Genomic DNA, 107880 nt, shown 5'->3' with positions numbered 1-107880 from the left:
TGCCACCGTATCAGTGCCCATCTGTGCCGCCGTATCAGTGCCCATTATTGAAGGAGAAAGCGTACTTATTTACAAAAAAATTTAACAGAAACAAAGAAAAACTTTTTTTTTTTTCAAAATTTTCGGTCTTTTTTTATTTGTTGCGCAAAAAATAAAAACCGCTGAGGTGATCAAATACCACCAAAAGAAAGCTCTATTTGTGGGAACAAAATGATAAAAAATGTGTTTGGGTACAGTGTAGCATGACCGCGCAATTGTCATTCAAATTGCAACAGCGCTGAAAGGTGAAAATTGGGGGGCTGGGCGGGAAGGTGTCTAAGTGCCTGGTATTGAAGTGGTTAAAGGAATACATATCAATTAATAATACAACAGACATCTCCCCATTAACACTGTGGGAAGCTCATAAGCCTGTCTTGCGTGGTACAATACAAAGACAAATGGCACTATTTAAACGGGAACGCAAAAATCTAGCAAAAAAACTAGAACTCAGTTTTAATGCAGCCTACATATCATTTCAAGATAATCCATCTCAGAGTACAAAATCTCATCTGGAAAAATCTAGATTGGAATACGATCTATTTCTCACTGAGTCAGTTGATAAATCCCTCAAACGCTCCAAACACAATTTCTACATGAATACAAACAAACCAGGTACATATTTGGCTCGGGCATTAAATTCAACTAACAAATCTTTCAAACCAATACATTTGAAATTATCAAAAAATGTTTACACTTGTAATCCAGTTAAAATAGTCCATAAATTTCACTCACATCTCGCAACTTTATACAAGACAAACAATGAATTTAATCCTACAGAGGCTGAATCCTTCTTCTCAAAAATAACCTTACCTGAGTTATCTCAGAATCAAAAAAGCAGTTTGGATGAGCCTATAACTATAGATGAAGTTGCTAACGCCATAAAAGACCTAAAACTTAACAAAAGACCAGGCCCAGACGGCTACTCGGCTTTATACTATAAAACATTTTCAGAAATACTCTCTCCCATTCTCACTGAAACTTTTAACAAACTTCTAGATGGACATTCTTTTCGGCAAGAAACACTAATGGAAATTGTTTGTATGATCCCAAAACCCCTTTCTGATGATACTTCCTGTGTGAATTATCGGCCTATCTCTCTGTTAAACCTCGATATTAAATTATTAGCAAAAATAATAGCAAAACGCCTCAATAGCATTATAGGAAAATTAATACATAGAGATCAAGTAGGCTTCATGCCAAATAGACAGGCAGGCGATAATATACGCAGGGCAGTGTTATTGGCACATATTGCTAAAAAACGGAAAATCCCTTTATGTCTTCTATCTCTCGATATTAAGAGGGCATTTGACACAGTATTCTGGCAATATATGCAATATTCATTACAAAAATGGGGTTTTGGACCCCACTTTTTAACATGGATCAAAGCATTATATAATAAACCCAAAGCCTATATAAAACATGCTGGATACAAATCTGAAGCCTTTAATATCGAAAGAGGTACCCGACAGGCCCATGGCCCAATACATCAGAACAAACCAAACTATAACTGGCATTGAAGTAGGAGGTATTACACACAAATTATGTATATTTGCAGACGATATATTACTTTTTCTATCATCACCACAGGTCTCTGGTCCTAACTTAATACCAGCTCTTGATGGATTTGCAGCCCTATCCGGCCTTATGATTAATCCTAAGAAATGCCTAGTGCTTAATATTTCACTCACAAACATGGAATTGATCCCGGCTAGGGCTGCACTCCCATTCACATGGGCAGAAAAATCAATCCCATATCTTGGAATTCATTTAACAGCATCTCATTCTGACTTATTCTCAACCAATTATCCTCCTGTATTAAGACAGATCACAAATCTAATAAAACAATGGTCGCAACTTCCTTTATCCTGGATAGGGAAGATTAATGCAATCAAAATGACTATTCTACCCAAATTGCTTTATCTATTCAGAGTCCTCCCTATTCCAATTCCTTCCTATTTTTTGAGAATAGTACAAAAAAGAGCAACTTCGTTTATATGGGGCTCTTCTAAACCACGTATACCTATACACACACTACATCTTCCCAAAAATAAAGGAGGCCTGGGATACCCTAATTTTACTAACTACTACAGAGCAGCACATTTGGCCAGTCTGTCCAAATACCATGCAAAACAGGAAATCCCATTATGGGTATTTATAGAGGCTTCAGAAAATGACCCTCTATTAATATCAAATTTATTATGGCTTGATCCTAAAGACCGCTTTAAAATTCATAATCCCATAACTAAACACTTCTTATCTCTCTGGGATAAACTAAAAACCAAATATCAGTTACAATCTCCACACAATCCTCTCCTTTCTTTTATCAGAAATCCGGCCTTTTATCCGGCATGGATCTACCCAAATTCTTTTAAAGCTTGGACAACATCAGGCATTCAGACACTAAATGACTTCATAGCATCTAAATCATTCCTTTCATTCCCATCGCTTAGAGAAAAATATGATCTACCAAACTCTGAGATATTTAGATATTTCCAAATCAAAAATTTCTATACACCATTCCTAAAGGGGGATACACCATTATCCCAATTATCCATTTTTGAATCAATCTGTACAAAAGATCCATTTGCTAAAGGTACAATTTCATCACTTTATAATCAATTATATGGAGTAGCAAATCTTAATAGACCCTCTTACGTTCAGAGGTGGGAGGAGGACCTGGGACGAACTTTAGAAGACACGGACTGGTCTAACATATGGCTCACATCTAAGTCATCTTCACCCAACATCTTAGCACTGGAGACAAATTATAAAGTCCTAACTCGCTGGTACCTTGTACCCGCTAGAGTGGCAAAATATTCACCTAATACCTCAGCTCTTTGTTTACGAGGATGCCCAGAAATAGGCACATATTTACACATATGGTGGACGTGCCCAGTAATCCAAACCTTCTGGAAGGAAGTCTTCGTGATTGCATCTAAAATATTTAAAAAAATAATACAACCAGATCCATATTTAACTTTACTTAATCTAAAACCGGAATGGTTAACACTCTCTCAATTCAAACTTATGATCCAACTAATAACGGCTGCAAAACAAACAGTGGCCAAGGCATGGAAATCTCCTACATTGGTACTAGCAGAAACCATTCACAGAATGAATAATACAATGTCTCATGCTAAGATGGTAGCCATCGATCAAAATCAAATTCCAAAATTTGAAAAACTTTGGCATCCTTGGATAAAACAACAGTTCCTGTCAAACTTCAATGACTCTGTCCTGTTGCCATGGTAACAGATTAAATGATGTAAGAGACACCCATTCTAAGGCTTCAAAGAGAACTAAAAAGAATAATAAAGTGACGAGCGGGACAACCTTGTGGACCATACCTCTACCTTTCAACCCTTTTTCTTCTTTCTCTTTCCTTTTCTCCACCTTACGATTAAAGCTCATGATCAGAATTTATTTGACCTATATACACTCTATTTGTAAACAATATGTATAGTAGGTATAAATCATTTAAATACCTACAAAAGTAACTAAGGAAATGATATATATCTTTAATTTAGGTTTACGTGAACCCAATGTTTAATATTTGAAATTTCATGATATTTACCTATATAAACCCTACTGTAAAACAATGAGCTTACTTTATAGATCCTTGTAAACTTACTTTATGTATCTTTATAACATTGTATACTCAATAAACTTCTTTTGACAAGAAAAAACATTTACTTATACAATGCCTTGAAAGAGTATTCATACCCCTTGAAATTTTCGACATTTTCTCATGTTACAACCAAAAATGTAAATGTGTTTTATTGGGATTTTATGTGATAGACCAACACAAAGTGGCACATAATTGTGAAGTGGGAGGAAAATGATGAATGGTTTTCAGTTTTTTTTTACAAATAAATATCTGAACAGTATGGTGTGAATTTGTAGTGGAACCAATTGCATTCAGAAGCCACCTAATTAGTAAATAGAGTCCACCTGTGTGTAATTTAATCTCAGTATAAATACAGCTGTTCTGTGAAGCCCTCTGAGGTTTGTTAGAGAACCTTAGTGAACAAACAGCTTCATGAAGGCCAAGGAACACACCAGGTCAGGGAAAAAGTTGTGGAGAAGTTTAAAGCAGTGTTAGGTTATAAAAAAAAAAACAAGCTTTGAACATCTCACGGAGCACTGTTCAATCCATTATCCGAAAATGGAAAGAGTATGGCACAACTGCAAACCTACCAAGACATGGCCTTCCACCTAAACTGACAGGCCGGACAAGGAGTGCATTAATCAGAGAAGCAAGGCCCATGGTAACTATGGAGGAGCAGCAGAAATCCACAGCTCAGGTGGGGGAATCTGTACACAGGACAACTATTAGCCGTGCACTCCACATATCTGGCCTTTATGGAAGAGTGGCAAGAAGAAAACCATTGTTGAAAGAAAGCCATAAGAAGTCCCGTTTGCAGTTTATGAGAAGCCATATGGGGAACACAGCAAACATGTGTAAAAGGTGCTCTGGTCAGGTGAGACCAAAATTTTACTTTTTGGCGTAAAAGCAAAATGCAATGTGTTGCAGAAAACTAACACTGCACATCACCCTGAACACACCATACCCACTGTGAAACAAGGTGGTGGCAGTATCATGTTGTGGGGATGCTTTTCTTCAGCATGAACAGGGAAGCTGGTCAGAGATGATGGGAAGATGGACAGAGCCAAATACAGGGCAATCTTAGAAGAAAACCTGTAATGCGTACACACGACCGGACTTTATGGCATCAAAGGTCCGACGGAACAAATCCATCAGACAATTTGATCGTGTGTGGGCTTCATCAGACCTTTTCTGTTGAAAAATCTGACGGACTTTAGAAATAGAACAAGTTTCAAATCTTTCCAACGGACTCAATTCCTATCAAACAAACCATTCCTCTGTATGCTAGTCCGACGGACCAAAAACGACACAAGGGCAGCTATTGGATACTGGCTATTGAACTTCCTTTTCTAGTCCGGTCGTACGTCATAACGTTTGAAACGATCGGACTTTGGTGTGATCGTGTGTAGGCAAGTCCGTTTCGTTGGAACTCCGTCGGAACTCCGTCGTAAAGTCCTTTGAGGTTCAGTCCGACGATAAGTCCGCTCGTGTGTACGCGGCATTAAGAGTCTGAAAAAGACTTGAGATTTGGGAGGAGGTTCACCTTCCAGCAGGACAACGACCCTAAACATACAGGCAGAGCTACAATGTAATGGTTAAATGAAAGCATATTCATGTGTTAGAATGGCCCAGTCAAAGTCCAGACCTAAATCCAATTGAAAATCTGTGGCAAGACTTGAAAATTGCTGTTCACAGACACTCCCCATCCAATCTGACTGAGCTTGAGCTACTTTTCAAAGATTAGTGGGCAAAAATGTCACTCTCTAGATGTGCAAAGCTGGTAGAGACATACCCAAAAAGACTTGCAGCTGTAATTGCAGTGAAAAGTGGTTCTACAAAGTATTGATTCAGGGGGGCTGAATACAAATGCATGCCACACTTTTCACATATTTGTGAAAAATTTTGAAAACTATTTGTCATTTTACTTCTACTTTTCTACAATTATGTGCCACTTTGTGTTGGTCTATCACATACACTCCCAATAAAATATTAAGTTTTTGGTTGTAACATGACAAAATGTGGAAAATTTCAAGGGGTATGAATACATTCTCAAGGCACTGTATTAAGAGTGTGACTAAGATCAAGGAGGGCAGTATTTTCAATATGAAGCTAAGATCAAGAACACCAGACATGACCTTAAAATATCAGGAGGAAAGTTGAAAATTAACTAGAAAGTATTACTGTGCTGAAAAAGTAGTTCGTGCTTGGAATAAGCTTCCAGCAGTGAATTAGCCAACAGTAAGTGTATTCAAACATGCTAGGAAGAAATACTGATCCTTGCTCAGACAAAAATTGATTTTATATATATATATATATATATATATATATATATATATATATATATATACACACACACACACACACACACACAGTATCGCACAAAAGTGAGTACACCCCTCACGTTTTTGTAAATATTTTATTATATCTTTTCATGTGAATAAATCTGGAGAAATGACACTTTGCCACTATGTAAAGTAATGAGTGTACAGCTTGTATAACAGTGTACATTTGCTGTCCCCTTAAAATAACTCAACACACAACCATGTCTAAACCGCTGGCAACAAAAGTGAGTATACCCCTAAGTGAAAATGTCCAAATTAGGCCCAATTAGCCATTCTCCCTGCCCGGTGTCTTGTGACAAGGTCTCAGGTGTGAATGGGGAGCAGGTGTGTAAAATTTGGTGTTATTGCTCTCACTGGTCATTGGAAGTTCAGCATGGCACCTCATGGCAAAGAACTCTCTGAGGATCTGAAAAAAAGAATTGTTGCTCTATAAAAAATAACAAGGGTTTGCCTGGATCAACCAAAATTAGGTACTAGTAAATTTAAAGGATAATAGCTAGACATGTGCAGGATGAAAAAATTCGTTTAGTTTAGTTTCGTTTCGATTCGTTATTTAACTTAATTCGTTTAGTTAAATTCGTTGCATTCATTACATTCGTTTTCGGAATTCGTTTCGTTTCGTATTCGAATTCGAAAAAATTCGACCGCATTCGAAAAAATTCGACCGTATTCGAAAAAAACTATCAAATTCGAAAAAATTCTACCACATTCGAAAAAACTGTCAAATTCGAAAAAATTCTACCACATTCGAAAAAAAATATCAAATTCGAAAAAATTCTACCACATTCGAAAAAAACTGTCAAATTCGAAAAAATTCTACCACATTCGAAAAAAACTATCAAATTCGAAAAAATTCTACCACATTCGAAAAAACTGTCAAATTCGAAAAAATTCTACCACATTCGAAAAAAACTATCAAATTCAAAAAAAATGTTACTACATTTGAAAAAAATATTAAATTCGAAAAAATTCTACCACATTCGAAAAAAACTTTCAAATTCGAAAAATTTCTACCACATTCGAAAAAAACTATAAAATTCTAAAAAAACAATAACTGAATTTGAAAAAGTAAACTATATATAACCATTTTGCGAAATTTGAAATTCGTATAGAATGAAATCGAATTCCAATAGAAAAGATTAGGATAGAATAGAAAGTATAAAAGAATAGCATAGAAAAACAATAGATCAGAATAGAAAAAAATATAATATATTTTATTCTAAGCTTTTCTATTTGAATTCGAATTCATTCTGTACCAAATTCCAATTTTGGAAGATGGTTAAATATATATATTATATTTTTTTTCTATTCTGTTCCATTGTTTTTCTATGCTATTCTTTTCTATTCTATTCTAAACTTTTCTATTCGAATTTGAATTAATTCTATGCGAAATTCGAATTTCGGAAGATGGCTTCTAAAATTAGAATTTCGTATAGAATGAATTCGAATTTGAATAGAAAAGATTAGAATAGAAATAGAATAGACTAGAAAAACAATAGAACAGAAGAGAATAAAATATAATATATATATTTTTTTCTATTCTGTTTCATTGTTTTTCTATGCTATTCTTTTTTATTCTATTCTAAACTTTTCTATTCGAATTTGAATTCATTCTATACGAAATTCGAATTTCGGAAGATGGCTTCTGAAATTCGAATTTCGTATAGAATGAATTTGAATTTGAATAGAAAAGAATAGACTAGAAAAACAATAGAACAGAACAGAATAAAATATAATATATATATTATATCTTATTCTATTCTGTTCTATTGTTTTTCTAGTCTATTCTTTCTACTCTATTTTAATCTTTTCTATTCAAATTAATTTTATACGAAATTCGAATAAAATATTTTTTCTATTCTGTTCTATTGTTTTTCTATTATTTTCTATTATATTCTGATCTTTTCTATTTGAATTCAAATTCATTCTATACAAAATTCGAATTTCAGAAAATAGTTATATAGAAATAGAATGAAATCAAATTCTAATAGAAAAGAATAGAATAGAAAAACAATAGAACAGAATAGAAAGAAATATTTTATATATATATAAAAATAAATAAAACCATCTTCCGAAATTGGAATTTGGTACAGAATGAATTCGAATAGAAAAGATTAGAATAGAATATTTTATATTTTTTTCTATTCTGTTCTATTGTTTTTCTATGCTATTCTTTTATATTATTTTCTGTTCTATTCTAATCTTTTCTATTTGAATTCATTCTGTACCAAATTCCAATTTCAGAAGATGTGTGTGTGTATATATATATATATATATATATATATATATATATATATATATTTTTTTTTTCTATTCTGTTCTATTGTTTTTCTGTTCTAGTCTTTTCTATTAGAATTCGATTTCATTCTATTTCATTCTGTTTCTGTATAACCATTTTCGGAAATTCAAATTTCGTATAGAATGATTTCGCATTCAAATAGAAAAGATTAGAATAAAATAGAAAAGAATTGAAAAGAATAAAAAAAACAATAGACCAGCATAGAAAAAAAAATAAAAATAAAAAAAATATATATAAATATATATACCGTATTTATCGGCATATAACACGCACTTTTTTCCCCTTAAAATCAGGGGAAAATCATGGGTGCGTGTTATACGCCGATCCCTTGCGATCCTGAGCTGACAGATCTTCAAAATCGCCGACCGCGATTTGAAAATGGTGCCGAAATACACAGAGCCGGTCCTCGGCTCTTCTCAGCCACTTTCGGCTTCACTCGAGCGCCGCCCGAACCTAGCCGAGTGTACTCGGCTAGGTTCGGATAGCTCCGCTCACAGTCACGCCCATCCCGGGCGGGACTACGAGTGGAGCCGAAAGTGAACGAGAGCCGCCGAGAAGAGCCGAGGACCGGCTCTGTGTATTTTGGCGCTGGCGGCACCATTTTCAAATCGCGGTCGGCGATTTTGAAGCTCAGGATCGCAGGGGATCACAGGATTTTCAAACTGTGAGCTGCAAGGCTGCACTGGGGCAAGGCTGCAATGGGGCAAGGCTGCACTGGGATAAGGCTGCAATGGACACTGGGAAGGCTGCACTGACAAGGCTGCACTGACAAGGCTGCACTGACATGGCTGCACTGGGGCAAGGCTGCACTGAGAAGGCTGCAATGATGGGCATTTAAATGTAAGTTTTTTTCCCTTAAACTTCCCTCCTAAAAGTTTTTTTTTCCTTAAAATTCCCTCCTAAACTCGGGGTGCGTGTTATACGCCGGTGCGTGTTATACGCCGATAAATACGGTAATTTTTTGTATTATTCTCTTCTATTGTTTTTTTATGCTTTTCTTTTCTATTATTTTCTATTCTATAATAGTCTTTTCAATTCAAATTCATTCTATACGAAATTTGAATTTCGGAACATGGCTTCTGAAGTTTGAATTTCTTATAGAATGAATTCGAATTTGAATAGAAAAGATTAGAACAGAAAATAATAGAAAAGAATAGACTAGAAAAACAATAGAACAGAATAGAAGAAAATATAATATATATATATATATATTATATTTTCTTCTATTCTGTTCTATTGTTTTTCTAGTGTATTCTTTTCTATTATTTTCTATTCTATTCTAATCTTTTATATTCAAATTTGATTTCGGTCTATATGAAATTCGAATTTTGGAAGATGTTTTATATATATATATATATATATATATATATATATATATATATATATATATATATATATATATATATATATAATATATATATATATATATATAAAATTTTCTATTCTGTTTCATTGTTTTTCTATGCTATTCTTTTCTATTCTATTCTAAGCTTTTCTATTCGAATTTGAATTCATTCTATACGAAATTCGAATTTCGGAAGATGGCTTCTGAAAGTGGAATTTCGTATAGAATGAATTCGAATTTGAATAGAAAAGATTAGAATAGAAAATATTAGACTAGACAAACAATAGAACAGAATAAAATATAATATATATAATTTTTTGTATTCTGTTCTATTGTTTTTCTAGTCTTTTCTCTTCTACTCTGTTCTAATCTTTTCTATTCAAATTCGAATTCATTTTATAAGAAATTCAAATTTCGGAAGATGGTTTTATATATATATATATATATATATAAAACCATCTTCCGAAATTTGAATTTCTTATAAAATGAATTCGAATTTGAATAGAAAAGATTAGAACAGAGTAGAAGAGAAAAGACTAGAAAAACAATAGAACAGAATAGAATAAATTATATATATTATATTTTATTCTGTTCTGTTCTATTGTTTGTCTAGTCTATTATTTTCTATTCTAATCTTTTCTATTCAAATTCGAATTCATTCTATACGAAATTCCACTTTCAGAAGCCATCTTCCGAAATTCGAATTTCGTATAGAATGAATTCAAATTCGAATAGAAAAGTTTAGAATAGAATAGAAAAGAATAGCATAGAAAAACAATGAAACAGAATAGAAAATTATATATATATATATATATATATATATATATATACATATATATATATATATATATATATATATATATATATATATATATATCATCTTCCAAAATTCGAATTTCATATAGACTGAAATCAAATTTGAATGTAAAAGATTAGAATAGAATAGAAAATAATAGAAAAGAATAGACTAGAAAAACAATAGAACAGAATAGAAGAAAATATAATATATATATTATATTTTCTTCTATTCTGTTCTATTGTTTTTATAGTCTATACTTTTCTATTATTTTCTGTTCTAATCTTTTCTATTCAAATTCGAATTCATTCAATGCGAAATTCAAACTTCAGAAGCCATGTTCCGAAATTTGAATTTCGTATAGAATGAATTTGAATTTGAATTGAAAATACTATTATAGAATATAAAATAATAGAAAAGAAAAGCATAAAAAAACAATAGAAGAGAATAATAAAAAAAAAATTATATATATATATATATATATATATATATATATATATATATATATATATATACATACATATTCTATTGCTTTATTATTTTATCTTCTACCTTATTTTTTTTTTAGAAAAACATTTTCTATTTTTTTTTAAATTTGATTATGTTTTCGAATTCGATTCGAATATGTTTTCGAATTCGATTCGAATATGTTTTCGAATTCGATTCGAATTCGTTCGTTTTTTTTCGGATTCGTTTAAATTCTTTACTTTTGTCATTCGGAAATTCGGATGCATCCGAATTTCCGAATAATGAAAAATTCGTCCGAATTTCGATTCGGAACGAAACGAAATGCACATGCCTAATAATAGCAAGTGAGTATATATCATTCATCCAAATGAACCCAGCAGGATGCAGTTCTGATTGCCCTAATAGCATACAGAATAAAGTTCGCTTAAGAGGGTCAAAACAAAACACTGGGATAAATACAAACTGGCTTTATTAGTACAAGAAAAACATTCCACAACAAATTAAACAAAAAAGAGGGCAAGGATAAATGGCTGACACAGACCAATTTAAAACTAAGACAACGTTGTCAAATGGTTAAAAACATAGTGAGCCACGGCTACACATCCCACACACACACACCAGATATTCACCACTTACATACACTATAGATAGAATAATTGGCTGTTTGTAAATCAGGAATAGGGGTAAGAAGTTCTTTGTTAACAAAGTATTCCTGTAAATAAGCTCCCAATAGTAAAGTTCAAACACAAACCAAATACGTGGTAAGCTGGTTTAGTGAGTAGATGATCTGAATATACTGATCTTGTATGAAAAAATAGCAATACAGTGGGGTCATTCCGTTGTAGAAGCACAGACCCTCAGCATAGGTTAGTGATCAGGTAATGCAGCAAATGAAGCAAGCAGCATAGCTAGAAAGGTCATAATCATCAGATACGAAAAGCAGATGCAGAGACAGAAGATGAATATTCATGCAGATATCAGCAGGGGGAGTGCTATAATCAGTTGGGACGCATCTATACAAGTACTGAGTGGGGTATGGATACTCTCACCAACTGTATGGAGTCCATCATCCACCAATAGCACCCCTGGAAGACTGTGGAGGACTGTGGCCAAGAGCGCCGCACCGCATTGGCCAGTGGATGTATTCGACTGGGGAGAAAGATCCCTCGCTGTGTGGTCGCTGCCTCCGTATAGTTCCACGTGTATCCGGGAAGGGGAACAGCCATCAGCTGTTTGTTCCGTGCTGACAAACAGATCAGATCAAGAGTGCGCGGTTCCCTGTGACGTGCTGTTGGCACGCTGCTGACGCGTTTCACCAGCTAATGGACGCTGGTTTCTTCAGAGCAGGGAGGAGTCGGAGAAATAGGTTTAAATAAGCGATGGAAGGTGCAATTCTTATCAATAACCACTAGATGCCATCCGACACAACTCTCAATGCAAAACATTCAGAAAAAAGTAAAAGTGATAATGATTGTCCAAAAAATACCCCAGATTTAGTGGTAGTGATATATCGATCCCTCACCATTGGGGTATCACTGCCACTAAATCTTTTTTGGACGATCGTCACCCCATGCCGGGGGCCCATAATGAATTTATTGTTGAATTACTTGAATTCATGTTGGACAACAATTTTTTTCAATTCTTGGGCAAATATTATGAACAGGTGAGAGGCACTAGCATGGGTGCACCCTGGGCTCCTTCCAACCTCTGGGAGGAGGAGGTTGTCTACAAGTCCTTGATGTACCTCAGCCACTGTCGTTGACGTCCTCATGGTATGGGTGTGTTCAGCTGAACAGCTTGTGGACTTTATGTCTCAATTAAATATCAATGAAAGAAATATACATCTGACCTACTCCTACCATGCCGACACACTTTCATTCCTTGATTTGCAAATCACTAGATCTGGAAATAGGATCACAACCAGTACTTTTCATATAGAGACAGCAGCCAATACCCTCCTTTTAGTACAGAGCCACCGTCCCAAATCTCTTATTAACGGGATACCCACAGGACAATTTCTGAGAATAAGGTGGAATTGTTCTGAGGATGAACAATTCCAAAATGAAGCACGATGTACCAGTGATTTAGAGAGAGGATATTCGCATTATTCTCTTAAAAAGGACAGAAACAATGCATTAAAGAAGAAACGTGAAGATCTCACCACACAGAAAAAGCCCCTGCAGCCCAATAATCATGAGCAGGATTTCCCTAGGATTATCACTAGATTTGGTTCTCAATGGACTAAGGTCCAGGAGATCCTTAATAGACATTGGCATATTCTGAGATCTGCCCCATTAATCGCCAACATAGTTAGTCCAAGACCCTTATTAACTGCTAAAAAGGCACGCAATCTGGGTGATGTTCTAGTCTATTCTGAATATACGCAAACCATAAGTGAGAATTGGCTCACCAGGTCTAAACCGTCCCCAGGCATGCATGCCTGCGGACATTGCACTATTTGCAAATACATACATCAAACCGATGTGTTCGCCAATCCATGCGGACGTAAAAATTATAAAATCAAACAGTTTATTAATTGTTCAACTACATGGGTCATTTATATGCTCACTTGCCCCTGTAACAAAATATATATAGGCAAAACTAAACGCCAACTCCACATTAGGATTGGCGAACGCATCGGTAGTACAAAGAAGAAGGATGATGATCGCCCGATCCCCCTACATTTCACCAAATTTCATAATGGTTACCCAAAAGGCCTGACAGTTAAGGGTATCTATGTGTTAAATCTGCCCCCTAGGAGGGGAGACTTTGATACCATTCTTCTCCAAAAGGAGAAGATGTGGACGTACTATTTGGACTCTATGGTACCCAAAGGGTTAAACACTGAATGCAGTCTACAGCCTTTTTTAGAGAAGTGATAACTGGGGTAATCTGTTGCTTTATTTCCTAGTTCCTACTAATCTATTTTGTCTTTTTCCTGTCGATTATGGCACTGTTTAATCTTTGATGACTATAAGAAATTTTATAACTTTCCTTTGTTTATATGGAATAGACTTATTTCCCTTTGTTTTTCGGTAACTTAACTCCCAGTGACGTTAATCTATTTTCTCCATCCTAGTCGTCATTGTTAATAAATTTTCTTTGTTATCATTATCTCAGTGCACTTTTCAAGTACTTTTTTGCTGAATGTTTTGCATTGAGAGTTGTGTCAGATGACATCTAGTGGTTATTGATAAGAATTGCACCTTCCATCGCCTATTTAAACCTATTTCTCTGACTCCTCCCTGCTCTGAAGAAACCAGCGTCCATTGGCTGGTGAAACACGTCAGCAGCGTGACGTCAGCACGTCACAGGGAACTGCGCGCTCTTTGATCTGATCTGTTTGTCAGCACGGAACAAACAGCTGACAGCTGTTTCCCTTCCCGGATACACGTGGAACTATACGGAAGCAGCGACCACACAGCGAGAGATCTTTCTCCCCAGTCGAATACATCCACTGGCTATTGGTGGATGACGGACTCCATATAGTTGGTGAGAGTATCCATACCCCACCCAGTACTTGTATAGATGCTTCCCAACTGATTATAGCACTCCCCCTGCTGATATCTGCATGAATATTCATCTTCTGTCTCTGCATCTGCTTTTCATATCTGATGATTATGAACTTTCTAGCTATGCTGCTTGCTTCATTTGCTGCATTACCTGATCACTAACCTAAGCTGAGGGTCTGTGCTTCTACAACGGAATGACCCCACTGTATTGCTATTTTTTCATGCAAGATCAGCATATTCAGATCATCTACCCGCTAAACCAGCATACCACATATTTGGTTTGTGTTTGATGAACTTTACTATTGGGAGCTTATTTACAGGAATACTTTGTTAACAAAGAACTTCTTACCCCTATTTCTGATTTATAAAAAGCCAATTATTCTATCTATAGTGTATGTAAGTGGTGAATATCTGGTGTGTGTGTGTGGGATGTGTAGCCGCAGCTCCCTATGTCTTTAACCATTTGACAACGTTGTCTTAGTTTTAAATTGGTCTGTGTGAGCCATTTATCCTTGTCCTCTTTTTGTTTAATTTGTTGTGGAATTTTTTTTTTGTACTAATAAAGCCAGTTTGTATTTATCCCAGTGTTTTGTTTTGACCCTCTTAAGAGAACTTTATTCTCTTAATTGTTGCTCTACATAAAGATGGCCTAGGCTATAAGAAGATTGCCAAGACCCTGAAACTGAGCTGCAGCACATGACCAAGACCATACAGCGGTTTAACAGGACAGGTTCCACTCAGAACAGGCCTCACCGTGGTCGACCAAAGAGGTTGAGTATGCGTGCTCAGAGTGAATTCCAGAGGTTGTCTTTGGGAAATAGATGTATGAGTGCTGCCAGCATTGCTGCAGAGGTTGAAGGGGTGGGTCAGCCTGTCAGTGCTCAGACCATACGCCGCACACTGCATCAAATTGGTTTGCATGACTGTCATCCCAGAAGGAAGACTCTTCTAAAGATGATGCACAAGAAAGCCTGCAAACAGTTTGCTGAAGACAAGCAGACTAAGGGCATGGATTACTGGAACCACGTCCTGTGGTCCGATGAGACCAAGATAAACTTATCTGGTTCAGATGGTGTCAAGCGTGTGTGACGGCAACCAGGTGTAGTACAAAGACAAGTGTGTCTTGCCTACAGTCAAGCATGGTGGTGTCATGTTCTGGGGCTGCATGAGTGCCAGCACTGGGGAGCTACAGTTCATTGAGGGAACCATGAATGTCAACATGTACTGTGACTTCCCAAAGCAGAGCATGATCCCCTCCCTTCATAGACTGGGCCGCAGGGCAATATTCCAATATGATAACGACCCCAAACACACCTGGGTAAAGGTGATGGACTGGCCAAGCATTTCTCCAGACCTAAACCCTATTGAGCATCTGTGGGGCATCCTCAAATGGAAGGTGGAGGAGCGCAAGGTCTCTAACATCCACCAGCTCTGTGATGTCGTCATGGAGGAGTGGAAGAGGATTCCAGTGGCTACCTGTGAAGCTCTGGTGAACTCCATGCCCAAGAGGGTTAAAGCAGTGCTGGAAAATAATGGTGGCCACACAAAATATTGACACTTTGGGCACAATTTGAACAATTTCACTTAGGGGTGTACTCACTTTTGTTGCCAGCAGTTTAGACATTAATGGCTGTGTGTTGACTTATTTTGAGGGGACAGCAAATTTACACTGTTATACAAACTGTACACCCACTACTTTACATTGTGGCAAAGTGTCATTTCTTCAGTGTTGTCACATATAATAAAAGATATAATAAAATATTTACAAAAATGTGAGGGGTGTACTCACTTCTGTGAGATACTGTGTGTATATATATATATATATATATATATATATATATATATATATATATATATATATATATATATATATATATATATATATAGTACCGGACACTTTATTAGGGACACCTGTTAAATTGCTTGGTAACACAAATCGGAAATCAGCCAATCACATGGCTGCAACTCAATGTATTAAGGCATCTAGACTTGGTGAAGATGACTTGCTGAAGTTTAAACCAAGCATCGGGGAAGAATGGGGATTGAAGTGACTTTGAACATGGCATGGTTGTTTGTGCCAGATGGGCTGGTGTGAGTATTTCAAATACTGCTGGGATTTTCACACACAACCATCTCTAGGGCTTACAGAGAATGGCCCGAAAGAGAAAATACCCAGTGGGCAGCAGTTGTGTGGACGAAAATGCCTTGTTGCTGTCAGAGGTCAGAGGAGAATGGGCCGACTTGTTCAAGATGATAGAAAGACAATAGTAACTCAAATAACCACTCGTTACAACCAAGGTATGCAGAATACCATCTCAGAATGAACAACATATCGAACCTTGAAGCAGATGGGCTACAGCAGCACCACACCTGGTGCCACTCCTGTCAGCTAAGAACAGGAAACTAAGGCTACAATTTACAGAGGCTCACCAAAATTGAACAATAAAAGATTGGAAAAACATTGCCTGGTCTTATGAGTTTCGATTTGAGCTGCAACATTCAGATGGTAGGGTCAGAATTTGGCGTAAACAACATGAAAGCATGGATTCATTCTGTCTTGTATCAACAGTTCAGGCTGGTAGGGGTGGTGTAATGGTGTGGGGGATATTTTCTTGGCACACTTTGGGCCCCTTTGTACCAATTGAGCATTATTTAAAGGCCACAACCTACCTGAATATTGTTGCTGACCATGTCCATCCCTTTATAACTACAGTGTACCCATCTTCTGGTGGCTACGTCCAGCAGGATAATGCACCATGTCACAAAGCTCAAATCATCTCAAACATGACAATGAGTTTTACTGTACTCCAGTGGCCTCCAGTGTCACCAGATCTCAAACCAATAGAGCACCTTTGGGATGTGGTGAAACGGGAGATTCGCATCATGGATGTGCAGCCGACAAATCTGCAGCAACTGTGTGATGCTATCATGTCAATATGGACCAAAATCTCTGAGGAATGTTTCCAACAATCTATGCCACAAAGAATGAAGGCAGTTCTGAAGGCAAAAGGGGGTCCAACCCGGTACTGGCAAGGTTTACCTAATAAGTGGCTGGTGAGTGTATATATATATATATATATATATATATATATATATATATTTATATATAATTTTTGTGCGATTTTTTCAAAGGACTTTTTGATCATATTCTCCTATATATATTATTGTTGCTACTGAGTTGTTCACGCATACCGCAAGAAGTGTACTTGAAATCTGCGTTATTTGAGCATTTGTTGTAACATGCAAAACATCATTTATGTTTATAAGTCGATCTGCTCTATTCCCAGCTATATGTCTGGCAGTGATGACTCTGTATAGACAAACACCACTTGAAGATATGACTAAGGGATTGATGTTTTAAATAAGACATACCCAAGTCACGTTACATTTGTTTTTTACATTACAAAGTACAATTATTCAAAGTGTTGCTGATGGGTTTCATCTATTTGAACAAGTCTGTAATGTTTACTAACTTAAGAAATGTTATTATTGCTTGGATACCTTATTACCTATCGTGCTTAGTCTACATGTCTTCATTCCTTCCATTTTCCACTTCCCCACACCCTCAACACTACAGACTAAATAAATGAAATATAAGCTTCATGGCTTTAAACAAAGCACACCATGGTCCTGTTTTTACTGTGAAATCCATTTTCTTTTTTTTCCCCATTATTTATTCACTGTAAATTTGTTCTTTGGCTGGACTCCTGTTCTGTCCTAGACGGAGTTAAGAACTGAGATCTCCTGGGAGATTAACACCAGGTCACCGACCAATGGCAAAACTGCATTTTTAATGTACCAATCTTACTTGGTTTTATGATGCAACTTGCAGTTCATAAATCTTGGTGGAATAATGTTGTGTTTAGGATGCCATAATCTGGATGCCAATTTGGGCTGGTACAAGTAAAGCCAAAAATGTCTGGAACTTAATGAAAGTTATAGAGAGAGAAAGAAAGAGATTGAAAGAGAACTTGGGAAAGGAGAGAGTGGGACCTAGAGAGAATGACCAGTGTGTTTTTTTAGTGTTGAGTAAATCCAAACAGTGGAGAACTCAGAAGACCTGCTGTGCAACTGCAGCCCCGAGAACGAATGAAAGGCAGCTTCTTGTCATGTTTCTGGGAGGATAACCACAACACATATTTCAGTCAGGTTCGCCCTGTTTTCAGAAAGTTCATATATTTATAGCATTCCAGGTTCAGTGTGCAGCATTTATTCTGCAAGCTTGCAACAAAAAAAAAATACACCAATACTTTTTATGAGGTGCTATAGGTATAATGCAGACATATATAATACATAAAGTATGTGAGACAGAAGCCTTAAAGGCATAGTTCACCCTTACCAAAAAACTGCCTATGCAGATAAGGGACATCTGGAGAGAGAAACAACCTGTGCAGCTTTGGCTAAAGTTGAATAAAGCCCTTGCAATAGGTGTAGTCAATTAATGTACCTCATGAAGCCTGACTGAAAAGCTTCTAGGATGTTTCTAATGATGTTGCTAGGAAAACTTCTCACCTTCACCATTACAGGAGCAAGCCCTTTCTCTGAAACACCTCACGTGTGCTTTCTTTCCCCTGATGCAGTAGCTCTGAGCTCAGCATTTGAGAGCTCTCTCCTGTGCTGGTGAAGGTAAGCAGTAACACTAGTAATACTAGGCTTCTCTTAGTAACATCCTTAGCAGCATCCCAGAAGTTTCCCAGTCAGGATTCATGAGGTATGTAAATGGCTTATACTTATAACAAGGGCATTATTTAACTTTAGTTAAAGCTGCATATCTTGTTTTTAACCAATTTAGTACTGCGCTACAGCCAAAAGATGGCTACAGTGCAGTACTATAGTTCTGGGAGGGCATCCATAGATGTCTTACCAGAACCCCGCCCCCTGCGCGCCTCTTGCGGCGCATCAGGTGTGCTCTGTGAGTGCTGTGTCCTTCAGCAGATCACAGATTGAGGTAAATGGTCAATCACAATGCCCCTTTACCATATGATCAGCTGTGTCCAATCACAGCTGATCACATGTAATCAGATTTGCCGGTTTTCGGCAGTCCTTTTCTCATGCGCTGTGTCTGTGTGAGGAAAGAAGTGCTGATAGCCTGTCAGCACACGGCTTACAGTGATAATCAGGGCACTGATTATGAGTGTCCTGAATATCAGTCCTGCCTATCAGTGCCCATTAGTCCTGGCTATCAGTGCCAATCAGTCCTGGCTATCAGTGCCCATCAGTGCCGCTTCATCAGTGCTCATCAGCGCCACCTTATCAATGCAGCCTCATCACTGCCCATGAATTTGTGTGAAACAAATTATTAAAATGTCATATGGTTAGAGTGCTGCGTGATCGCGCAATTGTCATTCAAAGCGGAACAGCGCTGAAAGCTGAAAATTGGCCTGGGCACTATGTGCCCGGTATTAAGGTGGTTAATCTGCAGACATCCCTTATCTGCTTAAGGAGCTTTTTGCTAAAGGTAAACTTAAAACTTGCCCTAATCTTTCATCAAAGAATTCATCTCTTCATCTCAACCTTATTTTTGGCAGATAATGTGCCATGCCTGCATATCTGGAGAAGGTGAGCCAAGATGCTTGTAGAGATACTTTACACCTCTTTGTTTTTGTATGACTTTTTTGGTGGTGGTGGTCGGGAGTGGAGGGGGGGTACTGGAGCCCTTAGCCCCAATCATGTGCACAATGGCCCAAAACTCTGTAACAAAGGAGGTTTATAGTGACAGCATACACTTTCATTTTATAACATCGGGATTGTCATATCAATACAAACAATAGTTATTTTTGACAATCAAATATAACCTTACTTGAATCTCCTTTCATGTTGTGAGTGCTGCCTATCTGCCGGTCACCTCTTTCCACAACTTCCTGGATTCTCTAAATGCTTTGCAGCTTCTCCTCTGCTGTTTACTTTCAGACCCCTTTCACACTGGAGGCGTTTTTCAGGCGCTACAGTGCTAAAAATAGCGCCTGAAATAAGCCTCAATTACAAACCCAGTGTGAAAGCCCGAGTGCTGTGCTGGAAGGGCGTCACAAAAAGTCCTGCCATACTGAATACACCGCTCTTCCACTGCTCCTGCCCAATTAAAGCAATGGGGCAGCGCCGCCATACCGCCAGCAAAGCGCCGCTGCAGCAGCATTTTGCGGGTTAAAACCGCCCGCTAGCGGCCGAATAGCGCCACTAAAACGATGGTAAATCGGCAATAAAAATAGCTCCACTTTACCGCCGACGCCCGGGGCGGCTCAGTGGGAAAGGGGTCTCAACCTCTAAGGCGCTCAAATTCCATGGTACCTTGCTGCCTGCAATCTCTGATTGTGGTACTGACTCTGAAATGTGTGACACAGCAGTGACTACCCACAAGGCATAGTGAATACATGTCACAGTATTCAAGGAAGTAGGGGATCTTAAAAAAGGAAGTTTACAAACTTTCAGTTCATTCGGATTAGTATGAGTAGGCTAGAAATAATTGAAACACAGGTGTCCGTTTATGAAACTGTAATCAGTAAAGACACCCGCCAGCTCTCCCTTTTTGGAGTGACTGCGGCCGCCCTGTCTTCGAACTGAGGACCTTGACAATCTGCAGTTTAATGCTATGCCTCTGAGCTATACCCCCCTTCCCTTTTCTTCACGGTTTGAATTATTATCTTTTTTTTCCTTTCTAAACTGGCTCGACAGCATCGGTAAAAACACTCGCTGGCTCTCCCATTTTGGCGCGACTGCTGGCAAAATGCTGAGGGGGCAACCAGATTTGTACTGAGGACCTCTCAATCTGCACTTGAATGCTCTACTACTGAGATATGCCCCCTTAGCCTTTTGCCTACAGTTGGAATTTTTTTCTAAACTGGCTTGATGGCATTGGTAAAGCACTTGCCAGTTTGCCCTTTTTGGTGCAACTGCAAGGGCACCCAGATGTGAACCAAGGACCTCTTGATCTGCAGTAGAATGCTCTGCCACTGAGCTATGCCTGACATGCCTTTTCTGCATGGTTTGAATTTTTAGTTTTTTCCTAAACTGGCTCGACTGCATCGGTAAAGACACTCGCCGGCTCTCCTGTGGGCAAAACGCTGATGGGGCACCCAGATTTGAACCAAGGACCTCCCGATCTGCAGTCAAATGCTCTGCCACTGAGCTATACCCCCTTTGCTGTTTCCTCAAAGTTTGATTTTTTTTTCTTAACTGGCTTGATGGCATCGGTGAAGACTAGGGATGAGCTGAACACCCCCCCCCCCCCGGTTTGGTTCGCGGCAGAACATGCGAACAGACAAAAAATTTGTGCGAACACCGTTAAAGTCTATAGGACTCGAAAGTGAAAAATCAAAAGTGCTAATTGTGAAAGCTAATATGCAAGTTATTGTCATAAAAAGTGTTTGGGGACCCGGGTCCTGCCCCAGGGGACATGTATCAATGCAAAAAAAAGTTTTAAAAAAGGCAGTTTTTTCGGGAGCAGTGATTTTAAGAATGCTTAAAGTGAAGCAATAAAAGTGTAATATTCCTTTAAATATCGTGCCTGGGGGGTGTCTATAGTATGCCTGTAAAGTGGCGCATTTTTCCCGTGTTTAGAATAGTCCCTGCACAAAATGACATTTCTAAAGGAAAAAAGTCATTTAAAACTGTTTGCGGCTGTAATGTAATGTTGCCCCCCCAGTCCATTACCGGGCCCTTTGGGTCTGGTATGGATATTAAGGGGAAGCCCACACCTAAATAAAAAAAAAAAGGCGTGTGCCCCCCAGGACTTATACAGCAGTACACAGGCACAGCAGTATACAGGCGGTCCCCGGGTTACAAACAAGATAGGGACTGTAGGTTTGTTAAGTTGAATCTGTTTGTAATTTGGAACAGGTACATTTTTTAAGTGTAGCTCCAGCCCAAAAATCTATTTTTAAGCTTTTTGGATAATATAGGGAAGGGTTATCATCCCTGTAACATTTGTTTTGCTGTCTGTGCCCCTGTTCAGAAGATTTTACCTCACTTTCTGTCCCAATGACAATTGAATTTGGAAAATTTTGGGTTATTAGGGAAACAAGGATTGGTGATAAAGCATCAGTGGAGACACCTTTTTCCCATATTAATTCCTACAGGAGAGAATTTCCCTTCCTAGGGGTAGATTTCCCCTCACTTCCTGTTGTCTCTCTCTGTTTGTAAGTAGGAGTCGTTTGTAAGTTGGATGTTTGAAAATAGGGGACCACCTGTATATTATATGGCCTGCCCTATACACTCTGCAGAAAATTGGGCCTTAGGTGTTGATGGTACCAGAACACTGTAAGCCCTCACAGTTATTCTTGGTGGGAGATGGAACGGGCCCTGCTGTGAAATATATCAAGAATTGTAATTACATGCCCCTGTTAAATAGGGGCAAAAAAATTGGGCCTTAGGCGGTGGTGGTGCTACAACACTATAACCCCTCACAGATACTCTTGGTGGGCACAGGAATGGGCCCTGCTGTGAAATATTAGATCAAAATTGTACTTACATGCCCCTGTTAAACAGGGGCAGAAAAATTGGGCCTTAGGCAGTGGTGGTGGCAGTGCCACAACACTGTAACCCCTCACAGATACTCTTGGTGGGTGCAGGAATGGACCCTGCTGTCAAATATTAGATCAAAAATTGTAATTACAATACAGTGCAGCCGTAGTGCAGTTGCTACTACTTTTCTGGTGGTGTACACAGTACACAATACAGTGCAGCCGTAGTGCAGTTGGTACTACTTTTCTGGTAGTGTACACAGTACACAATACAGTGTAGTGCGGTGTTGCAAAACAAAATATACATCATGTACAGAAGGCCACCAAGGAGAGGCAGACGCTCACAGGCCACTAAAAGAGGGCAAGTAGGCTCTGTGTCTACAGTCAACAGTGCTGGTCATGTACATGGTGCATCCTCTGCCGGTGGCCGTGGGGCACACTTGTCCTTTTTTTCTGCTGCTGGCCGTGTTATTGAGCCAGAACATGCAGAAGAGTTGATAGAGTGGATAACAAAGCCATCCTCCTCATCCTCTGTCACTCAGGCTCAGAGTAGTTTTCCTTCCTATGCAGCTGGCAAAGTGGCCTATTCCACCGGCTCCTTGTTCACAGTCACTCCTTCTGTAGCCCCACTATCATGCACGGAGGAGTCCCCCAAACTATTCGACCACAGTGTCGGGTACATGCTGCTGGAGGATGCACAGCGATTTGAAGGCTCCAATGTTGGCTCCCAGGTTGAGGAAGGGAGTAACGTGAGCCTAGAGAGAGGGGGTGCCCAAGAAGGACAAGAAACTGGCAGTCATGTTCCCCCAGCTGCAGCATAGTGCCAAGTTTGCTCCAGTGACGAGGAGGGAGGGGATGATGAGGTCACTGACTCTACTTGGGTGCCTGATAAAATAGAGGAGGAGGAGGAGGCACAACTCCAATGAGGCAGGATGTCCTCTAGGGGGCAGCTTAAGGGCAGCCACCCTACTGCATCACACTGCAGGGCTCCGCAGGTGCAGGGCGCTGCTGACTCCCTGCTGATTTTGAAAAGTTCCTTGGTGTGGGCCTTTTTGGACACATGTGCAGTAGATAGCACCTTTGCTGTTTGCAAACTATGTCTGAAGTGGATCAAGCGTGGCCACAACAGCAGCCGCTTGGGCACCACATGCTTGACCAGACATATGACGACCCCCCATGCAGTCTTTTTACCATATACTATATTTGAGATTTAATATATCTCAGATATGATTTAGGTTAAATGAGAGTTCATTGACCATGAGTGAAAGCTTTAACACAATAATCTATCTATAGTCTACACCAAGGAAGAAAATATTAGGTTAAAATAAGAGAATTACATGAAGGAATACAGAGTATATTCCTGAAAACATTAATCTACAAACATATTTAGTTACAAGTAAAATGCAGACCTTTCCCTTAATTACCCTTTGCACCAAGGTTCCATTCTGATGGTTGCTCTCCCATAAAAGTTTGTGTTTCCCTCCAATCTAGTCTGTGTATATTAGTGGTTCAAAAAGCGTGTTTTGACCAAGCCTAGCAGCAATGTCACACGCCCTAAGGTGAGCAGCTAGCACCTGTGTGTGGATACAGCACCTTGCCTCTGGCATTTCACTGAATCACATGGATTTTTGAAGCACTTATGGACTATTTTGAATATTGCACAATACACTGCAGCACTTTATATTTTAATTTTTAATATATTTCACTGGTATATATATTCTTCATCTTGTGTGTGTATATATATATATATATATATATATATATATATATATATATATAATTTTTTTTGCAAATTTTTCAAAGGACTTTTTGATCATATTCACTTATATATTATTGTTGCTACTGAGTTGTTCACGTATTTGCACATTATCACTTTAATAACAATATTGCATGGATTGCACATTTTAGCACTTTATGCTATATGTTTCTTTGATAGCGCAGCGTATTTATATAGTAAATAATATACATAAACAGATATTCAAATAGGAATAAAAATAAAGGAGCTATTCTAATTTACAATTTGGCCAGAGTGGTACAGGTCTGTGTATTGTTATAGGTCAGGTCTTCCCTACATGTTTCGCCAAGGCATTGGCTTCCTCAGGGGAATAAGGCGTGACCGATATTAAAGAGATAGCTCTATGAAAAGAAAAAAGAGAAAAACAAAAAATATAAAAACATAGCATAAACTTGGTATTAAAAAAATATAAAAAAGAGACACGCTGCATCACATGGGAATGAAAGCGACTTGGCATTAAAAATCCAACCCACCCACAGATAGAAAACCAACACCCCAATACCTACCCCAGTATGCTCGCCGGCAGAGTCGGCACAGGTTCCCCCCCGAAAGTGGCAACCCAACACCACTGTAGTGTGGTTGCAGGGGGCAAAAAGCGACCAATAAAACTAAAATAAAAAGAAGGGATATTAGATGGAGACATTTAGCTCAAGTAGAGCCATGAAATGTCCCAATAAGGAGGGCCAACATGACCTCAATACCTACCCAATATATATATAGAACAAATTTAAAACAGGGGCGCTGAAAGGACCGAAAAGGATTCAATCAAGCAAGGAGAGACTATATTTTAAAGTAAATATGCCTGGATTGTAATGACTGAAATATAAAACAAAAGGGACAATTAGTGAATAAATGGGTCACTATTAAAAATATTAATAATCATTAAATCATTTGCACTGAAAAAAGGGGATTGTATATATGAATAGTGACTATAACTTACCCTTCATAGGTAGTGCGTGTATCTTAGCTTAAATAAATAGCTCAGATGGCCATGAAATAAGGCATTGAAGAGAGTGCCTGGACAAAAGGCAAAACAGTCCAGAAAATGTACAGCCAAGGAAATCCTACGGTGAGGAAGAGAAATAGAATTTGAGGAATGGGATGACATTTTAAAGATGAGTATAAAGCGTGTGGGCGGTAATCCCTTAGCCATTGTACCAACCTTTTGGACACACGAGGACAGAAGCAGCGCCCCTGTAGAACCAGCGATAGACCACTGGCTCAGACTGCTTTTATACCCCCTACCAGGGCGGCGTGTGATGTCACCGACCCGGGAGTGGACAAGATGCGGCCATCACACCTGCGCGATATCCACAGTCAGGGCCTACAATGCCCAGAATGCCTGGTGTGACGTCAATCGCGTCACACGACCTAAACAACAAGTGCGAAGGGACATGGACGGAGACGCCAGGGCACCATCCAATGAGGATGGAACACAGAGATGGAACGGGCACCAATAAGGGCAGATGGAGGCATAGACAGAAGATACGAGAAAGGGATAAGGGGCGAAGGATGGCCGCAGCCGGGCCCAGTGTCATAGAACAACGGGACCTTGGATGTCCATACAGCCATGGGTAGTGATAGAGCTATCCACCCTACAGGAATGAACCCCACGCGCCTCAGAGACAGCGGGATATCAAGATGGATGGAAAAATGCGGAGAAAGGAAGGGGGTGGATGGGGGGATGGATCAGTGGGACAGAGAGGTGCAATGCAGAGCTCCAATGCAGGCAAAAATTAGTCCCACATCTACCAAAACACATCCCCAGCTCAAGCAGCACGTTTGAAAAATGAAAGAGTGCATGGAAAATACAATATTAAAAAAAGTAAATAATACAGTGTCAAAAGAACAAAAAATACATTAAAAAACACATTGTATCAAAATAACAATTGATTTGGTAAAGAATACATATATCAATACAGAAATTTTGATAGAATAATAACAGTCTAAATACAGAAAATGGACTTAATAATTTTATAGATACCCCCAGAATGGTTAGGAAGTCCAAAACAAAAAACAGTGAATAGCCAGATTGTTAGTATGGGAGGAAGAGGGGAGGGGAGGGAATTGACTAATGAGATCAAATAGTAGCCAGGGGCCCTCAGACATAGACCAAGTGATAGCATGCGAAGACACATTGAATCAATAGATTTTTGAAATGTAAACAATTCAAGTATAAAAAATAGAATTACTGAAAGAATATAGTAATTTGTACAAGCGCTGCCATGACTAGAGAAAAGACTTGAAACTGATATATTCGTTTAAGCCAGGATATTTAATGACATCTAAGGTATATGTCCAATTAGTTTCTAACTGCAACAGAGTTGTGTCAATTCCTCTGCCCCGCACATGTGCCGGTACATTTTCAAGTGCGACGAAATGGACAATACTGGAGTCAAAATCAAGTTGGCAACCAATGTGTCTGTTTAAAGCAGTGGTGGTTAGACATTTAAACAGAGGCATAATATGATCTTGAATGCGTTTGAAAAAAGGGCGTTTCGTCTTACCGACGTAGAAACATCCACACTGGCATAAAGCCAGGTAGACGACTCCTACAGTTTTACAAGTGACTCTGTGTTTAACTGTGTAAACATGACCGTTGGGTAGGGTGACATCTCTAGAGTTGGATATAAAAGAACAAATGTCACATGTCCCACATGAGAATGTACCTCGAGATGTAGAATTGTTGGAATTTCTGGGCATGTAATGACTAGTTACCAGGCAGTCCCTAAGGAATGGAGACCGTCGGTACGTAATCATGGGGTAAGGTTTAATATATTTCTTGATAGTGCTGTCTGCAGTAACGGCCAGTATTTAGTTAAAATACCTTTCATCTGGGTATGTCGTTGAGAAAATTGGGTAATGACACGGACCGATTGGTCAGTGGATGAGGATCTCTTCGAATGGATAAGGTCCTTTCTATTTAGTTTGGCTACTTTGTTGAATGCCTTTTGCAGAAGGGATCTACTGTATCCTCTTTGATGTAATCTAGACTATAGATCATTAGCTGCATGGTGGAAATCCACATCTAAAGTACAGTTTCTTCACAGTCATAGAAACTGACTGTAGGGAATGCTGTCCAGCAGTGACTATGGGTGTGCACTGCTGGCATGCAAAATTGTATTGCCGGCAGAAGGCTTACGATAAAGTGAAAAATGAAGGATTCCCTCAACATGGATTTGTTAAAAATTAAATCCTTGATTGGCTACACTCCATTGTAAATTTCAAATTAAAGTTGTTAATAGCCAGTGAATCCACCAGCCATGAGAGTTCATCCCTTGTTCCGGTCCAAAAAATTAAAATGTCATCTATATACCTATGCCAAGCTAGAACATGGTGTAGTAGTTCCGATAGATGATCATTGGCAAAAAGTAACCTCTCCCACCCCCCCAGGTACAGGTTGGCATAGGAGGGGGCACACTTGGTCCCCATAGCCGCCCCCTGCACCTGGAGGAAGTGGGAGGAGCAAAATAAAAATACATTACATGTCAATATGAACTCCAACAGCTGTAAGACGAACTGGCTATATAGGTCAAATGTAGGTCCCCGTTCTTTAAGTTGGGTATGGATAACCTCGATTCCCTTTTTGTGTGGGATAGAATTGTAAGGACTCTTGACATCAAGGGAAACCAGCCTAATGTTGGGAGGAAGTTGTTTACCATCTAGATTTCGAAGCAAGTCAAATGTATCTTAGGCACCCGGATTTGAACCGAGGACCTCTCGATCTGCAGTCGAATGCTCTGCCACTGAGCTATGCCCCCCTCGCCTTTTCATCATGCTTTGAATTTTTTTTTTTTTCCAAAACCGGCTCGACGGCATCGGCAAAGACACTCGCCGGCTCTCCCTTTTCGGCGCGACCGCGGGCAAAATGCTGAGGGGGCACCCGGATTTGAACCAAGGACCTCTCGATCTGCAGTCGAATGCTCTGCCACTGAGCTATGCCAACCTCGCCTTTTCGTCACACTTTGAATTTTTTTTTTTTTTCCAAAACCGGCTCGACGGCATCGGCAAAGACACTCGCCGGCTCTCCCTTTTCGGCGCGACCGCGGGCAAAATGCTGAGGGGGCACCCGGATTTGAACCGAGGACCTCTCGATCTGCAGTCGAATGCTCTGCCACTGAGCTATGCCCCCCTCACCTTTTCATCACGCTTTGAATTTTTTTTCTTTTCCCCAAAACCGGCTCGACGGCATCGGCAAAGACACTCGCCGGCTCTCCCTTTTCGGCGCGACCGCGGGCAAAACGCTGAGGGGGCACCCAGATTTGAAGCGAGGACCTCTCGATCTGCAGTCAAATGCTCTGCCACTGAGCTATGCCCACCTCGCCTTTTCGTCACGCTTTGAATTTTTTTTTTTTCCGAAACCGGCTCGACGGCATCGGCAAAGACACTCGCCGGCTCTCCCTTTTCGGCGCGACCGCGGGCAAAACGCTGAGGGGGCACCCGGATTTGAACCGAGGACCTCTCGATCTGCAGTCGAATGCTCTGCCACTGAGCTATGCCCCCCTCGCCTTTTCGTCACGCTTTGAATTTGTTTTTTTTCCCAAAACCGGCTCGACGGCATCGGCAAAGACAATCGCCGGCTCTCCCTTTTCGGCGCGACCGCGGGCAAAACGCTGAGGGGGCACCCGGATTTGAACCGAGGACCTCGCGATCTGCAGTCGAATGCTCTGCCACTGAGCTATGCTCCCCCTCGCCTTCTCGTCACGCTTTGAATTTTTTTTTTTTTCTCCAAAACCGGCTCGACGGCATCGGCAAAGACACTCGCCGGCTCTCCCTTTTCGGCGCGACCGCGGGCAAAACGCTGAGGGGGCACCCGGATTTGAACCGAGGACCTCTCGATCTGCAGTCGAATGCTCTGCCACTGAGCTATGCCCCCCTCGCCTTTTCGTCACGCTTTGAATTTTTTTTTTTCCCAAAACCGGCTCGACGGCATCGGCAAAGACACTCGCCGGCTCTCCCTTTTCGGCGCGACCGCGGGGAAAACGCTGAGGGGGCACCCGGATTTGAACCGAGGACCTCTCGATCTGCAGTCGAATGCTCTGCCACTGAGCTATGCCCCCCTCGCCTTTTCGTCACGCTTTGAATTTTTTTTTTTCCCAAAACCGGCTCGACGGCATCGGCAAAGATACTCGCCGGCTCTCCCTTTTCGGCGCGACCGCGGGCAAAACGCTGAGGGGGCACCCGCATTTGAACCGAGGACCTCTCGATCTGCAGTCGAATGCTCTGCCACTGAGCTATGCCCCCCTCGCCTTTTCGTCACGCTTTGAATTTTTTTTTTTTTCCCAAAACCGGCTCGACGGCATCGGCAAAGACACTCGCCGGCTCTCCCTTTTCGGCGCGACCGCGGGCAAAACGCTGAGGGGGCACCCGGATTTGAACCGAGTACCTCTCGATCTGCAGTCGAATGCTCTGCCACTGAGCTATGCCCCCCTCGCTTTTTCGTCACGCTTTGAATTTTTTTTTTTTTCCCAAAACCGGCTCGACGGCATCGGCAAAGACACACGCCGGCTCTCCCTTTTCGGCGCAAAAGCGGGCAAAACGCTGAGGGGGCACCCGGATTTGAACTGAGGACCTCTCGATCTGCAGTCGAATGCTCTGCCACTGAGCTATGCCCCCTCGCCTTTTCGTCATGCTTTGAATTTTTTTTTTTTTCCCCAAAACCGGCTCGACGGCATCGGCAAAGACACTCGCCGGGTCTCCCTTTTCGGCGCGACCGCGGGCAAAACGCTGAGGGGGCACCCGGATTTGAACCGAGGACCTCTCGATCTGCAGTTGAATGCTCTGCCACTGAGCTATGCCCCCCTCGCCTTTTCGCCACGCTTTCAATTTTTTTTTTTTTTCTCCAAAACCGGCTCGACGGCATCGGCAAAGACACTCGCCGGCTCTCCCTTTTCGGCGCGACCGCGGGCAAAACGCTGAGGGGGCACCCGGATTTGAACCGAGGACCTCTCGATCTGCAGTCGAATGCTCTGCCACTGAGCTATGCCCCCCTTGCCTTTTCGTCACGCTTTGAATTTTTTTTTTTTTTTTTCCCAAAACCGGCTCGACGGCATCGGCAAAGACACTCGCCGGCTCTCCCTTTTCGGCACGACCGCGGGCAAAACGCTGAGGGGGCACCCAGATTCGAACCGAGGACCTCTCGATCTGCAGTCGAATGCTCTGCCACTGAGCTATGCCCCCCTTGCCTTTTCGTCACGCTTTGAATTTTTTTTTTTCCCAAAACCGGCTCGACGGCATCGGCAAAGACACTCGCCGGCTCTCCCTTTTCGGCGCGACCGTGGGCAAAACGCTGAGGGGGCACCCGGATTTGAACCGAGGACCTCTCGATCTGCAGTCAAATGCTCTGCCACTGAGCTATGCCCCCCTCGCCTTTTCGTCTCGCTTTGAATTTTTTTTTTTTTTTTTCCCAAAACCGGCTCGACGGCATCAGCAAAGACACTCGCCGGCTCTCCCTTTTCGGCGCGACCAAAATGCTGAGGGGGCACCCGGATTTGAACCAAGGACCTCTCGATCTGCAGTCGAATGCTCTGCCACTGAGCTATGCCCCCCTCGCCTTTTCGTCACGCTTTGAATTTTTTTTTTTTTTTTCCCAAAACCGGCTCGACGGCATCGGCAAAACACACTCGCCGGCTCTCCCTTTTCGGCGCGACCGCGGGCAAAACGCTGAGGAGGCAACCGGATTTGAACCGAGGACCTCTCGATCTGCAGTCGAATGCTCTGCCACTGAGCTATGCCACCCTCGCCTTTTCGTCACGCTTTGAATTTTTTTTTTTTTTCCCCAAAACCGGCTCGACGGCATCGGCAAAGACACTCGCCGGCTCTCCCTTTTCGGCGCGACCGTGGGCAAAACGCTGAGGGGGCACCCGGATTTGAACCGAGGACCTCTCGATCTGCAGTCGAATGCTCTGCCACTGAGCTATGCCCCCCTCGCCTTTTTGTCACGCTTTGAATTTTTTTTTTTTTTTGCCAAAACCGGCTCGACGGCATCGGCAAAGACACTCGCCGGCTCTCCCTTTTCGGCGCGACCGCGGGCAAAACACTGAGGGGGCACCCGGATTTGAACCGAGGACCTCTCGATCTGCAGTCGAATGCTCTGCCACTGAGCTATGCCCCCCTTGCCTTTTCGTCACGCTTTGAATTTTTTTTTTTCCCAAAACCGGCTCGACGGCATCGGCAAAGACACTCGCCGGCTCTCCCTTTTCGGCGCGACCGTGGGCAAAACGCTGAGGGGGCACCCGGATTTGAACCGAGGACCTCTCGATCTGCAGTCAAATGCTCTGCCACTGAGCTATGCCCCCCTCGCCTTTTCGTCTCGCTTTGAATTTTTTTTTTTTTTTTTTCCCAAAACCGGCTCGACGGCATCAGCAAAGACACTCGCCGGCTCTCCCTTTTCGGCGCGACCAAAATGCTGAGGGGGCACCCGGATTTGAAACAAGGACCTCTCGATCTGCAGTCGAATGCTCTGCCACTGAGCTATGCCCCCCTCGCCTTTTCGTCACGCTTTGAATTTTTTTTTTTTTTCCCAAAACCGGCTCGACGGCATCGGCAAAAGACACTCGCCGGCTCTCCCTTTTCGGCGCGACCGCGGGCAAAACGCTGAGGAGGCAACCGGATTTGAACCGAGGACCTCTCGATCTGCAGTCGAATGCTCTGCCACTGAGCTATGCCACCCTCGCCTTTTCGTCACGCTTTGAATTTTTTTTTTTTTTTTCCAAAACCGGCTCGACGGCATCGGCAAAGACACTCGCCGGCTCTCCCTTTTCGGCGCGACCGCGGGCAAAACGCTGAGGGGGCACCCGGATTTGAACCGAGGACCTCTCGATCTGCAGTCGAATGCTCTGCCACTGAGCTATGCCCCCCTCGCCTTTTCGTCACGCTTTGAATTTTTTTTTTTTTTTTTTTCCCAAAACCGGCTCGACGGCATCGGCAAAGACACTCGCCGGCTCTCCCTTTTCGGCGCGACCGCGGGCAAAATGCTGAGGGGGCACCCGGATTTGAACCGAGGACCTCTCGATCTGCAGTCGAATGCTCTGCCACTGAACTATGCCCCCCTCGCCTTTTCGTCACGCTTTGAATTTTTTTTTTTTTTTTCCAAAACCGGCTCGACGGCATCGGCAAAGACACTCGCCGGCTCTCCCTTTTCGGCGCGACCGCGGGCAAAACGCTGAGGGGGCACCCGGATTTGAACCGAGGACCTCTCGATCTGCAGTCGAATGCTCTGCCACTGAGCTATGCCCCCCTCGCCTTTTCGTCACGCTTTGAATTTTTTTTTTTTTTTTTTTTCCCAAAACCGGCTCGACGGCATCGGCAAAGACACTCGCCGGCTCTCCCTTTTCGGCGCGACCGCGGGCAAAATGCTGAGGGGGCACCCGGATTTGAACCGAGGACCTCTCGATCTGCAGTCGAATGCTCTGCCACTGAACTATGCCCCCCTCGCCTTTTCGTCACGCTTTGAATTTTTTTTTTTTTTTCCCAAAACCGGCTCGACGGCATCGGCAAAGACACTCGCCGGCTCTCCCTTTTCGGCGCGACCGTGGGCAAAACGCTGAGGGGGCACCCGGATTTGAACCGAGGACCTCTCGATCTGCAGTCAAATGCTCTGCCACTGAGCTATGCCCCCCTCGCCTTTTCGTCTCGCTTTGAATTTTTTTTTTTTTTTTTTCCCAAAACCGGCTCGACGGCATCAGCAAAGACACTCGCCGGCTCTCCCTTTTCGGCGCGACCAAAATGCTGAGGGGGCACCCGGATTTGAAACAAGGACCTCTCGATCTGCAGTCGAATGCTCTGCCACTGAGCTATGCCCCCCTCGCCTTTTCGTCACGCTTTGAATTTTTTTTTTTTTTCCCAAAACCGGCTCGACGGCATCGGCAAAAGACACTCGCCGGCTCTCCCTTTTCGGCGCGACCGCGGGCAAAACGCTGAGGAGGCAACCGGATTTGAACCGAGGACCTCTCGATCTGCAGTCGAATGCTCTGCCACTGAGCTATGCCACCCTCGCCTTTTCGTCACGCTTTGAATTTTTTTTTTTTTTTTCCAAAACCGGCTCGACGGCATCGGCAAAGACACTCGCCGGCTCTCCCTTTTCGGCGCGACCGCGGGCAAAACGCTGAGGGGGCACCCGGATTTGAACCGAGGACCTCTCGATCTGCAGTCGAATGCTCTGCCACTGAGCTATGCCCCCCTCGCCTTTTCGTCACGCTTTGAATTTTTTTTTTTTTTTTTTTCCCAAAACCGGCTCGACGGCATCGGCAAAGACACTCGCCGGCTCTCCCTTTTCGGCGCGACCGCGGGCAAAATGCTGAGGGGGCACCCGGATTTGAACCGAGGACCTCTCGATCTGCAGTCGAATGCTCTGCCACTGAACTATGCCCCCCTCGCCTTTTCGTCACGCTTTGAATTTTTTTTTTTTTTTTCCCAAAACCGGCTCGACGGCATCGGCAAAGACACTCGCCGGCTCTCCCTTTTCGGCGCGACCGCGGGCAAAACGCTGAGGGGGCACCCTCTCGATCTGCAGTCGAATGCTCTGCCACTGAGCTATGCCCCCCTCGCCTTTTCGTCACGCTTTGAATTTTTTTTTTTTCCCAAAACCGGCTCGACGGCATCGGCAAAGACACTCGCCGGCTCTCCCTTTTCGGCGCGACCGCGGGCAAAACGCTGAGGGGGCACCCTCTCGATCTGCAGTCGAATGCTCTGCCACTGAGCTATGCCCCCCTCGCCTTTTCGTCACGCTTTGAATTTTTTTTTTTTTTTTTTCCCAAAACCGGCTCGACGGCATCGGCAAAGACACTCACCGGCTCTCCCTTTTCGGCGCGACCGCGGGCAAAACGCTGAGGGGGCACCCGGATTTGAACCGAGGACCTCTTGATCTGCAGTCGAATGCTCTGCCACTGAGCTATGCCCCCCTCGCCTTTTCGTCACGCTTTGAATTTTTTTTTTTTTTTTCTTCCCAAAACCGGCTCGACGGCATCGGCAAAGACACTCGCCGGCTCTCCCTTTTCGGCGCGACCGCGGGTAAAACGCTGAGGGGGCACCCGGATTTGAACCGAGGACCTCTCGACCTGCAGTCGAATGCTCTGCCACTGAGCTATGCCCCCCTCGCCTTCTCATCACGCTTTGAATTTTTTTTTTTTTTTTTTCCCAAAACCGGCTCGACGGCATCGGCAAAGACACTCGCCGGCTCTGCCACTGAGCTATGCCCCCCTCGCCTTTTCGTCACGCTTTGAATTTTTTTTTTTTTTCCCAAAACCGGCACGATGGCATCGGCAAAGACCCTCGCCGGCTCTCCCTTTTCGGCGCGACCGCGGGCAAAACGCTGAGGGGGCACCCGGATTTGAACCGAGGACCTCTCGATCTGCAGTCGAATGCTCTGCCACTGAGCTATGCCCCCCTCGACTTTTCGTCACGCTTTGAATTTTTTTTTTTTTTTTCCCCAAAACCGGCTCGACGGCATCGGCAAAGACACTCGCCGGCTCTCCCTTTTCGGCGCGACCGCGGGCAAAACGCTGAGGGGGCACCCGGATTTGAACCGAGGACCTCTCGATCTGCAGTCGAATGCTCTGCCACTGAGCTATGCCCCCCTCGCCTTTTTGTCACGCTTTGATTTTTTTTTTTTTTCCAAAACCGGCTCGACGGCATCGGCAAAGACACTCGCCGGCTCTCCCTTTTCGGCGCGACCGCGGGCAAAACGCTGAGGGGGCACCCGGATTTGAACCGAGGACCTCTCGATCTGCAGTCGAATGCTCTGCCACTGAGCTATGCCCCCCTCGCCTTTTTGTCACGCTTTGATTTTTTTTTTTTTTCCAAAACCGGCTCGACGGCATCGGCAAAGACACTCGCCGGCTCTCCCTTTTCGGCGCGACTGCGGGCAAAACGCTGAGGGGGCACCCGGATTTGAACTGAGGACCTCTCGATCTGCAGTCGAATGCTCTGCCACTGAGCTATGCCCCCCTCGCCTTTTTGTCACGCTTTGATTTTTTTTTTCCAAAACCGGCTCGACGGCATCGGCAAAGACACTCGCCGGCTCTCCCTTTTCGGCGCGACTGCGGGCAAAACGCTGAGGGGGCACCCGGATTTGAACCGAGGACCTCTCGATCTGCAGTCGAATGCTCTGCCACTGAGCTATGCCCCCCTCACCTTTTCGTCATGCTTTGAATTTTTTTTTTTTTTTTTTCCCCAAAACCGGCTCGACGGCATCGGCAAAGACACTCGTCGGCTCTCCCTTTTCGGCGCGACCGCGGGCAAAACGCTGAGGGGGCACGCGGATTTGAACCGAGGACCTCTCGATCTGCAGTCGAATGCTCTGCCACTGAGCTATGCCCCCCTCGCCTTTTTGTCAAGCTGTGAATTTTTTTTTTTTTTTTCCCCAAAACCGGCTCGACGGCATCGGCAAAGACACTCGCCGGCTCTCCCTTTTCGGCGCGACCGCGGGCAAAACGCTGAGGGGGCACCCGGATTTGAACCGAGGACCTCCCGATCTGCAGTCGAATGCTCTGCCACTGAGCTATGCCCCCCTCACCTTTTTGTCACGCTTTGAATTTTTTTTTTTTTTCCCCAAAACCGGCTCGACGGCATCGGCAAAGACACTCGCCGGCTCTCCCTTTTCGGCGCGACCGCGGGCAAAACGCTGAGGGGGCACTCGGATTTGAACCGAGGAACTCTCGATCTGCAGTCGAATGCTCTGCCACTGAGCTATGCCACCCTCGCCTTTTCGTCACGCTTTGAATTTTTTTTTTTTTTTTTCCCCCAAAACCGGCTCGACGGCATCGGCAAAGACACTCGCCGGCTCTCCCTTTTCGGCGCGACCGCGGGCAAAATGCTGAGGGGGCACCCGGATTTGAACCGAGGACCTCTCGATCTGCAGTCGAATGCTCTTCCACTGAGCTATGCCCCCCTCGCCTTTTCGTCACGCTTTGAATTTTTTTTTTCCCAAAACCGGCTCGACGGCATCGGCAAAGACACTCGCCGGCTCTCCCTTTTCGGCGCGACCGCGGGCAAAACGCTGAGGGGGCACCCGGATTTGAACCGAGGACCTCTCGATCTGCAGTCGAATGCTCTGCCACTGAGCTATGCCCCCCTCGCCATTTCGTCACGCTTTGAATTTTTTTTTTTTTTTTTTTTTCTTCCCAAAACCGGCTCGACGGCATCGGCAAAGACACTCGCCGGCTCTCCCTTTTCGGCGCGACCGCGGGCAAAACGCTGAGGGGGCACCCGGATTTGAACCGAGGACCTCTCGATCTGCAATCGAATGCTCTGCCACTGAGCTATGCCCCCCTCGCCTTTTCGTCACGCTTTGAATTTTTTTTTTTTTCCCAAAACCGGCTCGACGGCATCGGCAAAGACACTCGCCGGCTCTCCCTTTTCGGCGCGACCGCGGGCAAAACGCTGAGGGGGCACCCGGATTTGAACCGAGGACCTCTCGATCTGCAGTCGAATGCTCTGCCACTGAGCTATGCCCCCCTCGCCTTTTTGTCACGCTTTGATTTTTTTTTTTTTTCCAAAACCGGCTCGACGGCATCGGCAAAGACACTCGCCGGCTCTCCCTTTTCGGCGCGACCGCGGGCAAAACGCTGAGGGGGCACTCGGATTTGAACCGAGGAACTCTCGATCTGCAGTCGAATGCTCTGCCACTGAGCTATGCCACCCTCGCCTTTTCGTCACGCTTTGAATTTTTTTTTTTTTTTTTCCCCCAAAACCGGCTCGACGGCATCGGCAAAGACACTCGCCGACTCTCCCTTTTCGGCGCGACCGCGGGCAAAATGCTGAGGGGGCACCCGGATTTGAACCGAGGACCTCTCGATCTGCAGTCGAATGCTCTGCCACTGAGCTATGCCCCCCTCGCCTTTTCGTCACGCTTTGAATTTTTTTTTTCCCAAAACCGGCTTGACGGCATCGGCAAAGACACTCGCCGGCTCTCCCTTTTCGGCGCGACCGCGGGCAAAACGCTGAGGGGGCACCCGGATTTGAACCGAGGACCTCTCGATCTGCAGTCGAATGCTCTGCCACTGAGCTATGCCCCCCTCGCCATTTCGTCACGCTTTGAATTTTTTTTTTTTTTTTTTTTTCTTCCCAAAACCGGCTCGACGGCATCGGCAAAGACACTCGCCGGCTCTCCCTTTTCGGCGCGACCGCGGGCAAAACGCTGAGGGGGCACCCGGATTTGAACCGAGGACCTCTCGATCTGCAGTCGAATGCTCTGCCACTGAGCTATGCCCCCCTCGCCTTTTCGTCACGCTTTGAATTTTTTTTTTTTTCTCAAAACCGGCTCGACGGCATCGGCAAAGACACTCGCCGGCTCTCCCTTTTCGGCGCGACCGCGGGCAAAACGCTGAGGGGGCACCCGGATTTGAACCGAGGACCTCTCGATCTGCAGTCGAATGCTCTGCCACTGAGCTATGCCCCCCTCGCCTTTTTGTCACGCTTTGATTTTTTTTTTTTTTCCAAAACCGGCTCGACGGCATCGGCAAAGACACTCGCCGGCTCTCCCTTTTCGGCGCGACTGCGGGCAAAATGCTGAGGGGGCACCCGGATTTGAACCGAGGACCTCTCGATCTGCAGTCGAATGCTCTGCCACTGAGCTATGCCCCCCTCGCCTTTTTGTCACGCTTTGATTTTTTTTTTCCAAAACCGGCTCGACGGCATCGGCAAAGACACTCGCCGGCTCTCCCTTTTCGGCGTGACTGCGGGCAAAACGCTGAGGGGGCACCCGGATTTGAACCGAGGACCTCTCGATCTGCAGTCGAATGCTCTGCCACTGAGCTATGCCCCCTCGCCTTTTCGTCATGCTTTGAATTTTTTTTTTTTTTTTTTCCCCAAAACCGGCTCGACGGCATCGGCAAAGACACTCGTCGGCTCTCCCTTTTCGGCGCGACCGCGGGCAAAACGCTGAGGGGGCACGCGGATTTGAACCGAGGACCTCTCGATCTGCAGTCGAATGCTCTGCCACTGAGCTATGCCCCCCTCGCCTTTTTGTCAAGCTGTGAATTTTTTTTTTTTTTTTCCCCAAAACCGGCTCGACGGCATCGGCAAAGACACTCGCCGGCTCTCCCTTTTCGGCGCGACCGCGGGCAAAACGCTGAGGGGGCACCCGGATTATGAACCGAGGACCTCCCGATCTGCAGTCGAATGCTCTGCCACTGAGCTATGCCCCCCTCACCTTTTTGTCATGCTTTGAATTTTTTTTTTTTCCCCAAAACCGGCTCGACGGCATCGGCAAAGACACTCGCCGGCTCTCCCTTTTCGGCGCGACCGCGGGCAAAACGCTGAGGGGGCACCCGGATTTGAACCGAGGACCTCTCGATCTGCAGTCGAATGCTCTGCCACTGAGCTATGCCCCCCTCGCCTTTTCGTCACGCTTTGAATTTTTTTTTTCCCAAAACCGGCTCGACGGCATCGGCAAAGACACTCGCCGGCTCTCCCTTTTCGGCGCGACCGCGGGCAAAACGCTGAGGGGGCACCCGGATTTGAACCGAGGACCTCTCGATCTGCAGTCGAATGCTCTGCCACTGAGCTATGCCCCCCTCGCCATTTCGTCACGCTTTGAATTTTTTTTTTTTTTTTTTTCTTCCCAAAACCGGCTCGACGGCATCGGCAAAGACACTCGCCGGCTCTCCCTTTTCGGCGCGACCGCGGGCAAAACGCTGAGGGAGCACCCGGATTTGAACCGAAGACCTCTCGATCTGCAGTCGAATGCTCTGCCACTGAGCTATGCCCCCCTCGCCTTTTCGTCACGCTTTGAATTTTTTTTTTTTTCCAAAACCGGCTCGACGGCATCGGCAAAGACACTCGCCGGCTCTCCCTTTTCGGCGCGACCGCGGGCAAAACGCTGAGGGGGCACCCGGATTTGAACTGAGGACCTCTCGATCTGCAGTCGAATGCTCTGCCACTGAGCTATGCCCCCCTCACCTTTTCGTCACGCTTTGAATTTTTTTTTTTTTTTTTTCCCAAAACCGGCTCGACGGCATCGGCAAAGACACTCGCCGGCTCTCCCTTTTCGGCGCGACTGCGGGCAAAACGCTGAGGGGGCACCCTCTCGATCTGCAGTCGAATGCTCTGCCACTGAGCTATGCCCCCCTCGCCTTTTCGTCACGCTTTCACGTCGCCGACTCTCCCTTTTCGGCGCGACCGCGGGCAAAACGCTGAGGGGGCACCCGGATTTGAACCGAGGATCCGGGTGCCCCCTCAGCGTTTTTTTCCCAAAACCGGCTCGACGGCATCGGCAAAGACACTCTCTCGATCAGCAGTCGAATGCTCTGCCACTCCTCTCGATCTGCAGTCGAATGCTCTGCCACTGAGCTATGCCCCCCTCGCCTTTTCGTCACGCTTTCACGTCGCCGACTCTCCCTTTTCGGCGCGACCGCGGGCAAAACGCTGAGGGGGCACCCGGATTTGAACCGAGGATCCGGGTGCCCCCTCAGCGTTTTTTTCCCAAAACCGGCTCGACGGCATCGGCAAAGACACTCGCCGGCTCTCCCTTTTCGGCGCGACCGCGGGCAAAATGCTGAGAGGGCTCCCAGATTTGAACCGAGGACCTCTCGATCTGCAGTCGAATGCTCTGCCACTGAGCTATGCCCCCCTCGCCTTTTCGTCACGCTTTGAATTTTTTTTTTTTTTTTTTCCCAAAACCGGCTCGACGGCATCGGCAAAGACACTCGCCGGCTCTCCCTTTTCGGCGCGACCGCGGGCAAAATGCTGAGGGGGCACCCGGATTTGAACCGAAGACCTCTCGATCTGCAGTCGAATGCTCTGCCACTGAGCTATGCCCCCCTCGCCTTTTCGTCATGCTTTGAATTTTTTTTTTTCCCCAAAACCGGCTCGACGGCATCGGCAAAGACACTCGCCGGCTCTCCCTTTTCAGCGCGACCGCGGGCAAAACGCTGAGGGGGCACCCGGATTTGAACCGAGGACCTCTCGATCTGCAGTCGAATGCTCTGCCACTGAGCTATGCCCCCCTCGCCTTTTCGTCACGCTTTGAATTTTTTTTTTTTTTTTTCCCAAAACCGGCTCGACGGCATCGGCAAAGACACTCGCCGGCTCTCCCTTTTCGGCGCAACCGCGGGCAAAACGCTGAGGGGGCACCCGGATTTGAACTGAGGACCTCTCGATCTGCAGTCGAATGCTCTGCCAGTGAGCTATGCCCCCCTCGCCTTTTCGTCATGCTTTGAATTTTTTTTTTTTTTTTCCAAAACCGGCTCGACGGCATCGGCAAAGACACTCGCCGACTCTCCCTTTTCGGCGCGACCGCGGGCAAAACGCTGAGGGGGCACCCGGATTTGAACCGAGGATCCGGGTGCCCCCTCAGCGTTTTTTTCCCAAAACCGGCTCTGCTATGCCCCCCTCGCCTTTTCGTCACGCTTTGAATTTTTTTTTTTTTTTTTTTTTTCCCAAAACCGGCTCGATGGCATCGGCAAAGACACTCGCCGGCTCTCCCTTTTCGGCGCGACCGCGGGCAAAACGCTGAGGGGGCACCCGGATTTGAACCGAGGACCTCTCGATCTGCAGTCGAATGCTCTGCCACTGAGCTATGCCCCCCTCGCCTTTTCGTCATGCTTTGAATTTTTTTTTTTTTTCCAAAACCGGCTCGACGGCATCGGCAAAGACACTCGCCGACTCTCCCTTTTCGGCGCGACTGCGGGCAAAACGCTGAGGGGGCACCCGGATTTGAACCGAGGATCCGGGTGCCCCCTCAGCGTTTTTTTCCCAAAACCGGCTCGACGGCATCGGCAAAGACACTCGCCGGCTCTCCCTTTTCGGCGCGACCGCGGGCAAAACGCTGAGGGGGCACCCGGATTTGAACCGAGGATCCGGGTGCCCCCTCAGCGTTTTTTTCCCAAAACCGGCTCGACGGCATCGGCAAAGACACTCGCCGGCTCTCCCTTTTCGGCGCGACCGCGGGCAAAACGCTGAGGGGGCACCCGGATTTGAACCGAGGACCTCTCGATCTGCAGTCGAATGCTCTGCCACTGAGCTATGCCCCCCTCGCCTTTTCGTCACGCTTTGAATTTTTTTTTTTTTTTTTTCCCAAAACCGGCTCGACGGCATCGGCAAAGACACTCGCCGGCTCTCCCTTTTCGGCGCGACCGCGGGCAAAACGCTGAGGGGGCACCCGGATTTGAACCGAGGACCTCTCGATCTGCAGTCGAATGCTCTGCCACTGAGCTATGCCCCCCTCGCCTTTTCGTCACGCTTTGAATTTTTTTTTTTTTTTTTTTCCCAAAACCGGCTCGACGGCATCGGCAAAGACACTCGCTGGCTCTCCCTTTTCGGCGCGACTGCGGGCAAAACGCTGAGGGGGCACCCTCTCGATCTGCAGTCGAATGCTCTGCCACTGAGCTATGCCCCCCTCGCCTTTTCGTCACGCTTTGAATTTTTTTTTGTTTTTTTTTCCCAAAACCGGCTCGACGGCATCGGCAAAGACACTCGCCGGCTCTCCCTTTTCGGCGCGACCGCGGGCAAAACGCTGAGGGGGCACCTGGATTTGAACCGAGGACCTCTCGATCTGCAGTCGAATGCTCTGCCACTGAGCTATGCCCCCCTCGCCTTTTCGTCACGCTTTGAATTTTTTTTTTTTTTTTTTTCCCAAAACCGGCTCGACGGCATCGGCAAAGACACTCGCCGGCTCTCCCTTTTCGGCGCGACCGCGGGCAAAACGCTGAGGGGGCACCCGGATTTGAACCGAGGACCTCTCGATCTGCAGTCGAATGCTCTGCCACTGAGCTATGCCCCCCTCGCCTTTTCGTCAAGCTTTGAATTTTTTTTTTTTTTTTTCCCAAAACCGGCTCGACGGCATCGGCAAAGACACTCGCCGGCTCTCCCTTTTCGGCGCGACCGCGGGCAAAACGCTGAGGGGGCACCCGGATTTGAACCGAGGACCTCTCGATCTGCAGTCGAATGCTCTGCCACTGAGCTATGCCCCCCTTGCCTTTTTGTCACGCTTTGATTTTTTTTTTTTTCCAAAACCGGCTCGACGGCATCGGCAAAGACACTCGCCGGCTCTCCCTTTTCGGCGCGACCGCGGGCAAAAGGCTGAGGGGGCACCCGGATTTGAACCGAGGACCTCTCGATCTGCAGTCGAATGCTCTGCCACTGAGCTATGCCCCCCTCGCCTTTTCGTCATGCTTTGAATTTTTTTTTTTTTTTTCCCCAAAACCGGCTCGACGGCATCGGCAAAGACACTCGCCGGCTCTCCCTTTTCGGCGCGACCGCGGGCAAAACGCTGATCGGGCACGCGGATTTGAACTGAGGACCTCTCGATCTGCACTCGAATGCTCTGCCACTGAGCTATGCCCCCCTCGCCTTTTTGTCAAGCTGTGAATTTTTTTTTTTTTTTTCCCCAAAACCGGCTCGACGGCATCGGCAAAGACACTCGCCGGCTCTCCCTTTTCGGCGCGACCGCGGGCAAAACGCTGAGGGGGCACCCGGATTTGAACCGAGGACCTCCCGATCTGCAGTCGAATGCTCTGCCACTGAGCTATGCCCCCCTCACCTTTTTGTCACGCTTTGAATTTTTTTTTTTTTTTACCCAAAACCGGCTCGACGGCATCGGCAAAGACACTCGCCGGCTCTCCCTTTTCGGCGCGACCGCGGGCAAAACGCTGAGGGGGCACTCGGATTTGAACCGAGGACCTCTCGATCTGCAGTCGAATGCTCTGCCACTGAGCTATGCCACCCTCGCCTTTTCGTCACGCTTTGAATTTTTTTTTTTTCCTCAAAACCGGCTCGACGGCATCGGCAAAGACACTCGCCGGCTCTCCCTTTTCGGCGCGACCGCGGGCAAAACGCTGAGGGGGCACCCGGATTTGAACCGAGGACCTCTCGATCTGCAGTCGAATGCTCTGCCACTGAGCTATGCCCCCCTCGCCTTTTCGTCACGCTTTGAATTTTTTTTTTCCCAAAACCGGCTCGACGGCATCGGCAAAGACACTCGCCGGCTCTCCCTTTTCGGCGCGACCGCGGGCAAAACGCTGAGGGGGCACCCGGATTTGAACCGAGGACCTCTCGATCTGCAGTCGAATGCTCTGCCACTGAGCTATGCCCCCCTCGCCTTTTCGTCAAGCTTTGAATTTTTTTTTTTTTTTTTCCCAAAACCGGCTCGACGGCATCGGCAAAGACACTCGCCGGCTCTCCCTTTTCGGCGCGACCGCGGGCAAAACGCTGAGGGGGCACCCGGATTTGAACCGAGGACCTCTCGATCTGCAGTCGAATGCTCTGCCACTGAGCTATGCCCCCCTCGCCTTTTTGTCACGCTTTGATTTTTTTTTTTTTCCAAAACCGGCTCGACGGCATCGGCAAAGACACTCGCCGGCTCTCCCTTTTCGGCGCGACCGCGGGCAAAAGGCTGAGGGGGCACCCGGATTTGAACCGAGGACCTCTCGATCTGCAGTCGAATGCTCTGCCACTGAGCTATGCCCCCCTCGCCTTTTCGTCATGCTTTGAATTTTTTTTTTTTTTTTTCCCCAAAACCGGCTCGACGGCATCGGCAAAGACACTCGCCGGCTCTCCCTTTTCGGCGCGACCGCGGGCAAAACGCTGATCGGGCACGCGGATTTGAACTGAGGACCTCTCGATCTGCACTCGAATGCTCTGCCACTGAGCTATGCCCCCCTCGCCTTTTTGTCAAGCTGTGAATTTTTTTTTTTTTTTTCCCCAAAACCGGCTCGACGGCATCGGCAAAGACACTCGCCGGCTCTCCCTTTTCGGCGCGACCGCGGGCAAAACGCTGAGGGGGCACCCGGATTTGAACCGAGGACCTCCCGATCTGCAGTCGAATGCTCTGCCACTGAGCTATGCCCCCCTCACCTTTTTGTCACGCTTTGAATTTTTTTTTTTTTTTACCCAAAACCGGCTCGACGGCATCGGCAAAGACACTCGCCGGCTCTCCCTTTTCGGCGCGACCGCGGGCAAAACGCTGAGGGGGCACTCGGATTTGAACCGAGGACCTCTCGATCTGCAGTCGAATGCTCTGCCACTGAGCTATGCCACCCTCGCCTTTTCGTCACGCTTTGAATTTTTTTTTTTTCCTCAAAACCGGCTCGACGGCATCGGCAAAGACACTCGCCGGCTCTCCCTTTTCGGCGCGACCGCGGGCAAAACGCTGAGGGGGCACCCGGATTTGAACCGAGGACCTCTCGATCTGCAGTCGAATGCTCTGCCACTGAGCTATGCCCCCCTCGCCTTTTCGTCACGCTTTGAATTTTTTTTTTCCCAAAACCGGCTCGACGGCATCGGCAAAGACACTCGCCGGCTCTCCCTTTTCGGCGCGACCGCGGGCAAAACGCTGAGGGGGCACCCGGATTTGAACCGAGGACCTCTCAATCTGCAGTCGAATGCTCTGCCACTGAGCTATGCCCCCCTCGCCTTTTCGTCACGCTTTGAATTTTTTTTTTTTTTTTTTTTCCCAAAACCGGCTCGACGGCATCGGCAAAGACACTCGCCGGCTCTCCCTTTTCGGCGCGACCGCGGGCAAAACGCTGAGGGGGCACCCGGATTTGAACCGAAGACCTCTCGATCTGCAGTCGAATGCTCTGCCACTGAGCTATGCCCCCCTCGCCTTTTCGTCACGCTTTGAATTTTTTTTTTTTTTTTCCAAAACCGGCTCGACGGCATCGGCAAAGACACTCGCCGGCTCTCCCTTTTCGGCGCGACCGCGGGCAAAACGCTGAGGGGGCACCCGGATTTGAACCGAGGACCTCTCGATCTGCAGTCGAATGCTCTGCCACTGAGCTATGCCCCCCTCGCCTTTTCGTCACGCTTTGAATTTTTTTTTTTTTTTTTTTTCCCAAAACCGGCTCGACGGCATCGGCAAAGACACTCGCCGGCTCTCCCTTTTCGGCGTGACTGCGGGCAAAACGCTGAGGGGGCACCCTCTCGATCTGCAGTCGAATGCTCTGCCACTGAGCTATGCCCCCGAGCTATGCCCCCCTCGCCTTTTCGTCACGCTTTGAATTTTTTTTTTTTTTTTTTTCCCAAAACCGGCTCGACGGCATCGGCAAAGACACTCGCCGGCTCTCCCTTTTCGGCGCGACCGCGGGCAAAACGCTGAGGGGGCACCCTCTCGATCTGCAGTCGAATGCTCTGCCACTGAGCTATGCCCCCCTCGCCTATTCGTCACGCTTTGAATTTTTTTTTTTTTTTTCCCAAAACCGGCTCGACGGCATCGGCAAATACACTCGCCGGCTCTCCCTTTTCGGCGCGACCGCGGGCAAAATGCTGAGGGGGCACCCGGATTTGAACCGAGGACCTCTCGATCTGCAGTCGAACGCTCTGCCACTGAGCTATGCCCCCCTCGCCTTTTCGTCACGCTTTGAATTTTTTTTTCTTCTTTTTCCCAAAACCGGCTCGACGGCATCGGCAAAGACACTCGCCGGCTCTCCCTTTTCGGCGCGACCGCGGGCAAAACCCTGAGGGGGCACCCGGATTTGAACCGAGGACCTCTCGATCTGCAGTCGAATGCTCTGCCACTGAGCTATGCCCCCCTCGCCTTTTCGTCATGCTTTGAATTTTTTTTTTTTTTTCCCAAAACCGGCTCGACGGCATCGGCAAAGACACTCGCCGGCTCTCCCTTTTCGGCGCGACCGCGGGCAAAACGCTGAGGGGGCACCCGGATTTGAACCGAGGACCTCTCGATCTGCAGTCGAATGCTCTGCCACTGAGCTATGCCCCCCTCGCCTTTTCGTCACGCTTTGAATTTTTTTTTTTTTTTTTACCAAAACCGGCTCGACGGCATCGGCAAAGACACTCGCCGGCTCTCCCTTTTCGGCGCGACCGCGGGCAAAACGCTGAGGGGGCACCCGGATTTGAACCGAGGACCTCTCGATCTGCAGTCGAATGCTCTGCCACTGAGCTATGCCCCCCTCGCCTTTTCGTCACGCTTTGAATTTTTTTTTTTTTTTTTTCCCAAAACCGGCTCGACGGCATCGGCAAAGACACTCGCCGGCTCTCCCTTTTCGGCGCGACCGCGGGCAAAACGCTGAGGGGGCACCCGGATTTGAACCGAGGACCTCTCGATCTGCAGTCGAATGCTCTGCCACTGAGCTATGCCCCCCTCGCCTTTTCGTCACGCTTTGAATTTTTTTTTTTTTTTCCCAAAACCGGCTCGACGGCATCGGCAAAGACACTCGCCGGCTCTCCCTTTTCGGCGCGACCGCGGGCAAAACGCTGAGGGGGCACCCGGATTTGAACCGAGGACCTCTCGATCTGCAGTCGAATGCTCTGCCACTGAGCTATGCCCCCCTCGCCTTTTCGTCACGCTTTGAATTTTTCCAAAACCGGCTCGACGGCATCAGCAAAGACACTCGCCGGCTCACCCTTTTCGGCGCGACCGCGGGCAAAATGCTGAGGGGGCACCCGGCTCTCCCTTTTCGGCGCGACCGCGGGCAAAATGCTGAGGGGGCACCCGGATTTGAACCGAGGACCTCTCGATCTGCAGTCGAATGCTCTGCCACTGAGCTATGCCCCCCTCGCCTTTTCGTCACGCTTTGAATTTTTTTTTTTTTTTCCTAAAACCGGCTCGACGGCATCGGCAAAGACACTCGCCGGCTCTCCCTTTTCGGCGCGACCGCGGGCAAAACGCTGAGGGGGCACCCGGATTTGAACCGAGGACCTCTCGATCTGCAGTCGAATGCTCTGCCACTGAGCTATGCCCCCCTCGCCTTTTCGTCACGCTTTGAATTTTTCCAAAACCGGCTCGACGGCATCGGCAAAGACACTCGCCGGCTCTCCCTTTTCGGCGCGACCGCGGGCAAAACGCTGAGGGGGCACCCGGATTTGAACCGAGGACCTCTCGATCTGCAGTCGAATGCTCTGCCACTGAGCTATGCCCCCCTCGCCTTTTCGTCACGCTTTGAATTTTTTTTTTTTTTTTTTCCCAAAACCGGCTCGACGGCATCGGCAAAGACACTCGCCGGCTCTCCCTTTTCGGCGCGACCGCGGGCAAAACGCTGAGGGGGCACCCGGATTTGAACCGAGGACCTCTCGATCTGCAGTCGAATGCTCTGCCACTGAGCTATGCCCCCCTCGCCTTTTCGTCACGCTTTGAATTTTTTTTTTTTTTTCCCAAAACCGGCTCGACGGCATCGGCAAAGACACTCGCCGGCTCTCCCTTTTCGGCGCGACCGCGGGCAAAACGCTGAGGGGGCACCCGGATTTGAACCGAGGACCTCTCGATCTGCAGTCGAATGCTCTGCCACTGAGCTATGCCCCCCTCGCCTTTTCGTCACGCTTTGAATTTTTCCAAAACCGGCTCGACGGCATCAGCAAAGACACTCGCCGGCTCTCCCTTTTCGGCGCGACCGCGGGCAAAATGCTGAGGGGGCACCCGGCTCTCCCTTTTCGGCGCGACCGCGGGCAAAATGCTGAGGGGGCACCCGGATTTGAACCGAGGACCTCTCGATCTGCAGTCGAATGCTCTGCCACTGAGCTATGCCCCCCTCGCCTTTTCGTCACGCTTTGAATTTTTTTTTTTTTTTCCTAAAACCGGCTCGACGGCATCGGCAAAGACACTCGCCGGCTCTCCCTTTTCGGCGCTACCGCGGGCAAAACGCTGAGGGGGCACCCGGATTTGAACCGAGGACCTCTCGATCTGCAGTCGAATGCTCTGCCACTGAGCTATGCCCCCCTCGCCTTTTCGTCACGCTTTGAATTTTTCCAAAACCGGCTCGACGGCATCGGCAAAGACACTCGCCTGCTCTCCCTTTTCGGCGCGACCGCGGGCAAAACGCTGAGGGGGCACCCGGATTTGAACCGAGGACCTCTCGATCTGCAGTCGAATGCTCTGCCACTGAGCTCTGCCCCCCTCGCCTTTTCGTCACGCTTTGAATTTTTTTTTTTTTTTTCCAAAACCGGCTCGACGGCATCGGCAAAGACACTCGCCGGCTCTCCCTTTTCGGCGCGACCGCGGGCAAAACGCTGAGGGGGCACCCGGATTTGAACCGAGGACCTCTCGATCTGCAGTCGAATGCTCTGCCACTGAGCTATGCCTCCCTCGCCTTTTCGTCACGCTTTGAATTTTTTTTTTTTTTTCCCAAAACCGGCTCGACGGCATCGGCAAAGACACTCGCCGGCTCTCCCTTTTCGGCGCGACCGCGGGCAAAACGCTGAGGGGGCACCCGGATTTGAACCGAGGACCTCTCGATCTGCAGTCGAATGCTCTGCCACTGAGATTTGCCCCCCTCGCCTTTTCGTCACGCTTTGAATTTTTTTTTTTTTTTTTTCCCAAAACCGGCTCGACGGCATCGGCAAAGATACTCGCCGGCTCTCCCTTTTCGGCGCGACCGCGGGCAAAACGCTGAGGGGGCACCCTCTCGATCTGCAGTCGAATGCTCTGCCACTGAGCTATGCCCCCCTCGCCTTTTCGTCATGCTTTGAATTTTTTTTTTTTTTTCCCAAAACCGGCTCGACGGCATCGGCAAAGACACTCGCCGGCTCTCCCTTTTCGGCGCGACCGCAAAGACACTCGCCGGCTCGACGGCATCGGCAAAGACACTCGCCGACTCTCCCTTTTCGGCGCGACCGCGGGCAAAACGCTGAGGGGGCACCCGGATTTGAACCGAGGATCCGGGTGCCCCCTCAGCGTTTTTTTCCCAAAACCGGCTCGACGACATCGGCAAAGACACTCGCCGGCTCTCCCTTTTCGGCGCGACCGCGGGCAAAACGCTGAGGGGGCACCCGGATTTGAACCGAGGACCTCTCGATCTGCAGTCGAATGCTCTGCCACTGAGCTATGCCCCCCTCGCCTTTTCGTCACGCTTTGAATTTTTTTTTTTTTTTTTTTTTTTTTTCCCAAAACCGGCTCGACGGCATCGGCAAAGACACTCGCCGGCTCTCCCTTTTCGGCGCGACTGCGGGCAAAACGCTGAGGGGGCACCCTCTCGATCTGCAGTCGAATGCTCTGCCACTGAGCTATGCCCCCCTCGCCTTTTCGTCACGCTTTGAATTTTTTTTTTTTTTTTTTTTTTTTTTTCCCAAAACCGGCTCGACGGCATCGGCAAAGACACTCGCCGGCTCTCCCTTTTCGGCGCGACCGCGGGCAAAACGCTGAGGGGGCACCCGGATTTGAACCGAGGACCTCTCGATCTGCAGTCGAATGCTCTGCCACTGAGCTATGCCCCCCTCGCCTTTTCGTCACGCTTTGAATTTTTTTTTTTTTTTTCCCAAAACCGGCTCGACGGCATCGGCAAAGACACTCGCCGGCTCTCCCTTTTCGGCGCGACCGCGGGCAAAACGCTGAGGGGGCACCCGCATTTGAATCGAGGACCTCTCGATCTGCAGTCGAATGCTCTGCCACTGAGCTATGCCCCCCTCGCCTTTTCGTCATGCTTTGAATTTTTTTTTTTTTCCAAAACCGGCTCGACGGCATCGGCAAAGACACTCGCCGACTCTCCCTTTTCGGCGCGACCGCGGGCAAAACGCTGAGGGGGCACCCGGATTTGAACCGAGGATCCGGGTGCCCCCTCAGCGTTTTTTTCCCAAAACCGGCTCGACGGCATCGGCAAAGACACTCGCCGGCTCTCCCTTTTCGGCGCGACCGCGGGCAAAACGCTGAGGGGGCACCCGGATTTCAACCGAGGACCTCTCGATCTGCAGTCGAATGCTCTGCCACTGAGCTATGCCCCCCTCGCCTTTTCGTCACGCTTTGAATTTTTTTTTTTTTTTTTTCCCAAAACCGGCTCGACGGCATCGGCAAAGACACTCGCCGGCTCTCCCTTTTCGGCGCGACCGCGGGCAAAACGCTGAGGGGGCACCCGGATTTGAACCGAGGACCTCTCGATCTGCAGTCGAATGCTCTGCCACTGAGCTATGCCCCCCTCGCCTTTTCGTCACGCTTTGAATTTTTTTTTTTTTTTTTTTTTTCCCAAAACCGGCTCGACGGCATCGGCAAAGACACTCGCCGGCTCTCCCTTTTCGGCGCGACTGCGGGCAAAACGCTGAGGGGGCACCCTCTCGATCTGCAGTCGAATGCTCTGCCACTGAGCTATGCCCCCCTCGCCTTTTCGTCACGCTTTGAATTTTTTTTTTTTTTTTTTTCCCAAAACCGGCTCGACGGCATCGGCAAAGACACTCGCCGGCTCTCCCTTTTCGGCGCGACCGCGGGCAAAACGCTGAGGGGGCACCCGGATTTGAACCGAGGACCTCTCGATCTGCAGTTGAATGCTCTGCCACTGAGCTATGCCCCCCTCGCCTTTTCGTCACGCTTTGAATTTTTTTTTTTTTTCCCAAAACCGGCTCGACGGCATCGGCAAAGACACTCGCCGGCTCTCCCTTTTCGGCGTGACCGCGGGCAAAACGCTGAGGGGGCACCCGGATTTGAACCGAGGACCTCTTGATCTGCAGTCGAATGCTCTGCCACTGAGTTATGCCCCCCTCGCCTTTTCGTCACGCTTTGAATTTTTTTTTTTTTTTTTCCCAAAACCGGCTCGACGGCATCGGCAAAGACACTCGCCGGCTCTCCCTTTTCGGCGCGACCATGGGCAAAACGCTGAAGGGGCACCCGGATTTGAACCGGGGACCTCTCGATCTGCAGTCGAATGCTCTGCCACTGAGCTATGCCCCCCTCGCCTTTTCGTCACGCTTTGAATTTTTTTTTTTTTTTTTTTCCCCAAAACCGGCTCGACGGCATCGGCAAAGACACTCGCCGGCTCTCCCTTTTCGGCGCGACCGCGGGCAAAACGCTGAGGGGGCACCCTCTCGATCTGCAGTCGAATGCTCTGCCACTGAGCTATGCCCCCCTCGCCTATTCGTCACGCTTTGAATTTTTTTTTTTTTTTTCCCAAAACCGGCTCGACGGCATCGGCAAATACACTCGCCGGCTCTCCCTTTTCGGCGCGACCGCGGGCAAAATGCTGAGGGGGCACCCGGATTTGAACCGAGGACCTCTCAATCTGCAGTCGAATGCTCTGCCACTGAGCTATGCCCCCCTCGCCTTTTCGTCACGCTTTGAATTTTTTTTTTTTTTTTTTTTTTTCCAAAACCGGCTCGACGGCATCGGCAAAGACACTCGCCGGCTCTCCCTTTTCGGCGCGACCGCGGGCAAAACGCTGAGGGGGCACCCGGATTTGAACCGAGGACCTCTCGATCTGCAGTCGAATGCTCTGCCACTGAGATTTGCCCCCCTCGCCTTTTCGTCACGCTTTGAATTTTTTTTTTTTTTTTTCCCAAAACCGGCTCGACGGCATCGGCAAAGATACTCGCCGGCTCTCCCTTTTCGGCGCGACCGCGGGCAAAACGCTGAGGGGGCACCCTCTCGATCTGCAGTCGAATGCTCTGCCACTGAGCTATGCCCCCCTCGCCTTTTCGTCATGCTTTGAATTTTTTTTTTTTTTTTCCCAAAACCGGCTCGACGGCATCGGCAAAGACACTCGCCGGCTCTCCCTTTTCGGCGCGACCGCAAAGACACTCGCCGGCTCGACGGCATCGGCACAGACACTCGCCGACTCTCCCTTTTCGGCGCGACCGCGGGCAAAACGCTGAGGGGGCACCCGGATTTGAACCGAGGATCCGGGTGCCCCCTCAGCGTTTTTTTCCCAAAACCGGCTCGACGACATCGGCAAAGACACTCGCCGGCTCTCCCTTTTCGGCGCGACCGCGGGCAAAACGCTGAGGGGGCACCCGGATTTGAACCGAGGACCTCTCGATCTGCAGTCGAATGCTCTGCCACTGAGCTATGCCCCCCTCGCCTTTTCGTCACGCTTTGAATTTTTTTTTTTTTTCCCAAAACCGGCTCGACGGCATCGGCAAAGACACTCGCCGGCTCTCCCTTTTCGGCGCGACTGCGGGCAAAACGCTGAGGGGGCACCCTCTCGATCTGCAGTCGAATGCTCTGCCACTGAGCTATGCCCCCCTCGCCTTTTCGTCACGCTTTGAATTTTTTTTTTTTTTTCCCAAAACCGGCTCGACGGCATCGGCAAAGACACTCGCCGGCTCTCCCTTTTCGGCGCGACCGCGGGCAAAACGCTGAGGGGGCACCCGGATTTGAACCGAGGACCTCTCGATCTGCAGTCGAATGCTCTGCCACTGAGCTATGCCCCCCTCGCCTTTTCGTCATGCTTTGAATTTTTTTTTTTTTTTTTTTTTTTCCCAAAACCGGCTCGACGGCATCGGCAAAGACACTCGCCGGCTCTCCCTTTTCGGCGCGACCGCGGGCAAAACGCTGAGGGGGCACCCGGATTTGAATCGAGGACCTCTCGATCTGCAGTCGAATGCTCTGCCACTGAGCTATGCCCCCCTCGCCTTTTCGTCATGCTTTGAATTTTTTTTTTTTTTCCAAAACCGGCTCGACGGCATCGGCAAAGACACTCGCCGACTCTCCCTTTTCGGCGCGACCGCGGGCAAAACGCTGAGGGGGCACCCGGATTTGAACCGAGGATCCGGGTGCCCCCTCAGCGTTTTTTTCCCAAAACCGGCTCGACGGCATCGGCAAAGACACTCGCCGGCTCTCCCTTTTCGGCGCGACTGCGGGCAAAACGCTGAGGGGGCACCCGGATTTCAACCGAGGACCTCTCGATCTGCAGTCGAATGCTCTGCCACTGAGCTATGCCCCCCTCGCCTTTTCGTCACGCTTTGAATTTTTTTTTTTTTTTTTCCCAAAACCGGCTCGACGGCATCGGCAAAGACACTCGCCGGCTCTCCCTTTTCGGCGCGACCGCGGGCAAAACGCTGAGGGGGCACCCGGATTTGAACCGAAGACCTCTCGATCTGCAGTCGAATGCTCTGCCACTGAGCTATGCCCCCCTCGCCTTTTCGTCACGCTTTGAATTTTTTTTTTTTTTTTTCCAAAACCGGCTCGACGGCATCGGCAAAGACACTCGCCGGCTCTCCCTTTTCGGCGCGACCGCGGGCAAAACGCTGAGGGGGCACCCGGATTTGAACCGAGGACCTCTCGATCTGCAGTCGAATGCTCTGCCACTGAGCTATGCCCCCCTCGCCTTTTTGTCACGCTTTGAATTTTTTTTTTTTTTTTTTTTTCCCAAAACCGGCTCGACGGCATCGGCAAAGACACTCGCCGGCTCTCCCTTTTCGGCGCGACTGCGGGCAAAACGCTGAGGGGGCACCCTCTCGATCTGCAGTCGAATGCTCTGCCACTGAGCTATGCCCCCCTCGCCTTTTCGTCACACTTTGAATTTTTTTTTTTTTTTTTTCCCAAAACCGGCTCGACGGCATCGGCAAAGACACTCGCCGGCTCTCCCTTTTCGGCGCGACCGCGGGCAAAACGCTGAGGGGGCACCCGGATTTGAACCGAGGACCTCTCGATCTGCAGTCGAATGCTCTGCCACTGAGCTATGCCCCCCTCGCCTTTTCGTCACGCTTTGAATTTTTTTTTTTTTTTCCCAAAACCGGCTCGACGGCATCAGCAAAGACACTCGCCGGCTCTCCCTTTTCGGCGCGACCGCGGGCAAAACGCTGAGGGGGCACCCGGATTTGAACCGAGGACCTCTCGATCTGCAGTCGAATGCTCTGCCACTGAGCTATGCCCCCCTCGCCTTTTCGTCACGCTTTGAATTTTTTTTTTTTTTTTTTTTTTTTTTTTTCCCAAAACCGGCTCGACGGCATCGGCAAAGACACTCGCCGGCTCTCCCTTTTCGGCGCGACCGTGGGCAAAACGCTGAGGGGGCACCCGGATTTGAACCGGGGACCTCTCGATCTGCAGTCGAATGCTCTGCCACTGAGCTATGCCCCCCTCGCCGTTTCGTCACGCTTTGAATTTTTTTTTTTTTTTTTTCCCAAAACCGGCTCGACGGCATCGGCAAAGACACTCGCCGGCTCTCCCTTTTCGGCGCGACCGCGGGCAAAACGCTGAGGGGGCACCCTCTCGATCTGCAGTCGAATGCTCTGCCACTGAGCTATGCCCCCCTCGCCTATTCGTCACGCTTTGAATTTTTTTTTTTTTTTTCCCAAAACTGGCTCGACGGCATCGGCAAATACACTCGCCGGCTCTCCCTTTTCGGCGCGACCGCGGGCAAAATGCTGAGGGGGCATCCGGATTTGAACCGAGGACCTCTCGATCTGCAGTCGAATGCTCTGCCACTGAGCTATGCCCCCCTTGCCTTTTCGTCACGCTTTGAATTTTTTTTTCTTTTTTTTCCCAAAACCGGCTCGACGGCATCGGCAAAGACACTCGCCGGCTCTCCCTTTTCGGCGCGACCGCGGGCAAAACCCTGAGGGGGCACCCGGATTTGAACCGAGGACCTCTCGATCTGCAGTCGAATGCTCTGCCACTGAGCTATGCCCCCCTCGCCTTTTCGTCATGCTTTGAATTTTTTTTTTTTTTCCAAAACCGGCTCGACGGCATCGGCAAAAACACTCGCCGACTCTCCCTTTTCGGCGCGACCGCGGGCAAAACGCTGAGGGGGCACCCGGATTTGAACCGAGGATCCGGGTGCCCCCTCAGCGTTTTTTTCCCAAAACCGGCTCGACGGCATCGGCAAAGACACTCGCCGGCTCTCCCTTTTCGGCGCGACCGCGGGCAAAATGCTGAGGGGGCACCCGGATTTGAACCGAGGACCTCTCGATCTGCAGTCGAATGCTCTGCCACTGAGCTATGCCCCCCTCGCCTTTTCGTCACGCTTTGAATTTTTTTTTTTTTTTTTTTCCCAAAACCGGCTCGTCGGCATCGGCAAAGACACTCGCCGGCTCTCCCTTTTCGGCGCGACCGCGGGCAAAACGCTGAGGGGGCACCCGGATTTGAACCGAAGACCTCTCGATCTGCAGTCGAATGCTCTGCCACTGAACTATGCCCCCCTCGCCTTTTCGTCACGCTTTGAATTTTTTTTTTTTTTTCCAAAACCGGCTCGACGGCATCGGCAAAGACACTCGCCGACTCTCCCTTTTCGGCGCGACCGCGGGCAAAACGCTGAGGGGGCACCCGGATTTGAACCGAAGACCTCTCGATCTGCAGTCGAATGCTCTGCCACTGAGCTATGCCCCCCTCGCCTTTTCGTCACGCTTTGAATTTTTTTTTTTTTTTTTTCAAAACCGGCTCGACGGCATCGGCAAAGACACTCGCCGGCTCTCCCTTTTCGGCGCGACCGCGGGCAAAACGCTGAGGGGGCACCCGGATTTGAACCGAGGACCTCTCGATCTGCAGTCGAATGCTCTGCCACTGAGCTATGCCCCCCTCGCCTTTTTGTCACGCTTTGAATTTTTTTTTTTTTTTTCCAAAACCGGCTCGACGGCATCGGCAAAGACACTCGCCGGCTCTCCCTTTTCGGCGCGACTGCGGGCAAAACGCTGAGGGGGCACCCTCTCGATCTGCAGTCGAATGCTCTGCCACTGAGCTATGCCCCCCTCGCCTTTTCGTCACACTTTGAATTTTTTTTTTTTTTTTTTCCCAAAACCGGCTCGACGGCATCGGCAAAGACACTCGCCGGCTCTCCCTTTTCGGCGCGACCGCGGGCAAAACGCTGAGGGGGCACCCGGATTTGAACCGAGGACCTCTCGATCTGCAGTCGAATGCTCTGCCACTGAGCTATGCCCCCCTCGCCTTTTCGTCACGCTTTGAATTTTTTTTTTTTTTTCCCAAAACCGGCTCGACGGCATCGGCAAAGACACTCGCCGGCTCTCCCTTTTCGGCGCGACCGCGGGCAAAACGCTGAGGGGGCACCCAGATTTGAACCGAGGACCTCTCGATCTGCAGTCGAATGCTCTGCCACTGAGCTATGCCCCCCTCGCCTTTTCGTCACGCTTTGAATTTTTTTTTTTTTTTTTTTTTCCAAAAACCGGCTCGACGGCATCGGCAAAGACACTCGCCGGCTCTCCCTTTTCGGCGCGACCGTGGGCAAAACGCTGAGGGGGCACCCGGATTTGAACCGGGGACCTCTCGATCTGCAGTCGAATGCTCTGCCACTGAGCTATGCCCCCCTCGCCTTTTCGTCACGCTTTGAATTTTTTTTTTTTTTTTTTCCCAAAACCGGCTCGACGGCATCGGCAAAGACACTCGCCGGCTCTCCCTTTTCGGCGCGACCGCGGGCAAAACGCTGAGGGGGCACCCTCTCGATCTGCAGTCGAATGCTCTGCCACTGAGCTATGCCCCCCTCGCCTATTCGTCACGCTTTGAATTTTTTTTTTTTTTTTCCCAAAACTGGCTCGACGGCATCGGCAAATACACTCGCCGGCTCTCCCTTTTCGGCGCGACCGCGGGCAAAATGCTGAGGGGGCATCCGGATTTGAACCGAGGACCTCTCGATCTGCAGTCGAATGCTCTGCCACTGAGCTATGCCCCCCTTGCCTTTTCGTCACGCTTTGAATTTTTTTTTCTTTTTTTTCCCAAAACCGGCTCGACGGCATCGGCAAAGACACTCGCCGGCTCTCCCTTTTCGGCGCGACCGCGGGCAAAACCCTGAGGGGGCACCCGGATTTGAACCGAGGACCTCTCGATCTGCAGTCGAATGCTCTGCCACTGAGCTATGCCCCCCTCGCCTTTTCGTCATGCTTTGAATTTTTTTTTTTTTTCCAAAACCGGCTCGACGGCATCGGCAAAGACACTCGCCGACTCTCCTTTTTCGGCGCGACCGCGGGCAAAACGCTGAGGGGGCACTCGGATTTGAACCGAGGACCTCTCGCCGGCTCTCCCTTTTCGGCGCGACCGCGGGCAAAATGCTGAGGGGGCACCCGGATTTGAACCGAGGACCTCTCGATCTGCAGTCGAATGCTCTGCCACTGAGCTATGCCCCCCTTGCCTTTTCGTCACGCTTTGAATTTTTTTTTTTTTTCCCAAAACCGGCTCGACGGCATCAGCAAAGACACTCGCCGGCTCTCCCTTTTCGGCGCGACCGCGGGCAAAACGCTGAGGGGGCACCCGGATTTGAACCGAGGACCTCTCGATCTGCAGTCGAATGCTCTGCCACTGAGCTATGTCCCCCTCGCCTTTTCGTCACGCTTTGAATTTTTTATTTTTTTTCCAAAACCGGCTCGACGGCATCGGCAAAGACACTCGCCGGCTCTCCCTTTTCGGCGCGACCGCGGGCAAAATGCTGAGGGGGCACCCGGATTTGAACCGAGGACCTCTCGATCTGCAGTCGAATGCTCTGCCACTGAGCTATGCCCCCCTCGCCTTTTCGTCACGCTTTGAATTTTTTTTTTTTTTACCAAAACCGGCTCGACGGCATCGGCAAAGACACTCGCCGGCTCTCCCTTTTCGGCGCGACCGCGGGCAAAACGCTGAGGGGGCACCCGGATTTGAACCGAGGACCTCGCGATCTGCAGTCGAATGCTCTGCCACTGAGCTATGCCCCCCTCGCCTTTTCGTCACGCTTTGAATTTTTTTTTTTTTTTTTTTTTTTTTTCCCAAAACCGGCTCGACGGCATCGGCAAAGACACTCGCCGGCTCTCCCTTTTCGGCGCGACCGCGGGCAAAACGCTGAGGGGGCACCCGGATTTGAACCGAGGACCTCTCGATCTGCAGTCGAATGCTCTGCCACTGAGATTTGCCCCCCTCGCCTTTTCGTCACGCTTTGAATTTTTTTTTTTTTTTTTCCCAAAACCGGCTCGACGGCATCGGCAAAGATACTCGCCGGCTCTCCCTTTTCGGCGCGACCGTGGGCAAAACGCTGAGGGGGCACCCTCTCGATCTGCAGTCGAATGCTCTGCCACTGAGCTATGCCCCCCTCGCCTTTTCGTCATGCTTTGAATTTTTTTTTTTTTTTTCCCAAAACCGGCTCGACGGCATCGGCAAAGACACTCGCCGGCTCTCCCTTTTCGGCGCGACCGCGGGCAAAACGCTGAGGGGGCACCCGGATTTGAACCGAGGACCTCTCGATCTGCAGTCGAATGCTCTGCCACTGAGCTATGCCCCCCTCGCCTTTTTGTCACGCTTTGAATTTTTTTTTTTTTTTTTTTTTTCCCAAAACCGGCTCGACGGCATCGGCAAAGACACTCGCCGGCTCTCCCTTTTCGGCGCGACTGCGGGCAAAACGCTGAGGGGGCACCCTCTCGATCTGCAGTCGAATGCTCTGCCACTGAGCTATGCCCCCCTCGCCTTTTCGTCACACTTTGAATTTTTTTTTTTTTTTTTCCCAAAACCGGCTCGACGGCATCGGCAAAGACACTCGCCGGCTCTCCCTTTTCGGCGCGACCGCGGGCAAAACGCTGAGGGGGCACCCGGATTTGAACCGAGGACCTCTCGATCTGCAGTCGAATGCTCTGCCACTGAGCTATGCCCCCCTCGCCTTTTCGTCACGCTTTGAATTTTTTTTTTTTTTTCCCAAAACCGGCTCGACGGCATCAGCAAAGACACTCGCCGGCTCTCCCTTTTCGGCGCGACCGCGGGCAAAACGCTGAGGGGGCACCCGGATTTGAACCGAGGACCTCTCGATCTGCAGTCGAATGCTCTGCCACTGAGCTATGCCCCCCTCGCCTTTTCGTCACGCTTTGAATTTTTTTTTTTTTTTTTTTTTTTTCCCAAAACCGGCTCGACGGCATCGGCAAAGACACTCGCCGGCTCTCCCTTTTCGGCGCGACCGTGGGCAAAACGCTGAGGGGGCACCCGGATTTGAACCGGGGACCTCTCGATCTGCAGTCGAATGCTCTGCCACTGAGCTATGCCCCCCTCGCCTTTTCGTCACGCTTTGAATTTTTTTTTTTTTTTTTTCCCAAAACCGGCTCGACGGCATCGGCAAAGACACTCGCCGGCTCTCCCTTTTCGGCGCGACCGCGGGCAAAACGCTGAGGGGGCACCCTCTCGATCTGCAGTCGAATGCTCTGCCACTGAGCTATGCCCCCCTCGCCTATTCGTCACGCTTTGAATTTTTTTTTTTTTTTCCCAAAACTGGCTCGACGGCATCGGCAAATACACTCGCCGGCTCTCCCTTTTCGGCGCGACCGCGGGCAAAATGCTGAGGGGGCATCCGGATTTGAACCGAGGACCTCTTGATCTGCAGTCGAATGCTCTGCCACTGAGCTATGCCCCCCTTGCCTTTTCGTCACGCTTTGAATTTTTTTTTCTTTTTTTTCCCAAAACCGGCTCGACGGCATCGGCAAAGACACTCGCCGGCTCTCCCTTTTCGGCGCGACCGCGGGCAAAACCCTGAGTGGGCACCCGGATTTGAACCGAGGACCTCTCGATCTGCAGTCGAATGCTCTGCCACTGAGCTATGCCCCCCTCGCCTTTTCGTCATGCTTTGAATTTTTTTTTTTTTTCCAAAACCGGCTCGACGGCATTGGCAAAAACACTCGCCGACTCTCCCTTTTCGGCGCGACCGCGGGCAAAACGCTGAGGGGGCACCCGGATTTGAACCGAGGATCCGGGTGCCCCCTCAGCGTTTTTTTCCCAAAACCGGCTCGACGGCATCGGCAAAGACACTCGCCGGCTCTCCCTTTTCGGCGCGACCGCGGGCAAAATGCTGAGGGGGCACCCGGATTTGAACCGAGGACCTCTCGATCTGCAGTCGAATGCTCTGCCACTGAGCTATGCCCCCCTCGCCTTTTCGTCACGCTTTGAATTTTTTTTTTTTTTTTTTCCCAAAACCGGCTCGTCGGCATCGGCAAAGACACTCGCCGGCTCTCCCTTTTCGGCGCGACCGCGGGCAAAACGCTGAGGGGGCACCCGGATTTGAACCGAAGACCTCTCGATCTGCAGTCGAATGCTCTGCCACTGAACTATGCCCCCCTCGCCTTTTCGTCACGCTTTGAATTTTTTTTTTTTTTTTCCAAAACCGGCTCGACGGCATCGGCAAAGACACTCGCCGACTCTCCCTTTTCGGCGCGACCGCGGGCAAAACGCTGAGGGGGCACCCGGATTTGAACCGAGGATCCGGGTGCCCCCTCAGCGTTTTTTTCCCAAAACCGGCTCGACGGCATCGGCAAAGACACTCGCCGGCTCTCCCTTTTCGGCGCGACCGCGGGCAAAACGCTGAGGGGGCACCCGGATTTGAACCGAGGACCTCTCGATCTGCAGTCGAATGCTCTGCCACTGAGCTATGCCCCCCTCGCCTTTTCGTCACGCTTTGAATTTTTTTTTTTTTTTTTTTCCCAAAACCGGCTCGACGGCATCGGCAAAGACACTCGCCGGCTCTCCCTTTTCGGCGCGACCGCGGGCAAAACGCTGAGGGGGCACCCGGATTTGAACCGAAGACCTCTCGATCTGCAGTCAAATGCTCTGCCACTGAGCTATGCCCCCCTCGCCTTTTCGTCACGCTTTGAATTTTTTTTTTTTTTTCCAAAACCGGCTCGACGGCATCGGCAAAGACACTCGCCGGCTCTCCCTTTTCGGCGCGACCGCGGGCAAAACGCTGAGGGGGCACCCGGATTTGAACCGAGGACCTCTCGATCTGCAGTCGAATGCTCTGCCACTGAGCTATGCCCCCTCGCCTTTTCGTCACGCTTTGAATTTTTTTTTTTTTTTTCCCAAAACCGGCTCGACGGCATCGGCAAAGACACTCGCCGGCTCTCCCTTTTCGGCGCGACTGCGGGCAAAACGCTGAGGGGGCACCCTCTCGATCTGCAGTCGAATGCTCTGCCACTGAGCTATGCCCCCCTCGCCTTTTCGTCACGCTTTGAATTTTTTTTTTTTTTTTTTCCCAAAACCGGCTCGACGGCATCGGCAAAGACACTCGCCGGCTCTCCCTTTTCGGCGCGACCGCGGGCAAAACGCTGAAGGGGCACCCGGATTTGAACCGAAGACCTCTCGATCTGCAGTCGAATGCTCTGCCACTGAGCTATGCCCCCCTCGCCTTTTCGTCATGCTTTGAATTTTTTTTTTTTTTTTCCCCAAAACCGGCTCGACGGCATCGGCAAAGACACTCGCCGGCTCTCCCTTTTCGGCGCGACCGCGGGCAAAGACACTCGCCGGCTCTCCCTTTTCGGCGCGACCGCGGGCAAAACGCTGAGGGGGCACCCGGATTTGAACCGAGGACCTCTCGATCTGCAGTCGAATGCTCTGCCACTGAGCTATGCCCCCCTCGCCATTTCGTCACGCTTTGAATTTTTTTTTTTTTTTTTTTTTTCTTCCCAAAACCGGCTCGACGGCATCGGCAAAGACACTCGGCGGCTCTCCCTTTTCGGCGCGACCGCGGGCAAAATGCTGAGGGAGCACCCGGATTTGAACCGAGGACCTCTCGATCTGCAGTCGAATGCTCTGCCACTGAGCTATGCCCCCCTCGCCTTTTCGTCACGCTTTGAATTTTTTTTTTTTTTTTTTTTTCCCAAAACCGGCTCGACGGCATCGGCAAAGACACTCGCCGGCTCTACCTTTTCGGTGCGACCGCGGGCAAAACGCTGAGGGGGCACCCGGATTTGAACCGAGGACCTCTCGATCTGCAGTCGAATGCTCTGCCACTGAGCTATGCCCCCCTCGCCTTTTCGTCATGCTTTGAATTTTTTTTTTTTTTTTCCAAAACCGGCTCGACGGCATCGGCAAAGACACTCGCCGACTCTCCCTTTTCGGCGCGACCGCGGGCAAAACGCTGAGGGGGCACCCGGATTTGAACCGAGGATCCGGGTGCCCCCTCAGCGTTTTTTTCCCAAAACCGGCTCGACGGCATCGGCAAAGACACTCGCCGGCTCTCCCTTTTCGGCGCGACCGCGGGCAAAACGCTGAGGGGGCACCCGGATTTGAACCGAGGACCTCTCGATCTGCAGTCGAATGCTCTGCCACTGAGCTATGCCCCCCTCGCCTTTTTGTCACGCTTTGAATTTTTTTTTTTTTTTTTTTCCCAAAACCGGCTCGACGGCATCGGCAAAGACACTCGCCGGCTCTCCCTTTTCGGAGCGACCGCAGGCAAAACGCTGAGGGGGCACCCGGATTTGAACCGAAGACCTCTCGATCTGCAGTCGAATGCTCTGCCACTGAGCTATGCCCCCCTCGCCTTTTCGTCACGCTTTGAATTTTTTTTTTTTTTTTTTTTTCCCAAAACCGGCTCGACGGCATCGGCAAAGACACTCGCCGGCTCTACCTTTTCGGTGCGACCGCGGGCAAAACGCTGAGGGGGCACCCGGATTTGAACCGAGGACCTCTCGATCTGCAGTCGAATGCTCTGCCACTGAGCTATGCCCCCCTCGCCTTTTCGTCATGCTTTGAATTTTTTTTTTTTTTTTCCAAAACCGGCTCGACGGCATCGGCAAAGACACTCGCCGACTCTCCCTTTTCGGCGCGACCGCGGGCAAAACGCTGAGGGGGCACCCGGATTTGAACCGAGGATCCGGGTGCCCCCTCAGCGTTTTTTTCCCAAAACCGGCTCGACGGCATCGGCAAAGACACTCGCCGGCTCTCCCTTTTCGGCGCGACCGCGGGCAAAACGCTGAGGGGGCACCCGGATTTGAACCGAGGACCTCTCGATCTGCAGTCGAATGCTCTGCCACTGAGCTATGCCCCCCTCGCCTTTTTGTCACGCTTTGAATTTTTTTTTTTTTTTTTTTCCCAAAACCGGCTCGACGGCATCGGCAAAGACACTCGCCGGCTCTCCCTTTTCGGAGCGACCGCAGGCAAAACGCTGAGGGGGCACCCGGATTTGAACCGAAGACCTCTCGATCTGCAGTCGAATGCTCTGCCACTGAGCTATGCCCCCCTCGCCTTTTCGTCACGCTTTGAATTTTTTTTTTTTTTCCAAAACCGGCTCGACGGCATCGGCAAAGACACTCGCCGGCTCTCCCTTTTCGGCGCGACCGCGGGCAAAACGCTGAGGGGGCACCCGGATTTGAACCGAGGACCTCTCGATCTGCAGTCGAATGCTCTGCCACTGAGCTATGCCCCCCTCGCCTTTTCGTCACGCTTTGAATTTTTTTTTTTTTTTTTTTCCCAAAACCGGCTGACGGCATCGGCAAAGACACTCGCCGGCTCTCCCTTTTCGGCGCGACTGCGGGCAAAACGCTGAGGGGGCACCCTCTCGATCTGCAGTCGAATGCTCTGCCACTGAGCTATGCCCCCCTCGCCTTTTCGTCACGCTTTGAATTTTTTTTTTTTTTTTTTTTTTTTTTTTCCCAAAACCGGCTCGACGGCATCGGCAAAGACACTCGCCGGCTCTCCCTTTTCGGCGCGACCGCGGGCAAAATGCTGAGGGGGCACCCGGATTTGAACCGAGGACCTCTCGATCTGCAGTCGAATGCTCTGCCACTGAGCTATGCCCCCCTCGCCTTTTCGTCACGCTTTGAATTTTTTTTTTTTTCCCCAAAACCGGCTCGACGGCATCGGCAAAGACACTCGCCGGCTCTCCCTTTTCGGCGCGACCGCGGGCAAAACGCTGAGGGGGCACCCGGATTTGAACCGAGGACCTCTCGATCTGCAGTCGAATGCTCTGCCACTGAGGTATGCCCCCCTCGCCTTTTCGTCATGCTTTGAATTTTTTTTTTTTTTCCAAAACCGGCTCGACGGCATCGGCAAAGACACTCACCGACTCTCCCTTTTCGGCGCGACCGCGGGCAAAACGCTGAGGGGGCACCCGGATTTGAACCGAGGATCCGGGTGCCCCCTCAGCGTTTTTTTCCCAAAACCGGCTCGACGGCATCGGCAAAGACACTCGCCGGCTCTCCCTTTTCGGCGCGACCGCGGGCAAAACGCTGAGGGGGCACCCGGATTTGAACCGAGGACCTCTCGATCTGCAGTCGAATGCTCTGCCACTGAGCTATGCCCCCCTCGCCTTTTCGTCACGCTTTGAATTTATTTTTTTTTTTTTTCCCAAAACCGGCTCGACGGCATCAGCAAAGACACTCGCCGGCTCTCCCTTTTCGGCGCGACCGCGGGCAAAACGCTGAGGGGGCACCCGGATTTGAACCGAAGACCTCTCGATCTGCAGTCGAATGCTCTGCCACTGAGCTATGCCCCCCTCGCCTTTTCGTCACGCTTTGAATTTTTTTTTTTTTTCCCAAAACCGGCTCGACGGCATCGGCAAAGACACTCGCCGGCTCTCCCTTTTCGGCGCGACCGCGGGCAAAACGCTGAGGGGGCACCCGGATTTGAACCGAGGACCTCTCGATCTGCAGTCGAATGCTCTGCCACTGAGCTATGCCCCCCTCGCCTTTTCGTCACGCTTTGAATTTTTTTTTTTTTTTTTTCCCAAAACCGGCTCGACGGCATCGGCAAAGACACTCGCCGGCTCTCCCTTTTCGGCGCGACCGCGGGCAAAACGCTGAGGGGGCACCCGGATTTGAACCTGAGGACCTCTCGATCTGCAGTCGAATGCTCTGCCACTGAGCTATGCCCCCCTCGCCTTTTCGTCACGCTTTGAATTTTTTTTTTTTTTTTTTTTTTTTCCAAAACCGGCTCGACGGCATCGGCAAAGACACTCGCCGGCTCTCCCTTTTCGGCGCGACCGCGGGCAAAACGCTGAGGGGGCACCCGGATTTGAACCTGAGGACCTCTCGATCTGCAGTCGAATGCTCTGCCACTGAGCTATGCCCCCCTCGCCTTTTCGTCACGCTTTGAATTTTTTTTTTTTCTTCCAAAACCGGCTCGACGGCATCGGCAAAGACACTCGCCGGCTCTCCCTTTTCGGCGCGACCGCGGGCAAAACGGTGAGGGGGCACCCGGATTTGAACTGAGGACCTCTCGATCTGCAGTCGAATGCTCTGCCACTGAGCTATGCCCCCCTCGCCTTTTCGTCACGCTTTGAATTTTTTTTTTTTTTTCCAAAACCGGCTCGACGGCATCGGCAAAGACACTCGCCGACTCTCCCTTTTCGGCGCGACCGCGGGCAAAACGCTGAGGGGGCACCCGGATTTGAACCGAGGACCTCCCGATCTGCAGTCGAATGCTCTGCCACTGAGCTATGCCCCCCTCGCCTTTTTGTCACGCTTTGAATTTTTTTTTTTTTTTACCCAAAACCGGCTCGACGGCATCGGCAAAGACACTCGCCGGCTCTCCCTTTTCGGCGCGACCACGGGCAAAACGCTGAGGGGGCACTCGGATTTGAACCGAGGACCTCTCGATCTGCAGTCGAATGCTCTGCCACTGAGCTATGCCACCCTCGCCTTTTCGTCACGCTTTGAATTTTTTTTTTTTTTTTTTTCCCCAAAACCGGCTCGACGGCATCGGCAAAGACACTCGCCGGCTCTCCCTTTTCGGCGCGACCGCGGGCAAAACGCTGAGGGGGCACCCGGATTTGAACCGAGGACCTCGCGATCTGCAGTCGAATGCTCTGCCACTGAGCTATGCCCCCCTCGCCTTTTCGTCACGCTTTGAATTTTTTTTTTCCCAAAACCGGCTCGACGGCATCGGCAAAGACACTCGCCGGCTCTCCCTTTTCGGCGCGACCGCGGGCAAAACGCTGAGGGGGCACCCGGATTTGAACCGAGGACCTCTCGATCTGCAGTCGAATGCTCTGCCACTGAGCTATGCCCCCCTCGCCATTTCGTCACGCTTTGAATTTTTTTTTTTTTTTTTTCTTCCCAAAACCGGCTCGACGGCATCGGCAAAGACACTCGCCGGCTCTCCCTTTTCGGCGCGACCGCGGGCAAAACGCTGAGGGGGCACCCGGATTTGAACCGAGGACCTCTCGATCTGCAGTCGAATGCTCTGCCACTGAGCTATGCCCCCCTCGCCTTTTCGTCATGCTTTGAATTTTTTTTTTTTTTCCAAAACCGGCTCGACGGCATCGGCAAAGACACTCGCCGACTCTCCCTTTTCGGCGCGACCGCGGGCAAAACTCTGAGGGGGCACCCGGATTTGAACCGAGGATCCGGGTGCCCCCTCAGCGTTTTTTTCCCAAAACCGGCTCGACGGCATCGGCAAAGACACTCGCCGGCTCTCCCTTTTCGGCGCGACCGCGGGCAAAACGCTGAGGGGGCACCCGGATTTGAACTGAGGTCTTCTCGATCTGCAGTCGAATGCTCTGCCACTGAGCTATGCCCCCCTCGCCTTTTCGTCATGCTTTGAATTTTTTTTTTTTTTTTCCAAAACCGGCTCGACGGCATCGGCAAAGACACTCGCCGACTCTCCCTTTTCGGCGCGACCGCGGGCAAAACGCTGAGGGGGCACCCGGATTTGAACCGAGGACCTCTCGATCTGCAGTCGAATGCTCTGCCACTGAGCTATGCCCCCCTCGCCTTTTCGTCATGCTTTGAATTTTTTTTTTTTTTTTTTCCCCAAAACCAGCTCGACGGCATCGGCAAAGACACTCGCCGGCTCTCCCTTTTCGGCGCGACCGCGGGCAAAACGCTGAGGGAGCATGCGGATTTGAACCGAGGACCTCTCGATCTGCAGTCGAATGCTCTGCCACTGAGCTATGCCCCCCTCGCCTTTTTGTCAAGCTGTGAATTTTTATTTTTTTTTTTTCCCCAAAACCGGCTCGACGGCATCGGCAAAGACACTCGCCGGCTCTCCCTTTTCGGCGCGACCGCGGGCAAAATGCTGAGGGGGCACCCGGATTTGAACCGAGGACCTCTCGATCTGCAGTCGAATGCTCTGCCACTGAGCTATGCCCCCCTCGCCTTTTCGTCATGCTTTGAATTTTTTTTTTTTTTTTTCCCCAAAACCAGCTCGACGGCATCGGCAAAGACACTCGCCGGCTCTCCCTTTTCGGCGCGACCGCGGGCAAAACGCTGAGGGGGCATGCGGATTTGAACCGAGGACCTCTCGATCTGCAGTCGAATGCTCTGCCACTGAGCTATGCCCCCCTCGCCTTTTTGTCAAGCTGTGAATTTTTTTTTTTTTTTTTTCCCCAAAACCGGCTCGACGGCATCGGCAAAGACACTCGCCGGCTCTCCCTTTTCGGCGCGACCGCGGGCAAAATGCTGAGGGGGCACCCGGATTTGAACCGAGGACCACCCGATCTGCAGTCGAATGCTCTGCCACTGAGCTATGCCCCCCTCACCTTTTTGTCACGCTTTGAATATTTTTTTTTTTTCCCCAAAACCGGCTCGACGGCATCGGCAAAGACACTCGCCGGCTCTCCCTTTTCGGCGCGACCGCGGGCAAAACGCTGAGGGGGCACTCGGATTTGAACCGAGGACCTCTCGATCTGCAGTCGAATGCTCTGCCACTGAGCTATGCCACCCTCGCCTTTTCGTCACGCTTTGAATTTTTTTTTTTTTTTTTTTCCCCAAAACCGGCTCGACGGCATCGGCAAAGACACTCGCCGGCTCTCCCTTTTCGGCGCGAGCGCGGGCAAAACGCTGAGGGGGCACCCGGATTTGAACCGAGGACCTCTCGATCTGCAGTCGAATGCTCTGCCACTGAGCTATGCCCCCCTCGCCTTTTCGTCACGCATTGAATTTTTTATTTTTTTCCCAAAACCGGCTCGACGGCATCGGCAATGACACTCGCCGGCTCTCCCTTTTCGGCGCGACCGCGGGCAAAACGCTGAGGGGGCACCCGGATTTGAACCGAGGACCTCTCGATCTGCAGTCGAATGCTCTGCCACTGAGCTATGCCCCCCTGACCTTTTCATCACGCTTTGAATTTTTTTTTTCCCAAAACCGGCTCGACGGCATCGGCAAAGACACTCGCCGGCTCTCCCTTTTCGGCGCGACCGCGGGCAAAACGCTGAGGGGGCACCCGGATTTGAACCGAGGACCTCTCGATCTGCAGTCGAATGCTCTGCCACTGAGCTATGCCCCCCTCGCCATTTCGTCACGCTTTGAATTTTTTTTTTTTTTTTTTTTTTTCTTCCCAAAACCGGCTCAACGGCATCGGCAAAGACACTCGCCGGCTCTCCCTTTTCGGCGCGACCGCGGGCAAAACGCTGAGGGGGCACCCGGATTTGAACCGAGGACCTCTCGATCTGCAGTCGAATGCTCTGCCACTGAGCTATGCCCCCCTCGCCTTTTCGTCACGCTTTGAAATTTTTTTTTTTTTTTTTTTCCCAAAACCGGCTCGACGGCATCGGCAAAGACACTCGCCGGCTCTCCCTTTTCGGCGCGACCGCGGGCAAAACGCTGAGGGGGCACCCGGATTTGAACCGAGGACCTCTCGATCTGCAGTCGAATGCTCTGCCACTGAGCTATGCCCCCCTCGCCTTTTCGTCATGCTTTGAATTTTTTTTTTTTTTTTCCAAAACCGGCTCGACGGCATCGGCAAAGACACTCGCCGACTCTCCCTTTTCGGCGCGACCGCGGGCAAAACGCTGAGGGGGCACCCGGATTTGAACCGAGGATCCGGATGCCCCCTCAGCGTTTTTTTCCCAAAACCGGCTCGACGGCATCGGCAAAGACACTCGCCGGCTCTCCCTTTTCGGCGCGACCGCGGGCAAAGCGCTGAGGGGGCACCCGGATTTGAACCGAGGACCTCTCGATCTGCAGTCGAATGCTCTGCCACTGAGCTATGCCCCCCTCGCCTTTTTGTCACGCTTTGAATTTTTTTTTTTTTTTTTTTCCCAAAACCGGCTCGACGGCATCGGCAAAGACACTCGCCGGCTCTCCCTTTTCGGCGCGACCGCGGGCAAAACGCTGAGGGGGCACCCGGATTTGAACCGAGGACCTCTCGATCTGCAGTCGAATGCTCTGCCACTGAGTTTTTCCCCCCTCGCCTTTTCGTCATGCTTTGAATTTTTTTTTTTTTTTTCCAAAACCGGCTCGACGGCATCGGCAAAGACACTCGCCGACTCTCCCTTTTCGGGGCGACCGCGGGCAAAACGCTGAGGGGGCACTCGGATTTGAACCGAGGACCTCTCGATCTGCAATCGAATGCTCTGCCACTGAGCTATGCCACCCTCGCCTTTTCGTCACGCTTTGAATTTTTTTTTTTTTTTTTTTCCCCAAAACCGGCTCGACGGCATCGGCAAAGACACTCGCCGGCTCTCCCTTTTCGGCGCGACCGCGGGCAAAACGCTGAGGGGGCACTCGGATTTGAACCGAGGACCTCTCGATCTGCAGTCGAATGCTCTGCCACTGAGCTATGCCACCCTCGCCTTTTCGTCACGCTTTGAATTTTTTTTTTTTTTTTTTCCCCAAAACCGGCTCGACGGCATCGGCAAAGACACTCGCCGGCTCTCCCTTTTCGGCGCGACCGCGGGCAAAACGCTGAGGGGGCACCCGGATTTGAACCGAGGACCTCTCGATCTGCAGTCGAATGCTCTGCCACTGAGCTATGCCCCCCTCGCCTTTTCGTCACGCATTGAATTTTTTATTTTTTTCCCAAAACCGGCTCGACGGCATCGGCAATGACACTCGCCGGCTCTCCCTTTTCGGCGCGACCGCGGGCAAAACGCTGAGGGGGCACCCGGATTTGAACCGAGGACCTCTCGATCTGCAGTCGAATGCTCTGCCACTGAGCTATGCCCCCCTGACCTTTTCATCACGCTTTGAATTTTTTTTTTCCCAAAACCGGCTCGACGGCATCGGCAAAGACACTCGCCGGCTCTCCCTTTTCGGCGCGACCGCGGGCAAAACGCTGAGGGGGCACCCGGATTTGAACCGAGGACCTCTCGATCTGCAGTCGAATGCTCTGCCACTGAGCTATGCCCCCCTCGCCATTTCGTCACGCTTTGAATTTTTTTTTTTTTTTTTTTTTTTCTTCCCAAAACCGGCTCAACGGCATCGGCAAAGACACTCGCCGGCTCTCCCTTTTCGGCGCGACCGCGGGCAAAACGCTGAGGGGGCACCCGGATTTGAACCGAGGACCTCTCGATCTGCAGTCGAATGCTCTGCCACTGAGCTATGCCCCCCTCGCCTTTTCGTCACGCTTTGAATTTTTTTTTTTTTTTTTTTTTCCCAAAACCGGCTCGACGGCATCGGCAAAGACACTCGCCGGCTCTCCCTTTTCGGCGCGACCGCGGGCAAAACGCTGAGGGGGCACCCGGATTTGAACCGAGGACCTCTTGATCTGCAGTCGAATGCTCTGCCACTGAGCTATGCCCCCCTCGCCTTTTCGTCATGCTTTGAATTTTTTTTTTTTTTTTCCAAAACCGGCTCGACGGCATCGGCAAAGACACTCGCCGACTCTCCCTTTTCGGCGCGACCGCGGGCAAAACGCTGAGGGGGCACCCGGATTTGAACCGAGGATCCGGATGCCCCCTCAGCGTTTTTTTCCCAAAACCGGCTCGACGGCATCGGCAAAGACACTCGCCGGCTCTCCCTTTTCGGCGCGACCGCGGGCAAAGCGCTGAGGGGGCACCCGGATTTGAACCGAGGACCTCTCGATCTGCAGTCGAATGCTCTGCCACTGAGCTATGCCCCCCTCGCCTTTTTGTCACGCTTTGAATTTTTTTTTTTTTTTTTTTCCCAAAACCGGCTCGACGGCATCGGCAAAGACACTCGCCGGCTCTCCCTTTTCGGCGCGACCGCGGGCAAAACGCTGAGGGGGCACCCGGATTTGAACCGAGGACCTCTCGATCTGCAGTCGAATGCTCTGCCACTGAGCTATGCCCCCCTCGCCTTTTCGTCATGCTTTGAATTTTTTTTTTTTTTTTCCAAAACCGGCTCGACGGCATCGGCAAAGACACTCGCCGACTCTCCCTTTTCGGGGCGACCGCGGGCAAAACGCTGAGGGGGCACTCGGATTTGAACCGAGGACCTCTCGATCTGCAATCGAATGCTCTGCCACTGAGCTATGCCACCCTCGCCTTTTCGTCACGCTTTGAATTTTTTTTTTTTTTTTTTTCCCCAAAACCGGCTCGACGGCATCGGCAAAGACACTCGCCGGCTCTCCCTTTTCGGCGCGACCGCGGGCAAAACGCTGAGGGGGCACCCGGATTTGAACCGAGGACCACTCGATCTGCAGTCGAATGCTCTGCCACTGAGCTATGCCCCCCTCGCCTTTTCGTCATGCTTTGAATTTTTTTTTTTTTTTTCCAAAACCGGCTCGACGGCATCGGCAAAGACACTCGCCGACTCTCCCTTTTCGGGGCGACCGCGGGCAAAACGCTGAGGGGGCACTCGGATTTGAACCGAGGACCTCTCGATCTGCAATCGAATGCTCTGCCACTGAGCTATGCCACCCTCGCCTTTTCGTCACGCTTTGAATTTTTTTTTTTTTTTTTTTCCCCAAAACCGGCTCGACGGCATCGGCAAAGACACTCGCCGGCTCTCCCTTTTCGGCGCGACCGCGGGCAAAACGCTGAGGGGGCACCCGGATTTGAACCGAGGACCACTCGATCTGCAGTCGAATGCTCTGCCACTGAGCTATGCCCCCCTCGCCTTTTCGTCATGCTTTGAATTTTTTTTTTCCCAAAACCGGCTCGACGGCATCGGCAAAGACACTCGCCGGCTCTCCCTTTTCGGCGCGACCGCGGGCAAAACGCTGAGGGGGCACCCGGATTTGAACCGAGGACCTCTCGATCTGCAGTCGAATGCTCTGCCACTGAGCTATGCCCCCCTCGCCATTTCGTCATGCTTTGAATTTTTTTTTTTTTTTTTCTTCTTCTTCCCAAAACCGGCTCGACGGCATCGGCAAAGACACTCGCCGGCTCTCCCTTTTCGGCGCGACCGCGGGCAAAACGCTGAGGGGGCACCCGGATTTGAACCGAGGACCTCTCGATCTGCAGTCGAATGCTCTGCCACTGAGCTATGCTCCCCTCGCCTTTTCGTCATGCTTTGAATTTTTTTTTTTTTTCCAAAACCGGCTCGACGGCATCGGCAAAGACACTCGCCGACTCTCCCTTTTCGGGGCGACCGCGGGCAAAACGCTGAGGGGGCACTCGGATTTGAACCGAGGACCTCTCGATCTGCAATCGAATGCTCTGCCACTGAGCTATGCCACCCTCGCCTTTTCGTCACGCTTTGAATTTTTTTTTTTTTTTTTTTCCCCAAAACCGGCTCGACGGCATCGGCAAAGACACTCGCCGGCTCTCCCTTTTCGGCGCGACCGCGGGCAAAACGCTGAGGGGGCACCCGGATTTGAACCGAGGACCTCTCGATCTGCAATCGAATGCTCTGCCACTGAGCTATGCCCCCCTCGCCTTTTCGTCATGCTTTGAATTTTTTTTTTCCCAAAACCGGCTCGACGGCATCGGCAAAGACACTCGCCGGCTCTCCCTTTTCGGCGCGACCGCGGGCAAAACGCTGAGGGGGCACCCGGATTTGAACCGAGGACCTCTCGATCTGCAGTCGAATGCTCTGCCACTGAGCTATGCCCCCCTCGCCATTTCGTCATGCTTTGAATTTTTTTTTTTTTTTTTCTTCTTCTTCCCAAAACCGGCTCGACGGCATCGGCAAAGACACTCGCCGGCTCTCCCTTTTCGGCGCGACCGCGGGCAAAACGCTGAGGGGGCACCCGGATTTGAACCGAGGACCTCTCGATCAGCAGTCGAATGCTCTGCCACTGAGCTATGCCCCCCTCGCCTTTTCGTCATGCTTTGAATTTTTTTTTTTTTTCCAAAACCGGCTCGACGGCATCGGCAAAGACACTCGCCGGCTCTCCCTTTTCGGCGCGACCGCGGGCAAAACGCTGAGGGGGCACCCGGATTTGAACCGAGGACCTCTCGATCTGCAGTCGAATGCTCTGCCACTGAGCTATGCCCCCCTCGCCTTTTCGTCACGCTTTGAATTTTTTTTTTTTTTTTTTTCCCAAAACCGGCTCGACGGCATCGGCAAAGACACTCGCCGGCTCTCCCTTTTCGGCGCGACCGCGGGCAAAACGCTGAGGGGGCACCCGGATTTGAACCTGAGGACCTCTCGATCTGCAGTCGAATGCTCTGCCACTGAGCTATGCCCCCCTCGCCTTTTCGTCACGCTTTGAATTTTTTTTTTTTTTTTTCCCAAAACCGGCTCGACGGCATCGGCAAAGACACTCGCCGGCTCTCCCTTTTCGGCGCGACCGCGGGCAAAACGCTGAGGGGGCACCCGGATTTGAACCTGAGGACCTCTCGATCTGCAGTCGAATGCTCTGCCACTGAGCTATGCCCCCCTCGCCTTTTCGTCACGCTTTGAATTTTTTTTTTTTTTCCCAAAACCGGCTCGACGGCATCGGCAAAGACACTCGCCGGCTCTCCCTTTTCGGCGCGACCGCGGGCAAAATGGTGAGGGGGCACCCTGATTTGAACTGAGGACCTCTCGATCTGCAGTCGAATGCTCTGCCACTGAGCTATGCCCCCCTCGCCTTTTCGTCATGCTTTGAATTTTTTTTTTTTTTTTCCAAAACCGGCTCGACGGCATCGGCAAAGACACTCGCCAACTCTCCCTTTTCGGCGCGACCGCGGGCAAAACGCTGAGGGGGCACCCGGATTTGAACCGAGGACCTCTCGATCTGCAGTCGAATGCTCTGCCACTGAGCTATGCCCCCCTCGCCTTTTCGTCATGCTTTGAATTTTTTTTTTTTTTTTTTCCCCAAAACCAGCTCGACGGCATCGGCAAAGACACTCGCCGGCTCTCCCTTTTCGGCGCGACCGCGGGCAAAACGCTGAGGGGGCACGCGGATTTGAACCGAGGACCTCTCGATCTGCAGTCGAATGCTCTGCCACTGAGCTATGCCCCCCTCGCCTTTTTGTCAAGCTGTGAATTTTTTTTTTTTTTTTTCCCCAAAACCGGCTCGACGGCATCGGCAAAGACACTCGCCGGCTCTCCCTTTTCGGCGCGACCGCGGGCAAAACGCTGAGGGGGCACCCGGATTTGAACCGAGAACCTCCCGATCTGCAGTCGAATGCTCTGCCACTGAGCTATGCCCCCCTCACCTTTTTGTCACGCTTTGAATTTTTTTTTTTTTTTCCCCAAAACCGGCTCGACGGCATCGGCAAAGACACTCGCCGGCTCTCCCTTTTCGGCGCGACCGCGGGCAAAACGCTGAGGGGGCACTCGGATTTGAACCGAGGACCTCTCGATCTGCAGTCGAATGCTCTGCCACTGAGCTATGCCACCCTCGCCTTTTCGTCACGCTTTGAATTTTTTTTTTTTTTTTTTTCCCCAAAACCGGCTCGACGGCATCGGCAAAGACACTCGCCGGCTCTCCCTTTTCGGCGCGACCGCGGGCAAAACGCTGAGGGGGCACCCGGATTTGAACCGAGGACCTCTCGATCTGCAGTCGAATGCTCTGCCACTGAGCTATGCCCCCCTCGCCTTTTCGTCATGCTTTGAATTTTTTTTTTTTTTCCCAAAACCGGCTCGACGGCATCAGCAAAGACACTCGCCGGCTCTCCCTTTTCGGCGCGACCGCGGGCAAAACGCTGAGGGGGCACCCGGATTTGAACCGAGGACCTCTCGATCTGCAGTCGAATGCTCTGCCACTGAGTTATGACCCCCTCACCTTTTCGTCACGCTTTGAATTTTTTTTTTCCCAAAACCGGCTCAACGGCATCGGCAAAGACACTCGCCGGCTCTCCCTTTTCGGCGCGACCGCGGGCAAAACGCTGAGGGGGCACCCGGATTTGAACCGAGGACCTCTCGATCTGCAGTCGAATGCTCTGCCACTGAGCTATGCCCCCCTCGCCATTTCGTCACGCTTTGAATTTTTTTTTTTTTTTTTTTTTCCCAAAACCGGCTCGACGGCATCGGCAAAGACACTCGCCGGCTCTACCTTTTCGGCGCGACCGCGGGCAAAACGCTGAGGGGGCACCCGGATTTGAACCGAGGACCTCTCGATCTGCAGTCGAATGCTCTGCCACTGAGCTATGCCCCCCTCGCCTTTTCGTCATGCTTTGAATTTTTTTTTTTTTTTTCCAAAACCGGCTCGACGGCATCGGCAAAGACACTCGCCGACTCTCCCTTTTCGGCGCGACCGCGGGCAAAACGCTGAGGGGGCACCCGGATTTGAACCGAGGATCCGGATGCCCCCTCAGCGTTTTTTTCCCAAAACCGGCTCGACGGCATCGGCAAAGACACTCGCCGGCTCTCCCTTTTCGGCGCGACCGCGGGCAAAGCGCTGAGGGGGCACCCGGATTTGAACCGAGGACCTCTCGATCTGCAGTCGAATGCTCTGCCACTGAGCTATGCCCCCCTCGCCTTTTTGTCACGCTTTGAATTTTTTTTTTTTTTTTTTTCCCAAAACCGGCTCGACGGCATCGGCAAAGACACTCGCCGGCTCTCCCTTTTCGGCGCGACCGCGGGCAAAACGCTGAGGGGGCACCCGGATTTGAACCGAGGACCTCTCGATCTGCAGTCGAATGCTCTGCCACTGAGCTATGCCCCCCTCGCCTTTTCGTCATGCTTTGAATTTTTTTTTTTTTTTTCCAAAACCGGCTCGACGGCATCGGCAAAGACACTCGCCGACTCTCCCTTTTCGGGGCGACCGCGGGCAAAACGCTGAGGGGGCACTCGGATTTGAACCGAGGACCTCTCGATCTGCAATCGAATGCTCTGCCACTGAGCTATGCCACCCTCGTCTTTTCGTCACGCTTTGAATTTTTTTTTTTTTTTTTTTCCCCAAAACCGGCTCGACGGCATCGGCAAAGACACTCGCCGGCTCTCCCTTTTCGGCGCGACCGCGGGCAAAACGCTGAGGGGGCACCCGGATTTGAACCGAGGACCTCTCGATCTGCAGTCGAATGCTCTGCCACTGAGCTATGCCCCCCTCGCCTTTTCGTCATGCTTTGAATTTTTTTTTTCCCAAAACCGGCTCGACGGCATCGGCAAAGACACTCGCCGGCTCTCCCTTTTCGGCGCGACCGCGGGCAAAACGCTGAGGGGGCACCCGGATTTGAACCGAGGACCTCTCGATCTGCAGTCGAATGCTCTGCCACTGAGCTATGCCCCCCTCGCCATTTCGTCATGCTTTGAATTTTTTTTTTTTTTTTCTTCTTCTTCCCAAAACCGGCTCGACGGCATCGGCAAAGACACTCGCCGGCTCTCCCTTTTCGGCGCGACCGCGGGCAAAACGCTGAGGGGGCACCCGGATTTGAACCGAGGACCTCTCGATCTGCAGTCGAATGCTCTGCCACTGAGCTATGCCCCCCTCGCCTTTTCGTCATGCTTTGAATTTTTTTTTTTTTTCCAAAACCGGCTCGACGGCATCGGCAAAGACACTCGCCGGCTCTCCCTTTTCGGCGCGACCGCGGGCAAAACGCTGAGGGGGCACCCGGATTTGAACCGAGGACCTCTCGATCTGCAGTCGAATGCTCTGCCACTGAGCTATGCCCCCCTCGCCTTTTCGTCACGCTTTGAATTTTTTTTTTTTTTTTTTTCCCAAAACCGGCTCGACGGCATCGGCAAAGACACTCGCCGGCTCTCCCTTTTCGGCGCGACCGCGGGCAAAACGCTGAGGGGGCACCCGGATTTGAACCTGAGGACCTCTCGATCTGCAGTCGAATGCTCTGCCACTGAGCTATGCCCCCCTCGCCTTTTCGTCACGCTTTGAATTTTTTTTTTTTTTTTTCCCAAAACCGGCTCGACGGCATCGGCAAAGACACTCGCCGGCTCTCCCTTTTCGGCGCGACCGCGGGCAAAACGCTGAGGGGGCACCCGGATTTGAACCTGAGGACCTCTCGATCTGCAGTCGAATGCTCTGCCACTGAGCTATGCCCCCCTCGCCTTTTCGTCATGCTTTGAATTTTTTTTTTTTTTTTTCCCCAAAACCAGCTCGACGGCATCGGCAAAGACACTCGCCGGCTCTCCCTTTTCGGCGCGACCGCGGGCAAAACGCTGAGGGGGCACGCGGATTTGAACCGAGGACCTCTCGATCTGCAGTCGAATGCTCTGCCACTGAGCTATGCCCCCCTCGCTTTTTTGTCAAGCTGTGAATTTTTTTTTTTTTTTTTCCCCAAAACCGGCTCGACGGCATCGGCAAAGACACTCGCCGGCTCTCCCTTTTCGGCGCGACCGCGGGCAAAACGCTGAGGGGGCACTCGGATTTGAACCGAGGACCTCTCGATCTGCAGTCGAATGCTCTGCCACTGAGCTATGCCACCCTCGCCTTTTCGTCACGCTTTGAATTTTTTTTTTTTTTTTTTTCCCCAAAACCGGCTCGACGGCATCGGCAAAGACACTCGCCGGCTCTCCCTTTTCGGCGCGACCGCGGGCAAAACGCTGAGGGGGCACCCGGATTTGAACCGAGGACCTCTCAAACTGCAGTCGAATGCTCTGCCACTGAGCTATGCCCCCCTCGCCTTTTCGTCACGCTTTGAATTTTTTTTTTCCCAAAACCGGCTCGACGGCATCGGCAAAGACACTCGCCGGCTCTCTCTTTTCGGCGCGACCGCGGGCAAAACGCTGAGGGGGCACCCGGATTTGAACCGAGGACCTCTCGATCTGCAGTCGAATGCTCTGCCACTGAGCTATGCCCCCCTCGCCATTTCGTCACGCTTTGAATTTTTTTTTTTTTTTTTTTCTTCCCAAAACCGGCTCGACGGCATCGGCAAAGACACTCGCCGGCTCTCCCTTTTCGGCGCGACCGCGGGCAAAAAGCTGAGGGGGCACCCGGATTTGAACCGAGGACCTCTCGATCTGCAGTCGAATGCTCTGCCACTGAGCTATGCCCCCCTCGCCTTTTCGTCACGCTTTGAATTTTTTTTTTTTTTTTTTTCCCAAAACCGGCTCGACGGCATCGGCAAAGACACTCGCCGGCTCTCCCTTTTCGGCGCGACCGCGGGCAAAACGCTGAGGGGGCACCCGGATTTGAACCTGAGGACCTCTCGATCTGCAGTCGAATGCTCTGCCACTGAGCTATGCCCCCCTCGCCTTTTCGTCACGCTTTGAATTTTTTTTTTTTTTTTTCCCAAAACCGGCTCGACGGCATCGGCAAAGACACTCGCCGGCTCTCCCTTTTCGGCGCGACCGCGGGCAAAACGCTGAGGGGGCACCCGGATTTGAACCTGAGGACCTCTCGATCTGCAGTCGAATGCTCTGCCACTGAGCTATGCCCCCCTCGCCTTTTCGTCATGCTTTGAATTTTTTTTTTTTTTTTTCCCCAAAACCAGCTCGACGGCATCGGCAAAGACACTCGCCGGCTCTCCCTTTTCGGCGCGACCGCGGGCAAAACGCTGAGGGGGCACGCGGATTTGAACCGAGGACCTCTCGATCTGCAGTCGAATGCTCTGCCACTGAGCTATGCCCCCCTCGCTTTTTTGTCAAGCTGTGAATTTTTTTTTTTTTTTTTCCCCAAAACCGGCTCGACGGCATCGGCAAAGACACTCGCCGGCTCTCCCTTTTCGGCGCGACCGCGGGCAAAACGCTGAGGGGGCACTCGGATTTGAACCGAGGACCTCTCGATCTGCAGTCGAATGCTCTGCCACTGAGCTATGCCACCCTCGCCTTTTCGTCACGCTTTGAATTTTTTTTTTTTTTTTTTTCCCCAAAACCGGCTCGACGGCATCGGCAAAGACACTCGCCGGCTCTCCCTTTTCGGCGCGACCGCGGGCAAAACGCTGAGGGGGCACCCGGATTTGAACCGAGGACCTCTCAAACTGCAGTCGAATGCTCTGCCACTGAGCTATGCCCCCCTCGCCTTTTCGTCACGCTTTGAATTTTTTTTTTCCCAAAACCGGCTCGACGGCATCGGCAAAGACACTCGCCGGCTCTCTCTTTTCGGCGCGACCGCGGGCAAAACGCTGAGGGGGCACCCGGATTTGAACCGAGGACCTCTCGATCTGCAGTCGAATGCTCTGCCACTGAGCTATGCCCCCCTCGCCATTTCGTCACGCTTTGAATTTTTTTTTTTTTTTTTTTCTTCCCAAAACCGGCTCGACGGCATCGGCAAAGACACTCGCCGGCTCTCCCTTTTCGGCGCGACCGCGGGCAAAAAGCTGAGGGGGCACCCGGATTTGAACCGAGGACCTCTCGATCTGCAGTCGAATGCTCTGCCACTGAGCTATGCCCCCCTCGCCTTTTCGTCACGCTTTGAATTTTTTTTTTTTTTTTTTTCCCAAAACCGGCTCGACGGCATCGGCAAAGACACTCGCCGGCTCTCCCTTTTCGGCGCGACCGCGGGCAAAACGCTGAGGGGGCACCCGGATTTGAACCTGAGGACCTCTCGATCTGCAGTCGAATGCTCTGCCACTGAGCTATGCCCCCCTCGCCTTTTCGTCACGCTTTGAATTTTTTTTTTTTTTTTTCCCAAAACCGGCTCGACGGCATCGGCAAAGACACTCGCCGGCTCTCCCTTTTCGGCGCGACCGCGGGCAAAACGCTGAGGGGGCACCCGGATTTGAACCTGAGGACCTCTCGATCTGCAGTCGAATGCTCTGCCACTGAGCTATGCCCCCCTCGCCTTTTCGTCATGCTTTGAATTTTTTTTTTTTTTTTTCCCCAAAACCAGCTCGACGGCATCGGCAAAGACACTCGCCGGCTCTCCCTTTTCGGCGCGACCGCGGGCAAAACGCTGAGGGGGCACGCGGATTTGAACCGAGGACCTCTCGATCTGCAGTCGAATGCTCTGCCACTGAGCTATGCCCCCCTCGCTTTTTTGTCAAGCTGTGAATTTTTTTTTTTTTTTTTCCCCAAAACCGGCTCGACGGCATCGGCAAAGACACTCGCCGGCTCTCCCTTTTCGGCGCGACCGCGGGCAAAACGCTGAGGGGGCACTCGGATTTGAACCGAGGACCTCTCGATCTGCAGTCGAATGCTCTGCCACTGAGCTATGCCACCCTCGCCTTTTCGTCACGCTTTGAATTTTTTTTTTTTTTTTTTCCCCAAAACCGGCTCGACGGCATCGGCAAAGACACTCGCCGGCTCTCCCTTTTCGGCGCGACCGCGGGCAAAACGCTGAGGGGGCACCCGGATTTGAACCGAGGACCTCTCAAACTGCAGTCGAATGCTCTGCCACTGAGCTATGCCCCCCTCGCCTTTTCGTCACGCTTTGAATTTTTTTTTTCCCAAAACCGGCTCGACGGCATCGGCAAAGACACTCGCCGGCTCTCTCTTTTCGGCGCGACCGCGGGCAAAACGCTGAGGGGGCACCCGGATTTGAACCGAGGACCTCTCGATCTGCAGTCGAATGCTCTGCCACTGAGCTATGCCCCCCTCGCCATTTCGTCACGCTTTGAATTTTTTTTTTTTTTTTTTTCTTCCCAAAACCGGCTCGACGGCATCGGCAAAGACACTCGCCGGCTCTCCCTTTTCGGCGCGACCGCGGGCAAAAAGCTGAGGGGGCACCCGGATTTGAACCGAGGACCTCTCGATCTGCAGTCGAATGCTCTGCCACTGAGCTATGCCCCCCTCGCCTTTTCGTCACGCTTTGAATTTTTTTTTTTTCTCAAAACCGGCTCGACGGCATCGGCAAAGACACTCGCCGGCTCTCCCTTTTCGGCGCGACCGCGGGCAAAACGCTGAGGGAGCACCCGGATTTGAACCGAGGACCTCTCGATCTGCAGTCGAATGCTCTGCCACTGAGCTATGCCCCCCTCGCCTTTTCGTCATGCTTTGAATTTTTTTTTTTTTTTCCAAAACCGGCTCGACGGCATCGGCAAAGACACTCGCCGACTCTCCCTTTTCGGCGCGACCGCGGGCAAAACGCTGAGGGGGCACCCGGATTTGAACCGAGGATCCGGGTGCCCCCTCAGCGTTTTTTTCCCAAAACCGGCTCGACGGCATCGGCAAAGACACTCGCCGGCTCTCCCTTTTCGGCGCGACCGCGGGCAAAACGCTGAGGGGGCACCCGGATTTGAACTGAGGACCTCTCGATCTGCAGTCGAATGCTCTGCCACTGAGCTATGCCCCCCTCGCCTTTTCGTCATGCTTTGAATTTTTTTTTTTTTTTTCCAAAACCGGCTCGACGGCATCGGCAAAGACACTCGCCGACTCTCCCTTTTCGGCGCGACCGCGGGCAAAACGCTGAGGGGGCACCCGGATTTGAACCGAGGACCTCTCGATCTGCAGTCGAATGCTCTGCCACTGAGCTATGCCCCCCTCGCCTTTACGTCATGCTTTGAATTTTTTTTTTTTTTTTTTCCCCAAAACCAGCTCGACGGCATCGGCAAAGACACTCGCCGGCTCTCCCTTTTCGGCGCGACCGCGGGCAAAACGCTGAGGGGGCACGCGGATTTGAACCGAGGACCTCTCGATCTGCAGTCGAATGCTCTGCCACTGAGCTATGCCCCCCTCGCCTTTTTGTCAAGCTGTGAATTTTTTTTTTTTTTTTTCCCCAAAACCGGCTCGACGGCATCGGCAAAGACACTCGCCGGCTCTCCCTTTTCGGCGCGACCGCGGGCAAAACGCTGAGGGGGCACCCGGATTTGAACCGAGAACCTCCCGATCTGCAGTCGAATGCTCTGCCACTGAGCTATGCCCCCCTCACCTTTTTGTCACGCTTTGAATTTTTTTTTTTTTTTCCCCAAAACCGGCTCGACGGCATCGGCAAAGACACTCGCCGGCTCTCCCTTTTCGGCGCGACCGCGGGCAAAACGCTGAGGGGGCACTCGGATTTGAACCGAGGACCTCTCGATCTGCAGTCGAATGCTCTGCCACTGAGCTATGCCACCCTCGCCTTTTCGTCACGCTTTGAATTTTTTTTTTTTTTTTTTTCCCCAAAACCGGCTCGACGGCATCGGCAAAGACACTCGCCGGCTCTCCCTTTTCGGCGCGACCGCGGGCAAAACGCTGAGGGGGCACCCGGATTTGAACCGAGGACCTCTTGATCTGCAGTCGAATGCTCTGCCACTGAGCTATGCCCCCCTCGCCTTTTCGTCATGCTTTGAATTTTTTTTTTTTTTCCCAAAACCGGCTCGACGGCATCAGCAAAGACACTCGCCGGCTCTCCCTTTTCGGCGCGACCGCGGGCAAAACGCTGAGGGGGCACCCGGATTTGAACCGAGGACCTCTCGATCTGCAGTCGAATGCTCTGCCACTGAGCTATGCCCCCCTCACCTTTTCGTCACGCTTTGAATTTTTTTTTTCCCAAAACCGGCTCAACGGCATCGGCAAAGACACTCGCCGGCTCTCCCTTTTCGGCGCGACCGCGGGCAAAACGCTGAGGGGGCACCCGGATTTGAACCGAGGACCTCTCGATCTGCAGTCGAATGCTCTGCCACTGAGCTATGCCCCCCTCGCCATTTCGTCACGCTTTGAATTTTTTTTTTTTTTTTTTCTTCCCAAAACCGGCTCGACGGCATCGGCAAAGACACTCGCCGGCTCTCCCTTTTCGGCGCGACCGCGGGCAAAACGCTGAGGGGGCACCCGGATTTGAACCGAGGACCTCTCGATCTGCAGTCGAATGCTCTGCCACTGAGCTATGCCCCCCTCGCCTTTTCGTCACGCTTTGAATTTTTTTTTTTTTTTTTTTTTTTTTTTTTCCCAAAACTGGCTCGACGGCATCGACACTCGCCGGCTCTCCCTTTTCGGCGCGACCGCGGGCAAAACGCTGAGGGGGCACCCGGATTTGAACCGAGGACCTCTCGATCTGCAGTCGAATGCTCTGCCACTGAGCTATGCCCCCCTCGCCTTTTTGTCGTGCTTTGAATTTTTTATTTTTTTTTCCAAAACCGGCTCGACGGCATCGGCAAAGACACTCGCCGACTCTCCCTTTTCGGCGCGACCGCGGGCAAAACGCTGAGGGGGCACCCGGATTTGAACCGAGGATCCGGGTGCCCCCTCAGCGTTTTTTTCCCAAAACCGGCTCGACGGCATCGGCAAAGACACTCGCCTGCTCTCCCTTTTCGGCGCGACCGCGGGCAAAAGGCTGAGGGGGCACCCGGATTTGAACCGAGGACCTCTCGATCTGCAGTCGAATGCTCTGCCACTGAGCTATGCCCCCCTCGCCATTTCGTCACGCTTTGAATTTTTTTTTTTTTTTTTTTTTCTTCCCAAAACCGGCTCGACGGCATCGGCAAAGACACTCGCCGGCTCTCCCTTTTCGGCGCGACCGCGGGCAAAACGCTGAGGGGGCACCCGGATTTGAACCGAGGACCTCTCGATCTGCAGTCGAATGCTCTGCCACTGAGCTATGCCCCCCTCGCCTTTTCGTCACGCTTTGAATTTTTTTTTTTTTTTTTTTTTTTCCCAAAACCGGCTCGACGGCATCGGCAAAGACACTCGCCGGCTCTCCCTTTTCGGCGCGACCGCGGGCAAAACGCTGAGGGGGCATCCGGATTTGAACCGAGGACCTCTCGATCTGCAGTCGAATGCTCTGCCACTGAGCTATGCCCCCCTCGCCTTTTTGTCACGCTTTGATTTTTTTTTTTTTTTCCAAAACCGGCTCGACGGCATCGGCAAAGACACTCGCCGGCTCTCCCTTTTCGGCGCGACCGCGGGCAAAACGCTGAGGGGGCACCCGGATTTGAACCGAGGACCTCTCGATCTGCAGTCGAATGCTCTGCCACTGAGCTATGCCCCCCTCGCCTTTTTGTCACGCTTTGATTTTTTTTTTTTTTTCCAAAACCGGCTCGACGGCATCGGCAAAGACACTCGCCGGCTCTCCCTTTTCGGCGCGACCGCGGGCAAAACGCTGAGGGGGCACCCGGATTTGAACCGAGGACCTCTCGATCTGCAGTCGAATGCTCTGCCACTGAGCTATGCCCCCCTCGCCATTTCGTCACGCTTTGAATTTTTTTTTTTTCCCAAAACCGGCTCGACGGCATCGGCAAAGACACTCGCCGGCTCTCCCTTTTCGGCGCGACCGCGGGCAAAACGCTGAGGGGGCACCCGGATTTGAACCGAGGACCTCTCGATCTGCAGTCGAATGCTCTGCCACTGAGCTATGCCCCCCTTGCCTTTTCGTCAAGCTTTGAATTTTTTTTTTTTTTTTTTCCCAAAACCGGCTCGACGGCATCGGCAAAGACACTCGCCGGCTCTCCCTTTTCGGCGCGACCGCGGGCAAAACGCTGAGGGGGCACCCGGATTTGAACCGAAGACCTCTCGATCTGCAGTCGATTGCTCTGCCACTGAGCTATGCCCCCCTCGCCTTTTCGTCACGCTTTGAATTTTTTTTTTTTTTTTCCCAAAACCGGCTCGACGGCATCGGCAAAGACACTCGCCGGCTCTCCCTTTTCGGCGCGACTGCGGCAAAACGCTGAGGGGGCACCCGGATTTGAACCGAGGACCTCTCGATCTGCAGTCGAATGCTCTGCCACTGAGCTATGCCCCCCTCGCCTTTTCGTCACGCTTTGAATTTTTTTTTTTTTTTCCAAAACCGGCTCGACGGCATCAGCAAAGACACTCGCCGGCTCTCCCTTTTCGGCGCGACCGCGGGCAAAACGCTGAGGGGGCACCCGGATTTGAACCGAGGACCTCTCGATCTGCAGTCGAATGCTCTGCCACTGAGCTATGCCCCCCTCGCCTTTTTGTCACGCTTTGAATTTTTTTTTTTTCCCAAAACCGGCTCGACGGCATCGGCAAAGACACTCGCCGGCTCTCCCTTTTCGGCGCGACTGCGGGCAAAACGCTGAGGGGGCACCCTCTCGATCTGCAGTCGAATGCTCTGCCACTGAGCTATGCCCCCCTCGCCTTTTCGTCACGCTTTGAATTTTTTTTTTTTTTTTTCCCAAAACCGGCTCGACGGCATCGGCAAAGACAATCGCCGGCTCTCCCTTTTCGGCGCGACCGCGGGCAAAACGCTGAGGGGGCACCCGGATTTGAACCGAGGACCTCTTGATCTACAGTCGAATGCTCTGCCACTGAGCTATGCCCCCCTCGCCTTTTCGTCACGCTTTGAATTTTTTTTTTATTTTTTCCCCAAAACCGGCTCGACGGCATCGGCAAAGACACTCGCCGGCTCTCCCTTTTCGGCGCGACCGCGGGCAAAACGCTGAGGGGGCACCCGGATTTGAACCGAGGACCTCTCGACCTGCAGTCGAATGCTCTGCCACTGAGCTATGCCCCCCTCGCCTTTTCGTCACGCTTTGAATTTTTTTTTTTTTTTTTCCCAAAACCGGCTCGACGGCATCGGCTAAGACACTCGCCGGCTCTCCCTTTTCGGCGCGACCGCGGGCAAAACGCTGAGGGGGCACCTCCATTTGAACCGAGGACCTCTCGATTTGCAGTCGAATGCTCTGCCACTGAGCTATGCCCCCCTCGCCTTTTCGTCACGCTTTGAATTTTTTTTTTTTTTTTTTTTCCCAAAACCGGCTCGACGGCATCGGCAAAGACACTCGCCGGCTCTCCCTTTTCGGCGCGACCGCGGGCAAAACGCTGAGGGGGCACCTTCTCGATCTGCAGTCGAATGCTCTGCCACTGAGCTATGCCCCCCTCGCCTTTTCGTCACGCTTTGAATTTTTTTTTTTTTTGCCAAAACCGGCTCGACGGCATCGGCAAAGACACTCGCCGGCTCTCCCTTTTCGGCGCGACCGCGGGCAAAACGCTGAGGGGGCACCCGGATTTGAACCGAGGACCTCTCGATCTGCAGTCGAATGCTCTGCCACTGAGCTATGCCCCCCTCGCCATTTCGTCACGCTTTGAATTTTTTTTTTTTTTTCCCAAAACCGGCTCGACGGCATCGGCAAAGACACTCGCCGGCTCTCCCTTTTCGGCGCGACCGCGGGCAAAACGCTGAGGGGGCACCCGGATTTGAACCGAGGACCTCTCGATCTGCAGTCGAATGCTCTGCCACTGAGCTATGCCCCCCTCGCCTTTTCGTCACGCTTTGAATTTTTTTTTTTTTTTCCCAAAACCGGCTCGACGGCATCGGCAAAGACACTCGCCGGCTCTCCCTTTTCGGCGCGACCGCAGGCAAAATGCTGAGGGGGCACCCGGATTTGAACCGAAGACCTCTCGATCTGCAGTCGAATGCTCTGCCACTGAGCTATGCCCCCCTCGCCTTTTCGTCACGCTTTGAATTTTTTTTTTTTTTTTTCCCAAAACCGGCTCGACGGCATCGGCAAAGACACTCGCCGGCTCTCCCTTTTCGGCGCGACTGCGGCAAAACGCTGAGGGGGCACCCGGATTTGAACCGAGGACCTCTCGATCTGCAGTCGAATGCTCTGCCACTGAGCTATGCCCCCCTCGCCTTTTCGTCACGCTTTGAATTTTTTTTTTTTTTTCCAAAACCGGCTCGACGGCATCGGCAAAGACACTCGCCGGCTCTCCCTTTTCGGCGCGACCGCGGGCAAAACGCTGAGGGGGCACCCGGATTTGAACCGAGGACCTCTCGATCTGCAGTCGAATGCTCTGCCACTGAGCTATGCCCCCCTCGCCTTTTTGTCACGCTTTGAATTTTTTTTTTTCCCAAAACCGGCTCGACGGCATCGGCAAAGACACTCGCCGGCTCTCCCTTTTCGGCGCGACTGCGGGCAAAACGCTGAGGGGGCACCCTCTCGATCTGCAGTCGAATGCTCTGCCACTGAGCTATGCCCCCCTCGCCTTTTCGTCACGCTTTGAATTTTTTTTTTTTTTTTTTTCCCAAAACCGGCTCGACGGCATCGGCAAAGACAATCGCCGGCTCTCCCTTTTCGGCGCGACCGCGGGCAAAACGCTGAGGGGGCACCCGTATTTGAACCGAGGACCTCTTGATCTACAGTCGAATGCTCTGCCACTGAGCTATGCCCCCCTCGCCTTTTTGTCACGCTTTGAATTTTTTTTTTATTTTTTCCCCAAAACCGGCTCGACGGCATCGGCAAAGACACTCGCCGGATCTCCCTTTTCGACGCGACCGCGGGCAAAACGCTGAGGGGGCACCCGGATTTGAACCGAGGACCTCTCGACCTGCAGTCGAATGCTCTGCCACTGAGCTATGCCCCCCTCGCCTTTTCGTCACGCTTTGAATTTTTTTTTTTTTTTTTTCCCAAAACCGGCTCGACGGCATCGGCTAAGACACTCGCCGGATCTCCCTTTTCGACGCGACCGCGGGCAAAACGCTGAGGGGGCACCTCCATTTGAACCGAGGACCTCTCGATCTGCAGTCGAATGCTCTGCCACTGAGCTATGCCCCCCTCGCCTTTTCGTCACGCTTTGAATTTTTTTTTTTTTTTTTTTTCCCAAAACCGGCTCGACGGCATCGGCAAAGACACTCGCCGGCTCTCCCTTTTCGGCGCGACCGCGGGCAAAACGCTGAGGGGGCACCTTCTCGATCTGCAGTCGAATGCTCTGCCACTGTGCTATGCCCCCCTCGCCTTTTCGTCACGCTTTGAATTTTTTTTTTTTTTGCCAAAACCGGCTCGACGGCATCGGCAAAGACACTCGCCGGCTCTCCCTTTTCGGCGCGACCGCGGGCAAAACGCTGAGGGGGCACCCGGATTTGAACCGAGGACCTCTCGATCTGCAGTCGAATGCTCTGCCACTGAGCTATGCCCCCCTCGCCATTTCGTCACGCTTTGAATTTTTTTTTTTTTTTCCAAAACCGGCTCGACGGCATCGGCAAAGACACTCGCCGGCTCTCCCTTTTCGGCGCGACCGCGGGCAAAACGCTGAGGGGGCACCCGGATTTGAACCGAGGACCTCTCGATCTGCAGTCGAATGCTCTGCCACTGAGCTATGCCCCCCTCGCCTTTTCGTCACGCTTTGAATTTTTTTTTTTTTTTTTTCCCAAAACCGGCTCGACGGCATCGGCAAAGACACTCGCCGGCTCTCCCTTTTCGGCGCGACCGCGGGCAAAACGCTGAGGGGGCACCCGGATTTGAACCGAAGACCTCTCGATCTGCAGTCGAATGCTCTGCCACTGAGCTATGCCCCCCTCGCATTTTCGTCACGCTTTGAATTTTTTTTTTTTTTTTTCCCAAAACCGGCTCGACGGCATCGGCAAAGACACTCGCCGGCTCTCCCTTTTCGGCGCGACTGCGGCAAAACGCTGAGGGGGCACCCGGATTTGAACCGAGGACCTCTCGATCTGCAGTCGAATGCTCTGCCACTGAGCTATGCCCCCCTCGCCTTTTCGTCACGCTTTGAATTTTTTTTTTTTCCCAAAACCGGCTCGACGGCATCGGCAAAGACACTCGCCGGCTCTCCCTTTTCGGCGCGACTGCGGGCAAAACGCTGAGGGGGCACCCTCTCGATCTGCAGTCGAATGCTCTGCCACTGAGCTATGCCCCCCTCGCCTTTTCGTCACGCTTTGAATTTTTTTTTTTTTTTTTTCCCAAAACCGGCTCGACGGCATCGGCAAAGACAATCGCCGGCTCTCCCTTTTCGGCGCGACCGCGGGCAAAACGCTGAGGGGGCACCCGGATTTGAACCGAGGACCTCTCGATCTACAGTCGAATGCTCTGCCACTGAGCTATGCCCCCCTCGCCTTTTCGTCACGCTTTGAATTTTTTTTTTATTTTTTTCCCAAAACCGGCTCGACGGCATCGGCAAAGACACTCGCCGGCTCTCCCTTTTCGGCGCGACCGCGGGCAAAACCCTGAGGGGGCACCCGGATTTGAACCGAGGACCTCTTGACCTGCAGTCGAATGCTCTGCCACTGAGCTATGCCCCCCTTGCCTTTTTGTCACGCTTTGAATTTTTTTTTTTCCAAAACCGGCTCGACGGCATCGGCAAAGACACTCGCCAGCTCTCCCTTTTCAGCACGACTGCGGGCGAAACGCAGAAGGGGCACCTGGATTTGAACCGAGGACCTTGTGATCTGCAGTCAAATGCTCTACCACTGAGCTATGCCCCCTTGCCTTTTTGTCATGCTTTGAATTTTTTTTTTATCCCTAAACCGGCTCAACGGCATTGGCAAACACACTCGCCGGCTCTCCCTTTTCGGCGCGACTGCGGGCAAAACGCTGAGGGACACACGGATTTGAACCGAAGACCTCACGATCTGCAGTCGAATGCTCTGCCACTGAGCTATGGCCCCTTGCCGTTTCGTTAGGCTTTTAATTTTTTTTTCTAAACCGGCTCAACGCCATCAGTAAAGACACTCAACGCCTCTCCCTTTTCGGCGCGACTGCAGGCAAAATGCTGAGGGTACACCCGGATTCAAACCGAGGACCTCTCAATCTGCAGTCGAAAGCTCTGCCACTGAGCTATGCCACCCTTGGTGCTGGCTCATGGGCACCAGCAACATGTGAGTTGTATAGCCTTTGTTTTTACTTGATCTTTAATAAATGGTTTTAGCATATTGCACTATGAATGCTATTTGTTTTCTATGAGGATGAATTGACGTGCAAAACGGCATTGGTGATAGCCTAAAGCCGATTGGAGGGCTTTTATGTATTTGTATTTGGTGAGTGGCTAATTTATCTGCGGTGGTGGTGTTGGCACTGAAAGTCACTTTAAGCACTAGGGAGAAACTAGAGCACTATAACAGCACAATGGCAGTGGAGAGCCCATTCAGAGACCCACTCTTTTATCAGCACAAGTGAAATTAAACTGGACTATACATTTAAATTTATATATGTTTGTTAGAATGGTAGATTTGAGTGGTGATATTAACAGTTAATGAAAATCACTGATGTATATGTAGATTGTTTAAATGGTAGCGCAGTCAGCACCAGATTATTTTACACATTTTTTCACAAGCTGGAGGAATTGTTTTTTTCTGACTGCAGCAACCAGGTTTTTTTTAATTTTTTTAATTTTCTTAATTTTTTATTTTTAATTTTTATTTAACACTTATGTTAATTCTTTGATTATTGAAATTTCACATTGAAGCACATACAAAATATATTACATATGCCGCCATTGCCTTTTTATAACCTTTTGAATTGTTTTTTAAACCGTCTCTACGGCATCGGTAAAGACCCTCGCCGGCTCTCCCTTTTCAGCGTGACTGCGGGCAAAATGCTGAAGGGGTACCCGGGTTTGAATCAAGGACCTCTTGAGCTGCAGTTGAATGCTCTGCCATTGAGCTATGCTCCCCTTGCTTTTTTGTCACGCTTTGAATTTTTTTTTTTCCAAACCGGCTGGACGGCATCGGCAATCACACTCGATGGCTCTCCCTTTTCGGCGCTACTGCCGGCAAAATACTGAAAGGACACCCAGATTTGAAACGAGGACCTCGCGATCTGCAGTCGAACGCTCTGCCACTGAGCTATGCCCCCTTTGCCTTTTCATTGCACTTTTAATTTTTTTTTCCTAAACCTGCTCGACGGCGTTTATAAAGTCACTCGCTGGATCTTTTTGCCTTTTCATCGCACTTTTAATTTTTTTTTTCCTAAACCTGCTCGACGGCATTTATAAAGACACTTGCTGGACCTTTTTGGCACGACTGCGGGCAAAATGCTGAGGGGGCACCCCGATTTGAACAAAGGAACTTTCAATCTGCACTTGATTTCTCTACCACTAAGCTATGCTCCCTTGCCTTTTTGTCATGCTTTGAATTTTTTTTTCTAAACCGGCTCTCCGGCTCTCCCTTTTTGGCACGACTGCGGGCAAATTGCTGAGGGGGCACTTGGATTTGAATCGAGGACTGCTCGATCTGCAGTTGAATGCTCTGCCACTGAGATATGCCCCCTTGCCTTTGCGTCATGCTTTGAATTTTTTTTTTTCTGAAACAGCCTGACGGCATCAGTAAAGACACTCGACGGCTCTCCCTTTTCGGTGCGACTGTAGGCAAAACGCTGAGGGGGTACCCGAATTTGAATCGAGGACCTCTTGATCTGCAGTCGAATGCTCTGCCATTGAGCTATGCCCTCCTTGCCTCCCTCTCATACCTTGAATTTTTTTTTCTAAACCCGGCTCGACGGCAGCGGTAAAGACACTCGCCGAATCTCCCTTTTCGGCACAACTGCGGGCAAAACGCTGAGGGAGCACCCAGAATTGAACCAAGGACTCCGCGACCTGCAGTTAAATGCTTTGCCAATGACCTATGCCCCCGTCTTATTTGACCTTTATACTGGTTTAATAGGATTTTCTGGCTTTCCGTTTCGATGCAACTGTGGAGAATATGCTGAGAGAGCATTGGGATTTGAATTGTGGACTTATCAATCTGCAGTTAAATGTCTTGTCACTGTACTGTACCCCATTCTCTTTTTGTTCCCATCTGACTTTTTTAAACTTTTTTTGGGCACAACTGTTGACTAGGGATGAGCCAAATACCCCCCGGTTTGATTTGCACTAGAAAATGCGAACAGACAAATAATTTGTGCAAACGTGCAAACACCGTTAAAGTCTATGGGACACGAACATGCAAAATCTAAAGTTTTAATTTTAAAGATTTATGTGCAAGTTAGTGCCATAAAAAAGTATTTGGAAACCCAGGTACTGCCCCAGGGGACATGTATCAGTGCAAATGGGCTCATCCCTACTGTTGACAAAATGCTAAAGAGGCACCAGAATTTGAGCAGGGAACCTTTGAATCTGCATTCGAATGCTCTGCCACCAAGCTATTCCCCTTTTTGAGTGTAAATTAATATCCGCGCTCAGTAAAAAATCAAACAGAACAGCAGCTGAGCACCATAACCCAGGGCACTAAATCAAATGTAAAAATATAAAGTGCAGTGCTTCAAAGGCGAATTAAAGATAATTCATATGTGAATATGGCATATAATATCTATAAAGTGCAAATGTGCAAAAATAATTACTGTGTGATACTGATTATGCATGTGACCAACACAATACAAAAAAAATACATTGTATTATAAAGTGCAATTATAAAGTGCAATAGCATATAAAGTGCCAAAAAATAAACCATGGGCTGGAGTTTAAAGAAAAGATCCCACGTGAGATATAGAGCCTGGATCAAATGCTTGACCACGTGATACCCATCACCACAGTGAGGTAAAAGGCTTACCGGAAAGCCAGTGACCACTGTTATTCAGGGAGGTCACAAAACGCTTGTTGGATCAATGATCCCATAGAAGGATGTCCAGATGTCCTGAGCGCCTCCCACCAAAAGCCTCCACATACACCGGGCGATGGTCAGGCCAGAACATATATCCACAGTATCAGGAGGTGCAAACATGCAAAGAAGCAAAGACTCCAATAGTGCAGTATTGTCTCTTTAGGTATACAGTCAGGTCCATAAATATTGGAACATCAACACAATTCTAATCTTTTTGGCTCTATACACCATCACAATGGATTTGAAATGAAATGAACAAGATGTGCTCTAACTGCAGACTTTCAGCTAATTTGAGGGTATTTACATCCAAATCAGGTGAATAGTGTAGGTATTACAACAGTTTGTATATGTGCCTCCCACTTTTTAAGGGACCAAAAGTAATGGGACAGATTAACAATCATCCATCAAACGTTCACTTTTTAATACTTGGTTGCAAATCCTTTGCAGTCAATTACAGCCTGAAGTCTGGAACGCATAGAATGCATGCGCAATCCGATTCTGGTCAGGTGATTGACTTGGCCAATGCATAACATTCCACTTCTTTCCCTTAAAAAACTTTTTGGTTGCTTTCACAGTATGCTTTGGGTCATTGTCCATCTGCACTGTGAAGTGCTGTCCAGTGAGTTCTGAAGCATTTTGCTGAATATAAGCAGATAATATTGCCCGAAAAACTTCAGAATTCATCCTGCTGCTTTTGTCAACAGTCACATCATCAATAAATACAGGAAAACCAGTTCCATTGGCAGCCATACATGCCCACGCCATGACACTACCACCACCATAATTTACTGATGAGATGGTATGCTTTGGATCATGAGCAGTTCCTTTCCTTCTCTATACTGTTCTCTTCCTATCACTCTGGTACAAGTTGATCTTGGTCTCATCTGTCCATAGGATGTTGTTCCAGAACTGTGAAGGATTTTTTAGATGTTGTTTGGCAAACTCTAATCTGGCCTTCCTGTTTTTGAGGCTCACCAATGGTTTACATCTTGTGGTGAACCCTCTGTATTCACTCTGGTGAAGTCTTCTCTTGATTGTTGACTTTGACACACATACACCTACCTCCTGGAGAGTGTTCTTGATCTGGTGTTTTCTTCACCATGGAAAGAATAATTCGGTCATCCACAACAGTTGTTTTCCATGGTCTTCCAGGTCTTTGGTGTTGTTGAGCTCACTGGTGTGTTCTTTCTTTTTAAGGATGTTCCAAACAGTTGATTTGGCCACACCTAATGTTTTTGCTATCTCTCTGATGGGTTTGTTTTGTTTTTTCAGCCTAATGATGGCTTGCTTCACTGATAGTGACAGCTCTTTGGATCTCATATTGAGAGTTGACAGCAACAGATTCCAAATGCAAATAGCACACTTGAAATGAACTCTGGACCTTTTATATGCTCCTTGTAAATGGGATAACGAGGTAATAACACACCTGGCCATGGAACAGCTGAGCAGCTAATTGTCCCATTACTTTTGGTCCCTTAAAAAGTGGGAGGCACATATAAAAACTGTTGTAATCCCTACACTGTTCACCTGATTTGGATGTAAATACTAGGGATGAGCCGAACACCCCCCCGGTTCGGTTCGCACCAGAAACTGCGACCGGCCGAAAATTCGCACAAACGTTAGAACCCCATTGACGTCTATGGGACTTGAACGTTCAAAATCAAAAGTGCTCATTTTAAAGGCTAATTTGCATGGTATTGTCCTAAAAAGGGTTTGGGGACCTGGGTCCTGCCCCAGGGGACATGTATCAATGCAAAAAAAACTTTTAAAAACGTCAATTTTTTTCGGGAGAAGTGACTTTAATGATGCTTAAAGTAAAAAAAAGTCAAATATTACTTTAAATATCATACCTGGGGGGTGTCTATAGTATGCCTGTAAAGTGGCGTGTGTTTCCCGTGCTTAGAACAGTCCCTGCACAAAATGACATTTTTAAAGGAAAAAAAGTCATTTAAAACTGCTTGCAGCTTTAATGTAATGTTGGGTCCTGGCAATATGGATGAAAATCAATGAGACAAACGGCATGGGTACCCTCCAGTCCATTACCAGGCCCTTTGGGTCCTGTATGGATATTAAGGGGAACCCCACACCCAAATTAAAAAAAGAAAAGGCGTGGGGCCCCAAGGCCCTATATACTCTGAACAGCAGTATACAGGCGCTGCAAACAAGACAGGGACTGTAGGTTTGTTGTTAAGTAGAATCTGTTTGTAATTTTGAACTGGTACATTTTTAAAGTGTAGCTCCAGCCAAAAAATCTGTTTTTAAGCTTTTTGAAAAACATAGGGAACGTTTATCACCCCTGTGACATTTGTTTTGCTGTCTGTGCTCCTCTTCAGAAGATTTCACCTCACTTTTTGTCCCAATGACAAATGTTTTTTGAAAATTTGGGGTTTTTAGTGAAACAAGGATTGGTGATAAGGCATCAGTGGAAAGGAGAAAAGTTTCTCCCATATTAACTCTTACAGGAGAGATTTCATCTCACTTCCTGTTGTCACCTTCCGTTTGCAAGTCGGAGTCATTTGTAAGTTGGATGTTTGAAAGTAGGGGCCTGCCCTATATACTCAGCAGAAGTTTGGGCCTTAGGTGTTGTTGTGGCCTCAACACTGTAAGCCCTCACAGGGCCCTGCTGGGAAATTTTAGATCAAGAATTTTAATTACATGCCCCTGTTGAACAGGGCCAGAAAAATTGGGCCTTTGGTGATGGTGGTGCTGGTGGCACAACACTGTAAGTCCTCACAGTTAATCTTGGTGGGCGCAGAAACAGGCCCTGCTGTGAAATATTAGATCAAGAATTGTAATTACATGCCCCTGTTGAACAGGGGCTGAAAAATTGGGCCTTAGGCACTGGTGCTGGTGCCACAACACTGCAACCCCTCACATATACTCTAGTTGGAACGCAGGAACGAGCCCTGCTGCAAAGTATTGCATCAAAAATTGTAATTACACACCCCTGTTAAACAGGGGCTGAAAAATTGGGCCTTAGGCACTGGTGGAGGAAGAGGATAATTACTCAGGATAGTCACTCAGCATAGGCAGTCTTTAAAGGGATCTGAGATTTCAAAAAAAATTATTCGGTTACATCAGCATCAGGTGCTTGGTAGCTGGTGGACAGACGCACCCTGTGATCGGTTACAAAGCCTCCAGCAGCACTGAATGTGCGTTCCGAAAGAACACTGGATGCAGGACAGGCCAGTAGCTCAATTGCATACTGTGCAAGCTCTGGCCAGTGATCCATCCTCAAGACCCAGTAACCCAGAGGATTTTCGGTGGGAAAGGAGTCCAAGTCAGATCTTGCCCCTAGGTATTCCTGCACCATGTAAAACAGATTGCACAGACTTTTCTGCGAGGCCTCCCGAAGATGTTTCATCCTCTGCTCTCTCTGCGACGGCAAGATAAGGTTCGCAACCTTACCCTTGTAATGTGGATCAAGGAGGGTTGCCAGCCAGTATTGGTCCTTCTCCTTGATACCAGGAATACGAGGATCCTTCCGCAGGCTTTGCAGGATCAGGGAGGCCATGCAGCTTAGGTTTGCTGAGGCATTTGGTCCGGAGTCCTCTGGGTCACTAAGGATGACATGGTCCGCAGCCACCTCCTCCCAGCCACGTACAAGTCCATGTGTTTCTTGGGACTGATCCCTTAAAGACTGCTGCTGATGCTGAGTGCCAGGCTCCACCTCCATACTGACACAATCCTCCTCCTCCTCCTAGTCCTCTTCCTGTGAGATCGGCGGGCACGCAGGAACACTGTCTGGATAAAGGGGGCCTTGGGAGCTAAGGAAGTCCTCCTCTTCCTGCCTCTGTTCTGCCTCAATTGCCCTGTCCATTATTCCACGCAGCGTGTGCTCCAACAGGTGGACAAGGGGGACAATGTCACTGATGCATGCACTGTCACTGCTCACCATCCTCGTGGCCTCCTCAAATGGTGACAGGACAGTGCATGCATCCCTGATCATGGCCCACTGGCATGGGGAAAAGAAACCAAGCCCCCCTGACCCTGTCCTGGTGCCATAGTCGCACAGGTACTCATTGATGGCCCTCTGCTGCGTGTGCAGCCGCTGCAGCATGGCCAATATTGAGTTCCACCTGGTGGGCATGTCACAGATTAGGCGGTTCTTGGGCAGGTTAAATTCCTTTTGGAGGTCTGCCAGCCGAGCACTGGCATTATATGACCAGCGGAAATGCACACAGACTTTCCTGGCCTGCCTCAGGACATCCTGTAAGCCCGGTTACCTGCCCAAGAACCGCTGCACCACCAAGTTAAGGACGTGAGCCAAACAGAGCACATGGGTCAGTTGTGCTGTCGGAGGGCAGAGAGGAGGTTGGTGCCATTGTCGCAAACCACCATTCCTGCCTTAAGTTGGCGTGGCGTCAACCACCTCTGAACCTGCCCCTGCAGAGCTGACAGAACCTCAGCCCCAGAGTGGCTCCTGTCCCCCAAGCACACCAGCTCAAGCACCGCATGGCATCTTTTGGCCTGCGTACTTGCGTAGGTCCTTGAACGCCTATGGAACACCGTTGGTTCTGAGGACAAAGCACAGGAAGAGGCCATGGAGGAAGAAGAGGAGGGGGTGGAGGAGAGAGGTGTGTCACAATTATTAGTAGTGGCATTTTGGAGGCGTGGTGGCAAAACAACCTCCAACACTACTGCACCTTGTCCTGCATCCTTCCCAGCTTCCAGCAGAGTCACCCAATGCGCGGTGAAACTTAGGTAACGTCCCTGTCCATGCCTGCTGGACCATGAGTCAGCGGTAATATGCACCTTACCGCTGACCGCCCTGTCCAGCGAGGCATGGACATTGCCTTCCACATGCCGGTAGAGAGCCATAATCGCCTTCCGTGAGAAAAAGTGGCATTTGGGTACCTGCCACTGAGGAACCGCACATTCCACAAACTCATGGAAGGGGCAGAGTCTACCAACTGAAAAGGCAGCAGTTGAAGTGCTAGCAATTTTGCCAAGCTAGCATTCAACCGCTGGGCATGTGGATGGCTGGGAGCGAACTTCTTTCGGCGGTGCAGCAGCTGGGGCAGAAAAATTTGCCTGGTACAATCTGACATTGGTGTACCGAAAGCAGATTGCCCACAAATACTTGGCTGTGACACACCTAATTCTACACCTTCATTCCTCTCAGTGCAGGTCTCAGAGAGGACTGAAGGTATAGTGGGGTTGGAGATCTCAGCTGATGAGGAGCAAGGAGAGGTCCTCTTTGTTCTTTGGTGTGGGTCTTTTAGATACGCTTGCCAACGAACTGCTTGGCAGGTCAACATATGTCTGGTCAAGCATGTGGTGCCCAAGTGGGAGATGTTTTGGCCACGCGAGATACGCTTGAGACATATGTTGCAAATAGCAGCGGTGAGATCTGATGCACTCGTCTCAAAAAAGGCCCACACCAAAGAACTTTTGGAATAACGCGCAGAGTCAGCAGCGCCCTGCACATGCGGAGCTTTGGGGTGTGATGCAGTCAGTGTGCTGCCCTTAGGCTGGCCCCTGGAGGGAATCCTGCCTCTTTGGTGATATGCCTCCTCCTCCTCCTCCTCTCTCCTATCAGGCACCCACATTGAGTCAGTGACCTCATCATCCCCTCCCTCCTCATCACTGGAGCAAACCTGGCAGTATGCTGCAGCAGGGGGAGCATGACTGCCAGATTGCTGTCATTTTTGGGCACCTCCTCTGTCCGTGCTCACGTTTCTGCCCTCATCTAGCTCAGTATCATCATCAAAGCCTTCTAAACGCTGGGCATCCTCCTGTAGCATGTACCCAACACTGTGGTCAAACAGTTCGAGGGGCTCCTCAGGAGGACATGGTGGGGCTAGGGAAGGAGTCACTGATGCCATTGAGCCGGGGGAAGAGGCTGCGTTGGCAGCTGCTTTGCCAAACAAAGTACCCTGAGCATGGGTGAGAGAGGATGAGGAGGATGAGGACGGCTTGGTCATCCACTCAACCAAGTCTTCCGCATGTTGCGGCTCAACACAGCCAGCTGCCGAAAAAAAAAGGCCAAGCATGTGCCACAGCCACGTGCTGATGAGGATGCACCGTCTCCACAACCAGCACTGTTGCCTCTAGACACAGAGCCTGCTTGCCCTCTTTTATTGGCTTGTGACTGTATGCCTCCTTGTTGGCCTTCCAGACATACTAATGGCCTGTAGCTGCACTAAGCTGGGAGATAGATAGATAGATAGATAGATAGATAGATAGATAGATAGATAGATAGATAGATAGATAGATAGATAGATAGATAGATAGATAGATATACTGATACTGCAGCTAGCAAAATCAACTGCCTGCCTGTAGTATGAGAACACCACCAACCTTCTACAGTCAACTTTAGCTGAACACTGTGCAGAGCTCGCAAAAAACTAACTTGTAGCTTATTTAGCTGCCTGCGGTAGTGATAGGATCAGGAAAACACCACCAACCTTCTACAGGTAGCTTTAGCTGAACACTGTGCAGAGCTCGCAAAAAACTAACTTGTAGTTTTAGCTGAACACTGTGGAGAGGACGCACTACACTAACTTGTAGCTTATTTAGCTGCCTGCGGTAGTGATAGGATCAGGAAAACACCACCAACCTTCTACAGGTAGCTTTCGGTGAACACTTTGCAGAGCTCGCAAAAAACTAACCTGTAGCTGATTTAGCTGCCTGCGGTAGTGATAGGATCAGGAAAACACCACCAAACTTTTACAGGTAGCTTTAGCTGAACACTGTGCAGAGCTCGCTCTACACTAACTTGTAGTTTTAGCTGAACACTGTGAGGAGGACGCACTACACTAACTTGTAGCTTTATCTGAACACTGTGAGGAGGACGCACTACACTAACTTGTAGCTTTAGCTGAACACTGTGCAGAGGTCGCACTACACTAACTTGTAGTTTTAGCTGAACACTGTGGGGAGGACGCACTACACTAACTTGTAGCTTATTTAGCTGCCTGTGGTAGTGATAGGATCAGGAAAACACCACCAACCTTCTACAGGTAGCTTTAGCTGAACACTGTGCAGAGCTCGCACTACACTAACTTGTAGTTTTAGCTGAACACTGTGAGAAGGACGCACTACACTAACTTGTAGCTTTAGCTGAACACTGAGGAGGACGCACTACACTAACTTGTAGTTTTAGCTGAACACTGTGCAGAGGTCACACTAAACTAACTTGTAGCTTTAACTGAACACTGTGAGGAGGATGCACTACACTAACTGTAAATAGTCTAGCTGTCCTACTGTGTACTAATAGGATCAAAAGAACACCAGCAATTTTCTTCAGGTAGCTGTAAATACTGTAACAAGACAAGCCTGCCTGTCAGTAGCAAGATGACAGGAACGGATCTAGCTAAACTGAATACAGTGTATATATATACAACACCTGGGATGCATATGCACAATACACTGTAAGTGCAGCTAACTCACTGACTGTCCTGCCTAATCTATCTAACTTAAATCGAATGACACTGTCTCTCTTTCTATTTATCTAGCTCAACGCCGGAACACACACTACACAGGGGCGCCATGCAGGCGGCCTTATATAGTGTGGGGCGTGTACTAAATCCCCTGAGCCATAATTGGCCAAAGCCTCCTTGGCTTTGGCCAATTACGGCTCTCTGTTCAGATGGCTCTGTTGTTGGCCAAGCATGTGGGTCATAGTGCATGCTTGGCCAATCATCAGCCAGCAATGCACTGCGATGCTGCAGTGAATTATGGGCCGTGACGCGCCACACGAATTTGGCGCGAACGGCCCATATCGTTCACAATTTGGTGAACGGGGGAACAGACGATGTTCGAGTCGAACATGGGTTCGACTCGAACACGATGCTCATCCCTAGTAAATACCCTCAAATTAAAGCTGAAAGTCTGCAGTTAAAGCACATCTTGTTCTTTTCATTTCAAATCCATTGTGGTGGTGTATAGAGCCAAAAAAGATTAGAATTGTGTCAATGTTCCAATATTTATGGACCTGACTGTATTTAATGGTAAAAATTGCAGTGCTGCATACAGGTATTCTGACTCAAACGAGTCTCCAGTGCAAATTAAAATAAAAAGGATTCCTTGCTAGTATAAAATCCACAGACGTTTGTATGCGATCACGCATGCGCAGAGCATGTGAGCAGGTGAGCGCGGCATCCCGGCGATCTTTTAGTCAGATGTGACATCATCAGGGGTATGCCCACACGTCTGCGTCGATGCTCTATATAGTCCATTGGCAAGACTGAGGAGCACTGCCATTGGTTAATGAGTGTCCAGTGCAAATTAAAATAAGAAGGATTCCTTGCAAATATAAAATCCACAAACATGTGTAGGCAATTGCGCATGCGCAGAGCATGTGAGCATGGTGTCCCGACGATCATTTTGTCAGATGTGATGTCATCAAGGGTACACCCACAAGTCTGCGCCAACGCTCTATATAGTCCACTGGCAAGACAGGGGAACGCTGCTATTGGTTAGGGTCAAATTGCCCAAAAGCGCTCATTGGATGGACAGACCAGGCCTATCATGAATGAAGAGGGAATTTTCCATGTAGCCATTGGCTGAACTGTATGTCCATCAACCCAGGAGAGTATGAACTGAATTAAACAGCATCCCTATTTTAACTGTGCTGCCATCTTGTGGTAAAAAAGAAAAAGGCGATTTGTGTATACAAATAATAATAGAGGCTAGCTTCCATGTGTTGCCAACAAGCCCTAACTGATCAACAATATATATCATTAAAAACTGCATACTTTATTACAGATGATAAAAACATATATATATATAACTGTGACAGACCTAGCCGGGAGAGAGACTTTTGGAGGGGACTGTATGCTAGCCTCTTGCCGATCGATCATGGGCCCTTTCATTTGGGGGAACGGTGCTCTTTGTGAGCTGTATGCCTGGGGACCCTTGAGGTGGTATTACTGTGGATTCGGGTCCTGGTCCCCCAGGACACACAGACTCTGGGGACCCTGGATTTGCCATATTGGAATAGTGGCTGATTCATAATGCTGGGACAGATACTGTTAAGGGATGCTGATGTAAATTCCAGCACCTGTCTGTCTGTTTGTTTGCTAAAATATGTATTGTAAATAAGTCTCTAGTATGGGATCTAAGAGTCATTAGATCCCCATTGTTGTTTGTGTTAATTAACTCTGCTATTGTGAGAATGTTGATTGGATGTTCTGAACTACAAGACGGCCAGAGCCTAAAGGTCATGTCTGAGTCATCTAGGCTGTCTAAAGGGATTAGTTAATTAGCTCATGTTAATTAGGTTAATTAGGTTACAGCTGTATTGTTAGAGTAATATGAGCAGGAGGTCTGCACCTCCTCTTTTATTGTATAAATAAGACTGTATTCCTGTCAATAAAGTGAGATTCCTGTTTGAACTTACATACAGCCTGCCTGGTGTTTGTTCTGAGCTATCACAACTGGGTTAGAACGGCACATAGCTGAAGTTCTAATCCCCGAGCATTGGATGACCAAACCATCAGACGTTGCAATCTGATTCAATAGCTGCAGAGGGGTGTCGAGAGAGTGGAACCGAGCGAGCAAGGGGCTCGTTACAATAACTAATCCAAATATACAAATTACTATCAATAACAAAAGGAAAAAATAATAATAGTAAAATGAAATAAAATAAAAAATAAAAGTAAAAAAAGGGGCAGAAGTCTAGAACAGAATAAGCATGCAACAGCGAGACTATTATTGATAAAGCAGTTGATGTCCCACTACACATTCAAGCCCCTGGGCACACATGACCCCAATTTACGTATCCAATTGGTCTCGGCCCTAGAGATATTTCACTTGCCATTGCTCCCACGCCAATGGGGTACATATTTTTCAAGAGCAACGAAAGTAGTACCCCTAGGGTCCCGATTGTGTTTTAGGTCATAGTGCTTAGAAACATTATGCTTATTAAAGCCCTTACAAGTGTTAATTATGTGTTCCCCTAATATAATATGCAGCATTCGAATGGTACGCCCCACATATTCAAAGCCACAAGGACACCAGAGGAGGTAGACAACACATTTTGTAAGAGAACTATTGTTGCGCTCTGGACGCACTCGCGTGCGCATGCACGCACGAGAGACTTCATCACACACACGCCAAAGGAGTGTGCGCGTTCGTAGGAGCACGTCCACGCATCCCTTTGGTGCCAGACAGCCTATTTAAGGGGTGCACTGACTTGTAACAGATGCTGACTGATCTTCAGCTGTTCTTGTACCCGTACCATGTTGAATCCTGATATTACCTGCCTGATATCCGTTGCTGAACCCTGGCTTCCCTTGACCTTGCTTCTGGACTCTCCTACATCTCTGACTACTGGTTCCTGATTCCGGCTGCCTATTTAAACCTGCTCCTGCCTGATGATTTGGGACCTTGCTGCTCGCCTGCTGCTGAACCCGGCTATTCGTCTGACTTCGCTTCTGTCTCCTGTTTGGCTCAACGCTGTCTCCCGAGTGTCTGTAACGCATTCCCAAAGTCGCATCATCTGCTTCCAGCTTCCAGGGCTACATCTGCAGGCACTCGTGTTCCTCCTATCCCTTGGGTCCTTCTGTCTCCACTCTCAGCAGGACCCGGGTTGGAGATACAAGAGAGGCTGTCCTCATCACTTCAGACACCGACCAGGTACGTGACGCATTTCGTCATGCATGTAATGTACGTTTTTATAGGGTAAGTGAACCCTGTGCCCACTGAGGTAAATTCAGTAATCCTCCTATCCCGATGGGTATTCATTTTGCAGGCCCGGCACTTCCTGCACAAATAATACCCCTTCAGGTCACCAAAGAAAGTGGGTCTAATGGGCGGATCAGGAACATTTGGTGCTATTGTGTTCCTTAGATTAGAAGCGCCCCTGAAGATGACACGGGATCGATCAAACAATAAGCAACCTTAAACCCAATCATTCTTAATAATCGGCCAATGCCTTTTGATAATCCTCCTAATAACCCAGTGTTGGCTAGAGAATGTAGTAATGAAGGCCAAACCATAGTCATCTGTGTTATCCCCTCGGGGAGCTTTATCCCCCAATAGTTCCTGATGATCTCTATTCCCAACTTCTATAATAAAGGAATCTATGGTCTTACTATTATATCCCTTGGCTATAAATCTTGTTCTTAAAACTGATTCTTCCCTAAAGAAATCTTCCAAATTGGTGCAGTTTCATTTCAAACAAAAACATTGACCTTCCTGGATAAGGAAACGTATACACAGGAGATGATCAGAATTCTTTCTGACACTGATACGTATTTCCCATTATTCTTGGACCCAAAGATTAAATTCAAAAGGAAGCTAAAGGAACTTGTGGAGAAAGGCTTTGACACGAGGATCTTAAATAAGAAAGAGAGAGAACATCTGGTACCTCTGGCCCCCTGCTTGTCAATTATTTACTTGTTGCCTAAAATTCATAAAACCTTGACTAACCCCCCGGGACAACCCATCATCAGTGATAATGATTCCATTACTTCCCGTCTTGGAAAATATATTGACTGTTATCTGCAACCACTGGTGATGGGTACCTCTTCGTTCCTAAAAGATACCAAGCATGTTATTAACATATTAGACACTGTAGAGTGGAAACCTACTTATCTATTGGTAACTGCAGATGTCACATCTTTGTACACGTCAATCTCGCATCAATTGGGACATGAGGCTGTACAACATTTTCTCTCCCGAGACTCTACTATTTCAACCACACAGAGGAATTTTATTTTGTCAAAATGGGAGGAGGATACAGTTTTACACAATAGGCAACCAGAGCTGGTTGTGTGGAGAAGATTTATCGACAATATTCTCTTTATATGGGATGGTGACATCCCATCTGCTCAGGCATTTTTGGGCCATTTGAACAATAATAATAATAGAGGTATTGTCTTCAGCTATGAAATAAGTCCCATTGAAATCCACTTCTTGGATTTAAAGATCCTAATATTAGATGGTAAAATCGTCACTTCCACCTTTTTTAAGAAAACAGATAGGAATGGATCAGAGGCGTAACTAGAACCTTTGGGCCCCGGTGCAAGAAACAATGATGGGCCCCCCCTTCCATCCGAGCTCCAGGCTTCAAATTTTGGGAGGGCATCCATGGACATCCTCCCAAAACCGTGCTTCCCGCATACCCCCTGGGACGTGCATCCAGCACAATCACAGTGGCCCTTTACCATGTGATGTCAGCTGATCACATGTAAACAGACTTGCCGCTTATCCGCAGCCCTTTCCTCCCGTGCTATGTCTGTGTGAGGAAAGGACTGCCATTAACTGTCAAGAATGTCAGTAAATTGTTTACACTGATAATCAGTGCCCCAATCATCAGTGCCATGTATCAGTGCCCATCAATGCCACCTATCAGTGCCCATCAATGCCGCCCTACAAGTGTTACCTATCAGTGCTCATTAATGCTGCCTATTAGTGCCCATCAAATCTGCCTATCAGCACCACCTATCAGTGCTCATTATTGCAGCGTCCATCCATGCCACCTATCAGTACTCTTCAATACTGCCCATCAGTGCCCATCAATACTGCCTTAGTTCTCCCTATCAGTGTTCCTCGGTGCTCATCCGTGCAGCCTATGAGTTCTGCCTATCAGTGCTCACCAATGCCCATCAATGCCTCCTATCAGTGCAGCCTATCAGTGCCCCCTTTCAGTGCCCCCTTTCAGTGCCTCCTATCAGTGCCCCTATCAGTGCCTTCTTAGTGCCCCCTATCAGTGCCTCCCTTCAGTGCTCATCAGTAAATCCTATTGGTGCCTCCCATCGGTGCCCCCTATCAATGCTCATCAGTAAATCCTATCAGTGCCTCCCATCGGTGCCCCCTATCAGTGCCCCCTAGTGCCTTCTCAGTGCCCCCATCAGTGCCTCCTATCATTGCACACCAGTGCCTCCCATCAGTGCCCCCTACCAGTGCCTCCCTTCAGTGCCCATCAGTGTCCCCTATCAGTGCCTCCCATCGGTGTCCCCTATCAGTGCCTCCCATCAGTGTCACCTATCAGTGCCTCCCCTTCAGTGCTCATCAGTAAATCTTATCAGTGCCCCCTATTAGTGCCCATCAGAGTCCTCTATCAGAGTCCTCTGTCTTCTCAGGACAGCACGGCTCTGAGCGGAGAGCGTGTCTCTCCAGTGGCATCACTAGGGTTGGTGTCACCCGGTGAGGAAAAAATTGGTGTCACCCCCCTCCACCAACTATAGCCCCCCTCAGTACAGACCCCCCTCCACTAACTGCAGACCCCCCTCTTAGTATAGACCCCCCACTAAGTACAGACCCCCCTCTCGCAGTATAGATCCTCCTCACTAAGTACAGACCCCATCCATCAGTATAGCCCCCCTCATTGCAGACCCCCCATCTATCAGTATAGCCCCCCTCTATCAACATAGACTCCCATCTATCAGTGTAGACCCCCTTAGTGCAGACCCCCATCTATCAGTATAGACGCCCCTCAGTGCAGACCCTCATCTATCAGTATAGACCCCCCTCTATCACTATAGACCCCAGTGTAGACCTCCCCTCCATCATTGCAGACCCCCTTCCATCAGTGCAGACCTCCCCTCCATCAGTGCAGACCCCCTTCCATCAGTGCAGACCTCCCCTCCATCAGTGCAGACCCCCCTCCATCAGTTCACATCCCCCCTCAGTAGAGACCCCCCCTCCATAAGTGCAGACCTCCCCTCCCTCATTGCAGACCCCCCTCCATCAGTTCACACCCCCCTCAGTACAGACCCCCCTCCATCAGTGCAGACCTCCCCTCCCTCATTGCAGACCCCCTTCATCAGTTCACACCCCCCTCAGTACAGACCCCCCTCGATCAGTGCAGACCTCCCCTCCCTCATTGCAGACCCCCCCTCCATCAGTTCACACCCCCCCTCATTACAGATCCCCCCTCCATCAGTGCAGGCCCCCCACAATGCAAACCACCCCCCCTCATTGCAGACCACCCCCCTCCATCAGCACACACACCCCCCTCAGTGCAGACCCCCATCAATGCAGACCCCACTCAGTGCAGACCCCCCTCCCTCCATCAATGCAGACCCCCTCAGTGCAGACCCCCACCTCATCAATGCAGACCCCCCTCAGTGCAGACCCCCCACCTCATCAATGCAGACCCCCACCCCATAGTGTTCCCCCCAGCACATGTCTATTTGAATACAAACTTTACAGACCTCAGAACAGCGTTCTCCCTCGGACTCCTCCTCCCCCCCCCTCCGTAACCAGAGAGGAGGGGGAGGTGGCTTCGGTCCGCTCCGCTGTACGCCTGTGTGTCTCTCATCTAACAGCAGAGAGACATCGGCATTGTTTGTTTTATTTCCCTCTCCGTGTGTCCTCTCTCTCGCACGGCATGACAGGACACACAGCTGATCTCCCCCCTCCCTTCTCTGTGTGCTCCACGGGAAATGTGAGCTCCTTAGCTTCACACTTGACTGCCCGCGGAGCACACAGAGAGGGGAGGGGGGAGATAAGCTGTGTGTCCTGTCATGCCGTGCAAGAGAGAGGACACACGGAGAGGGAAATAAAACAAACAATGCCGGTGTCTCTCTACTATTAGATGAGAGACACGCTCAGCCTCAGAGCGCTGTGAAGAGCAACCCCGCTGGGCCCCCCCACAGTGGCGGAATGCCGGGCCCCATCGCAACTGCAACTGTTGCGACCCGGTAATTCCGCCACTGGAATGGATACATTCCTCTGGACTCCTGTCATCACCATTCATGGTTGATGGCAGTGCCAAAATGTCAATTTTTAAGTATGAAACGAAACTGCACCAATTTGGAAGATTTCTTTAAGGAAACATCAGTTTTAAGAACAAGATTTATAGCCAAGGGATATGATAGTAAGACCATAGATTCCCTTACAGTAGAAGTTGGAAACACAGATCGTCAGGAACTATTGGGGGATAAAGATCCCAGAGGGGATAACACGGATGACTATGGTTTGGCCATCATTACTACATTCTCTAGCCAACACTGGGCTATTAAGAAGATTATCAAGGGGCGTGGTCTCGGCATGGAGGAGTGAAGCCGCGTTTTTCAGAGGGCTCCCGGGTCGCGGCTTGTTCACAGATCACCTGCATAGGAAAACCCCACATTTTGGCTTCTCAGAATATCCTCACGGCCAGGAGAGACTGCTCAGCTGTTTTGTGTGAGAGGAGAGCGGGATGGAGAGATATCTTGTACCGAAACAGCCGGCGGCTTCTACACCGGACCTTCCTAAGATGGCGCCGAACACAGACGAAGGTGAGGAGCATGGCGCGCTGACGGGAGGAGGAGGGAGACAAGACCAGGGCAACGACATGCTGCCGTTCTCCCCGAGTAGCGACCTTTCCCCCTGCCTCCCCCGCTCATTATCTCTCACATCATTTACAAGCCCGGGAGGAGAACCCAGCTGCACACAGCAGTGGGATTCACATGTCATACAGCGCTCCCAGTCACAGAGCTTAACCCCTGGTGCACCTCTGCCCATCTTACAGCAAACATCCATGGGCTCTGCCCCACTGTTTCTGCCTGCACATATGCCCCCATCTGTGTTTACTGGAGAACAGACACTATGGGCTCTATTGCAAAAGCTGCCCACAAGAGATGACCTGGACTCAGTGGCACTTAGAATGGAGGCAGCGTTACGAGGAGAGATTGCTGGAATTAAGCAATCAGTAACAGAAGTCACCTCAAAAGTCGCTTCCATTGAGGAAGAAACTACAACCCTGCGCCAAGGCTTTACAGAATTAAATGACACAAAAGAGGAGATGGCAGACCAAATCACACAGCTACATTTGTTGCTAGATGACCAGGAAAACCGCAGCCGTAGGCGTAACATAAGAATCCGCAGTCTGCCAGAAGCGACCCAGCAAGCGGACTTAAAGACGACAGTGACTGCTCTATTTAATGACTGCCTAGAACGCCCAACGGAAACACCTATCGCAATAGACAGGGTCCACAGAACCCTTGGCCCCAGAAATGCGGTGAAGGACAGGCCTAGAGATGTTCTTTGTTGCCTGCATAA

General features: G+C 49.9%; 272 non-coding genes across 272 annotated transcripts; all 272 read right to left on the bottom strand.

The window, feature by feature from the left end:
* Positions 1-28343: 28343 nt before the first annotated feature.
* On the bottom strand, positions 28344-28419 carry TRNAC-GCA (transfer RNA cysteine (anticodon GCA)). Its single transcript has one exon. It is a non-coding gene; the product is annotated as a tRNA-Cys (tRNA).
* A 114-nt stretch (positions 28420-28533) lies between these two features.
* TRNAC-GCA (transfer RNA cysteine (anticodon GCA)) lies at positions 28534-28607 on the bottom strand. The gene has a single exon. It is a non-coding gene; the product is annotated as a tRNA-Cys (tRNA).
* Positions 28608-28719: 112 nt separating this feature from the next.
* Positions 28720-28791, bottom strand: TRNAC-GCA (transfer RNA cysteine (anticodon GCA)). Its single transcript has one exon. It is a non-coding gene; the product is annotated as a tRNA-Cys (tRNA).
* A 299-nt stretch (positions 28792-29090) lies between these two features.
* TRNAC-GCA (transfer RNA cysteine (anticodon GCA)) lies at positions 29091-29162 on the bottom strand. Its single transcript has one exon. It is a non-coding gene; the product is annotated as a tRNA-Cys (tRNA).
* Positions 29163-29275: 113 nt separating this feature from the next.
* Positions 29276-29347, bottom strand: TRNAC-GCA (transfer RNA cysteine (anticodon GCA)). The gene has a single exon. It is a non-coding gene; the product is annotated as a tRNA-Cys (tRNA).
* A 116-nt stretch (positions 29348-29463) lies between these two features.
* Positions 29464-29535, bottom strand: TRNAC-GCA (transfer RNA cysteine (anticodon GCA)). Its single transcript has one exon. It is a non-coding gene; the product is annotated as a tRNA-Cys (tRNA).
* Positions 29536-29647: 112 nt separating this feature from the next.
* TRNAC-GCA (transfer RNA cysteine (anticodon GCA)) lies at positions 29648-29719 on the bottom strand. The gene has a single exon. It is a non-coding gene; the product is annotated as a tRNA-Cys (tRNA).
* A 112-nt stretch (positions 29720-29831) lies between these two features.
* On the bottom strand, positions 29832-29903 carry TRNAC-GCA (transfer RNA cysteine (anticodon GCA)). Its single transcript has one exon. It is a non-coding gene; the product is annotated as a tRNA-Cys (tRNA).
* Positions 29904-30017: 114 nt separating this feature from the next.
* On the bottom strand, positions 30018-30089 carry TRNAC-GCA (transfer RNA cysteine (anticodon GCA)). The gene has a single exon. It is a non-coding gene; the product is annotated as a tRNA-Cys (tRNA).
* Positions 30090-30203: 114 nt separating this feature from the next.
* On the bottom strand, positions 30204-30275 carry TRNAC-GCA (transfer RNA cysteine (anticodon GCA)). The gene has a single exon. It is a non-coding gene; the product is annotated as a tRNA-Cys (tRNA).
* A 114-nt stretch (positions 30276-30389) lies between these two features.
* On the bottom strand, positions 30390-30461 carry TRNAC-GCA (transfer RNA cysteine (anticodon GCA)). Its single transcript has one exon. It is a non-coding gene; the product is annotated as a tRNA-Cys (tRNA).
* A 116-nt stretch (positions 30462-30577) lies between these two features.
* TRNAC-GCA (transfer RNA cysteine (anticodon GCA)) lies at positions 30578-30649 on the bottom strand. Its single transcript has one exon. It is a non-coding gene; the product is annotated as a tRNA-Cys (tRNA).
* A 118-nt stretch (positions 30650-30767) lies between these two features.
* On the bottom strand, positions 30768-30839 carry TRNAC-GCA (transfer RNA cysteine (anticodon GCA)). Its single transcript has one exon. It is a non-coding gene; the product is annotated as a tRNA-Cys (tRNA).
* Positions 30840-30951: 112 nt separating this feature from the next.
* TRNAC-GCA (transfer RNA cysteine (anticodon GCA)) lies at positions 30952-31023 on the bottom strand. Its single transcript has one exon. It is a non-coding gene; the product is annotated as a tRNA-Cys (tRNA).
* A 112-nt stretch (positions 31024-31135) lies between these two features.
* On the bottom strand, positions 31136-31207 carry TRNAC-GCA (transfer RNA cysteine (anticodon GCA)). Its single transcript has one exon. It is a non-coding gene; the product is annotated as a tRNA-Cys (tRNA).
* A 118-nt stretch (positions 31208-31325) lies between these two features.
* TRNAC-GCA (transfer RNA cysteine (anticodon GCA)) lies at positions 31326-31397 on the bottom strand. The gene has a single exon. It is a non-coding gene; the product is annotated as a tRNA-Cys (tRNA).
* A 116-nt stretch (positions 31398-31513) lies between these two features.
* Positions 31514-31585, bottom strand: TRNAC-GCA (transfer RNA cysteine (anticodon GCA)). The gene has a single exon. It is a non-coding gene; the product is annotated as a tRNA-Cys (tRNA).
* A 116-nt stretch (positions 31586-31701) lies between these two features.
* TRNAC-GCA (transfer RNA cysteine (anticodon GCA)) lies at positions 31702-31773 on the bottom strand. The gene has a single exon. It is a non-coding gene; the product is annotated as a tRNA-Cys (tRNA).
* A 112-nt stretch (positions 31774-31885) lies between these two features.
* Positions 31886-31957, bottom strand: TRNAC-GCA (transfer RNA cysteine (anticodon GCA)). The gene has a single exon. It is a non-coding gene; the product is annotated as a tRNA-Cys (tRNA).
* Positions 31958-32070: 113 nt separating this feature from the next.
* On the bottom strand, positions 32071-32142 carry TRNAC-GCA (transfer RNA cysteine (anticodon GCA)). The gene has a single exon. It is a non-coding gene; the product is annotated as a tRNA-Cys (tRNA).
* Positions 32143-32258: 116 nt separating this feature from the next.
* Positions 32259-32330, bottom strand: TRNAC-GCA (transfer RNA cysteine (anticodon GCA)). The gene has a single exon. It is a non-coding gene; the product is annotated as a tRNA-Cys (tRNA).
* A 116-nt stretch (positions 32331-32446) lies between these two features.
* On the bottom strand, positions 32447-32518 carry TRNAC-GCA (transfer RNA cysteine (anticodon GCA)). Its single transcript has one exon. It is a non-coding gene; the product is annotated as a tRNA-Cys (tRNA).
* A 120-nt stretch (positions 32519-32638) lies between these two features.
* TRNAC-GCA (transfer RNA cysteine (anticodon GCA)) lies at positions 32639-32710 on the bottom strand. The gene has a single exon. It is a non-coding gene; the product is annotated as a tRNA-Cys (tRNA).
* A 116-nt stretch (positions 32711-32826) lies between these two features.
* On the bottom strand, positions 32827-32898 carry TRNAC-GCA (transfer RNA cysteine (anticodon GCA)). The gene has a single exon. It is a non-coding gene; the product is annotated as a tRNA-Cys (tRNA).
* A 121-nt stretch (positions 32899-33019) lies between these two features.
* On the bottom strand, positions 33020-33091 carry TRNAC-GCA (transfer RNA cysteine (anticodon GCA)). Its single transcript has one exon. It is a non-coding gene; the product is annotated as a tRNA-Cys (tRNA).
* A 116-nt stretch (positions 33092-33207) lies between these two features.
* Positions 33208-33279, bottom strand: TRNAC-GCA (transfer RNA cysteine (anticodon GCA)). The gene has a single exon. It is a non-coding gene; the product is annotated as a tRNA-Cys (tRNA).
* A 113-nt stretch (positions 33280-33392) lies between these two features.
* TRNAC-GCA (transfer RNA cysteine (anticodon GCA)) lies at positions 33393-33464 on the bottom strand. The gene has a single exon. It is a non-coding gene; the product is annotated as a tRNA-Cys (tRNA).
* A 116-nt stretch (positions 33465-33580) lies between these two features.
* TRNAC-GCA (transfer RNA cysteine (anticodon GCA)) lies at positions 33581-33652 on the bottom strand. The gene has a single exon. It is a non-coding gene; the product is annotated as a tRNA-Cys (tRNA).
* A 116-nt stretch (positions 33653-33768) lies between these two features.
* TRNAC-GCA (transfer RNA cysteine (anticodon GCA)) lies at positions 33769-33840 on the bottom strand. Its single transcript has one exon. It is a non-coding gene; the product is annotated as a tRNA-Cys (tRNA).
* A 120-nt stretch (positions 33841-33960) lies between these two features.
* On the bottom strand, positions 33961-34032 carry TRNAC-GCA (transfer RNA cysteine (anticodon GCA)). Its single transcript has one exon. It is a non-coding gene; the product is annotated as a tRNA-Cys (tRNA).
* Positions 34033-34489: 457 nt separating this feature from the next.
* TRNAC-GCA (transfer RNA cysteine (anticodon GCA)) lies at positions 34490-34561 on the bottom strand. The gene has a single exon. It is a non-coding gene; the product is annotated as a tRNA-Cys (tRNA).
* A 120-nt stretch (positions 34562-34681) lies between these two features.
* On the bottom strand, positions 34682-34753 carry TRNAC-GCA (transfer RNA cysteine (anticodon GCA)). The gene has a single exon. It is a non-coding gene; the product is annotated as a tRNA-Cys (tRNA).
* Positions 34754-34974: 221 nt separating this feature from the next.
* On the bottom strand, positions 34975-35046 carry TRNAC-GCA (transfer RNA cysteine (anticodon GCA)). The gene has a single exon. It is a non-coding gene; the product is annotated as a tRNA-Cys (tRNA).
* Positions 35047-35164: 118 nt separating this feature from the next.
* TRNAC-GCA (transfer RNA cysteine (anticodon GCA)) lies at positions 35165-35236 on the bottom strand. Its single transcript has one exon. It is a non-coding gene; the product is annotated as a tRNA-Cys (tRNA).
* A 113-nt stretch (positions 35237-35349) lies between these two features.
* Positions 35350-35421, bottom strand: TRNAC-GCA (transfer RNA cysteine (anticodon GCA)). The gene has a single exon. It is a non-coding gene; the product is annotated as a tRNA-Cys (tRNA).
* A 113-nt stretch (positions 35422-35534) lies between these two features.
* On the bottom strand, positions 35535-35606 carry TRNAC-GCA (transfer RNA cysteine (anticodon GCA)). The gene has a single exon. It is a non-coding gene; the product is annotated as a tRNA-Cys (tRNA).
* A 109-nt stretch (positions 35607-35715) lies between these two features.
* Positions 35716-35787, bottom strand: TRNAC-GCA (transfer RNA cysteine (anticodon GCA)). The gene has a single exon. It is a non-coding gene; the product is annotated as a tRNA-Cys (tRNA).
* A 120-nt stretch (positions 35788-35907) lies between these two features.
* Positions 35908-35979, bottom strand: TRNAC-GCA (transfer RNA cysteine (anticodon GCA)). Its single transcript has one exon. It is a non-coding gene; the product is annotated as a tRNA-Cys (tRNA).
* Positions 35980-36097: 118 nt separating this feature from the next.
* TRNAC-GCA (transfer RNA cysteine (anticodon GCA)) lies at positions 36098-36169 on the bottom strand. The gene has a single exon. It is a non-coding gene; the product is annotated as a tRNA-Cys (tRNA).
* A 116-nt stretch (positions 36170-36285) lies between these two features.
* On the bottom strand, positions 36286-36358 carry TRNAC-GCA (transfer RNA cysteine (anticodon GCA)). Its single transcript has one exon. It is a non-coding gene; the product is annotated as a tRNA-Cys (tRNA).
* A 119-nt stretch (positions 36359-36477) lies between these two features.
* Positions 36478-36549, bottom strand: TRNAC-GCA (transfer RNA cysteine (anticodon GCA)). The gene has a single exon. It is a non-coding gene; the product is annotated as a tRNA-Cys (tRNA).
* Positions 36550-36660: 111 nt separating this feature from the next.
* TRNAC-GCA (transfer RNA cysteine (anticodon GCA)) lies at positions 36661-36732 on the bottom strand. Its single transcript has one exon. It is a non-coding gene; the product is annotated as a tRNA-Cys (tRNA).
* Positions 36733-36857: 125 nt separating this feature from the next.
* Positions 36858-36929, bottom strand: TRNAC-GCA (transfer RNA cysteine (anticodon GCA)). The gene has a single exon. It is a non-coding gene; the product is annotated as a tRNA-Cys (tRNA).
* A 114-nt stretch (positions 36930-37043) lies between these two features.
* Positions 37044-37115, bottom strand: TRNAC-GCA (transfer RNA cysteine (anticodon GCA)). The gene has a single exon. It is a non-coding gene; the product is annotated as a tRNA-Cys (tRNA).
* A 113-nt stretch (positions 37116-37228) lies between these two features.
* On the bottom strand, positions 37229-37301 carry TRNAC-GCA (transfer RNA cysteine (anticodon GCA)). The gene has a single exon. It is a non-coding gene; the product is annotated as a tRNA-Cys (tRNA).
* Positions 37302-37420: 119 nt separating this feature from the next.
* Positions 37421-37492, bottom strand: TRNAC-GCA (transfer RNA cysteine (anticodon GCA)). The gene has a single exon. It is a non-coding gene; the product is annotated as a tRNA-Cys (tRNA).
* A 111-nt stretch (positions 37493-37603) lies between these two features.
* Positions 37604-37675, bottom strand: TRNAC-GCA (transfer RNA cysteine (anticodon GCA)). Its single transcript has one exon. It is a non-coding gene; the product is annotated as a tRNA-Cys (tRNA).
* A 125-nt stretch (positions 37676-37800) lies between these two features.
* TRNAC-GCA (transfer RNA cysteine (anticodon GCA)) lies at positions 37801-37872 on the bottom strand. Its single transcript has one exon. It is a non-coding gene; the product is annotated as a tRNA-Cys (tRNA).
* A 114-nt stretch (positions 37873-37986) lies between these two features.
* On the bottom strand, positions 37987-38058 carry TRNAC-GCA (transfer RNA cysteine (anticodon GCA)). Its single transcript has one exon. It is a non-coding gene; the product is annotated as a tRNA-Cys (tRNA).
* Positions 38059-38171: 113 nt separating this feature from the next.
* TRNAC-GCA (transfer RNA cysteine (anticodon GCA)) lies at positions 38172-38243 on the bottom strand. The gene has a single exon. It is a non-coding gene; the product is annotated as a tRNA-Cys (tRNA).
* A 109-nt stretch (positions 38244-38352) lies between these two features.
* Positions 38353-38424, bottom strand: TRNAC-GCA (transfer RNA cysteine (anticodon GCA)). The gene has a single exon. It is a non-coding gene; the product is annotated as a tRNA-Cys (tRNA).
* Positions 38425-38543: 119 nt separating this feature from the next.
* Positions 38544-38615, bottom strand: TRNAC-GCA (transfer RNA cysteine (anticodon GCA)). The gene has a single exon. It is a non-coding gene; the product is annotated as a tRNA-Cys (tRNA).
* A 118-nt stretch (positions 38616-38733) lies between these two features.
* TRNAC-GCA (transfer RNA cysteine (anticodon GCA)) lies at positions 38734-38806 on the bottom strand. Its single transcript has one exon. It is a non-coding gene; the product is annotated as a tRNA-Cys (tRNA).
* A 114-nt stretch (positions 38807-38920) lies between these two features.
* Positions 38921-38992, bottom strand: TRNAC-GCA (transfer RNA cysteine (anticodon GCA)). The gene has a single exon. It is a non-coding gene; the product is annotated as a tRNA-Cys (tRNA).
* A 111-nt stretch (positions 38993-39103) lies between these two features.
* TRNAC-GCA (transfer RNA cysteine (anticodon GCA)) lies at positions 39104-39175 on the bottom strand. Its single transcript has one exon. It is a non-coding gene; the product is annotated as a tRNA-Cys (tRNA).
* A 123-nt stretch (positions 39176-39298) lies between these two features.
* Positions 39299-39370, bottom strand: TRNAC-GCA (transfer RNA cysteine (anticodon GCA)). The gene has a single exon. It is a non-coding gene; the product is annotated as a tRNA-Cys (tRNA).
* A 113-nt stretch (positions 39371-39483) lies between these two features.
* TRNAC-GCA (transfer RNA cysteine (anticodon GCA)) lies at positions 39484-39555 on the bottom strand. The gene has a single exon. It is a non-coding gene; the product is annotated as a tRNA-Cys (tRNA).
* A 603-nt stretch (positions 39556-40158) lies between these two features.
* On the bottom strand, positions 40159-40230 carry TRNAC-GCA (transfer RNA cysteine (anticodon GCA)). The gene has a single exon. It is a non-coding gene; the product is annotated as a tRNA-Cys (tRNA).
* Positions 40231-40349: 119 nt separating this feature from the next.
* Positions 40350-40421, bottom strand: TRNAC-GCA (transfer RNA cysteine (anticodon GCA)). The gene has a single exon. It is a non-coding gene; the product is annotated as a tRNA-Cys (tRNA).
* Positions 40422-40534: 113 nt separating this feature from the next.
* TRNAC-GCA (transfer RNA cysteine (anticodon GCA)) lies at positions 40535-40606 on the bottom strand. Its single transcript has one exon. It is a non-coding gene; the product is annotated as a tRNA-Cys (tRNA).
* A 118-nt stretch (positions 40607-40724) lies between these two features.
* On the bottom strand, positions 40725-40796 carry TRNAC-GCA (transfer RNA cysteine (anticodon GCA)). The gene has a single exon. It is a non-coding gene; the product is annotated as a tRNA-Cys (tRNA).
* A 318-nt stretch (positions 40797-41114) lies between these two features.
* Positions 41115-41186, bottom strand: TRNAC-GCA (transfer RNA cysteine (anticodon GCA)). Its single transcript has one exon. It is a non-coding gene; the product is annotated as a tRNA-Cys (tRNA).
* Positions 41187-41560: 374 nt separating this feature from the next.
* TRNAC-GCA (transfer RNA cysteine (anticodon GCA)) lies at positions 41561-41632 on the bottom strand. The gene has a single exon. It is a non-coding gene; the product is annotated as a tRNA-Cys (tRNA).
* Positions 41633-41751: 119 nt separating this feature from the next.
* TRNAC-GCA (transfer RNA cysteine (anticodon GCA)) lies at positions 41752-41823 on the bottom strand. The gene has a single exon. It is a non-coding gene; the product is annotated as a tRNA-Cys (tRNA).
* Positions 41824-42117: 294 nt separating this feature from the next.
* Positions 42118-42189, bottom strand: TRNAC-GCA (transfer RNA cysteine (anticodon GCA)). Its single transcript has one exon. It is a non-coding gene; the product is annotated as a tRNA-Cys (tRNA).
* Positions 42190-42309: 120 nt separating this feature from the next.
* Positions 42310-42381, bottom strand: TRNAC-GCA (transfer RNA cysteine (anticodon GCA)). The gene has a single exon. It is a non-coding gene; the product is annotated as a tRNA-Cys (tRNA).
* A 118-nt stretch (positions 42382-42499) lies between these two features.
* Positions 42500-42571, bottom strand: TRNAC-GCA (transfer RNA cysteine (anticodon GCA)). Its single transcript has one exon. It is a non-coding gene; the product is annotated as a tRNA-Cys (tRNA).
* Positions 42572-42683: 112 nt separating this feature from the next.
* TRNAC-GCA (transfer RNA cysteine (anticodon GCA)) lies at positions 42684-42755 on the bottom strand. Its single transcript has one exon. It is a non-coding gene; the product is annotated as a tRNA-Cys (tRNA).
* Positions 42756-43063: 308 nt separating this feature from the next.
* On the bottom strand, positions 43064-43135 carry TRNAC-GCA (transfer RNA cysteine (anticodon GCA)). Its single transcript has one exon. It is a non-coding gene; the product is annotated as a tRNA-Cys (tRNA).
* Positions 43136-43252: 117 nt separating this feature from the next.
* Positions 43253-43325, bottom strand: TRNAC-GCA (transfer RNA cysteine (anticodon GCA)). Its single transcript has one exon. It is a non-coding gene; the product is annotated as a tRNA-Cys (tRNA).
* Positions 43326-43438: 113 nt separating this feature from the next.
* TRNAC-GCA (transfer RNA cysteine (anticodon GCA)) lies at positions 43439-43510 on the bottom strand. Its single transcript has one exon. It is a non-coding gene; the product is annotated as a tRNA-Cys (tRNA).
* Positions 43511-43621: 111 nt separating this feature from the next.
* Positions 43622-43693, bottom strand: TRNAC-GCA (transfer RNA cysteine (anticodon GCA)). The gene has a single exon. It is a non-coding gene; the product is annotated as a tRNA-Cys (tRNA).
* A 118-nt stretch (positions 43694-43811) lies between these two features.
* TRNAC-GCA (transfer RNA cysteine (anticodon GCA)) lies at positions 43812-43883 on the bottom strand. The gene has a single exon. It is a non-coding gene; the product is annotated as a tRNA-Cys (tRNA).
* Positions 43884-43995: 112 nt separating this feature from the next.
* TRNAC-GCA (transfer RNA cysteine (anticodon GCA)) lies at positions 43996-44067 on the bottom strand. Its single transcript has one exon. It is a non-coding gene; the product is annotated as a tRNA-Cys (tRNA).
* A 309-nt stretch (positions 44068-44376) lies between these two features.
* TRNAC-GCA (transfer RNA cysteine (anticodon GCA)) lies at positions 44377-44448 on the bottom strand. Its single transcript has one exon. It is a non-coding gene; the product is annotated as a tRNA-Cys (tRNA).
* A 117-nt stretch (positions 44449-44565) lies between these two features.
* Positions 44566-44638, bottom strand: TRNAC-GCA (transfer RNA cysteine (anticodon GCA)). Its single transcript has one exon. It is a non-coding gene; the product is annotated as a tRNA-Cys (tRNA).
* A 113-nt stretch (positions 44639-44751) lies between these two features.
* Positions 44752-44823, bottom strand: TRNAC-GCA (transfer RNA cysteine (anticodon GCA)). The gene has a single exon. It is a non-coding gene; the product is annotated as a tRNA-Cys (tRNA).
* Positions 44824-44934: 111 nt separating this feature from the next.
* Positions 44935-45006, bottom strand: TRNAC-GCA (transfer RNA cysteine (anticodon GCA)). The gene has a single exon. It is a non-coding gene; the product is annotated as a tRNA-Cys (tRNA).
* A 121-nt stretch (positions 45007-45127) lies between these two features.
* On the bottom strand, positions 45128-45199 carry TRNAC-GCA (transfer RNA cysteine (anticodon GCA)). The gene has a single exon. It is a non-coding gene; the product is annotated as a tRNA-Cys (tRNA).
* Positions 45200-45315: 116 nt separating this feature from the next.
* On the bottom strand, positions 45316-45387 carry TRNAC-GCA (transfer RNA cysteine (anticodon GCA)). Its single transcript has one exon. It is a non-coding gene; the product is annotated as a tRNA-Cys (tRNA).
* Positions 45388-45866: 479 nt separating this feature from the next.
* TRNAC-GCA (transfer RNA cysteine (anticodon GCA)) lies at positions 45867-45938 on the bottom strand. Its single transcript has one exon. It is a non-coding gene; the product is annotated as a tRNA-Cys (tRNA).
* Positions 45939-46057: 119 nt separating this feature from the next.
* Positions 46058-46129, bottom strand: TRNAC-GCA (transfer RNA cysteine (anticodon GCA)). Its single transcript has one exon. It is a non-coding gene; the product is annotated as a tRNA-Cys (tRNA).
* A 116-nt stretch (positions 46130-46245) lies between these two features.
* On the bottom strand, positions 46246-46317 carry TRNAC-GCA (transfer RNA cysteine (anticodon GCA)). Its single transcript has one exon. It is a non-coding gene; the product is annotated as a tRNA-Cys (tRNA).
* A 118-nt stretch (positions 46318-46435) lies between these two features.
* Positions 46436-46507, bottom strand: TRNAC-GCA (transfer RNA cysteine (anticodon GCA)). Its single transcript has one exon. It is a non-coding gene; the product is annotated as a tRNA-Cys (tRNA).
* A 119-nt stretch (positions 46508-46626) lies between these two features.
* Positions 46627-46698, bottom strand: TRNAC-GCA (transfer RNA cysteine (anticodon GCA)). The gene has a single exon. It is a non-coding gene; the product is annotated as a tRNA-Cys (tRNA).
* Positions 46699-46814: 116 nt separating this feature from the next.
* TRNAC-GCA (transfer RNA cysteine (anticodon GCA)) lies at positions 46815-46886 on the bottom strand. The gene has a single exon. It is a non-coding gene; the product is annotated as a tRNA-Cys (tRNA).
* Positions 46887-47040: 154 nt separating this feature from the next.
* TRNAC-GCA (transfer RNA cysteine (anticodon GCA)) lies at positions 47041-47112 on the bottom strand. Its single transcript has one exon. It is a non-coding gene; the product is annotated as a tRNA-Cys (tRNA).
* Positions 47113-47228: 116 nt separating this feature from the next.
* On the bottom strand, positions 47229-47300 carry TRNAC-GCA (transfer RNA cysteine (anticodon GCA)). The gene has a single exon. It is a non-coding gene; the product is annotated as a tRNA-Cys (tRNA).
* Positions 47301-47405: 105 nt separating this feature from the next.
* On the bottom strand, positions 47406-47477 carry TRNAC-GCA (transfer RNA cysteine (anticodon GCA)). Its single transcript has one exon. It is a non-coding gene; the product is annotated as a tRNA-Cys (tRNA).
* Positions 47478-47596: 119 nt separating this feature from the next.
* Positions 47597-47668, bottom strand: TRNAC-GCA (transfer RNA cysteine (anticodon GCA)). The gene has a single exon. It is a non-coding gene; the product is annotated as a tRNA-Cys (tRNA).
* Positions 47669-47784: 116 nt separating this feature from the next.
* Positions 47785-47856, bottom strand: TRNAC-GCA (transfer RNA cysteine (anticodon GCA)). The gene has a single exon. It is a non-coding gene; the product is annotated as a tRNA-Cys (tRNA).
* A 154-nt stretch (positions 47857-48010) lies between these two features.
* TRNAC-GCA (transfer RNA cysteine (anticodon GCA)) lies at positions 48011-48082 on the bottom strand. The gene has a single exon. It is a non-coding gene; the product is annotated as a tRNA-Cys (tRNA).
* Positions 48083-48198: 116 nt separating this feature from the next.
* Positions 48199-48270, bottom strand: TRNAC-GCA (transfer RNA cysteine (anticodon GCA)). Its single transcript has one exon. It is a non-coding gene; the product is annotated as a tRNA-Cys (tRNA).
* A 105-nt stretch (positions 48271-48375) lies between these two features.
* TRNAC-GCA (transfer RNA cysteine (anticodon GCA)) lies at positions 48376-48447 on the bottom strand. Its single transcript has one exon. It is a non-coding gene; the product is annotated as a tRNA-Cys (tRNA).
* Positions 48448-48563: 116 nt separating this feature from the next.
* Positions 48564-48635, bottom strand: TRNAC-GCA (transfer RNA cysteine (anticodon GCA)). Its single transcript has one exon. It is a non-coding gene; the product is annotated as a tRNA-Cys (tRNA).
* A 116-nt stretch (positions 48636-48751) lies between these two features.
* Positions 48752-48823, bottom strand: TRNAC-GCA (transfer RNA cysteine (anticodon GCA)). The gene has a single exon. It is a non-coding gene; the product is annotated as a tRNA-Cys (tRNA).
* A 487-nt stretch (positions 48824-49310) lies between these two features.
* TRNAC-GCA (transfer RNA cysteine (anticodon GCA)) lies at positions 49311-49382 on the bottom strand. Its single transcript has one exon. It is a non-coding gene; the product is annotated as a tRNA-Cys (tRNA).
* Positions 49383-49691: 309 nt separating this feature from the next.
* On the bottom strand, positions 49692-49763 carry TRNAC-GCA (transfer RNA cysteine (anticodon GCA)). Its single transcript has one exon. It is a non-coding gene; the product is annotated as a tRNA-Cys (tRNA).
* A 117-nt stretch (positions 49764-49880) lies between these two features.
* TRNAC-GCA (transfer RNA cysteine (anticodon GCA)) lies at positions 49881-49952 on the bottom strand. Its single transcript has one exon. It is a non-coding gene; the product is annotated as a tRNA-Cys (tRNA).
* A 243-nt stretch (positions 49953-50195) lies between these two features.
* Positions 50196-50267, bottom strand: TRNAC-GCA (transfer RNA cysteine (anticodon GCA)). The gene has a single exon. It is a non-coding gene; the product is annotated as a tRNA-Cys (tRNA).
* Positions 50268-50386: 119 nt separating this feature from the next.
* Positions 50387-50458, bottom strand: TRNAC-GCA (transfer RNA cysteine (anticodon GCA)). Its single transcript has one exon. It is a non-coding gene; the product is annotated as a tRNA-Cys (tRNA).
* Positions 50459-50755: 297 nt separating this feature from the next.
* TRNAC-GCA (transfer RNA cysteine (anticodon GCA)) lies at positions 50756-50827 on the bottom strand. The gene has a single exon. It is a non-coding gene; the product is annotated as a tRNA-Cys (tRNA).
* A 115-nt stretch (positions 50828-50942) lies between these two features.
* Positions 50943-51014, bottom strand: TRNAC-GCA (transfer RNA cysteine (anticodon GCA)). Its single transcript has one exon. It is a non-coding gene; the product is annotated as a tRNA-Cys (tRNA).
* A 118-nt stretch (positions 51015-51132) lies between these two features.
* Positions 51133-51204, bottom strand: TRNAC-GCA (transfer RNA cysteine (anticodon GCA)). Its single transcript has one exon. It is a non-coding gene; the product is annotated as a tRNA-Cys (tRNA).
* Positions 51205-51496: 292 nt separating this feature from the next.
* On the bottom strand, positions 51497-51568 carry TRNAC-GCA (transfer RNA cysteine (anticodon GCA)). The gene has a single exon. It is a non-coding gene; the product is annotated as a tRNA-Cys (tRNA).
* Positions 51569-51691: 123 nt separating this feature from the next.
* On the bottom strand, positions 51692-51763 carry TRNAC-GCA (transfer RNA cysteine (anticodon GCA)). The gene has a single exon. It is a non-coding gene; the product is annotated as a tRNA-Cys (tRNA).
* A 487-nt stretch (positions 51764-52250) lies between these two features.
* TRNAC-GCA (transfer RNA cysteine (anticodon GCA)) lies at positions 52251-52322 on the bottom strand. The gene has a single exon. It is a non-coding gene; the product is annotated as a tRNA-Cys (tRNA).
* A 285-nt stretch (positions 52323-52607) lies between these two features.
* On the bottom strand, positions 52608-52679 carry TRNAC-GCA (transfer RNA cysteine (anticodon GCA)). Its single transcript has one exon. It is a non-coding gene; the product is annotated as a tRNA-Cys (tRNA).
* Positions 52680-52803: 124 nt separating this feature from the next.
* On the bottom strand, positions 52804-52875 carry TRNAC-GCA (transfer RNA cysteine (anticodon GCA)). The gene has a single exon. It is a non-coding gene; the product is annotated as a tRNA-Cys (tRNA).
* A 244-nt stretch (positions 52876-53119) lies between these two features.
* TRNAC-GCA (transfer RNA cysteine (anticodon GCA)) lies at positions 53120-53191 on the bottom strand. The gene has a single exon. It is a non-coding gene; the product is annotated as a tRNA-Cys (tRNA).
* Positions 53192-53309: 118 nt separating this feature from the next.
* Positions 53310-53381, bottom strand: TRNAC-GCA (transfer RNA cysteine (anticodon GCA)). Its single transcript has one exon. It is a non-coding gene; the product is annotated as a tRNA-Cys (tRNA).
* A 117-nt stretch (positions 53382-53498) lies between these two features.
* TRNAC-GCA (transfer RNA cysteine (anticodon GCA)) lies at positions 53499-53570 on the bottom strand. Its single transcript has one exon. It is a non-coding gene; the product is annotated as a tRNA-Cys (tRNA).
* A 295-nt stretch (positions 53571-53865) lies between these two features.
* Positions 53866-53937, bottom strand: TRNAC-GCA (transfer RNA cysteine (anticodon GCA)). Its single transcript has one exon. It is a non-coding gene; the product is annotated as a tRNA-Cys (tRNA).
* Positions 53938-54053: 116 nt separating this feature from the next.
* Positions 54054-54125, bottom strand: TRNAC-GCA (transfer RNA cysteine (anticodon GCA)). Its single transcript has one exon. It is a non-coding gene; the product is annotated as a tRNA-Cys (tRNA).
* A 130-nt stretch (positions 54126-54255) lies between these two features.
* On the bottom strand, positions 54256-54327 carry TRNAC-GCA (transfer RNA cysteine (anticodon GCA)). Its single transcript has one exon. It is a non-coding gene; the product is annotated as a tRNA-Cys (tRNA).
* A 290-nt stretch (positions 54328-54617) lies between these two features.
* TRNAC-GCA (transfer RNA cysteine (anticodon GCA)) lies at positions 54618-54689 on the bottom strand. Its single transcript has one exon. It is a non-coding gene; the product is annotated as a tRNA-Cys (tRNA).
* A 119-nt stretch (positions 54690-54808) lies between these two features.
* Positions 54809-54880, bottom strand: TRNAC-GCA (transfer RNA cysteine (anticodon GCA)). The gene has a single exon. It is a non-coding gene; the product is annotated as a tRNA-Cys (tRNA).
* A 244-nt stretch (positions 54881-55124) lies between these two features.
* Positions 55125-55196, bottom strand: TRNAC-GCA (transfer RNA cysteine (anticodon GCA)). Its single transcript has one exon. It is a non-coding gene; the product is annotated as a tRNA-Cys (tRNA).
* Positions 55197-55316: 120 nt separating this feature from the next.
* On the bottom strand, positions 55317-55388 carry TRNAC-GCA (transfer RNA cysteine (anticodon GCA)). The gene has a single exon. It is a non-coding gene; the product is annotated as a tRNA-Cys (tRNA).
* Positions 55389-55503: 115 nt separating this feature from the next.
* TRNAC-GCA (transfer RNA cysteine (anticodon GCA)) lies at positions 55504-55575 on the bottom strand. The gene has a single exon. It is a non-coding gene; the product is annotated as a tRNA-Cys (tRNA).
* Positions 55576-55692: 117 nt separating this feature from the next.
* TRNAC-GCA (transfer RNA cysteine (anticodon GCA)) lies at positions 55693-55764 on the bottom strand. Its single transcript has one exon. It is a non-coding gene; the product is annotated as a tRNA-Cys (tRNA).
* Positions 55765-56053: 289 nt separating this feature from the next.
* TRNAC-GCA (transfer RNA cysteine (anticodon GCA)) lies at positions 56054-56125 on the bottom strand. Its single transcript has one exon. It is a non-coding gene; the product is annotated as a tRNA-Cys (tRNA).
* Positions 56126-56241: 116 nt separating this feature from the next.
* On the bottom strand, positions 56242-56313 carry TRNAC-GCA (transfer RNA cysteine (anticodon GCA)). The gene has a single exon. It is a non-coding gene; the product is annotated as a tRNA-Cys (tRNA).
* A 122-nt stretch (positions 56314-56435) lies between these two features.
* On the bottom strand, positions 56436-56507 carry TRNAC-GCA (transfer RNA cysteine (anticodon GCA)). The gene has a single exon. It is a non-coding gene; the product is annotated as a tRNA-Cys (tRNA).
* Positions 56508-56797: 290 nt separating this feature from the next.
* Positions 56798-56869, bottom strand: TRNAC-GCA (transfer RNA cysteine (anticodon GCA)). Its single transcript has one exon. It is a non-coding gene; the product is annotated as a tRNA-Cys (tRNA).
* A 119-nt stretch (positions 56870-56988) lies between these two features.
* TRNAC-GCA (transfer RNA cysteine (anticodon GCA)) lies at positions 56989-57060 on the bottom strand. The gene has a single exon. It is a non-coding gene; the product is annotated as a tRNA-Cys (tRNA).
* A 188-nt stretch (positions 57061-57248) lies between these two features.
* TRNAC-GCA (transfer RNA cysteine (anticodon GCA)) lies at positions 57249-57320 on the bottom strand. The gene has a single exon. It is a non-coding gene; the product is annotated as a tRNA-Cys (tRNA).
* A 115-nt stretch (positions 57321-57435) lies between these two features.
* On the bottom strand, positions 57436-57507 carry TRNAC-GCA (transfer RNA cysteine (anticodon GCA)). Its single transcript has one exon. It is a non-coding gene; the product is annotated as a tRNA-Cys (tRNA).
* Positions 57508-57622: 115 nt separating this feature from the next.
* TRNAC-GCA (transfer RNA cysteine (anticodon GCA)) lies at positions 57623-57694 on the bottom strand. The gene has a single exon. It is a non-coding gene; the product is annotated as a tRNA-Cys (tRNA).
* Positions 57695-57809: 115 nt separating this feature from the next.
* TRNAC-GCA (transfer RNA cysteine (anticodon GCA)) lies at positions 57810-57881 on the bottom strand. The gene has a single exon. It is a non-coding gene; the product is annotated as a tRNA-Cys (tRNA).
* A 127-nt stretch (positions 57882-58008) lies between these two features.
* Positions 58009-58080, bottom strand: TRNAC-GCA (transfer RNA cysteine (anticodon GCA)). The gene has a single exon. It is a non-coding gene; the product is annotated as a tRNA-Cys (tRNA).
* Positions 58081-58369: 289 nt separating this feature from the next.
* TRNAC-GCA (transfer RNA cysteine (anticodon GCA)) lies at positions 58370-58441 on the bottom strand. The gene has a single exon. It is a non-coding gene; the product is annotated as a tRNA-Cys (tRNA).
* Positions 58442-58736: 295 nt separating this feature from the next.
* Positions 58737-58808, bottom strand: TRNAC-GCA (transfer RNA cysteine (anticodon GCA)). The gene has a single exon. It is a non-coding gene; the product is annotated as a tRNA-Cys (tRNA).
* A 116-nt stretch (positions 58809-58924) lies between these two features.
* Positions 58925-58996, bottom strand: TRNAC-GCA (transfer RNA cysteine (anticodon GCA)). Its single transcript has one exon. It is a non-coding gene; the product is annotated as a tRNA-Cys (tRNA).
* A 125-nt stretch (positions 58997-59121) lies between these two features.
* Positions 59122-59193, bottom strand: TRNAC-GCA (transfer RNA cysteine (anticodon GCA)). Its single transcript has one exon. It is a non-coding gene; the product is annotated as a tRNA-Cys (tRNA).
* Positions 59194-59482: 289 nt separating this feature from the next.
* Positions 59483-59554, bottom strand: TRNAC-GCA (transfer RNA cysteine (anticodon GCA)). The gene has a single exon. It is a non-coding gene; the product is annotated as a tRNA-Cys (tRNA).
* Positions 59555-59673: 119 nt separating this feature from the next.
* Positions 59674-59745, bottom strand: TRNAC-GCA (transfer RNA cysteine (anticodon GCA)). Its single transcript has one exon. It is a non-coding gene; the product is annotated as a tRNA-Cys (tRNA).
* Positions 59746-59989: 244 nt separating this feature from the next.
* TRNAC-GCA (transfer RNA cysteine (anticodon GCA)) lies at positions 59990-60061 on the bottom strand. The gene has a single exon. It is a non-coding gene; the product is annotated as a tRNA-Cys (tRNA).
* Positions 60062-60180: 119 nt separating this feature from the next.
* TRNAC-GCA (transfer RNA cysteine (anticodon GCA)) lies at positions 60181-60252 on the bottom strand. The gene has a single exon. It is a non-coding gene; the product is annotated as a tRNA-Cys (tRNA).
* Positions 60253-60498: 246 nt separating this feature from the next.
* Positions 60499-60570, bottom strand: TRNAC-GCA (transfer RNA cysteine (anticodon GCA)). The gene has a single exon. It is a non-coding gene; the product is annotated as a tRNA-Cys (tRNA).
* Positions 60571-60690: 120 nt separating this feature from the next.
* Positions 60691-60762, bottom strand: TRNAC-GCA (transfer RNA cysteine (anticodon GCA)). The gene has a single exon. It is a non-coding gene; the product is annotated as a tRNA-Cys (tRNA).
* Positions 60763-60877: 115 nt separating this feature from the next.
* Positions 60878-60949, bottom strand: TRNAC-GCA (transfer RNA cysteine (anticodon GCA)). The gene has a single exon. It is a non-coding gene; the product is annotated as a tRNA-Cys (tRNA).
* Positions 60950-61238: 289 nt separating this feature from the next.
* TRNAC-GCA (transfer RNA cysteine (anticodon GCA)) lies at positions 61239-61310 on the bottom strand. The gene has a single exon. It is a non-coding gene; the product is annotated as a tRNA-Cys (tRNA).
* Positions 61311-61470: 160 nt separating this feature from the next.
* On the bottom strand, positions 61471-61542 carry TRNAC-GCA (transfer RNA cysteine (anticodon GCA)). The gene has a single exon. It is a non-coding gene; the product is annotated as a tRNA-Cys (tRNA).
* Positions 61543-61668: 126 nt separating this feature from the next.
* On the bottom strand, positions 61669-61740 carry TRNAC-GCA (transfer RNA cysteine (anticodon GCA)). The gene has a single exon. It is a non-coding gene; the product is annotated as a tRNA-Cys (tRNA).
* A 122-nt stretch (positions 61741-61862) lies between these two features.
* TRNAC-GCA (transfer RNA cysteine (anticodon GCA)) lies at positions 61863-61934 on the bottom strand. The gene has a single exon. It is a non-coding gene; the product is annotated as a tRNA-Cys (tRNA).
* A 246-nt stretch (positions 61935-62180) lies between these two features.
* Positions 62181-62252, bottom strand: TRNAC-GCA (transfer RNA cysteine (anticodon GCA)). Its single transcript has one exon. It is a non-coding gene; the product is annotated as a tRNA-Cys (tRNA).
* A 120-nt stretch (positions 62253-62372) lies between these two features.
* On the bottom strand, positions 62373-62444 carry TRNAC-GCA (transfer RNA cysteine (anticodon GCA)). The gene has a single exon. It is a non-coding gene; the product is annotated as a tRNA-Cys (tRNA).
* A 122-nt stretch (positions 62445-62566) lies between these two features.
* Positions 62567-62638, bottom strand: TRNAC-GCA (transfer RNA cysteine (anticodon GCA)). Its single transcript has one exon. It is a non-coding gene; the product is annotated as a tRNA-Cys (tRNA).
* Positions 62639-62884: 246 nt separating this feature from the next.
* Positions 62885-62956, bottom strand: TRNAC-GCA (transfer RNA cysteine (anticodon GCA)). The gene has a single exon. It is a non-coding gene; the product is annotated as a tRNA-Cys (tRNA).
* Positions 62957-63076: 120 nt separating this feature from the next.
* TRNAC-GCA (transfer RNA cysteine (anticodon GCA)) lies at positions 63077-63148 on the bottom strand. The gene has a single exon. It is a non-coding gene; the product is annotated as a tRNA-Cys (tRNA).
* A 114-nt stretch (positions 63149-63262) lies between these two features.
* On the bottom strand, positions 63263-63334 carry TRNAC-GCA (transfer RNA cysteine (anticodon GCA)). Its single transcript has one exon. It is a non-coding gene; the product is annotated as a tRNA-Cys (tRNA).
* A 302-nt stretch (positions 63335-63636) lies between these two features.
* On the bottom strand, positions 63637-63708 carry TRNAC-GCA (transfer RNA cysteine (anticodon GCA)). The gene has a single exon. It is a non-coding gene; the product is annotated as a tRNA-Cys (tRNA).
* Positions 63709-63823: 115 nt separating this feature from the next.
* Positions 63824-63895, bottom strand: TRNAC-GCA (transfer RNA cysteine (anticodon GCA)). The gene has a single exon. It is a non-coding gene; the product is annotated as a tRNA-Cys (tRNA).
* Positions 63896-64139: 244 nt separating this feature from the next.
* Positions 64140-64211, bottom strand: TRNAC-GCA (transfer RNA cysteine (anticodon GCA)). The gene has a single exon. It is a non-coding gene; the product is annotated as a tRNA-Cys (tRNA).
* Positions 64212-64330: 119 nt separating this feature from the next.
* Positions 64331-64402, bottom strand: TRNAC-GCA (transfer RNA cysteine (anticodon GCA)). Its single transcript has one exon. It is a non-coding gene; the product is annotated as a tRNA-Cys (tRNA).
* Positions 64403-64517: 115 nt separating this feature from the next.
* TRNAC-GCA (transfer RNA cysteine (anticodon GCA)) lies at positions 64518-64589 on the bottom strand. The gene has a single exon. It is a non-coding gene; the product is annotated as a tRNA-Cys (tRNA).
* Positions 64590-64708: 119 nt separating this feature from the next.
* TRNAC-GCA (transfer RNA cysteine (anticodon GCA)) lies at positions 64709-64781 on the bottom strand. Its single transcript has one exon. It is a non-coding gene; the product is annotated as a tRNA-Cys (tRNA).
* A 124-nt stretch (positions 64782-64905) lies between these two features.
* TRNAC-GCA (transfer RNA cysteine (anticodon GCA)) lies at positions 64906-64978 on the bottom strand. Its single transcript has one exon. It is a non-coding gene; the product is annotated as a tRNA-Cys (tRNA).
* A 115-nt stretch (positions 64979-65093) lies between these two features.
* Positions 65094-65165, bottom strand: TRNAC-GCA (transfer RNA cysteine (anticodon GCA)). The gene has a single exon. It is a non-coding gene; the product is annotated as a tRNA-Cys (tRNA).
* A 115-nt stretch (positions 65166-65280) lies between these two features.
* TRNAC-GCA (transfer RNA cysteine (anticodon GCA)) lies at positions 65281-65352 on the bottom strand. The gene has a single exon. It is a non-coding gene; the product is annotated as a tRNA-Cys (tRNA).
* Positions 65353-65469: 117 nt separating this feature from the next.
* Positions 65470-65542, bottom strand: TRNAC-GCA (transfer RNA cysteine (anticodon GCA)). Its single transcript has one exon. It is a non-coding gene; the product is annotated as a tRNA-Cys (tRNA).
* A 120-nt stretch (positions 65543-65662) lies between these two features.
* On the bottom strand, positions 65663-65734 carry TRNAC-GCA (transfer RNA cysteine (anticodon GCA)). The gene has a single exon. It is a non-coding gene; the product is annotated as a tRNA-Cys (tRNA).
* Positions 65735-65845: 111 nt separating this feature from the next.
* On the bottom strand, positions 65846-65917 carry TRNAC-GCA (transfer RNA cysteine (anticodon GCA)). The gene has a single exon. It is a non-coding gene; the product is annotated as a tRNA-Cys (tRNA).
* Positions 65918-66039: 122 nt separating this feature from the next.
* Positions 66040-66111, bottom strand: TRNAC-GCA (transfer RNA cysteine (anticodon GCA)). Its single transcript has one exon. It is a non-coding gene; the product is annotated as a tRNA-Cys (tRNA).
* A 244-nt stretch (positions 66112-66355) lies between these two features.
* On the bottom strand, positions 66356-66427 carry TRNAC-GCA (transfer RNA cysteine (anticodon GCA)). The gene has a single exon. It is a non-coding gene; the product is annotated as a tRNA-Cys (tRNA).
* Positions 66428-66543: 116 nt separating this feature from the next.
* Positions 66544-66615, bottom strand: TRNAC-GCA (transfer RNA cysteine (anticodon GCA)). Its single transcript has one exon. It is a non-coding gene; the product is annotated as a tRNA-Cys (tRNA).
* Positions 66616-66735: 120 nt separating this feature from the next.
* TRNAC-GCA (transfer RNA cysteine (anticodon GCA)) lies at positions 66736-66807 on the bottom strand. The gene has a single exon. It is a non-coding gene; the product is annotated as a tRNA-Cys (tRNA).
* A 120-nt stretch (positions 66808-66927) lies between these two features.
* On the bottom strand, positions 66928-66999 carry TRNAC-GCA (transfer RNA cysteine (anticodon GCA)). The gene has a single exon. It is a non-coding gene; the product is annotated as a tRNA-Cys (tRNA).
* Positions 67000-67118: 119 nt separating this feature from the next.
* On the bottom strand, positions 67119-67190 carry TRNAC-GCA (transfer RNA cysteine (anticodon GCA)). Its single transcript has one exon. It is a non-coding gene; the product is annotated as a tRNA-Cys (tRNA).
* A 120-nt stretch (positions 67191-67310) lies between these two features.
* On the bottom strand, positions 67311-67382 carry TRNAC-GCA (transfer RNA cysteine (anticodon GCA)). The gene has a single exon. It is a non-coding gene; the product is annotated as a tRNA-Cys (tRNA).
* A 116-nt stretch (positions 67383-67498) lies between these two features.
* TRNAC-GCA (transfer RNA cysteine (anticodon GCA)) lies at positions 67499-67571 on the bottom strand. Its single transcript has one exon. It is a non-coding gene; the product is annotated as a tRNA-Cys (tRNA).
* Positions 67572-67691: 120 nt separating this feature from the next.
* On the bottom strand, positions 67692-67763 carry TRNAC-GCA (transfer RNA cysteine (anticodon GCA)). Its single transcript has one exon. It is a non-coding gene; the product is annotated as a tRNA-Cys (tRNA).
* Positions 67764-67878: 115 nt separating this feature from the next.
* On the bottom strand, positions 67879-67950 carry TRNAC-GCA (transfer RNA cysteine (anticodon GCA)). Its single transcript has one exon. It is a non-coding gene; the product is annotated as a tRNA-Cys (tRNA).
* A 111-nt stretch (positions 67951-68061) lies between these two features.
* TRNAC-GCA (transfer RNA cysteine (anticodon GCA)) lies at positions 68062-68133 on the bottom strand. The gene has a single exon. It is a non-coding gene; the product is annotated as a tRNA-Cys (tRNA).
* A 127-nt stretch (positions 68134-68260) lies between these two features.
* On the bottom strand, positions 68261-68332 carry TRNAC-GCA (transfer RNA cysteine (anticodon GCA)). Its single transcript has one exon. It is a non-coding gene; the product is annotated as a tRNA-Cys (tRNA).
* A 121-nt stretch (positions 68333-68453) lies between these two features.
* TRNAC-GCA (transfer RNA cysteine (anticodon GCA)) lies at positions 68454-68525 on the bottom strand. Its single transcript has one exon. It is a non-coding gene; the product is annotated as a tRNA-Cys (tRNA).
* A 246-nt stretch (positions 68526-68771) lies between these two features.
* Positions 68772-68843, bottom strand: TRNAC-GCA (transfer RNA cysteine (anticodon GCA)). Its single transcript has one exon. It is a non-coding gene; the product is annotated as a tRNA-Cys (tRNA).
* A 308-nt stretch (positions 68844-69151) lies between these two features.
* Positions 69152-69224, bottom strand: TRNAC-GCA (transfer RNA cysteine (anticodon GCA)). The gene has a single exon. It is a non-coding gene; the product is annotated as a tRNA-Cys (tRNA).
* Positions 69225-69344: 120 nt separating this feature from the next.
* TRNAC-GCA (transfer RNA cysteine (anticodon GCA)) lies at positions 69345-69417 on the bottom strand. Its single transcript has one exon. It is a non-coding gene; the product is annotated as a tRNA-Cys (tRNA).
* A 119-nt stretch (positions 69418-69536) lies between these two features.
* TRNAC-GCA (transfer RNA cysteine (anticodon GCA)) lies at positions 69537-69608 on the bottom strand. Its single transcript has one exon. It is a non-coding gene; the product is annotated as a tRNA-Cys (tRNA).
* A 115-nt stretch (positions 69609-69723) lies between these two features.
* On the bottom strand, positions 69724-69795 carry TRNAC-GCA (transfer RNA cysteine (anticodon GCA)). Its single transcript has one exon. It is a non-coding gene; the product is annotated as a tRNA-Cys (tRNA).
* Positions 69796-69906: 111 nt separating this feature from the next.
* Positions 69907-69978, bottom strand: TRNAC-GCA (transfer RNA cysteine (anticodon GCA)). The gene has a single exon. It is a non-coding gene; the product is annotated as a tRNA-Cys (tRNA).
* Positions 69979-70105: 127 nt separating this feature from the next.
* On the bottom strand, positions 70106-70177 carry TRNAC-GCA (transfer RNA cysteine (anticodon GCA)). The gene has a single exon. It is a non-coding gene; the product is annotated as a tRNA-Cys (tRNA).
* A 122-nt stretch (positions 70178-70299) lies between these two features.
* Positions 70300-70371, bottom strand: TRNAC-GCA (transfer RNA cysteine (anticodon GCA)). The gene has a single exon. It is a non-coding gene; the product is annotated as a tRNA-Cys (tRNA).
* Positions 70372-70617: 246 nt separating this feature from the next.
* Positions 70618-70689, bottom strand: TRNAC-GCA (transfer RNA cysteine (anticodon GCA)). Its single transcript has one exon. It is a non-coding gene; the product is annotated as a tRNA-Cys (tRNA).
* A 120-nt stretch (positions 70690-70809) lies between these two features.
* On the bottom strand, positions 70810-70881 carry TRNAC-GCA (transfer RNA cysteine (anticodon GCA)). The gene has a single exon. It is a non-coding gene; the product is annotated as a tRNA-Cys (tRNA).
* A 116-nt stretch (positions 70882-70997) lies between these two features.
* Positions 70998-71070, bottom strand: TRNAC-GCA (transfer RNA cysteine (anticodon GCA)). Its single transcript has one exon. It is a non-coding gene; the product is annotated as a tRNA-Cys (tRNA).
* Positions 71071-71190: 120 nt separating this feature from the next.
* Positions 71191-71262, bottom strand: TRNAC-GCA (transfer RNA cysteine (anticodon GCA)). Its single transcript has one exon. It is a non-coding gene; the product is annotated as a tRNA-Cys (tRNA).
* A 116-nt stretch (positions 71263-71378) lies between these two features.
* On the bottom strand, positions 71379-71451 carry TRNAC-GCA (transfer RNA cysteine (anticodon GCA)). Its single transcript has one exon. It is a non-coding gene; the product is annotated as a tRNA-Cys (tRNA).
* A 120-nt stretch (positions 71452-71571) lies between these two features.
* Positions 71572-71643, bottom strand: TRNAC-GCA (transfer RNA cysteine (anticodon GCA)). Its single transcript has one exon. It is a non-coding gene; the product is annotated as a tRNA-Cys (tRNA).
* Positions 71644-71754: 111 nt separating this feature from the next.
* TRNAC-GCA (transfer RNA cysteine (anticodon GCA)) lies at positions 71755-71826 on the bottom strand. Its single transcript has one exon. It is a non-coding gene; the product is annotated as a tRNA-Cys (tRNA).
* A 127-nt stretch (positions 71827-71953) lies between these two features.
* On the bottom strand, positions 71954-72025 carry TRNAC-GCA (transfer RNA cysteine (anticodon GCA)). The gene has a single exon. It is a non-coding gene; the product is annotated as a tRNA-Cys (tRNA).
* Positions 72026-72139: 114 nt separating this feature from the next.
* On the bottom strand, positions 72140-72212 carry TRNAC-GCA (transfer RNA cysteine (anticodon GCA)). The gene has a single exon. It is a non-coding gene; the product is annotated as a tRNA-Cys (tRNA).
* Positions 72213-72332: 120 nt separating this feature from the next.
* TRNAC-GCA (transfer RNA cysteine (anticodon GCA)) lies at positions 72333-72404 on the bottom strand. The gene has a single exon. It is a non-coding gene; the product is annotated as a tRNA-Cys (tRNA).
* Positions 72405-72515: 111 nt separating this feature from the next.
* Positions 72516-72587, bottom strand: TRNAC-GCA (transfer RNA cysteine (anticodon GCA)). Its single transcript has one exon. It is a non-coding gene; the product is annotated as a tRNA-Cys (tRNA).
* Positions 72588-72714: 127 nt separating this feature from the next.
* Positions 72715-72786, bottom strand: TRNAS-GCU (transfer RNA serine (anticodon GCU)). The gene has a single exon. It is a non-coding gene; the product is annotated as a tRNA-Ser (tRNA).
* A 114-nt stretch (positions 72787-72900) lies between these two features.
* Positions 72901-72972, bottom strand: TRNAC-GCA (transfer RNA cysteine (anticodon GCA)). Its single transcript has one exon. It is a non-coding gene; the product is annotated as a tRNA-Cys (tRNA).
* A 120-nt stretch (positions 72973-73092) lies between these two features.
* Positions 73093-73165, bottom strand: TRNAC-GCA (transfer RNA cysteine (anticodon GCA)). The gene has a single exon. It is a non-coding gene; the product is annotated as a tRNA-Cys (tRNA).
* A 118-nt stretch (positions 73166-73283) lies between these two features.
* TRNAC-GCA (transfer RNA cysteine (anticodon GCA)) lies at positions 73284-73356 on the bottom strand. The gene has a single exon. It is a non-coding gene; the product is annotated as a tRNA-Cys (tRNA).
* Positions 73357-73471: 115 nt separating this feature from the next.
* Positions 73472-73543, bottom strand: TRNAC-GCA (transfer RNA cysteine (anticodon GCA)). Its single transcript has one exon. It is a non-coding gene; the product is annotated as a tRNA-Cys (tRNA).
* Positions 73544-73659: 116 nt separating this feature from the next.
* Positions 73660-73731, bottom strand: TRNAC-GCA (transfer RNA cysteine (anticodon GCA)). Its single transcript has one exon. It is a non-coding gene; the product is annotated as a tRNA-Cys (tRNA).
* A 120-nt stretch (positions 73732-73851) lies between these two features.
* TRNAC-GCA (transfer RNA cysteine (anticodon GCA)) lies at positions 73852-73923 on the bottom strand. Its single transcript has one exon. It is a non-coding gene; the product is annotated as a tRNA-Cys (tRNA).
* Positions 73924-74042: 119 nt separating this feature from the next.
* TRNAC-GCA (transfer RNA cysteine (anticodon GCA)) lies at positions 74043-74114 on the bottom strand. Its single transcript has one exon. It is a non-coding gene; the product is annotated as a tRNA-Cys (tRNA).
* A 117-nt stretch (positions 74115-74231) lies between these two features.
* Positions 74232-74304, bottom strand: TRNAC-GCA (transfer RNA cysteine (anticodon GCA)). The gene has a single exon. It is a non-coding gene; the product is annotated as a tRNA-Cys (tRNA).
* A 120-nt stretch (positions 74305-74424) lies between these two features.
* TRNAC-GCA (transfer RNA cysteine (anticodon GCA)) lies at positions 74425-74496 on the bottom strand. The gene has a single exon. It is a non-coding gene; the product is annotated as a tRNA-Cys (tRNA).
* A 115-nt stretch (positions 74497-74611) lies between these two features.
* TRNAC-GCA (transfer RNA cysteine (anticodon GCA)) lies at positions 74612-74684 on the bottom strand. Its single transcript has one exon. It is a non-coding gene; the product is annotated as a tRNA-Cys (tRNA).
* A 110-nt stretch (positions 74685-74794) lies between these two features.
* TRNAC-GCA (transfer RNA cysteine (anticodon GCA)) lies at positions 74795-74866 on the bottom strand. Its single transcript has one exon. It is a non-coding gene; the product is annotated as a tRNA-Cys (tRNA).
* A 122-nt stretch (positions 74867-74988) lies between these two features.
* On the bottom strand, positions 74989-75060 carry TRNAC-GCA (transfer RNA cysteine (anticodon GCA)). Its single transcript has one exon. It is a non-coding gene; the product is annotated as a tRNA-Cys (tRNA).
* A 246-nt stretch (positions 75061-75306) lies between these two features.
* TRNAC-GCA (transfer RNA cysteine (anticodon GCA)) lies at positions 75307-75378 on the bottom strand. The gene has a single exon. It is a non-coding gene; the product is annotated as a tRNA-Cys (tRNA).
* Positions 75379-75498: 120 nt separating this feature from the next.
* Positions 75499-75570, bottom strand: TRNAC-GCA (transfer RNA cysteine (anticodon GCA)). Its single transcript has one exon. It is a non-coding gene; the product is annotated as a tRNA-Cys (tRNA).
* Positions 75571-75686: 116 nt separating this feature from the next.
* On the bottom strand, positions 75687-75759 carry TRNAC-GCA (transfer RNA cysteine (anticodon GCA)). The gene has a single exon. It is a non-coding gene; the product is annotated as a tRNA-Cys (tRNA).
* Positions 75760-75879: 120 nt separating this feature from the next.
* TRNAC-GCA (transfer RNA cysteine (anticodon GCA)) lies at positions 75880-75951 on the bottom strand. Its single transcript has one exon. It is a non-coding gene; the product is annotated as a tRNA-Cys (tRNA).
* A 111-nt stretch (positions 75952-76062) lies between these two features.
* Positions 76063-76134, bottom strand: TRNAC-GCA (transfer RNA cysteine (anticodon GCA)). Its single transcript has one exon. It is a non-coding gene; the product is annotated as a tRNA-Cys (tRNA).
* Positions 76135-76260: 126 nt separating this feature from the next.
* Positions 76261-76332, bottom strand: TRNAC-GCA (transfer RNA cysteine (anticodon GCA)). The gene has a single exon. It is a non-coding gene; the product is annotated as a tRNA-Cys (tRNA).
* Positions 76333-76446: 114 nt separating this feature from the next.
* TRNAC-GCA (transfer RNA cysteine (anticodon GCA)) lies at positions 76447-76518 on the bottom strand. Its single transcript has one exon. It is a non-coding gene; the product is annotated as a tRNA-Cys (tRNA).
* A 120-nt stretch (positions 76519-76638) lies between these two features.
* On the bottom strand, positions 76639-76711 carry TRNAC-GCA (transfer RNA cysteine (anticodon GCA)). Its single transcript has one exon. It is a non-coding gene; the product is annotated as a tRNA-Cys (tRNA).
* Positions 76712-76829: 118 nt separating this feature from the next.
* On the bottom strand, positions 76830-76902 carry TRNAC-GCA (transfer RNA cysteine (anticodon GCA)). The gene has a single exon. It is a non-coding gene; the product is annotated as a tRNA-Cys (tRNA).
* A 119-nt stretch (positions 76903-77021) lies between these two features.
* TRNAC-GCA (transfer RNA cysteine (anticodon GCA)) lies at positions 77022-77093 on the bottom strand. Its single transcript has one exon. It is a non-coding gene; the product is annotated as a tRNA-Cys (tRNA).
* Positions 77094-77212: 119 nt separating this feature from the next.
* On the bottom strand, positions 77213-77285 carry TRNAC-GCA (transfer RNA cysteine (anticodon GCA)). The gene has a single exon. It is a non-coding gene; the product is annotated as a tRNA-Cys (tRNA).
* Positions 77286-77405: 120 nt separating this feature from the next.
* Positions 77406-77477, bottom strand: TRNAC-GCA (transfer RNA cysteine (anticodon GCA)). Its single transcript has one exon. It is a non-coding gene; the product is annotated as a tRNA-Cys (tRNA).
* Positions 77478-77588: 111 nt separating this feature from the next.
* On the bottom strand, positions 77589-77660 carry TRNAC-GCA (transfer RNA cysteine (anticodon GCA)). Its single transcript has one exon. It is a non-coding gene; the product is annotated as a tRNA-Cys (tRNA).
* Positions 77661-77783: 123 nt separating this feature from the next.
* Positions 77784-77855, bottom strand: TRNAC-GCA (transfer RNA cysteine (anticodon GCA)). Its single transcript has one exon. It is a non-coding gene; the product is annotated as a tRNA-Cys (tRNA).
* A 120-nt stretch (positions 77856-77975) lies between these two features.
* TRNAC-GCA (transfer RNA cysteine (anticodon GCA)) lies at positions 77976-78048 on the bottom strand. Its single transcript has one exon. It is a non-coding gene; the product is annotated as a tRNA-Cys (tRNA).
* Positions 78049-78166: 118 nt separating this feature from the next.
* On the bottom strand, positions 78167-78239 carry TRNAC-GCA (transfer RNA cysteine (anticodon GCA)). Its single transcript has one exon. It is a non-coding gene; the product is annotated as a tRNA-Cys (tRNA).
* A 119-nt stretch (positions 78240-78358) lies between these two features.
* TRNAC-GCA (transfer RNA cysteine (anticodon GCA)) lies at positions 78359-78430 on the bottom strand. Its single transcript has one exon. It is a non-coding gene; the product is annotated as a tRNA-Cys (tRNA).
* A 119-nt stretch (positions 78431-78549) lies between these two features.
* Positions 78550-78622, bottom strand: TRNAC-GCA (transfer RNA cysteine (anticodon GCA)). The gene has a single exon. It is a non-coding gene; the product is annotated as a tRNA-Cys (tRNA).
* A 120-nt stretch (positions 78623-78742) lies between these two features.
* Positions 78743-78814, bottom strand: TRNAC-GCA (transfer RNA cysteine (anticodon GCA)). Its single transcript has one exon. It is a non-coding gene; the product is annotated as a tRNA-Cys (tRNA).
* Positions 78815-78925: 111 nt separating this feature from the next.
* TRNAC-GCA (transfer RNA cysteine (anticodon GCA)) lies at positions 78926-78997 on the bottom strand. Its single transcript has one exon. It is a non-coding gene; the product is annotated as a tRNA-Cys (tRNA).
* Positions 78998-79120: 123 nt separating this feature from the next.
* Positions 79121-79192, bottom strand: TRNAC-GCA (transfer RNA cysteine (anticodon GCA)). Its single transcript has one exon. It is a non-coding gene; the product is annotated as a tRNA-Cys (tRNA).
* Positions 79193-79312: 120 nt separating this feature from the next.
* On the bottom strand, positions 79313-79385 carry TRNAC-GCA (transfer RNA cysteine (anticodon GCA)). Its single transcript has one exon. It is a non-coding gene; the product is annotated as a tRNA-Cys (tRNA).
* Positions 79386-79503: 118 nt separating this feature from the next.
* TRNAC-GCA (transfer RNA cysteine (anticodon GCA)) lies at positions 79504-79576 on the bottom strand. Its single transcript has one exon. It is a non-coding gene; the product is annotated as a tRNA-Cys (tRNA).
* Positions 79577-79695: 119 nt separating this feature from the next.
* On the bottom strand, positions 79696-79767 carry TRNAC-GCA (transfer RNA cysteine (anticodon GCA)). The gene has a single exon. It is a non-coding gene; the product is annotated as a tRNA-Cys (tRNA).
* Positions 79768-79886: 119 nt separating this feature from the next.
* Positions 79887-79959, bottom strand: TRNAC-GCA (transfer RNA cysteine (anticodon GCA)). The gene has a single exon. It is a non-coding gene; the product is annotated as a tRNA-Cys (tRNA).
* A 119-nt stretch (positions 79960-80078) lies between these two features.
* TRNAC-GCA (transfer RNA cysteine (anticodon GCA)) lies at positions 80079-80150 on the bottom strand. The gene has a single exon. It is a non-coding gene; the product is annotated as a tRNA-Cys (tRNA).
* Positions 80151-80261: 111 nt separating this feature from the next.
* On the bottom strand, positions 80262-80333 carry TRNAC-GCA (transfer RNA cysteine (anticodon GCA)). The gene has a single exon. It is a non-coding gene; the product is annotated as a tRNA-Cys (tRNA).
* A 123-nt stretch (positions 80334-80456) lies between these two features.
* TRNAC-GCA (transfer RNA cysteine (anticodon GCA)) lies at positions 80457-80528 on the bottom strand. The gene has a single exon. It is a non-coding gene; the product is annotated as a tRNA-Cys (tRNA).
* A 113-nt stretch (positions 80529-80641) lies between these two features.
* On the bottom strand, positions 80642-80713 carry TRNAC-GCA (transfer RNA cysteine (anticodon GCA)). Its single transcript has one exon. It is a non-coding gene; the product is annotated as a tRNA-Cys (tRNA).
* Positions 80714-80958: 245 nt separating this feature from the next.
* Positions 80959-81030, bottom strand: TRNAC-GCA (transfer RNA cysteine (anticodon GCA)). The gene has a single exon. It is a non-coding gene; the product is annotated as a tRNA-Cys (tRNA).
* Positions 81031-81146: 116 nt separating this feature from the next.
* Positions 81147-81218, bottom strand: TRNAC-GCA (transfer RNA cysteine (anticodon GCA)). Its single transcript has one exon. It is a non-coding gene; the product is annotated as a tRNA-Cys (tRNA).
* A 120-nt stretch (positions 81219-81338) lies between these two features.
* Positions 81339-81410, bottom strand: TRNAC-GCA (transfer RNA cysteine (anticodon GCA)). The gene has a single exon. It is a non-coding gene; the product is annotated as a tRNA-Cys (tRNA).
* A 119-nt stretch (positions 81411-81529) lies between these two features.
* Positions 81530-81601, bottom strand: TRNAC-GCA (transfer RNA cysteine (anticodon GCA)). Its single transcript has one exon. It is a non-coding gene; the product is annotated as a tRNA-Cys (tRNA).
* Positions 81602-81718: 117 nt separating this feature from the next.
* On the bottom strand, positions 81719-81791 carry TRNAC-GCA (transfer RNA cysteine (anticodon GCA)). Its single transcript has one exon. It is a non-coding gene; the product is annotated as a tRNA-Cys (tRNA).
* A 120-nt stretch (positions 81792-81911) lies between these two features.
* On the bottom strand, positions 81912-81983 carry TRNAC-GCA (transfer RNA cysteine (anticodon GCA)). Its single transcript has one exon. It is a non-coding gene; the product is annotated as a tRNA-Cys (tRNA).
* A 115-nt stretch (positions 81984-82098) lies between these two features.
* TRNAC-GCA (transfer RNA cysteine (anticodon GCA)) lies at positions 82099-82170 on the bottom strand. The gene has a single exon. It is a non-coding gene; the product is annotated as a tRNA-Cys (tRNA).
* A 111-nt stretch (positions 82171-82281) lies between these two features.
* TRNAC-GCA (transfer RNA cysteine (anticodon GCA)) lies at positions 82282-82353 on the bottom strand. The gene has a single exon. It is a non-coding gene; the product is annotated as a tRNA-Cys (tRNA).
* A 122-nt stretch (positions 82354-82475) lies between these two features.
* TRNAC-GCA (transfer RNA cysteine (anticodon GCA)) lies at positions 82476-82547 on the bottom strand. Its single transcript has one exon. It is a non-coding gene; the product is annotated as a tRNA-Cys (tRNA).
* A 124-nt stretch (positions 82548-82671) lies between these two features.
* On the bottom strand, positions 82672-82743 carry TRNAC-GCA (transfer RNA cysteine (anticodon GCA)). The gene has a single exon. It is a non-coding gene; the product is annotated as a tRNA-Cys (tRNA).
* A 246-nt stretch (positions 82744-82989) lies between these two features.
* TRNAC-GCA (transfer RNA cysteine (anticodon GCA)) lies at positions 82990-83061 on the bottom strand. The gene has a single exon. It is a non-coding gene; the product is annotated as a tRNA-Cys (tRNA).
* A 125-nt stretch (positions 83062-83186) lies between these two features.
* On the bottom strand, positions 83187-83258 carry TRNAC-GCA (transfer RNA cysteine (anticodon GCA)). The gene has a single exon. It is a non-coding gene; the product is annotated as a tRNA-Cys (tRNA).
* A 124-nt stretch (positions 83259-83382) lies between these two features.
* Positions 83383-83454, bottom strand: TRNAC-GCA (transfer RNA cysteine (anticodon GCA)). The gene has a single exon. It is a non-coding gene; the product is annotated as a tRNA-Cys (tRNA).
* Positions 83455-83568: 114 nt separating this feature from the next.
* Positions 83569-83640, bottom strand: TRNAC-GCA (transfer RNA cysteine (anticodon GCA)). Its single transcript has one exon. It is a non-coding gene; the product is annotated as a tRNA-Cys (tRNA).
* Positions 83641-83754: 114 nt separating this feature from the next.
* On the bottom strand, positions 83755-83826 carry TRNAC-GCA (transfer RNA cysteine (anticodon GCA)). Its single transcript has one exon. It is a non-coding gene; the product is annotated as a tRNA-Cys (tRNA).
* A 113-nt stretch (positions 83827-83939) lies between these two features.
* TRNAC-GCA (transfer RNA cysteine (anticodon GCA)) lies at positions 83940-84011 on the bottom strand. Its single transcript has one exon. It is a non-coding gene; the product is annotated as a tRNA-Cys (tRNA).
* Positions 84012-84130: 119 nt separating this feature from the next.
* TRNAC-GCA (transfer RNA cysteine (anticodon GCA)) lies at positions 84131-84202 on the bottom strand. Its single transcript has one exon. It is a non-coding gene; the product is annotated as a tRNA-Cys (tRNA).
* A 116-nt stretch (positions 84203-84318) lies between these two features.
* Positions 84319-84390, bottom strand: TRNAC-GCA (transfer RNA cysteine (anticodon GCA)). Its single transcript has one exon. It is a non-coding gene; the product is annotated as a tRNA-Cys (tRNA).
* Positions 84391-84505: 115 nt separating this feature from the next.
* TRNAC-GCA (transfer RNA cysteine (anticodon GCA)) lies at positions 84506-84577 on the bottom strand. The gene has a single exon. It is a non-coding gene; the product is annotated as a tRNA-Cys (tRNA).
* A 476-nt stretch (positions 84578-85053) lies between these two features.
* Positions 85054-85125, bottom strand: TRNAC-GCA (transfer RNA cysteine (anticodon GCA)). The gene has a single exon. It is a non-coding gene; the product is annotated as a tRNA-Cys (tRNA).
* Positions 85126-85605: 480 nt separating this feature from the next.
* Positions 85606-85677, bottom strand: TRNAC-GCA (transfer RNA cysteine (anticodon GCA)). The gene has a single exon. It is a non-coding gene; the product is annotated as a tRNA-Cys (tRNA).
* Positions 85678-85793: 116 nt separating this feature from the next.
* Positions 85794-85865, bottom strand: TRNAC-GCA (transfer RNA cysteine (anticodon GCA)). Its single transcript has one exon. It is a non-coding gene; the product is annotated as a tRNA-Cys (tRNA).
* A 116-nt stretch (positions 85866-85981) lies between these two features.
* On the bottom strand, positions 85982-86053 carry TRNAC-GCA (transfer RNA cysteine (anticodon GCA)). The gene has a single exon. It is a non-coding gene; the product is annotated as a tRNA-Cys (tRNA).
* A 117-nt stretch (positions 86054-86170) lies between these two features.
* On the bottom strand, positions 86171-86242 carry TRNAC-GCA (transfer RNA cysteine (anticodon GCA)). The gene has a single exon. It is a non-coding gene; the product is annotated as a tRNA-Cys (tRNA).
* Positions 86243-86357: 115 nt separating this feature from the next.
* TRNAC-GCA (transfer RNA cysteine (anticodon GCA)) lies at positions 86358-86429 on the bottom strand. The gene has a single exon. It is a non-coding gene; the product is annotated as a tRNA-Cys (tRNA).
* Positions 86430-86906: 477 nt separating this feature from the next.
* TRNAC-GCA (transfer RNA cysteine (anticodon GCA)) lies at positions 86907-86978 on the bottom strand. Its single transcript has one exon. It is a non-coding gene; the product is annotated as a tRNA-Cys (tRNA).
* Positions 86979-87459: 481 nt separating this feature from the next.
* On the bottom strand, positions 87460-87531 carry TRNAC-GCA (transfer RNA cysteine (anticodon GCA)). Its single transcript has one exon. It is a non-coding gene; the product is annotated as a tRNA-Cys (tRNA).
* A 115-nt stretch (positions 87532-87646) lies between these two features.
* Positions 87647-87718, bottom strand: TRNAC-GCA (transfer RNA cysteine (anticodon GCA)). Its single transcript has one exon. It is a non-coding gene; the product is annotated as a tRNA-Cys (tRNA).
* Positions 87719-87837: 119 nt separating this feature from the next.
* On the bottom strand, positions 87838-87909 carry TRNAC-GCA (transfer RNA cysteine (anticodon GCA)). The gene has a single exon. It is a non-coding gene; the product is annotated as a tRNA-Cys (tRNA).
* A 117-nt stretch (positions 87910-88026) lies between these two features.
* Positions 88027-88098, bottom strand: TRNAC-GCA (transfer RNA cysteine (anticodon GCA)). Its single transcript has one exon. It is a non-coding gene; the product is annotated as a tRNA-Cys (tRNA).
* Positions 88099-88384: 286 nt separating this feature from the next.
* TRNAY-GUA (transfer RNA tyrosine (anticodon GUA)) lies at positions 88385-88456 on the bottom strand. Its single transcript has one exon. It is a non-coding gene; the product is annotated as a tRNA-Tyr (tRNA).
* A 119-nt stretch (positions 88457-88575) lies between these two features.
* Positions 88576-88647, bottom strand: TRNAC-GCA (transfer RNA cysteine (anticodon GCA)). Its single transcript has one exon. It is a non-coding gene; the product is annotated as a tRNA-Cys (tRNA).
* Positions 88648-88758: 111 nt separating this feature from the next.
* TRNAC-GCA (transfer RNA cysteine (anticodon GCA)) lies at positions 88759-88830 on the bottom strand. The gene has a single exon. It is a non-coding gene; the product is annotated as a tRNA-Cys (tRNA).
* Positions 88831-89120: 290 nt separating this feature from the next.
* On the bottom strand, positions 89121-89193 carry TRNAC-GCA (transfer RNA cysteine (anticodon GCA)). The gene has a single exon. It is a non-coding gene; the product is annotated as a tRNA-Cys (tRNA).
* Between the last annotated feature and the right edge of the window lie 18687 nt (positions 89194-107880).

Source organism: Aquarana catesbeiana, linkage group LG06 (genome assembly GCF_042186555.1).
Source record: "Aquarana catesbeiana isolate 2022-GZ linkage group LG06, ASM4218655v1, whole genome shotgun sequence".
Lineage (NCBI taxonomy): Eukaryota > Metazoa > Chordata > Amphibia > Anura > Ranidae > Aquarana > Aquarana catesbeiana.
The sequence above is the reverse complement of the archived record's forward strand: the minus strand, read 5'-3'. Positions and strand labels throughout refer to the sequence as shown.